The sequence below is a fragment of the Fringilla coelebs genome, assembly GCF_963513975.1.
Source record: "Fringilla coelebs genome assembly, chromosome: 3".
Taxonomy (NCBI): Eukaryota; Metazoa; Chordata; class Aves; order Passeriformes; family Fringillidae; genus Fringilla; species Fringilla coelebs.
Window position 1 is genome coordinate 57,536,732 of NC_140030.1, and position 116,422 is coordinate 57,653,153.

The window sequence follows — 116,422 nt, forward strand, 5'->3', positions numbered from 1 at the left end:
CACAAGGCAAGTGGGACTACTCATTTTCATCATACAAAGGCATATTATGACATAAATCTGCATGGTTTCTGTGAGAACTTCTTTCATAGGCACACATCAAGACATACAGCCAGAGCTCCCAAGGAATCTTTTGCCTTTCTTTTGCTTACTGGAGGAGCTGCAATAGCTCCTCTATCGAGGAACTGCAGTGGTGATATTGCAGGGTGTGTACCATACAGTGGTGGCTTGTTCCCCCAGTCATGGTCAATCAGTTTGGGATTCCTTCCATGCTTTCACTGTCTCTTCCAAATTAAAAAAAAAAAAAAAAGAAAAAAGAAAAAAAAAGGGGCTGAGAAAGAAAGGGGGGAGGCAAAAAGGAGAAAATTTCTCGGCCTGTTTCTTTCGCATGGAGAGCACGTGCAGCCTGCTTCCTGCTTTGCCATGTTCTCTGACAATCACTTTGATCCCTGGGGAGGTGAGACGGAAGTTGGTCCTCACCATTTAATTTTTTTATAGATAGCAAAGTCCATCCTTCCACCTGCATCCAAAGCATTGAGGCAGCTGGCAGAACAAAGAGGGAGAGAAAAATAGTTGACCAGAATCTATCTGAAATTGCCAGCATACAGGTGCAGTCTTGTTTTTCATCTCAGTTGCAGCAGTCCCCAGTGACTGTCAATGTTTTACTGAGGCTAATTAACCCTTTTTTGCCTAGAAAGGATCAGAGAAAGAAAACAACTAATCAGAAAAAAACCCAAAAGCTATCTGAACTAGAACAAAACTACATGAGTAGAGAAATGCAAGAATCATATCTATTTCAGAACCATGCTACAAATAAAAAGGCCGCTATGCAAGTAAAAAAAAACCCAGCAAATCTGTGGGGAAAATTTGCATCTTTGGATTGCTGAGACGCTCCAAGGTTAGCATGTTACTTCTAACACCTGAACTTGGTGGTAAAGATAAACAGAGAAATCACTCAAGAAGCACCGTCAAGAGTAAAGGAGCAATTGTTAAGCAAGGAATAGTAAAACTGAACAATAAACTTGGATAAGCACTGTAGACGGGAAGTCAGCAAATCTAAACAACTGAAATAAAAGATAAGACTTTGAGGATAGATAAGAATTCCCAAAGCTGCAGTTTGGCTGAGCCGTCCACATTAAACATTCCTTCAGATCCTCGAGGAGAACTGGCAAAGGAGCCTTGTGAGCAAATTCAAGTGCAAAAGGCAGGACTGTTCCCTGCACCGTGCTGCCTCGTGCTCCTTCTCTGGCTGGTTGTTCAAGTCCTAAACTACAGGCTTCCACTGCTACCCTGAGGTGATGATCCCATAATCTCAATGTTAAGATTTTTCCATTTACATGCAGCTCAAGTTTTGCTTCTCATTTTCATCTCATTCCTGCTATTTATACCTCCTTCCATTAAAAAGAAAACATCCATCGTTACCATTTGAGTATTATACACATTGGCCTCCTTTTCACTCTCTAGCTAAGCAGCTGTCATCAACAAGGGTGTATTTACTTCTCTGGCAGCCTGTCAGTGCAGGGTCTCTCCAGCCCTCCAGGACCAGGCTCAGAGAGGGGAAGGTCCTTGTTTCTTGCTTCCATCACCTGATACCTTAAAATGCCCCTCTCAAAATGCACTGGGCTTTTCTTTTTTTCCCTTCTCCAATCACATGCTGAGCACATGTCTAACCTCACCAGCAGTGCAGTTTCTCGCCTCGCAGAAAGTTTATTTGGTCCAGGTCATTTTTTCCCCCCACCATCAGTTTTTCCATAACAACTTGAACTAGAACTAACTGTCCCTCTGATTTGTCACAAATTCTAACAGCAGCCTACCCACCACTGAAAGCCGAGTGATGGCAGGACAGAGAAGTCAAACACTCAGGCAACATCTGGGCTTGTCTTTACCTTCAGCCTTTGGTGTCTCAGCTTTCAGGGTGGAGAGTTTGTAAGGATGCTCTGCAGCTGCTCTTCAGCTGTGACAAAACACAGACAGCTCTGCCAAAGCCTCTGCAGCTGTAAATAAGGCAGTTTTGGTACACAGAGAATAATGCATAGGTCTGGAAGGAAAGAGGGGAAATGGGGGACAAATGCTCAGTTGTGCTGGTACAGCAGGAGTTCAGCGCCGGTGTCAGAGCTGCTGAGCCCTTCCTGATTCACCTCAAACAGGCCAGCTCAAAACGCCTCACCAGGAGCCGGGGATTTGAGCTGCAGTCACACTGCTGGCCCTCGGTGACACCGCCCGCTCTGTCCCGAGGAGCAGCTCCAGGGAAAGCGATGGCCGCAGACCCGGGAGCTCCGGGGCTGCCGCGGGGCTGGAGCGGCTGGAGAGCCGGGCTGTGATGCAATCCTTTGGAATCACCGGCTGCGCTGCAGCGACACCGGCCTGGCCGTGCCAGCCGTGCCTCCTGTATCCCTCGCTTTGCCATGTGCAGACTCAGTGAAAGGGAAAACGTTTCCCTTGCCAGGAGACTGCAGCAGCAAGTCTTGCATATTCTGTTGGCCGTAAAAATAGGAAACGCTGTTTAGTGATGGAGATGCCCAGTTTCTTCAGACCTCTCAGTTCCTCACACAATGTTTTTTCCAAGTCTAACCTGAATCTTCCCGGCTGCAGTTCAAGATTATTCCTTCTTTTTCAGTCGGCAAGATCGTGGAGAATAGCTTGATGTTTTCCTCTTTGCAGCAATGTTAATAGTATCAACAGATAATTACTCTCTAATGAAATGGAATGGGATTTAGAAATATCAGCCATTAGGAGCCTTCAGCTGAAAGGGAGACGAAGTATCACAAAACCTTAAGTGTTGTATTTCAGGACTTAACTGGATTCACACTGTTAAATGGAAATTCCACAGCAAATGGAATTCTAGGCTTGCAAAGCAGCTTCCTCCCATTTATAAATGGTATCACTTTGCATATATTTGAATGGCCAAACATCTATTTAGTCCCTGGAATTATTTGTTCTTTCATTAATGGAGACTAGATGAAAGCTGCAGATAACAGCTAATAGTGATTGAACACAAAGTAAAACCCCTTTTATTGTACAGGATCCGCAGCCCGAGCACCATGGCAATAATCTAATGATGCCAAAACTTGGATGCCCTTCAAATGCTGCAGAACAATGGGTGCTGCCAGCCTGACCTGCACGAGGCACAGGCGGCTGAGCAGCCAGACTCTGCAGTTGCACTTTACCTCTGCGGCCGTGGAGCGCCCCAGGGACAGCCTGGCAGGGCTGTGCCTGCACAGAGCTGGGCAAGGGCCAGCGCTGCTCAGCCCCAGCTCTTGGGGCTCCCTCTGGTTTAGAGCCTCTGAAGTCCAGCTGCCAGAACTCAGGAGGAGGTGAATCGGAGACCTCGTCGGGGTATTCCAGAGCAGGGAAGCCCAGCAGCTCCCATGGACTCCAGCAAGACTTGCCCAACAGTGAAGCTCAAAAACATCTCTGTTTGCAGAACTTCCACATTTTAAAGTTGACAGGGGCTCGGTCTGGGTAAGGGGTGTGAGCTGAAAGTTGCCCCTCCAGCACTTTGGAGCCTTCTCAGGGACAAGAATGCAGCACACTGTGGACAATTAAATGCACTGATTGTGTGCACTCAGCTGTGCATTGGCAGCTCCTTTAGAAAAATTGTCCAGTTTCCGTCATTTGACACCAAACTCCAAATTATTGGAATGGCTGGTGGGATTATTCAATGCATGAGCTATAAAATCCACATGTACTCTATGTAGCATGAAACTAAAACACTGATGGAGAAAATACATTTTACTAGCAAGCAAAAAGTGATTTCTCAGACTCGGAGTAGATCTGGTGCTTTCAGAGAGTTTGTGGGAATGGGAAAATGTAGGGGAAACAACAAAACCAAAATATGGTAACACGGTGTAGTTAATTTCCTGACTATTATTTCCCTCCTGTCCACCAAATGGTTGCATTCTCAGACTACCTGATTTCCTGAACAGAAATCTTGTTAATTCTGTGTTGTGGAGAAAGAGACCCCAGAAAGAAAAAATGTGAGGACATTACAGACCATTCACCAGCTGAGATCACAAAAGAAGAGAAATGGACAGGGAAAAGGCCAAGTTCTTCAACAGTCAGGCATTTCCAGCTGTACCACAGTGTTTATTTTAGTTTAAACATATGGCTCAGTGAATTAATGAAATGAAGGTGCAGAGGTCACCAGAAATACCTCTACCTGCTGTCATCATATAAGTCTGCATATTTTTCAAAAGCCTAAGTGGTCACACCTTTTATTAATCCCATTTCAAATTAAAGCTACTTCCACTCCTTAATGCAAGAGTGCTTACAATTGAGATAAATACTGGATTTGCAGCATGACCCTCCTATCTATGAATAGGACATTATTATCTCATGTTCTGTAAAATAAGCAGGATCTCCTCAACTACTTTTTAATATATTTCTGTTTTGTTTTCAAATCAAGACGGCATTATATGTGCTGGGCAGGAATTCCTGTTTGTAGAGGACAGAATCTTGGGTCTTTTCCTTGCCACCTTATCCAGCATTTATCTTTTCTCTCTGTTTTGATGGTAATTATCACTTCTGAATGCAAGAAACCTGAGGAGAGAAGTAACCTCTCTTTCCTTGCCATGGAACATACTTCAAGGCTTTCAGTTTTTCTGGCCAGAGTCCCATCCCAGATTTTTGGAGCTGCAGTGGAGCTTGCTCTACTATTATAGCTGCCGGCAGAGTGTATTGTAATACATTATAGTGTCCAACTACAGCTGAGTAATCCACCTTTACAAACAAAGGCCTTTTCCAGAGCTTTTTGCTCTCATGCCTGACAGTCCCAGCCCCAAAAATAAAATATTCAAAATTGCACTTCCAATCCATAAGACTGAAAATACATGATTTTACAGAAGTACTTAAAAAATCCTCAAACCCTCAAAACTTAGTCCCACCATAAATACAGAGTGCCTTTCAACTACTGAATTATAGGTATGTGACAACTAAACTTTTTTAAGACTCTGCTTGAGGACTGGACATTGTCAAGACAGTCTTACACAGATTAGCTCTCAGGCTGTCCATGGGAGAAATATTAGTGTCTTCAGCTAAAGACAGGGAAATTGAGGTGAAGGTTCAATTTACCCAAGGTCATGCCATAAATCACTGGAGAAGCACAATTAAAACTGAATAGCCATCGGCTCACGAGTTCTGGAGAAAGATTCAGGGTCAGGATTTTTGCTCCAGATAGAGATTTATGACAGAGGAGATAATGAATAAAAAATTTTCACTGCAATTTTCTTCTCAAAGAATGGTTGTTATGCACCAGTAATGATCTAAGTGAGTCTTACAGGTGCTATTTTAGAGGAAGAAAAAGACAACTAATAATAGTACACATAACAAAGAGAAAGAAAGGAAATATATGATCATATAATTTAAATGGACCCAGAAATACTTAAATTTTTTTTTTTTGCTCCATCAAACTGCTGTAAGATAAAAGTAAACTTTTCCATGAGAGAGAGAAAAAATAGATGAGGTTTGTAATGAAATCACATGGGCATAGATTGTACCAAACAGAGCTACCTCACTTTGTGCTTTCTGTAAAAACCTTAAGCATCCCTATTGTGTCTCCCAATCCTTACCTCTTCTACACTAAAAATTCCAAACATTTCTTGTAGGTTTCTAAATCTGTTGTCATGCCCACTGCTGTTCCCTGAACCATATTCAGCTTGTCAGCCAGCTCCAGTATGCAGTGCCTAAAACTAATGCAAAGTATTCCTGCTGAAGATTCACCAGCTTGACTTGGGAAGAAGTAATAATCTGATTTTACACACTTCACTTCTGTTAATATCACTCAGGTGACCCTTTTTTCCAAACAGACATAGTATGTTGATGATTCACTTAGCTTGCCTTTGAACCTGTCACCTTTCGCATTTTTCTGCAATGAAACTGGAAAGCCACTTTGTATTTTTGTCTTTGGTTCCTTCTTCCTCTAGCACAAATCTTTGGCTCCAATTGGATCCAATTTTACTGATTTGCACCATTACTTCAATCTTCCAACATGATTTTTAATTCTGATCATGTCCTCCAAACAGCCTGCAAACTCCTGGTGTCACGCACACGTTTTATAAATACAACTACATAATCCAGCTCATTAATGGAAATAGTGAATAGAAGTGACAGAGAACTGACCTCAGGGACCTCACTTGCAATATCTCCCTGGTATGATAAGTAAACTTGGATAAGTCTTTTTTGAATGCAGCTTTTCTTTTTTAATTAGTTATGCATCAACTCCTCATGATAGTTGACCATATATTCCCCCCCATATATATTTTTGATAATAAAAAATGTCATATAAGACATTATCAAAAATCTTGCTGAAATCAAAAGTCATGTCACTTATCATGCACTCTTATTCACTTAGACCGCTTTTACTGCCCAATGAGTGAGTTGATTTGAATATCCAACATCAGTATTTTTCATAGAAAGATTTTTCCCCAAAATGGTCTTTAAATAAGCACAGAACTTTTTTGTGAAAAACTGTCAACATTTTCAATATTTCCTATGACAATGTTATGATATTCTTTTCAAAATTTGTAAAATCACTGCTGGTATTTTTAGTAAATTCTGATAAAATATAGCTAATGAATTAGGTTTTTGAGTATTTAGACACAAGTTTCAGATTAAAGTTAACTAATCTGATTTCAGTTGAAACTCACAAAACCAGCTGTAAATTGAACTCAGCAAGGTGGAAACAAATAATCATTTCAACATCTTTTGATAGAGTGTTTTCTTGGTTTTCAGACAGCACTAAGAACCCTCACCACAGCTTTTAATTTAACTTTCCAAAGCATTTCCAAATGCTTTCCTTCCTAGAGCAGACACTTTAGCACCTTAGGACAGAAGAAGCAAAAACTACTTCCACTCACACCTTTAGTCAAAAAAGCTGTAACGATAGTGGCAAATCAGCCGCCAACCTGCCTGCACAAAAAAGCCAACCATCAAAAGGGCCGAGGTAAAACCAGGCAGCTATATCAATATTTGCACAGATTTTTCCAGGAGTGAGTAAGTTCTTGGAGCCCCAGGAGGCACAAGAAGTGAGTCACCCCAGGGACGGACGGCAGGGTGTCCGTCAGAGGGATGAGCGTTGCTGGGTGCCCGGGCGGCTGGCACACTGCCACCCATCCCATTTCTCCATTTCAGCTGGGGTTTTACACAGGAGGCAGGAGGCCAGCAGGGAACTGAGGGCGGCTGGGAGGGAGGATGGGAGCGGCAGCACAAATTGCATGTCCTTCCAGGAGTCCTTAATCCCGTGTGACATGTGCCACTGCTTACAAATCTGCGGAGAGCCAGCCTGTTTTCCACACTGCTGCACTGTGCAGAGACTGCCAGTGCCCTGCTCAAGCTCTTCTCTGCTGGTATTGCCCAGGTTCAAATGGCAGCAAATTCTCTTTTCCTCTCTCTGGCTGAGTTCTTATTCAATTTACAGGATTCAATCTGACCCTGTGAGAAGTATTCATGACAAGAAACTCCAATTCACACCAGAACTCTGAAAGTGAGGTTAACCAGCATTCAGCTACTGTTGCAGGCACAAACACATGCATCTTCAACTTGGAAGATGTGCTGGTCCATTGCTGGGTCCTAAGAAAGCAGGTATCTAAATTTAGCTAATTCTAGCTCTAGGAAAATATGGCAATGCTCTGGAAAAACACACCAACGGTTCAAATGAACTAGGAATAGATTTGTTCAATTATACAAATTTCCAGTGCTTTACCACACATTCAAAAAAAAAAAAAAAAAAAAAAGGAACAAAACCACTAAAAAAAAGAAGAAAAAAAATATAACCTAAAACATTCACAGATGTTACAGCACTGATCTTAGTGTGGGAAACCGGTGGAGTTCAAATGACTCAATGAAGAAACCTCAGCCTCCAAAAAGACCTTGACAATGTTTGACCCATGTCAGCCCCAATGTGCTGAAGTAGTCACTCTTTCCTCTCCTTGCAAAACGTGTCCTTAGAACAAGCAACCTGAGCTAAATATTAGGTTTAGCACCTTTGGTGGCAGGCCTTGTATGGACATTTAGGCTGGAAGATATTTGAGTCTTACAGCTTTCTTCTTCTAGTTATCAAGCCTCAGGAGAAATCTTTGTTGATAGTGATGTTGGCAATGACTGTCAGCATCACTTGTTCTGCGTCACTTTCCATGTCACTGGCATGAAAAAACAATCAATGCTAAGCATTGTTAAAAATATCAACTCTCCCGATGAAGCAAACTGAATCCAGCTGTTGCTAAATGATAGCACAAACCAGCAGGAAATTGTATCTCAGACCATGTCTACACAGGTCCCTCCCTCCAACACAGAACCTGACCAATGAGCAGAACCTCAGAATTATCAGACAATTTTTTTCCTTGTGAATTCAGGCTACTCAGGGATCTAACTGGAGGCAGCCAAGTCCCTAACTCTTGTCCCACAAACTGATATCAAAAACACTGCCTCAAGTAAGTCTCAGCAGGAGCCAGGTGCCCAGGTTCCCAAACATGAAAACCCATAATACTGTGGTGACAAGGGCAAAATGCCAGAGACACTGAACTCAAAGAGCTGCCATTGAGGGCTTTTTCTGCTTTCAGAGAAAATCTAACCCCGACTGAAAGAACAGCAAGGAAAGACAATTGCAGCTACCACTTCAACCAAGTGTGAGGCTCAAGTGCTGCCTAGAGCCTCCGCCCTCCTTCCCCGTGCTGTCTCGGTGGCTGGCACTCATCCCTGGGGAGCAGGAAGCCCCAGCCCTGCCCTGCTCAGTACCAGCCCCTGAGGAGGGTGCCCTGGGTGCCCTTGCTTACCCTAAGGGCAGCCTACCTCCTTTTCATCCAAGCCTTTGGATACAGGCAACAAATTAGAACCTTTGGGGTCTAAGCTGGGAGTCCTGATTCCGGGAGGTTCCCCATGAAGAACAGGGCTTGCAAGGTCCAATGGAGCTGCATCCTTGGGAAGCAAGCCAGTGCAGGGCCACGTGTTGCTGCACACCTTCTGCATGCCTGTGCACACCCACAGTGCATCACCAAGGAAAGCCACCCTGGGATGGTCATGGCTCTGCAGCTCTGTCTCAGGTAACAGAAGAGCCACTCTCAGTCGCCCTCCAATGCAACCTGGACCTGCTCAGCTCAGCTCATGCTGTTGCTTAAGGAGGAGGGATGTCAGGAGCACTTGGCCACACTGCAGAGCACATTTACTGCCCCTTCTGCCCTTTCCCTGATGTCACTTTTTTATTATGACATTATACTAAACAACAATGGGGATTAACCAACCCCGTATAAGCTTATTATAGGCTTATGCAGCCTGCTAAAGCTTGGCTTTGGATGGCATTTATTTTAATGAACCTCGGGCTGATGTCACTATTACACCCATGATTGTATATCCCCATCAAGCTCTAAAACGAATGCAGAACACAACATAAAGTTGCTTTATACATTGTCTGTACAAAGATGTCAAAATCCTGATGACATACACTGAAAGAAAGCAGGCTGATGATGCAATTGCAAAATAAAAACGTTGAGGTGAAACTAAAGGAATAATTATGGTCCATAAAAAACCAGCACTGCCAAGTGAGTAACACTTGGTGATGGTAACTACTTGTATGTACTCTGCACGGCTCACCTACAGCAATGGATATGCAAAGGCTTAACCTGTGCACTTTAAAATGTGCAGTGCAAGCAAGGGAGCAAACCAGCCTATTCTACTTACCAAAAATTTGGGAGGGGAGAAAGAGGATTTTCTTCAAATTATACAGTTGCACAGTGCTGAATTAGCTATGTTTAGCTATGGATTAATAGCAGGATGCTCAACATTGAAGATAATCTCCAGAAAAAGATGAAATTCAGTATTTATTTTACCTGAGAACTGAGGCAATGAACTTAGGATAAGCAGCTGAATGCAAGGACAACCTGTTCTAGTCACCTATGTAGGAGCTAGAGACAGTAAAAAACTGATATGTGAGAAATCTGTACTAATTCTCTTTGCAACTCACAGACAATTTCATTGGAACTCTTTCACTATCGTTTAACGAAACCAGCAGTCTTAAACATGGGCAGTAAAACAAATATGGACTGACCAAGAAAATTAAACCAACACTGAGTGCCTCAGCTCCTCTTTTTAACTTTGTCACCAAAAGACATGGCTAGGCCTGCACTGACTCAGAAAATGTGTGAAAAGAGGTCCCTCAGTTGAACACGTCCATGGAACTTCATTAACTCTCCTTCTGATCCCAGAACAGTAGGATCTAAGCCAATATATTCTGCAACAATTTCCTTCCCAGCTAGTGCAGGCAGAGGTACTGAGTCTGCCATGTGCACTCCAGGATGCTGGTGAATGTGAATCTGGTGAAAAATTTCTAATAAAAGAAAAATAATGCTAACACTGGGCTACCTTTTCTTCTTTTTCCTTTAATACCTGCATTTTATGTGACTCCAGAGTTTTCAAACAGCTATATCATAACAGTCTGTCGCAAGCGTATTGGGTGTTTCAGTTTGCCAGACCTGTCATAATAAATTAATTACAGGATGTTGCAGAAGTGGCTGAGTTCCAGCAGCATCTTGCACAGTTTAATATAGACCTATTTCCCCATTTCGATGTATTTGTGGTTAGATAAATCCTCAGAAAATTTACAGCTGCTACACACTAGTTTATTATACTCCCTGCCTTTGCAGGCGATATAAATGCAACAAAAATTTGAAGTCTGCTCAGAGCATAGATTTTACTGATATTGCCTTACCGGTGTGGAAACATTTTTTCCACTAAAAGTGGCATCTGCAGTTTCTGCTGATTGTTTGCATTTGAGCATTGCACAGGACTTGTAAACTTGCTTGTCACAGCCAAACACAGTGAAAATTCATTTGGCTTGACAAAGTCCTCACAAACAATCAGGTGGACGAAGTTTTGTATGAAATGCAGAGTTGACATTTTCATCTATGACTGCAAGAGAGAAAACGTTTTCCCAGCCTTTAAAGTTAGTATACACTAATTGTAGCCATGATGGTGTGGCTCAAACCCTGTTCCTAGCTGATTTTGCTAGAGTTTTGAGTATAGGGATCCCTCTACTCTGAGCAGCTTGCAGGACTGGCACTCTACACAAACATCCCAGTGCTGGTAAACAAACCCTTCTGAAGGGGAGGGCAGCAAGCAACCTGCACACAACAGATGAACAAAAGACAAAACTCTCGTCAAAACCACTATGAGCAGAACACAATCTACATGTAAGAAAGGGATCCTATGACATTAAATGTTTGAAAGAGCAGCTTGATTCTTGAAGTTCTAATCTCTGCTGCAGCTGTTTTGCCCCAGATGAAGAGGCTGGAGAGGACTGAATCAAGGCAGAGGTGCTATTGCAACAGACAACAATAAACGTGCCTCCTGAAAATCTGTACCAGAAATCAGGGAATGAAAGCTTCATCTCTCCTAACAGCTCTGCAAGTCATAGACTACGTGGAACTCTGTAGGCTGCAGCTCAGAATTACAACACCAGAGAGCTAAGACTTACTGGGGGGACACAGAATGTTGTTTATGGGTTCCAAGAGTTCATCCCAAAAGTTTCTGTAAATGGCACAAAACAAATGTTTTAAAAAGTGAAGTGGTTAAATATCTGAATTTCTAAAGTCTAAAAAACATGACTGAAGCAACCAAAGCTCTGCTATAACACACCTACATGCTATCTTCTGTTCCTTCTTCTGAAGTTCCAATTTCTAATTGCCACATTTTTGCAAGTCTCCCCCAAGCAGCAGCTTTCTTCTCAAGTTGCTTATTTCCCCCTCTCAGACCTCCTTTTGTTTCTATTCCCTACATGCAGCAGTTTTGTTCCTAAAGCATGTATGCTAAACTCCAAGCAATAAACCCCCTTGACTGAACTAACACAGTATATTTTTACAAGTGCAGGTGTACTTAAAATAAGTTAATTTGTTTGCAATATTCTGTACTGGATAAAATGCTAAAGGAAAAACCCTGGAGTACCAATCTTTACATGAATCTTCCTGGCCTCCCTCCACTAGTCAGAAAATATTTCTATCCCCTCCCAGTTTCCACATCCATAAAATAGGTTGCACTGCATACATACTAATTTCATACGTGCTGGAGCAGGATCATTAAAAAACCCCATCACTCTTTGTGTTTACCAAACAAGTGTTTTTGCTCTAGTCTGTTCCCGCCTTCAACGAAGTATTTCCTATTCACCTGAGTAATTAGAGCAGAAGGATGTAGTGAATGAAGTGCCTCATTATCAAGTTTGCATCCACGGTCCCTGCAGAATGACTACCATGCCGGCTATTTTTCATAGCTGTCTGCTTTTGCTTGCAATGGGCCATTGTTAACCCTAAATGATCCTGACATTCAATTCTCCGACAGACAATTGCGTCCAGCCGGCAGATTTAGTTCACTAGTCAACAGAGACTTTCGGTTGTCATGTTCCTCTGTGTTCTCATTAGCCCTTGTTTGACTGTGATCCATCCCCTACTGCCTTCTGAATTAAGTGATGCTACAAATACACTTATTATGTTTCATGATGTCTGTTCCTCAAATTATTTTAAGGAAAAAACTAAATGCAATTTGATGGCTATTGGGAAACACAGGAATAACACGGCCGCACATTTTCTTCTGCATTGCTGATTTACACGCAGTTCTCAATATCTCTGCTCCATCATAAAAACATAATAGCCACTCTAGAGTGTAACCACACACTCACAAAACCTACAAACAACAGAACAATGAAAGACCCACGATGCTGCTATTGCCAGGCAGCTATAAATATCTAATATTCACACTTTTTAAAGCAACATTTTATCAGGTTTGTTCCAGCAATGAACTCGTGTCACCCTCTAAGGAAGAAGTCTCATGGAGACTTTTATAACTCTTGCATTTGAATTCACACATCATGGCTCAGGGAGAAATTTTGCAGGACACTATAATGCTTCATCTAATAAAAAAGGAAAATTTTCAGTATACAATCTGAATCCTTCTGGAATTCTTTTCTTCCACTGAAATTTAAGTCCTCTAAGTACTTCAGCAATATTCAGCAAATATACATGATATTCACTGTAAAGTGATTTGAGAAAATATGTAGATTGCATTAACACTGAAACAAGAAGCATTATATAAAGTTTTTGAATTAAAAACTTCCTTTTAAACCATTAAAGCATTTAAAAGTAGTATCCTTTTTTTGTAAATTTAAAATTCCAAGAGCAATGTTTGAAGAATAAAAACTCTACTAATACCAAAAAGCAGTTCTAAAAATGAATGCATCAACCATATTTTTGAACAAAAGGTAAAAACTGTCTTTGCCATTGTGCCACGCTCATAATTTGTTAAAGAGATTTTAGGGTGAAGGCTCTAATTTTAATACTTAAGGATCATAAACCTTTTTAAATTTCAGATATTTTTGTTCCTTTTCTGTGAAATGAATGCAGAAAACTAGCACCACAGTGACACTGTGTATAAAGGAAAAGAAGTCTCTAACCAACCACGTGGTAGGGAAGAAAAAAAAATTATAGAAGCAAAACAAAAGCTATTGCAATTAAAAGAAAACATTATGAAAAGTTTATTTTCAACTCCTGCATTTTCATGTTTGGCTCTTATCTGATTCCTTCTGCTTAATTGTTATTTGGAACTGTGCCTTGGAAGACACTACTGCTGCCTCTCCTCTCAATTTGGAAAGTGTGGCAAAGCAGCTCTATTCAGCTTCAGAGCAGTGAACATAATTGGAGCCCTAGTTCGCAAGCATGAAAGGAGGTGCTGTGCCTTTGATTAGAACTACCATCTCTCCGTGGTGTTTATCTGAAGTGTTATTTCTGTCTTCAGCGTCGACAATGGCAAATTAACATTTTACAATGCTTTCCAATGAGCTCCCAGATCTTGGCTGCTGCTCAGCTCTCCCTGATGTGGAGCCTGATGTCACGCTCTGCCCTTGTTTTAAATGTGACCCAGGACATTTTAAGAAATGTAAGATGTCGAGATTTTTCCCCATTATAAAATCTCTAAATGCCACATGTCACACAGGATGATGAGCTGGAACGCACTGCAGGGACGTAAGAGGTGGGGAGCCTGGACAGAATCAGGCAGCCCAGGACTGAGGTAATTTTACACCACCTCTGACTGGGGAAAGGGACATGACTAAGTTTCCAGTACACACACGCAAGCCCCATTTAGGGCAAGGCTCCATGCACACACTCCAAGCAGAGCAACGTTAAGGCTGCTGGCAAATAGCAACTACCAGTGGGGCGAAAAGAGAGGATTTGCTGCTGTGCTCTGCTCAAAAGAAAAAAGTTTACAGATTTCTCTGGCTTCAAAACATGTGCAAGGAAGATATTACAATATACAGCAACTAGTCCTCTGCATCTGGGTACATTTCACACATCAGTGCCCAGCATTGTTATTTTCACTTCTTTTTTTAATGGAATCAAGTGCCCTGTCTACTAAATAAGGGCTTTCTAATTTTATGTTATTTATTGCTTCAGAGGGGGAGGAGAAAGAATTTCCTAGCAGAGTAAAAATAAACTGGACATCATCAGCCAGAAAAAAAAATACCCACACTAACTGATAGAAAGTGTTTTGTTTAATATAAAACATAAATTATTTAACATTGTAGATAATTAGTGAAGTCATTAGTAAAAGTTCACAAAATAATACTCAAATAAAAAAATAGAGTAATGATGCTTACAAGTGCATAAGAACTACAAGTAAAACAAACAGCATAGTTGGATATGAAATATTTCATTCAGACAAAAGAAAGTATACTTGGCATGACTGCTGCCAAAGCAGCCAGGAACTCTGACAAAACTGCAATGAATCTTTACTATGTGCAGCACACCTCATTTGAAAAATACAACTGCCTGGAATTTGCAACACTAATTAATTTTGATAAGACAAGTAGTCCTACTGAAGACAGTGTAGTTTGCATAGGTAGTTACTCCATAACTCCCTTCAGAGCTGAAAAATGCAGTCCAAACACATATTTCATGTCAGGAAAATATTTTTTGAAAGATTGTGTTTTCAGGTACACCTTAATGTCAGCACTCCTTTGGTATTTAACATTCTGAACACTCTTCTATTTAACTTACAGAACACTTTAAAATGCTACTTTGATAACTTATGTAGTGGTTGGGCATATTTTGCTCTAGATCACACTTTTTCACTTGATTCTTTGCTTGCAATGGATTGATCTACAGCCTACACAAATGCCTAAGTGGCAGTTTAATCAGACATCCAAGTAGGAAACATTGTACTTGACAGTTTCAGTTCTTTTCCAGTCCAGTGAGGAGCTGAACCTTCGAGTTCTGTTGATTTCAAGGAAGCCAGGGCAAAAGTCATCCAAAACAGGTTTGCACTATTGATAAGTCACAACTGGTACCATTTTGCATATTTAAGTATTTTAATTTATTTGTTTGTTGTTAATCCTGGAAGGGAGATCATAATTGCAGCCTTCAACGCGTGTAATGAACATCGCCCCAGTATTCAGAAATAAATTACGCCTCTGCGTCACGGTGCTCGAGCTCAAAGGCAATATTTGTCCTTCCACTTGTGCTTAAGTTTGAGCCTCTCGCTGCCTTTTTCTTCTTCTTCTTCAATTCCACCCCACGGGATGCGGGTTCGTTTTCAACACCATTAGTTGTAACTGATGACAGAGGAGTATCGACGCTCATTAAGTTGTGCTGATTTTCTCTCTCATTCCTTTGTATCCTTTTCTTCTTTTTCTTTGTACCTCTAGAGGAAGGTGGATATAAAAAGAGTAAAAGAAACACAAAGTTAGCCCAAATTTAGAGCTTTTTCCACCTACAGCTGATGTGTTAGAGCAATTGTCTGCCTGTCCTCTTGAGCACAATGCTGAAACAACTACAAAAACTACTGTTCCACAGCAGAACAAAGACAGAAAAACCATGAAGACAAAATATGAGACCACTCCACTAGTCTACTTTTTATCATAGCATTGCTTTGAAAAGAACTGCTCATGATCTTAAAAATCAGCTCGTCTTGATCAACAGACAACAGATGTAATTAAAAAATACAAATTACCAGTCTCCTCCTCTCATAAAAGCAATTGCACTTGGTTTTTTTCCACTTTCCTAAGCTCAGACACCAAAATACTTACAACCAGGGAGAGATTCCTGGTTTATTTATGCAACAAGAGCAAGGCACGCAGTCAAAGTGCCTAAGATTAGTTTTTCCATTTGAATATACCTGAACAAGGACAGAGTCAGAAATCGCTGTAATGTCTATTTATTTCTGCTTATCAGCCTCCATACAGTGCCAAAAGGATCGGTCAAGCTCCTGGTCTTGCACATGATGGCAGGGATTATGCAGATGTTACACAACTTTTACCATGAATTCCCACTCTTGGCAGAAGTTGTAACTTTAACTATAAAATGTAACAATACTTTGACTCTAACCTTTCAAAGGAAGGTACTGTCTTTGATCAAAATTTGTATTGTGCCTAGCACAACAGGTCTTGGTTTATGACCTGAACTGTTTAATGCTGCTGAAACACATAAGCAAAGGGATGAATTAAGACTGAAGAATGTAATGTGTGTCTTTTCCACAAAAATGGTGTTACAAGTGCTGCACTGTTGATGATACTGTCCTAATGTAATCGGGTTTTATAGATGAAAATGTTTACACATCAGCCTTGCTAATGAACTGATGAATATCTGCCTGTAGTTGGAACTTTTTTTAAAGCTAAACTGTATACTCATGAATATGCGGATTGCTGCAGCTCTAGTACTGGAACATCCTAAGGAAAAGGTTTGAGAGTCTAAGAACCTCTGTGTTAGGATTCCTAGAACAATTTGAGGAGTACTGCTGCATGAGGAAACTAGGCTACAGAGTCATAATTATTCAGGGTTGCAAGTGCCAATGTACCAAACCCAGTGTTGAGCTGGGTCTTGTGTAAATTTATGCAGAGCACTACCTAGTGCAGCTCAAGGAAACCATACAGTGGGAACACACATAAGGATATACTGGATGTGCTGACAAGCAGCAGCTAATCATTGCTATTCGAAGGGCAAGGTTACTATGCTATTTCCAATATAAAGCTACTCTAATTTTGAGAAGCAGTTTTCATCTTTTTATTATTTGAACATCAGATGTGATAATGTATCAAAACTTAGATTAAGATCACTTTGCATAATTTCTCTATTTCTTCTAGAGTCTGCAGAAGAACTGCTTGCCTAAGATAAAGGTCTACTACCGTCTTGCATAAAATTTGTTTTACTATTGCAAAACCTTATTTTCCACACAGAAATTCTCAAAACCCAGACATTTCATAAGGACTTGTCATTCATGTTCTTTTACAGCAGGTATTGTAGTGCACAATACTGCTCTAATAAGCAAACCAGTAAACATTCATTTGACTTAGCAAGTTGTGCAGGTATTAAAGTTTCACTTCTCCATACTGAAAGTGTGTACTTGTACAACTTGACACTCAATTCTTAGGAATTATGCAGTAAATAAATTTCATATCATATATATCAACGTGACATGAATATTAAGTGTATTTTCACAGAAAACAGGAAAATAACAGCATGTTTTAGGTGGAGCAACTATTTAAGTACAGATTGGACTGGATCTCAAGTCATGTTGATATTGTTGTTAGATGCTGAAATATAATTTCCAGTTAGAATGGCAACACTTGGATGTATATAAATTTTTAAGAATCTTTCAAGACACATTGACTGCAGTGACCAAGAAAACTAGAGTCCTGGCAGGTCATGTTTTTGGTAAAAGTAAAGTGAGAGTTTTCATGTAAAATAGGCAGCCCTGTTTCTGAGCCGTTTTATTATCTGATGTGTTCTGTATAAATAGCTATAAACAGAAATATTGACAGTTTTTCACACTAGTGGCATCAGCAGTGTCAGAGGATTCTTTTCTAGCTTCAAAATAAGGCAACAGCTTGTAGTCTTTTCTGAAAAAATCCTGGTGGTCACTGCTGTGAAGTGCTATGTCATGGAGCATGCATGATTTCAGACAGGAACCTCCATGATGCTCCTGCTCCCCATGGTTCAGAATGAGGGAGCAAATTCCAGTGATTCAAGCACATAGGTGTCTTCTTTCACCTTTTTGAAATGTAACTGAAGTAATTTTTGGGCTCTATTCCTTCAGTGTGACATCTTCTCAGGATAGTCCTAGTTTCAACTAAAATGAAAATTTGTATTTGGCATGACTCAAAATTCTTGAATCTTCTTAAATCATTTGTGATTCCACATTTTAAATCTGCGGTCCCACATTTTTCAGTGGATGACCTGGAAAGGTCGCTGAAAATAATTATTTCCTGAAGTCCTACCAATGGAGTTGAGTTATTCCAAATTTTTGATACTGACTTCTAACAGACTGTGTCAACTGTCACAGTAACTGTGCTTTTAAGGCATTTCCTTCCTTAATGAATATACTACTAGAATAGTTGTGTCCAAAATTCAACACTGAATTCTGTCAATGTGTAATTGCACAGCTCCCTCCTCATCATGCTTGAGGGTTAAACTTTCCACTCACAATTTATTTTCAAATCGAGATGCCGCTGGAGATACAAAATTCAGATTTTTTATCTACTAATAATCTACATAATCTAAATAATCTACATAATGCTATAAATGCAGATACATACCTGAAAAGGCAGGTTCAAATGAGGTATGTATCTGCATTTACAGCATAATCTAGATTATTTATATGAGGAGGGAACCAGCCTGGAAAATGATCAGTGAAATAACTTTGCTTAGGTGACAGATACAATGGCAAACATGGGAAGTATTTTCAGATATCAATTTTTGAAGCAAAAATGGTTGTAAAAGCTAAAGATAGGGTGGAAGCTCCTGTTCAAAATGCTGAGATCTTACAGATCTGCTTACAGATCTCAGCCTTTCACGCAACAGAGAGCTACGATTTTTAAGAAATGCAAGTGTCATCATCAAAGGTGCTGCTGGCATCTTTTTAGAATGTGAAAACCTTTTGGAATTTACATTGATTAACTTTTAGAAGGTGTAAAAATAGCTTTCAGTCTGCAGCAATAAATCCTAATACATAGCTAAGGGATGCCAGTGAGCAACCACATATCCCTGAGTTTTGACTGCCATGTACATTAGAGTCCTTGCTCTTCTGGGGATGTGCATATGTACATGAACTGTTATTTCCTTCACATTTTGGGTGTGAAGCACTCTCCCACTGATCACCCTAAAGCTAACTTGTTTTTCTTGAAAAAAAAATCAACCCTTCCAACATTTCTCACAGTTTTCAAACAACAGTTGTAGGAATAACACTGCAAATTGTTTTAAGCATTTCTTGCTTACTGTGTTGCGGGTGAGTCTCTATCTCTGTCATGTTTGGAGGTAAATTTCAGGTCCCCTGACTTACTGGTGACTGGTGACATCTGTAAAAGAGACAATAAAAGCAGGAAGGTAAAAAGACAACAGACAACGGGGCCAACACATGTGCATAGAAAACCCACCAGCTTCCTGAATAAGGAGAGAATATACCTCGTTTGAAAAAGAATGTCTATCAGCCATAAAATGTTAACTCCTATGTGGTTACAAACAAGGAAACAGTGCCCTGCTATAAAAAAAAAAAAGTAGCTTGCAAATAATAGACAGTTTTCAGGTAAATGTAGAAACAAGAGGTTAGGAATCTACTTGAAGCCAGCTTAAAACACATATTGTTTTAAAAGAATTGTTATTTGTGCCTCTTCAAGTAAAAAATTAGAATGCTATAAAGCCTTCTTATTGCATCATTTTTACAAGAAAAACCTGTGTATTTTAATCCTGCAAGTTTCATTCAAAAGCAGTTCAAATCACTCCAGGTTACTTTGTAGTTCAGGACTAAAAAGATTCCCCAAATCTGGAAAATCAGATTCTCTCGCTTCCAAAGTAATTAGAGGGTCTCTCTACAACTTGCTCCCTCTACAAATAAACCTAATTCTAACAGGTCTCAAACATAATGGAAGAATTCCCACAAGGAAATGTGAATGCCCTTCCTGAGCCTTCAGGGACAGATTATTTTATTAGTTTAATATTATTTTTCTGCTGACTTAGAATAAACAGGATCAAGCTCCCATTGACTTACTGAATTCATGCATTTACACTGCACACAACAACCATGTTCAAACATTAGTCATTAGAATTAGTCTGCTGTAAAAACACAGATTGCTGGATTAGTTTAGATAAAAGCCAGCCTATTAGAATATAATAATGTAGCACTAGCAGGGCTAGGAAGAAAAATCATCTACTTCACACACAAAATCCTTGTCAATACAGTAATAAACTTGAGACTAAGTCAATGGTAAAAGTAAACACAAAAGAAGGAAATATAATACCACTGATATGAAAAATACAAGGGAGTGTTGTAAAGGGAATGACTCCAAGTAATTAATACTTCCTTCAGCATTTATAACCTTGTGCTTCCTTGCCATACATACAATCATTAATTCATTCTTCTCGGAGTGAAAAAAAAATATTTTTCAGAAAATCCTGTGTGAATGATGTTGAACCATTTAACAGACATTTTTGAGCAAATATTACAGAATCTTCTCACTATACAATTACCATAATCAAATATGGACCATTCCAAAGAACTGTAGAATTCCCTGAAGTGCTGCTACAGAAGACTGACCTCTTATAAAAAATACACAATGATTTTTAATACTTTCAGACACCTAAACACAGAAAGTTATCCTTTCTTTTACAGTCAGAAGCTTAAGGTATCCACTAAATTAAGCTGCTTAACTGAAAATTCTTATGATCTGTTTTAAAAAGCAATCATCACATAGCCTTTCATATATTGAAGCACAGCTTTTTAGTATGAGTACCAAGGAAAGAAGTGCACACAATTGGAGACATTCACATAGCTGTTCATCTCACATGGCAACTCATGAGAATCCCTAGGTCTGTGGAGACAGACTCCCAACACTCCACAATACTGTTTATGACCCTTTTTTTTTCATTCCTACAAACTTTCAAGCATGTAACAAAGGAGGAACTAGATTCTAGATCTTTATGAATCAGATATCGCCGCCACTACCTCCTTTTGTCTGTCCCACACACCTTTGTGTCCCTCTCAGTCTACTCCCTGACCTTCTTTTCCCATCCTAGTGATGTAAGAAGTAGCAGTACTGAAGAAACAAGGGGATCAGTGGCAGATGCAAGGAGGCAGTGCAGGAGCTGGTGAAACAAGGGGATGAAGCATCAGGAGGAAGAAGTGGAGGCTGGGAAAACATGCAGATCTTTGGCAAAGGAGGTGTGGTAACACACACTGGGAACTCACTAAGGACATGTCAATGTCAGGAGCGAGCCAGGGAAGGCTGGAATATGCAGGAGTTGAGGAGGCTGTTGATCTCAGCTCTGTCCATTTCTAAACCTCTCAACCATTTGTTATGCATGGGCCAATCTCCCAGGAAGCTCCAAACAGCTCTGCACTATCGTCACTGTCTCTGTACTAGGATGCAGTAAAGCTGGTGCTGGAACAGGCATGGTGTGAGCCAGACACTCCTACAGATTGCAGAGCTTAAATATTAATATAGCATTATTAGGGCAGTGTTTGCTTTAAAGAAAAACACCTTAACGTTTCAGACACTTCTGAATATTTTTCTGTTCACAAGAACTAATGCTGAACACAGTACAAAAAATTAGTTTATTTGTACAGTGCCCCTAATGGTGTTCAATTTTGTTGCCATGTTCTAATTCTACCCCTGTTTGTGAGATACAGCCCACCAGAAGAAGGGAACATTAGTTCATGTCAACTGTAGAATCTTGGCTTTTCCAAAGGGTTTTTTTTCTTTGTGATCATAGAAGTAAAAATTGTAATAAAGTACATATTTTCCTTTTCTAAAGGGCTTGCTTGCTTTACAGCTCTTTCATTTCATACTTAACATTCCCTTTTGCTGCCACATAAGAAGCAACGAAAGCATATAAATAAAGGCAAAATACACAAAAGCATATCAAGTTCCTGATCCCTGCTATAGAATTCACAGCAGTAAATCAAGCACTAAACCCTTCCTCTGCAACTTGTGGGAACAATCAGGTATTTCAGAACACACTTTCTAAAAGAACCTGAAGCAGAGGGCATCTAAAGGAAATACTAAGGACTATAGTCCCATCCCAAATCTACATGTTTGGTGGTGCTTTCCTTTGGGCTGCGCAGAGTTGTCCCTAAGACTGGTCTGCAGAGATTCTCTGGCAGACTAGGAGAGGAGGTAGATGGACAAATAGAGTAATGCAGGAAATCTATTCAGATGATTCAAGCCATGACAGTAAATGAGTTTGCTCTATAGCCTACAGAGGAACTCTCCCATAGAAGCTGTTTCTACAGAACTTCATCTAATTAAAAACTCATTGGATCACAGATGGCAAGAATGAACATGTCTCTGTGCCTTTTCATGCTCATCTTTAGGACACTACACTCAGTACTAACCCTGTATCTTATTTTCTATTATGCAGTCCGTGGATAAGATTCACAGCCACGTATTTAACTACCCAAAACGATGCCAATGCCTGCTGTCAAAACTGTTCTAACAAGTCAAGCTCAGGAGAAATGTGACACCACACCTCACTCATCATTTTCTTCCCTGCTATTCTGCATCCGTCCACACATTTCCCCACTAAATAAACAACAGGCAAAGACCTTTGCTAGCAGAATTACATATTGCCAGGGCCTTCCTATTTAAAATGCAATTAACTTACAATTAAGTGTTGTTAAAGAACAAGCCCCTTCAGTGTTTTTAAAGAACAAGCCTGTGTAAATCAGTCTGACCATATTCTGGCCCTTATAGCTAACAGTATTAGCTTAGATGTGAGAATCTAGAAGAACTGTGGCTCAGTATATAAGACAGACATTGGCATGATTTTCTCTCTTTTGAATAAAAGGAAAAATCTGTGGGTGACAACTGTAGTCATGGCTTAACACCAGCAAATACTGCATCTCAGAAATCAAATCCACTACATGAGTTTTTGAGGGATAACAAAAGGGGGAGGAGGAAGAGTGGAGACAAGATACTTCAGATTGAAGCAGTATGGTTTGTAACACCTGTTTTCAGTCTTAACGATTTAGCCTCTGGGAATTTATATGGGATCACAGCTTTGCATTAACATTTGCATCAAAAAGTTTGATTCTCTTCAGAAAGAGGCTAAGAGAGGAGAAAAATGGGGAAGGGAGAAGTTAGCTTGCTCCTGAGATAATATGTGTCACTAAACAGCATTTTTGGTTCCGCTTGACCAACTCAGTGGCTCAGCCTGATTCTTCCTATCTTTAAACAGACTGGTCACCTACACTAAACGTCTATGTATGAAGTTCCCCCTTCTCTTTTTTCCCCCAACAGGTATTAATTTGCTTATAAACCAGAATGACTCAAGCAATACAGGTGTAAATATTTCTTGAGACAGAACACATAGCTACTAGCTTACAAATAAAGTAGCACCACACATGCTTAAGAGAGAGTAATTCAACTTGCATGTGCAGCTGACACACTGGAGGGAAGGGATGCCATCCAGAGGCACCGCAAGAAGCTTGAGAGCTGGGTCTATGCAAACCTCATGAAGTTCAACAAAGCAAAGTACAAAGCCCTACACCTGGGCTGTACCTGTGCAATCCCAGACACTATAGGGATTGCACAGAGGCTGGGAAGAGAGTGCAGCCTTGTGGAGAAGGATTTGGGGGTGATGGCTGATGACAAACTCAACATGAGCCAGCCATGTGTGCTCACAGCCCAGAAGGCCAAACAAATCCCGGGCTGTATCCAAAGGAGTGTGGTCAGGCAGGTCATAGGAGGTGATCTGGCCTCTCTACCCTGCTCTTGTGAGACTCCACCTGGAGTGCTGTGCCCAGTTCTGGACATGGAACTGGTGGAGCAAATCCAGAGGAGGGTCACAAAGTTGATTAGAGGACTGGAGCACCACTCCTATGAAGACAGGCTGAGAAAGCTTGGGCAGTTCAGCCTGGAGAAGAGAAGATTGTGTGGACAATGTGTGGAGACCTCATAACCTTTCAGTGTCTCAAGAAGCCCTACAGAGAAGCTAGACAGGACTCTTTTTCTGTGTCCTGGTTTCAGCCAGGGCAGGGTAAATTCTGTGCAATAGCTGGGAGAGGCACCGCCAGGACCCAAATGTGATAGGACCTCACATCATTGCCAGGGGTGGGGGAAAAGGCACCCTTGGAGAAGGGTGTTCCTTCCAGCCCGAAACTTGGTGGGGAGAAGCCATCTGGCACTAATTTATTGTAGCAGGCTCCACAGAGAGCATCTTTGGATGTGAATCACTCTCTTTGTACACTTTTGTTATTAACATTGCTGATTTTACTGTTAATTTTCTTATCTCATTGCTGTTTACAGTAAATTGTTCTTATCGCAACCCACGATCTTCACCTTTTGTGCCTCCAATTCTCAACTTCATTCTGGTGCAGTGGAGAGGGGGGGAGGAAGTGGGAGCAGGAGAGTGGTGTGTGGATTGGGAGAGCCTCAGTGGGGGCACTGAACTGGGGAGTACCATTCCCATAACAGCCCGTAATGACAGGAAAAGGAAAAATGAGTATACACTGAGAGAGGGGAAATTTAGGTTACATATTAGGAGGAAATTTTTTACTGTGAGGATGGAGAAACACTGCAACAGGTTGCCCAAGAAAGTTGTGGATGCCCCAACCCTGTGAATGTTCAAAGTCAGGTCAGATAAAGCCTTGAGCAACTTGGTCTAGTGGGAGATGTCCCTGCCCATGACAGAGGGGGTTGGGACTGGATGATCCTTAAGGTCCATTCCAACCCCTTCACATCCTATGATTCTATCTCAAACAGTACAAACTGCATTTTAAAGGAAAAACAGAGAACCAAGAAATAGGAAACTAAAGAACTCAAAAGCTCAATATGTTAATATATTAATACTGGGTAAAGATTAAGAAGAATGGCCCATTCCTCATAGATGGTGCTATAGTAACATTTCCTTCAGATGAATGATTTCTTAAAGAATAATCGAAGTATTACTACTTCAAAAGTAGGATTTATAAAGAAATATCTATTTTATAATGCTATTAAACAACATATGTGGAAGACTACGCTGTAGCTTTGCAGATTGATTCTAGAAAAGTATAGTTTCTTCCAGCCAAGAAGTCAATATATTCAGAAAGAGAGATCTGTAATCATATTAGCTAGAAAGGAAGCCCCGAATTATGAACTTCACTACAACACATTCTAATTCAATTGAAAATCACTTTTCTGTTATCTCCCTGAACCTTGAAAATGAACAGACTTCATGATGTGTCAAAAGTCTTCAGCTCTATTCACTGAGTTTCATTGTATTAATAATACAAGAGTTTAATTTCATTAATTCCTTAGTATTTCCCTCATTAGCATAATCACATCTTCCTATTTCTCCCTCCTCTTCCTAAAAGATAATCAGTCTCTGAAGCGTTCCTCAGTAACCTGAAGAAAGGTAACATTAATGGAGAAAATAGAAACAATACAAACTATAAAATAAAAGTGTTTGATGAAACTAATAGAAAAATTTCTAGCTTTTTTTTTTTTTTGAAATATGGAACAAGCTTTTCATGTTTTTTAAATTTTTAGATTTAATAAATAAATTTTAAGCCCAGAAAATCACCCACATGTAAACAGCTCAAGCCCAGGGGAAAAGCATCAATTGCTTGGCAGGTTAGTTTCAGAAACACTGGGCTAAGTATTCACAAAGTCTGACAAGGACCTCCTCTAGGGGAAGAAGAGTGAGACCATGAATTATTTATGTGAACAGTGATAATCCCTAACTTTGTTTAAATATACATAGACTCAAGTTTTGATGACCTTTGGGTAGATTATTCAAATTGTGCAATAATAATGTGGTTCTTGCCAGTAAGCCTTTTCTTTTTTTTTCTATTTACATCGTGACATCATTTTCCAAAGATAAATACACCAGAAAAAATACTTTCTTACACTTTTAATGGAAGTTTTAAATTTACTGTGCTGTCTATTACTACTTCCTCCTATTCTCATGTAACATGGCATTGCATATTTAATATTCAGAATCCAGCTACATGTATTTCATGTAGTGAGTGGCAGGCCATTGAATTATAAAACATGTTCACAAGATCTTATAGCCAGCAGAAAATTTCTGGGGATAAAAACCAAAAAAGACACTCTATCGACTTTGAAATGTTTCTGATTGGCCAAAGTTTTGCAAAACTCACACTATGGTTTCTAATAGAACCCTATCTGAATTCCTGTCCTTTCCACCTTCTTATTAAGGAACCTGAAATCAACATATTAACTGGAGCAGCCAGTTGGTAAGTCCATCTCTATTTCTTGGAATTCTTCATCAGTGCAGTGAGAACTTCACTCCATGAAATTTCAATTGGCAGTTTACATGCATGTTGTAATTAAAGATGATTATGACCTAATTTTGTGGCTCAGGAGTTAAGTAACTCCTAAGGCAGGAAAACAAGGTTTGCATAAAATTATTGTTATGAATGCAAAACTGATGGTAGAAAGTATTTTGAAAGAAAGTTCTTTGAACTAAAGCTTTTCTAGAAATTATTTGCAAAGCTTAATATTGGATCTTAAGTATTACACCCTCTTATATTGTTAATAATTCCACTTTATTTGCTCATGAAGCTCTGATGATTAGCTAGATATGCATGTGGAAAACTATCTGCAGTTGGAAAACTATTCTTAATTAGACTATCTGGTATTCTCAGTAATTAAAACCATAGTCATAGTTAATATTTTAAGTGCCTTATTTAGTCTTAAACAGTACCAAAATCTCACAAGTAATTGCTAGGATGATTTTCACAGTAACTGTTTTTCTTAACAGTGCTAAACATTTGAGTAATCCTCAAAAAGACCCAGAAAGAACAACAGATATAGCAGACCTAGGTATAACTAAGTATTTGGGAAAACATTCTTGTGTCCAAAAAACATACAACTAAAATATTAATTTATATTTTACTGCTTGTGTCAACAACTTAAGCAACAACCTAATTACTCAATAAATATTATTTATTTAAAAAATAAAAGCTTTTCTGCCAAAGCAAAAAAAAGAAAAGCAAAACCAAACCAAACCCCAAAAAAATGCAGGGTTTTACTAAGTTTTTCTTATCTCCCATATAAAGGAAATTGACATTTCCCTTCATCAGGTCTTATACTGAAAAAAAGTTAAAGGAATAGGAAGAAAAGTTGCTGTGTCACTGCTGCAAGACAGGAACTGCCATAACCGATGAGCCCCCTCAGTGGTCATCTTAGCAGTTTTGTCTCAGAAGTCTCTGGTATTGCCTAAAGCCAAAGCCCTGTAAAACTTTCATTCATTCTGGAAAACAGCTGAATGACAAGTTCTTTCTTCTATGCAGAACTCTGCAGCTTTTGTAAACCTATTACACTTCAAGGCATCATAAGTCTTACAGAGACTTGATTCATCATTTGGTTAGCTCACTATCTTCTTGATGGTTTACACGGTGCTGATGTGACTTGAAATTTTAAAAAATCCACCAAATCATCTTTCCCAGTCATTCCAATGCTTTTGAAATCTCAGCCATTACCTCAGCCTAAAACGTGTTAGTAAAGCAATTAATCCCTAAGCACACACATTTCAGAGTGTCTTGTAGTAGTTGAGTTCACCAGGGTAACTAAGCATGGCATAAACAAAAATTTCCTTCTACCAACAGATGTGTTGCATTCCAGCTTAATGCTCCATGATCTTGTTTAACAGCAGAAAGAAAGAAAAGTGAAAGAAAGAAGAGTGCATTGACTTCACATCAGATACTACTTTGTGCGCTCTCTCCAGTGCTCATTCTTTGCTAGTTCAATCTCGTATGTATATCCCCTTATATAACTTTTTCCAGGACCTGCTTCACAATTTCTCTCTAGACTCTGTATGATTTTGTACCACTCTTGGCTGCTGTGCAAAATGAAAACCAATGTATATGCTTGGTTTTGGACTGATACTGTACATTTGATTCATTATGCCTTTCTTGTAGACTACTATAAAATTCCAACTAATTATTAAATATGTAGTTAATTTAACTCAAGATACAAGCAGAATTCAATTTAAGAGCATTAACAATATTAAAACTCAGTGTTACTAAAACAAGTACTACCAGTAATAAAAAAACTAGTGTTAGAAAAATATGTCAGCCACAGACACTTGAGAAATTCTAAGCAATCTAAACTAATCAAAGGTTGCTTCTCACAAAGCTGAATAACAAATATGGGTTGCAATATTAGTCATAGTAGCCGGTGTACATAAAAGTATTGTGATACAGTAAATTGACTAAATTCCTACCAGACTGAAACAGAAAAACATATGTGGATAACAATGACCAAGTCTAATAAAAATAGGTATAACAGCATTTTTCTCTCTTCTAATCCAGGTATGAGTGAAACTAGGTGATTTCAAAAACATCCTCTGGGATACCATCTTTGCCTCTAGCCATGCAGACAATAAACTAAAGAAATCACTAGTAATGTGATTTTTCCTATATTTATTCCAGTCTACCTTTACAGAAGTATCTGGAAGCAGAGCACCCTTGTATTTCCTGGACAATGGTTTGCCTAGGAATTTCTCAGCTACAGAGAGGTAAAGGATACTTCATATTAATTACTACTACTCAGTGTAGTGATTTTTCAAGTATAGTTAGGAACAAAACACTCAGTAATTCAATTTTTAGCAGTTGGCTTCAAGAAGACAGTTTCAACAAGATTGCCAAGTGAGTCATCTCAAAATGCTATCTCTATATTCACCTAATAAAAACAGAAGCTCCACAAAAAAGGTCAACAGAAATAGTCTTGAGTGTTTTAGCCTTGAACACTGCAAGGTCTTTTCCAGCCTAAATAATTCTATGATTGTATACACCATGGAGCAAAAATTACATTAATAACTTGAGAAGTCTCCAAAAGTTTAACTAAGCAACACAGAATATGCTTGGAGTCTTGCAAATCAGACACAAAATATTAGATTCAACTTTAGGAAAGTACATGGTCAAATAATTTGAAAGAAATCTGAACAATACTTTTAAAGTAGTGGTGTTAGTATCATCTCAGTAAATGAAAAGGAACAGTTGTGGAAAGTACACTTATTAAGGATACAAACATTTTTAAATAAAAATTTCTTAAATTTGTTGTTGAACAAATTTTTAATTACTTTTTCTCTTAGAAGATATCCCATGTTTTAAGACAATCATTAGTTTTATTTCACAGAAGGAAAACATAAGCATGCAAAGTTTCTAATCCTCTGAAGAAGAGAGAGTTAATTGGCCTACTTTGCATACAGTGGAATCTCTAAAAACCAGGGGAAAAAAACCCCAGTCCATAAAAATCAAATGACCATTTTTTTCCTGGACTAAAAACCAGGTCCTATTTCTTTTTCTTCTGTACATATTGTATATTCTGACTAACAAAAATCACAGAAACAGGAATGGTTATGCACACATAACCTCTGTAAACTTGGAGTCAATGGGAGATTTGCCACCCATGAGAATGGTGGAAGTAAGCAGGATATTTAATTGCCACATGATGGAACAGCTGATTCCACACAAGATAAATATTAAACTTCTACTGGAAGTATACATACTTGCCTGGAATGAGATCTACACATAAGTATTTTTTACATGAAAGATCAAAAATTAATACAGTCCATGTGGCACACAAAAGACAACCTAACTCTACTTAGAGAATCCTTCCTTCTCAAATGATTACCTTATCCAGTGTCAGAAAACCTTCCTCTGCTTCTGTTGGTCCTTCTGGTAGGAGAGGAGCAGAATCTGGTATTAATCCTGAAGGTTGTTCTTCATATTCTTCTGAAAAGAGGAACCATAATTCACCATTATTAGAGCTATGAAAGAATTTGTGAACCACCATGACATTACAACCTAGCCAAAACCAGGATGTAAACAAACACAGGTGAAAAATGTTTGAAGGCAAATGTTGTATGAAAATTAATGAAAATTTTTCCCATAAACCATTATTTATACTAGCAAGTTTAGATTTAAATGTGATTTATATATTGTTTATTGTATAAAACCATTCAAACATTTACCTAAGAACAAAGTCCATACTGTTAGGAAGCAGTGGATACTTAACAAATGTATCTTACATATTTCTTTTTATTCAATAAGATGATCAACTGCAAGAGCAAATTATTTACTAGAGTTTTTTTCACAATTGTACAACTGCCTCAAAAAATTAGTTTAGGTTTTATCTTTCTTTGTTTCTCAGAACACTTTTTTAAGGCCCTCACTGAAGACCCTTCCTTGAGACTTCTCCCTGGGTTATCTTAAAAGGAGGAAAGGCAGGGCAAAATGCACAGGATGTACAAGAAGAGGACAACAGGGAAGGGCATGGTAAATCTAACTTTATTTGACCCCATCAAGTGAGCCAGTGTTATGTGCAAGTGTTTTTTAGCAAAGAGGCTTAAATACTAGATTTCACTTTAAAGACATAGGGAGGAACTAAAAAATGGGGAAAACCATCTTGAGAAATGTTGGGTTAAAAGATTTGTAAATACCAGTATAACTGATAGTTTGATAGCTTAGGAAGGCAATTTCATTTCTTGTAGTGTGCAACCACATGCTATGTCCACAAGCTGAATATTTACACCAGCACCCTGAGCATCTTTAAAGCAGTGGACTAAGTAGGATGCTTCCTATATTATTTGTTCAAATTCATCTAGGTCTGTCTGTATCAGTTTAATCAAAACTGTTTTAATGTAAAGGACCTGGTAGCAACTTCAATACTCAGATGTGAGATTTAACCATTACTGTTTCTTTTAAAACTTCATACTGAAATCCAGATATTTGGGAACTGAACACTCTCCATTAGAGCAGGGGGAAAATTAAGAGTTTGTACAAAAGCTAGATTTAATGGAAATTGCCTAAGAAAAAACCCCAAGATGTTTGCGAAATGCTCTGATGCGTCCTAAAACATTGCCAAGCTGGGGCCTGAATTAGGCGGCTGTGTTAGAGGAGACAAGGGATCACTCCAGCTGACAGATAATGAAGTCAGTAATAAGCCGACTTATTCCATAAGCTGAAAGTGCAATGGTTAGCTAACTTAATACAATTTTTGCACCACAATAAGTCATCATTATGCCACGTGTGTACTACATAAATTCCTATCTTCGGAACAATAAGCAGAACAGCACTTGGAGCATCAGTTAAACCCACACCGGTATACCAGGAAGACAGCAGTAAACTTACTTTCACCAGCCACATAATTAGCTGGAAAATAGCCTTGCTGTCCATTTGCTAGGCTGCCAAACCACCAGTTATCATTATCTTTGTATAACACTTGGATAATGTCACTGCGATGGATGGTTAGCTCATCTGATCGATGCGCTGTGTAGTCATAAAGAGCCACTACCTAAAAGAGAGATAAGAACACCACAGCTTTATCACAACCATGCCACAGAGAAAAAAGCGCAACATTCACTTCCTCTTGCAGAAAAGCAGCTGAAACCAAAGCTGCACTTTGGTAAAAGCTGAGGCTGCCTCAAGTTTTGCTAATGGGATCAGGGGTGGTGGGAAAGCAGCAGGAGAGGCAAGATAAAGGACTGTGGGATTGCAGAAATGGTTAAGAACATTCAATTCACTAAGATTAGCTTCAAAACAGCAGCTGTTAGTTTTATAAGCAATTTGCTTGTGAAGCAAAAGGGAAAAAAAAACTTCATACAGTCACTTTCTCAGAATTGTTACACCACCTTCAGATCCCATTCTCTGTGTGCTCATGAAGCATATGTGTTTGAATAAATACTTCAACAGTATGACAGCTTTATCCAAGGAAAAATTTAATACAAAAAGACATTGCAAAGTTTTGCTTTGATCACTCCATTTTTTCTTTTCTATTTTTCTTTTGTTTTGTTTAGCAGTAAGCATTTGGATATACAATTTTATAAATATCTGCAAAAAATACATTTATATTCCATTTCACATAATAAATCTATTTGACAGTGAAATTCAGCGCAGCTATACTTTTATGAAAAAAAGTACTAACAGTCATCAGGACCATGGATACAACATATAATAAACTACTAGAAGCCTGCTTTCTACCCTGAATATGAAAATATCAAGTACAATTTCTTATTTATTTCCTATGCCCTATGAACAAAAATCTGTCCTAGTGAACTCTGAGCAGGGAAGCATGAAAAGAAAACAAATGAACTGAAAGAATAACGGAATTGCTCACTTCCCTCACCGTAAGTGAAGAGCAAAATTATGACATATTTTACACACACAGAATGCTGCTTCCCTACCTACAATCTGCACCTCATATTCCTCTACTAAATTGTAAGTAGAGGTCAGAAACAGGGATCATTAGGAGCAATAGAAGGGGTAACAGGATTGAAGGAGACAGCAAAGTTATGATGATACAGATAGGAAAAAACCCTTATTTTTTATAACTCATGCATGCATGTAAATTTTAAGACTGCTGAATTCCACAGTGCTTTTTATATTTGTATTTCTGCTTTGAGCAAGATCACCTGTGAGTTGCGTGTGTAGAAATATAGCCAATGTCACTTGTATTTCCATAATTCCATGTCACCAATTAAACAGATTAAATCAGTTATGAATGGGAAAAGATGGAAGTGATTCTACCATTGTAAATTTTATGTGGCAATCTGTGAGCTGGTCAGCACCAAAGAATTAGTATCAGCATAGTTTTCAGTAGACTGGAAATTTACATAAATATGCATTCAGTAGTCTTTAATTTACATAAAGAAGCTAAACCATGAAATGTGTTTTGTCATAACTCTCCTCCCTGCATTAGGAAAGCTAACAGTAATTACAGGTGATGTTGGCAGTACAGAAATATGAAGTGTAGAACAGAACCAAACTAAACCACACTAATGAGCACCATGACCATGTCCAGTAAGAGGTGCTCTAAAAGTGCCCACTTCAGTTAAGTGACAATCTCATGAAAACCATGAGGTCACTTAAGGTAAAAAAACCCAAAACAGAATGTAGGAATGCAACACTAATTACTTGGCAGAATGAAAAACAATGAAAGGCAGAGCAAGAACTAATTTTTTTTCCCAGGGTCTTTTGCAAGATACTTCTGGTGTAAATGTTATAATTTTTTAAAAATCATTTAAAAATTCAGTCACACAGAAACTGCCACAAACAGTTCAAACCAATCACGTCTGTCTCTCACAAATAAGAAATTAATATACCAATGTGTCCTGTAATACAACTGGTTTAGTAAGCCTGGCAATTTAAATAAAATGTGGAAATTGCCATTATATTCTGTGTCAAAATATGATCAGAAAAATAACCATAACAGGATATATGAAATGCACCTCAGAACCAAGGAAGAATGTATACCACTCACAATTATACCTAAAGCAGTAGACTTTCTTCCTTCTGGTGTAAAATTTAAAGATTTGTCAAGTTCTATTCGGGTCAATGTCCAAGCAAAAAGTAAATAAAATCTATATTCAACAAAATTTAACAATATTGTTTTTCAAGATTGATATAAATCCAGAAGTAATGTAGTTATACAGTTATGAACATCTTTGTAAGAATTAAAAAATCTACAGTAGAAAAAAATGCCTTTGGGATCATGCTAAAAGAAAGACATGCTTTCAAAAGCAGATACAATATAACAGGTACAAAAGATATTGCAAAAAATTACATAATACTTACTGTCTCTTGCCCGGGTGGACAACTGTTTCCTCCTCCCACTCCCAGTGCAGTCAGGCTGTCATCATTCTAGAAGAATAAGTTGTTTTAAATTTTAATATGAAGCATTTTACTAAACTATGATTCTATTTTCATTTTTCCTGTAAGACAGTAAGAATTATCTGCAACAAAATGCTTTTTTTCAAAAAAGAAAAAGCAGAAGTGATGTTAAGCAACACTCAGTAATATTGGCTATTGGCTGGTAGATGTTTAGAAAAAGATATTAAATTTTTCAAGTATGTACACTGCACTAATGACACAACTGGACTGAAGACTATGCAGTCCAAGCATTGCAAACACTACAGCACATATTTGACAAGTTGTTGCAGTGGACTTTATCTCTGAATAATATGCAAAAATGTCACTTCCATTTAAAGGAGAATTTTAGGTTGGTCTTAATAATCAGTACTTTAATTCTAATTGTTCTATCCTCACCACTTGCTCTTCAGACTTCCAATGAATTCAAAAGAATAGGAGGTATATATTGCAATAATCAGAATAAGCCTGTACCTTAAAACAATTTGATTTCTGTAAAATAATCAAATCCTTAAGCTAAAAGAAGATTAAGAATAGAAAAATTACAAAAATTAGTGGAGGAACAACAGACTAGGGGAAAAAAAGGGAAGAGGTGGAAATCCTTTGCTGGTGTTACTTAATTTTTTTCCAATGGTCTTCTAAACAAAGGGGAAACAAATTTACCCTCAATCTTGTGTGCATCACAAGATACACATTACCATACAGAATAAAAATATTACACAGCAATTAAAATATTTTAGAAGTGTCAAATGTGTGCTTTGTGAAGTAAATACTTCCACCTCTAACAGATATATTGCATTATAACCATTTAAATCTGAAAATTTTAATCCAACATACTTGATCTCTTTCATATTTTACAGACACTCCTATATACATCTTTTGTGTGAACTTCTTTCTCTTCTTCTGCTTTTAAAAAATCTATTTAAAATTTATTTTCAGTGTTTGCATTTTTTATTTAATTTTTTTATTATGGTGGTCCAAGGAACATCATTACAAATTACAGAGAAAAGCCTTGCAAATCCTCATTAGAATAAATGCCATTCTTGAGAATGGATTCTTGACCTCAATGTAGTTTCCATAATTTAGCTGGGCTTATCCCATATGGGAAAAAATCACTGACTATCCTGAACTCCATCCAGTCTCCAGATTGTTTTGGTACTGCCACACTTGTACAGACACACACAGCAGTCACAGACAAACTCAGTACAAAAGCCAACAGTTGCACTCAGCTCTTATGATCTACCAGAACATCTAAGCCTACCACCTAAAGAGTTCTGAATAATTATGTACATGCACAGAAGGAAAAAAAAAGTGTAACTGCCTGATTTGATAAACAAATTTTGAACAAAGACTGGTGGAGCTGCAGTTCAGAGTACACTGCTTGTTCAGTGGTCTATTGGTAGTCAGCACTGTTGTACAGGTTTCAGCTAATTCTCATTTTCAAGGTTAAGAGAACTGTGCAGGCAATGTGCTTAGCCTGTGGGATGGGAGTGCCTCCTGTTGCTCAAAAATGATTCATCAGAATTATTAGCAGTATTATTTAGGTATCTAGCTCAGGTACTCCTATTGCCCCATTATTGTGTCTCAATCTGTCTCTCTCTCATTTTTTAATAAAGTATTTATGTGGCTCTCAAACACTGAAGAACAGCTTGAAGAGAACAAGCTGTGTGGAAATAACAAGCTAACATCTATGAGTCACCCTGAGACTATGCTGAATGTTCTCAGACACTGCCTTAAACTTTTAAGGCAACAACAATCCAAAGCACCTCTTGAAGAGGTGCTCTGAGTACGTCACTGGCTGCACACACCTCTACCTGCAGCTGTCAAGGGCAATTGCCACGGCTGCCTACCACACACACAGCAAGGCTGCCTCTGCTGTGCCCTGCCATCCCTTGAGTAGTGCCAAGCCACTCCTCAAGCAGTGCCAAGTACCAGTTACACCACAAGAAACATCCAACAAAAACTAGTGGCCTTTCAGCTTAGAAATATCATTTTTTAATGCTGTGTCACAAGATTAGGGCACATTTTCAGGATTTTGAAAAAAGCAACAGGCATATTGAATGGTATGAATACATCATTCTTAATACAATATTAATGTCTCCTTTTTTTCCTGAAGGATGGAAACTAGCTAATCCTTTTCTTGCACTGGAACAGATGTGGGGCTATAGCTTTGTCCTGTGGAGTTGGTCTTTTTGGGAGGCAGACCATCTGTGAGAAACAGAAACAAAATGCTTGCTAAAAAAGTGTGCCATGTCACACTGATTGTGGTTGAACAAAGCTATTAGGAGCTTTCAGCATTAAGGAACATCCTCAGAGGAAGATAAATAGATCCATCAGTTGATGCAGAATTCTACACCATGGAGCATCACACTGGTTATCCATTACTAACCCTCTTAGATACCCTTGACATTTCTAACTCAAAACCAAACAGAAATGTTTCAAGATGCTGATACAAAAGAGACCATTGCATGTGAGAGTAGCCTGATACATTGTTGTACCAAGTTCTATAGATTCCTGATAATAGCCCTAATCAAAATGTTTATGGTTTCTTTTAAATGTGTCAGTTTCAGTGATTGCTCAAATGGAGGTTTTGCTTTTTTGATGCAGATGTATAGTGGCATGTATACAGGATTTGGGTATTAGATAGTGCTCATTCCCTTAGGAGAAGGAGCACTGAGAAAGAGCAAGTGATATCCTATTGCTGCCTTTTCTGTAAAAATGTCAGGATTTAATTTCTACTACTGAATCAATACTTCTTTTACCAAAATATCAAAATTTAAAGAAAAAAATTATTCATATAGTTTCATATGCTTCTTCCTTATATGTAAATATATTCTTCATTGTAACAGAAAAAACATACAGACTAAATCCCACTTCTAATTAGCCATTAACTCTTAATAGCAGCACATGGAAAACAAGCTTTTCTAAGATTAATTTTAGGCAGACCCTACACATACCGGGGTGAACCCCAGTATGCACACATGGCCAAAGTCATCCTTTCTCCTTTTCCCATCAGTGACAGACATGAAGAACATGAAGAACATGAAGGACATGAAGAAGGACAAACATCTATTGCCTGGATGTTTCCCAGCTGCACTGCTTCCCTCCACTCCACCCCCCCATACCTGCCAACACAGGGTAAGAGAAACTGGGAATATTACTCATGCAAACAAACACTCCAGAAAAGACACAAGGAACGTATGTTACAGCTTCTCTTGTGTGTCCAGTAAATCTGTGACTCAGTGTGGAATAGCCAACAGTCTGAGGCTGTTACCTTTAGCAGATTTCTTCTGTTGCTGCTTTTAGTTTTTGGTGGTTTCTTGATTAGTTTTTTTTAAAACGAGAAAGAATAAGAAATTAACTTCTAGAGCCTGATTGAAAACCCTTGGTTGGCTGAAAAGTTAATATGCAAAACATTTGAAAATTTTACAGAATAAATCTGAGATTTTACTGTTGCTCCATTGTCTTTTTCCTTAATATCCTAAAGGTTACAGATTTACTTAATTGTCTCCTCCCCTAAGAAAGCTATGCAATCTCTTTACTCTTTACTAAGTGAAGTTTTAAATTAAATGCTATGTAAGATGAGACTTAGAAGAAAACAGCTGGATACTGTTAGCACTTTCGTATTTTGTTCTCATTCTCTGGTACTAGCTCAGGACAACTAACTACAAATTTAATCTATGGGAAACAGAAATACAAATACTAGTATTAATAGTTAAATTAAAATTATACTAGAAGTATAATCGGCAAGAATGATAAAGTCTTCTTCAGTCATAATTAATGTGTCCATAGACACTGTAAAGTTACTTCCTTAGGCTTCAGATGACTACAATCCTGATTTGATTACAGCACTTTAATATTTAATAAGCATGGGAATCTATAATTTGTCTAGAGGAAGAAAGGACCAAAACTGCACCAGGCTGCACTTTATTGATACCTGCAATGTACAAACAGAAATCAGAAACACAAACACAGCTGCTGCAGTAAAACCCACAAGGATTACAAAAAAAAAAAAAAAAAAAAGAGAGAAAAGAAAAAACAGAAAAAGACCAATTCAAAAACATGTTAAATACTCCAACTCCTGAAATTATTCAAAACCTCTTCAAGTATTTCACCATTTCTAAAAATGCTAGTTTTTTATATAAATTACTTGGTTAACCTGCATTTATATATATTAATGCATTTTTATTAGAAGAAGTAAAAAATATATTCAAAATCTTAATTTAGCCCTCTCAAAAAAAACCTATTTTAAATTAGTTGCTACCTAGCATTTCACAAAACAGTTGGTCCTGCAAATGTTTATCAAGCTTGCTGTGGTGAAGAACACTACAGTTCTGGTTGAACAATGTACATTTTTCCCTAAAACATTACATATGATGGCTAAATATTTGAAAACATGAAAACAGGAATAATTTAGCAATTAACAGAACACTAATGCAAAACCATGCTTTCAAAATTTCTGGGTGAATCCTATGTATCTAAGCTTTCCATAACTATCTTAACAGATTCTCTTAAACTAGGTAGGTCCAAAAAATCCTAAAGCAATCCAAACCAAACTCCAAGCTGAAACTGTAAAATAGATATAAATGACCCAAGGTAATTTATGTCAATTTATTACATTTCTCTCAAGAATTAAAATTAATGCAATTACAACAGAGTATTAAACCATGCCATTCTGTCCATGGGAGTAGGAGGATTACCATCTCCAGTACAACAGGCCCAGCTTCATGGAGACACAAATGCACTCAGTATTCAGAAGCACCACTGCTTCTTTCTTCATTAGTTTCTCCATACATTTTGTGTTTAATACAGGTTCATCAAATGTGCAGTTGCAATTAATGGAATTGACAGATTCTGTTGGATTTTTATTATGGTGATCAGGAAATCAGAAATAAATGAAATAACGAATATAATTAGGAGAAGATTACAATCAATATTTAAGAGATAAATAATTAAGTAAACAGAGGATAACTGTGATTTAACTTGTTACAAAAAGATGAAGTATGAGTAAACAATGAAAACATGATGCTGCAATGAGAATTTAATTCCAAGTTATTGTCTTTGCTTTTCTCTCTGCTACTCATCAACGCCTGTTTTTTAGTAAAAAACAAAAAATATATGAGTGTGATCTTATTTATTTCTAAACAACAAAAATTAAGTCATGAAAAAAATATAAAGCTTTTGATTTGTAGCTATCTGATTTCACTACCAGCTGGTCACAGCATAAGCTAATTTGGCCATGTAGACAATTGGTTTGAAGACACCTCTTTTTTGAATAAAGACAAGATAAAAAAAACATCTCTCTACAAGAGAGAGAACTTGTGAATAGTGACATTTGATAGTTAAACATCAATTTAAAAAAAATGCAAAGAGAGAATTCCTTACCTTCTGTAGTCTACCCAATAGTGTTCGACTAAGAGGATTTCCTACTGGGCTGAAGCACCCTGTGAAAAGAAAAGGCTGTGAATTTTCTGCTTGTTATCCTTTTCCATCGAATAAACCATTTTATTTTAAAATCATTATGTTAGCAGGGTATGTTTGACAAAATTCTAATGAAAAGCAGCAGCATCTTTCAGTCACAACTATGCATCCTTCAGTGAGGAACAGTTGGAGGGTTTATTTAACTAACAGACCTGACACAAGGTTAACTAATCCAATATTTCCATTCAAATGATTTGGAGAAGTAGCTCAAGCTATGTCCACATGCCACCTCGTGCTCAAAGCTGACACTATTATCTAGGCTGTATTGCTTTTCTCTTCATTGAAATTCCAAGTAATGCATACAAAGTTTTCCAACAGAAATGATCACAAAAACTCACAAAGGAATTACTTCCTTATTTTATCTGAAAGAATAACTATTCCTATTCAGTGGTTCCCTTTGATCATCTGAGTTCCTATCACAACACATCTTGCTGTTTATTTTATTCACTCTCTACATAGCACACTTGAACAAGTACTTGTAAATTCTTTTCTTTTCTGACTATTATGTTAACTACTAAGCTCAGGAAAATCCTTTCATCATCTATGGATTTATCTTTTTGTTATTGGTCTCCTCAGCTGTATACTTAAGAAAACATCTTAAAAAGAAAAGACACAAAAAAATCGGAAAATCGTTGAACATGACAGTGAAAAATGCTACCGCTTCACTGGAGAACAGTTTCTCAAGTACAGAAACTCCAGGCAACACAGAGTTAAGCTCACTGGATTTTCTCTGTGAGACATTAGCTTTGAAACAAATTTTGTTTTTAAAGAAAAATAAGATCTGAAAACTCATTTTCATTTGCCACACCAAAACCCTGCTTTTGAGGAGTCTAGTATCCGAATAAAGGCAACTTTTCAGATTCAGATTCCCATGTACTGGCAGAGCTCCACAAGGAAACTTGCACAACTCCACCTACAGTACATTTTCTAAAGCCTAGTGGTTTTGACTTTCACAGGAGATTTACTCATAAATGTTTAATCATTAAGATATTTAGATATTTCTAACTAGAATAAAAGCTGCAAGCTCAAATAATGATAGTCAAGCCATGCTCCTGCAAATCTGCATGTGACTAATCTACCTGTGAGAAATCCTAAATACGTGCAGTAATGGATTATTCAGCTTCATGTATGAATTAAAAACATCTTGATCTTAATAATTTCGAAAACTCCTGCATAAATTGTCAAATACTTTATTTTGAAAGGCTTACTTTGTTTTTATTACTTTTTCACTTCTCTTTTAAGAAGAAGAAAGAGATGAGAATGTAAACCATTTTCTGAATTCAACCCATACTTTAAGACAGTATTCCTGAAGGCAACCTTTTTTCAAACAAGCTATTTGCTAAAACTGTTGTTCAGCACTAACCAAAACTCAGTGGGGATATTACTCCAATTAATATTATCTACACACTCACTTAGTCAAAAAACCAGATGCTACAGAGATGATACTACATATGGATATACTATCACATACACATGTTGTATCTTTGAAGAAAAAACAAACAAACTGAAAACAAATAAAATATCTGCATGATAAATTTTTTTTAGACAGCCAATTTGAGCATGGGAGTGTTGTGCCAACTCACACAAACCCATACTAAGATAAAAGATATATAAAATATTTGATAAAAACAATTGTTTGTCTGGGACAATATTAAAGTTTTAATTAAAAACACTAATCTGCATTTTTATCTGTAACTTCTTTGACCTTCATATATTTCTAAGGAAAACATGCATTACTTCCAAGTGCTCCTGGACTGTGTTTATGCATGTCAGTACTCCTGTGCAGCCTCTATATTCAGTTGTTTATCAGGTGAAAACTGTATGGTTAGCCTGATATTCCCAATTCTGCCCCAGTAAAGGGCAGCACAGACCTGCTGTGCTGCAAGTGTAGGACAGACAGATGCATTGCTCAAAGATATAAGGAGTGCTGTACGGAATTCTAGAAGCTGGGACTGGTTCAGACTCAGTGTGTTCCATGACTAGAGACAAAACAAATAGAAAATTCTTATTACTTTGCTTGAGGTATAAACAGACCACAGCACACCTGGGCACAAATAGTCTATGATCATGCCTATTGCTTACCCCAAAGTAGACTTCAGGGCTATCTGTTACTTGTTCTTAATTATCAAGCATCCATTTTTGTAGCCCCTACCTTCAAAATGGTCATATTAAAAAATGCCAAGCAAACAAAACAAACCCAAACCAACAAAAAAACCTGTTCACATCTCACTCATACACAAAACAAGCTCCATTCAGCAAGCAAGGGAATATCCATCCCTTCTTCCCCAAATGAAGCAGTAGAATTTTAAAGCAATGTTCCACAGCTATGGGCTTGCTATGGTTCCATGCTTGATGAAGCGTGTCAATGACATCAAGCAGGTGTGACTAACAGCCTCAGAGTGCCTGCTTTGGTTCTCTCCCATCCAGGCTGTACACGCTTTTTAACTACTGTACTGACACTGAGGCCCGCAGTCCAGAAGGACATTTCCTCTTGATCTAAAAATTAAGTTTACAGGACACTGTGACCTGGTGGGACTCTCACTTAGTCTGAGCTCATAGAAAGGTCATTAAATCCTTTGTAAGATCAAGCCAAAAACAGCCCCAACACACAGGGTAATCTGGACTGTCTTTTCTTGAGGTTGCCTCAGAATCACTAATGGAGAAGCATTTTTATTGATGCAGATGCTTTACTTGTGCTCTCCAACAATTCTTTCTTATCTGCTGTCTTCACATTCAAAATCATATACATCTTGAGAAGTTAATCTTCCCAATGAAAGTATCAATATTTGGATAACTGCATATCCTATTACCCTGCATTGATTTTTTGTTTCCTTTACATGGAATTTTACATGAGAAGATCATACTACTTCTAGAAGAACTTACTGCTAATGTCTAGCTGCAAATCAGGCATCTCAAAACAATAGATGCTAATCCTTTACCTCAAATGATCAGAATTTTCACATCAACACAATTTAACAGCAGGACAGCTCTTCTTTAGGGTCCACGTAACCCTGTTGTTACAATTATGTCGTGAGCCTATCAAAGAACTGGTTTGAAAAACAGCGTATCTGTCTGCCTTGAGAGGAGTCTGAAACCGTGGTAGTTTCCTATCCAATTTGAACAGAGAACTGAAAGTGCACCCTCAGTTCCCCTCGTCACCTCTGGCAATTTATTCTTTGCCAGTATAACTGCAGCCTAAGAGGAAAGAAGACAGAAGCCAGGCAGCTGTCCTGTCCAAAATGTGTCTGTAATACCAAGTCCCAGTTTCATTGCATGCCTTCACTGGAAAGCTACCCTCTGCTCTAGGTCCCCTCACATCAGTGTGAGGTGATCAAATTCTAAGCATTGGACTGAAATGCACAAAGTAGATGAGTTCACTACCAAACAGACTTGACTTATATAGAAATTGATATGACAGCAACTCCTGAATAGAACTTGTAATAATTAACACTTCCTTTAAAATAACAGCATCTTTAGTGATTTTGTTTAAAACTAATAGCATGAGAAACTAAAGAGGGAAAGAAGTCTTTCTAAGCAGTCACATAATTCCACTATTATCCTACTGGACTGTCTATAATCACCCAGTGTGAAATGCTTTTGTGAAAAAAACGCTGTTTTAAAAAAGGCCAGGAGAAAATTTGTTACAGAAGAACTCCTGTTTTAATGAACTTTTTAAAAGAAAGTTTTTTCTCACTTTCTGAAATGTTCTTGATTAATTAATTTTGCAATTACTAAAGGTATTTGAGCATAATAAATCTCTAAGGCTTCCAGTCACACAGAATCTATAGCTAATGAAATAATCCAAAAGTTCATCCTGGAAAATTCCCAGAAAATCACAGAGCAAAGGACAAATACATATGTAAGAAAACTGAAATATGTTAATATTCAGACATTTCTGTGACAAACACCTCTAAAGCATGCAGAGAGAGAAAAAAATCTTACCTACTCTAGTCACACACTATTCTGTTTTTAACTGAGTTTTATTTATACTAATTGCTAATGTTTCAAAACCCACGAAAAAAATCCTGGAAGACATGAAAATAAACAATGCCTCTAGGAAATGGTATTTCTTATTGCAAACATTCTTGTGAATTATATTGTGGTCTCTTGCAACACAGTGCAGTTAAAATACATCAAATTAAATAACAAACACTGGACAAAAAGTAAAGTCAGATATGAGATGAATATGTGTAGATCAGCTCATTCCTCTTCCTACTCATCTTCTGTGTCTTTAAAACTGTTTCCAGTAATAAGAATCATGTTTTCAGCACAGTGACCTAGTGTAGTATGACCAAAAGTAAGTTTACCTGATACCGTGATGAAAAGATCTTTTAGTATGCAATACAATCACTACTTTAGGTTCCAAAGGTTTCAAAGGAAAGTTTTGAGGTTTTTAAAGTAAAAGCTTTCAGCTATTTCTGAAATTTCCTTTTACAAACTATGTATAATGTAAGGGAATGAAGATAATTTTGTAATGATCTAAATATATATTATTCTTCCCTCAAAAACTTTATCCTCAAACCAATTATGCTCTAATAGATCAAAGAGAATTCATTATATAAAAAGATTGTTTATATATTGGGTAAGAACCTGTTTTCTTTTATTTAAACACATGATCACAAATACATTAAAAACCCACCAAAACATTTTCAGATGCAGTTCACACAAAATGAATGGATGCACCTAGTTAACACAAGCATACCTTTTCATTTTACTAGCAAAGCAGATGTTTCACCAAGACCCATTGCTTTAGGTGAAAATCCACTTCCAACTTTGTTCTACATAACTTAGTCTAGCACCTATGACTTTGAAGATATTCCAGACTGAACAGCAGAATTGACAGGACCAAAGTGTATTGAAAACTTTTAGTGAAGTTTAATCTGTATCATAGTGACTGGACAAGAAGAAATGGTCTCAAACTGCATTAGGGGAGGCTCAGGTTAGACATCAGGAAGAATTTCTTCATTAAAGGGGTTGTTTAGTATTAGAATGGGCTGTCCACCACCCCCAGAAGTGTTCAAGAAATGACTGGCTGTGACACTTAGTGCCATGGACGAGTTGACAAGGTTACCCTTGGTAAAGCTTGAACTCAGTGATCTTGTAGGACTTTTGCAACCAAAACAATGCTGTGATTCTGTGATCTTGCAAAACACTTAAAATGCATGTGCTTAAAACAGTCAGTTCTCATGTGCTGTATATACAAAGGTGCTGTGCTGGCAACATTACTGAATGCAAAGGTCTTCTATGAACACCCATGAGATTCTTGCAGAGTATTCTGCCCTGACAGAAGTCTACTCAGTGTCAGCCCATGCCATTACTTGCACTCTCCTTGTCTCTTCCCCACCTTTTTCTTCTATCAAAGCATCCAGAAAACGTTGAACTATCTCCTCAATGTCATTCTCATTTCCTAAGTGGGGTTCCAATTTATTAAACTAAATCTATTCACTTAAAACCAAACCCCAAAATCTATAGGACAAATAGAATCCCTCTCTGCTTACTGTCTCACTTTTTCTAAGTTATATAGAGAAACATCTGTTTATTTATTTTGTCCATTGAATATGAGAGCTGTTTACATGCTATATACACTTCAGTAAAATGAGAGACAAAAAAGCTCTGGCAGCTCTATTGCTGCCAGATGTCAGTCCTCCAGTTAGTGGAGATTGATTAAGATGGCAGGCATAAAAGAAAACCCAAATCCACCCCACCTTACCCTTTCCATGTTCAGCTGAAACAGCTGTGCTGATAGGTGGAAAAGCATGACTTATTTCTGTTTCCCTTCCCCATCCCTATTAATACAATGAAAAATTATAAATGAACAAAATAATCTTGGGCAATTATGTCAATAGATCAGGCTTTGTTTGCCATTCAAAATCTACACTATATAGAAAAGTCTGTACAGAAGGATACGCTTTCAATGAAAAAATAAGTCATGTTTACCTTTTCAACCAATTGTTTACTAAACACTGGTATGAAAAAGAGTTCTCTAGAAAAAAACCTTTAGGGAGTTACACAATTCAGGACCATGCAGCTCCATACATCGTGCTGCAGCTTCTTTAACACAGCATGTGATTTCTGAGTGGATGCCTCAGCTGCAGCTACTAGGAGAACCCTGGGGTCCCAAACCATGAGCAAGCCACGGTTTTCCTGAAGTGAGAGACACAACTGCTCTAGTGTGCTTTAACACAGTAACTTCCTTATCTAAGGATTAAGGCAGTTATTTCTAGCTAATACATCTGTACATCTGGTTGTTTGATTCCACAGCTCAAGTGACCAGGTAGTTTGTCCTTGCAGCAGAGTTAAGTAAACACTGGAGCAGTGGAACAGAGAAAGGCTTAAATTCACACCTGTAGATCCACAGAGAGATAGATACCTTTGCTGCAACATCAACCAATTCCAATCCTCATATAAGAGACCTCAGAATCAGACAGCACTAACATGAAAACACTGTGCTTCTGGCAGTGCCAGATGCCACAACATAATTATATCTCCCATCAGCCAAAAGAATGCATAGAGATATTCATTCAAGGTTAGCCATCATTTTCATTCCTGGTTCAAGGTATACAAGGGCACATACATGTGTTTGCTCTGAGAATAATCCTCCACAAGGAGGACTATAGAGATAATCTGTCTGTCACTGGCTTTTGGTTTCATTTGAAAACATTTATTCTGTACTTAGGCACAATGAAGAGGCAGAATTTGGCCCCTATTTACAAAAAGCATAATGAAGTAAAAACTATTGCATCACAAAAACAATTAAAAAATCCAACTTTTTAATTAGAGATTAAAATCAAATACATTTAGCAGCCTACACACCCACCTAATTATTTCTGAGTAATCTTATCAAACCATCATCTTACATTTTTCTTGCAAATGTTAAGTTTCTACAGTACCATATATAAACAATGCAAGTAGTAGCACGTGTCCCAAGCATTCTTTTGAAGTAAAGAACATTTATTGAATTCATGCTAATCAGGAACGTGCTAATTTACGACAACTTCTAACATTACATCACAATGGCAGTAGATATCACTGAAAATGAGCACAAGTTATAGTAACCAGTTGTTTCTTTCTACAACTTGGAGAACAGAAGGTGATTCTACAGCAAACATCAATAAGCCTGCAGAGATAACATCAGCTTTCTGAAATCAGATTGGCAGCATTATTTACAAGCTTTAGATAGCAGATAAAGAAGATGTAAAGAAAATGCAGACTCTGACGCATTCTTTGTATTAATAAGAGTTATTTTTCTTCTAGCGCTGCAGATATCCTGAGAAAGTCATTATTAGTTTTGCTAAGCTCACCTGGACTATTTAAAAGCAAACAAACTAAAATAAAATAGAAAAGAAACTTATTTTGTATTCTATTACATGTAGTTTGTGGTGCTCCCTGTCAAAAAATACTTCACAAAATATATAAACTGCAGTCCCTTGGAGCTGTAGATGCCCAACACTGAAATAGCAACCTTCACTTTTGGCTTGAATAATATTTTTGCCTCTGCTTTAACTTTCCCTCCCTGAATCAGAAGAAATGGAGCTCTTAAGCAGGCTTCATTATTATCTGGTTTCTAAAAATACGTAGAACAGTTAAATTTTATTTATAAATACAGGTAATTCCTATGTAATACAATTAAATAGAATTTAACTCTATCTGCAGCTCTCAAAGTCAAGAGTCTTATGACCTCATAACTCTACTTGTGTCTTTAAAAAAACATACTTAACTACAGAAAAAAGACAAAGAATGAAAATTATGCAAGGAACGAAAACAAAGTAATTTTTTTGCATGGCTCTTCCCACAACAGGAATTCAGCAATGGCTAGTTACTCAGAGTTACTTAAATCAAATTAGCTTGCCATTCTACAAGTGGAAAGCTGTAAGAAAATATGCTTAGGATACCACAAATATCTTTCAAATCAGCCATTAACCCATTTTTGCAATGCAAAGTCTTGTCAGCTAAGTAAAAACAACCAGTTACTGCATAAACTACTGAATTTCTATATTACCCAGAAAGCCTCACAATGTCAAATCACATCTTGACTGGAAAAAAATCTAAAAAAATTTCAGATCTTGTAAATGCTTATGTAGCATTTTCCTAACATTCACATTCAAGGTAAAACAGTACCACCAACATCATGTGCAATATGCTGGAAAAAATAAGTCAGCTTGATAATTCAGGTTTTATCATGACCAGAATAGCCATTACTTTCTCTATGACCTTAGCACTTTCAGCCAGTACTGAGTCCTAATTCTGACAAAGTATTACCAGAAAATTCTATGAAATCGCCAAACAATTATTACATTATCAAACCTTAAAAATGCAGGACCACTGGCAGAGACTATATCAGGGAACCATTATGTAATATTGGTATCATCTGTTACAGAGGAAAATACACTGAAATATTATGTTCAACATCAAAGCAACACATTGGAGATCCAACTGGGCACAGATTTCAATTATATTGATTTTTCACTTTCCTTTACCTACAAGGTTTGCAAAGTTTTTTAGAATGCAACAGCAACCTGTTACTGCTTTTACAGCAGTGGATTTTTAGAATGTTAGGGTCTTACATGGGGGATGTGAAAAAAAAAAGCAAGCCTGGAAAATGTTTGCATTGAACATAATTGGGAGGCAATTCTCCCTTTAATTTACAACAGCAGTACCTTATTTGAAGAGAGGTAAAATAAGGCAAATCAAGACAGGCAGATTCATAAAGAGTGGCTGTGTCCAGCTTTAGGCTAAGACCACATTTCTAAAACTCTGGATTATTCTGGAGGGAACAGAATTCTCTAAAAGGTTCAATCAGGAACACAAAATGCTACAGCTGGGATTAGAAGACAGTAAAACTTTTCACTATTTCATGGCAAGCGAGAAAGTAGAAGTAACAGTCCTAGCCAGTGAATTAGTACCTTGTCTGTACAGGAATTTTGCAAGCAAGACTATTTGCCCAGCAAATCTAAAGACATAAACACAAATAATAATGAAAATTAAATTCTGAATGAAGAAATAGCATTTGACTAAATATTTTTTACAGTATCATGAAATGCAATATAAATGCTTAATACAATACCCTACTGGCTTTTTTCACATCATCACATAGGTAGTGTCAAACTGTTAAAAACTACAGTACTTTAACATGTAAGCCTAATTATATGACCCATCCTCTCTGGTTTGACTACCAGTTGCAGCTAAAATCCCTACTGACTACGCTCATACAGCATCTCCAATAAGCCAAAACCCACACAAAAGCAGCAAGTGCTAAGTCTTCATAATCATCAATAAGAGGGAGGTGATTAAGGTCTGAATATTCAAGGACAGGAAATTCTTCTCCATAGCCTTTTCTAAAAGGAACCACCCATTTCTATGCATTATGAATGATATCTGAGTTTCTTTAAAACTGACTTCATTGCCAACTGCTACAAACATTTGCTTCTTCAAAAGGACCAAAAAACTGAAAACCACAGAAAATTGTCTAGTAACACTCTTAAGTTTGGAAATCTCAAAGTATGTGTTTTAATAGCCTTATTCAGTAAACCTTCCTAGATGGTTTCTGCACACATTTACGTGCCAATTATTAACTCAAGAATGGTGATACAGACAACCCTGGACACACCTTGTTCTCCTTGAGTGATTACTGGAACTTACTCTGAGAATTGTTTTGGTAAGAAAAGCTGATTTGCAGGAAGAGTCTTAATTGAAACCACATTTTCAACTGCTGAAGATACTTTACATGCGTGAGTAGTAAACAAAGACAGAAGTTTCATTTATGTTCTCTACCAGAAGGAAAACAAATTTCCAATCAAGTACTGTGGTAAGTTCTAGATATGCATTAGGTGGGCACTACACCCCAAATCTTGCAAGAACAGTAGAACAACTATATTTCTTCTCCTCTTGTTGCTGTTTTTTATGCAGAAGCAGCCAAATCAGAAGTAAATACAATTTGGTAGAGCATACATTATATTAGATTGAACTGCTGGACACAAAAGGTGAAAAGTTGCCAACAATTAACCAATATATATATTATTCAAAACTTGTGTTTTAAATTATTTCAAAAATGAAAAATTCCAAGAATATGCTTGGAATCCTTATAGGAAAGAAACACCTGCCTGGTTTTAGCTGGGGCCCTGCTCACAACAGAAGTTCTTCAACTAGCAGCATGCATAACTCTGTTACATTCTCCTGAACAAGCAGAAGAGGTGACACACTTCATGGATACCTTCCCTGTATAGACAGTCACAACCTCCACCCCCCCCACTTTAAGGATAGGCTCATCCTTTTTTACTACAGAGGTGAACTCTGCTTAAACGTGATTATCCATTAATGAAAACTCAAAGATGCAAGGAGTAGGAAAATGAAACCTGTCCAAAGTCTTCACCTGAAAATACAACACCTCACAAAGTGAATCTTATTATGCTGTGTACGTGAATAGTGACAATGAGAAGTTGATGAATGAATTCTCAGGACATCTCAAATTGCTACTAGGCAATTTGTCACACCAAAAGATGCTCAACACATATTTTGAAAGAAGCTCCAATTTTCTGTATGCTATTATTTGTCATATTAGCTGCAGCAGTCTGCTTCCTTTGACCAGTCAGGCTCTGAAAGGATTGCAGAAAACCTGTATCAATATATGTCACTGCAACACCCTTCAGCTAATGCTAATCTGTAAAAAACCCCAATCAATGAGGCACCAGAAGCTAGCATAGATAGACAGCTGAAGTAAAGACTGACAGGACAGGAAAAGGGGATGCGCAATCTTGAATCATATGGGGATGCAGTATGCTGGAGTCAATCTTCAGATGAGATACAGAGTATCAAATATTATCTGTTACATGGCCGAGTTAGAGCCTTCCGCAAAGGGACTGTCCAGCAAGCCAGAACAGAGCCCTGCGTCAAGTGAGCAGGGGAGACACTAAAAGAGCTTCTTTGAATTTGCCTGTTTGTCACTTGAATCTTTTTTCTTTGCCTGAGGAAGTAAAAACTGGAGAAACTGAGCTTTAATTGTGAGAGGAAAACATGAGAAAGGAACCTCTGCAATCCTTCACTGCATACCATAAGATCGCAAAAAACACCCCTATACAAGTTTTCAGAAGCAGAGTTTTAAGAGAATTCTAGCGCTTCATTTGAGGCCAACAAGGAACGAGTCACTGTTCCTTACAGCCCCCAGTGAGCAAGAAAGCAAGCTAACAATGAGCATGTAGGCTCCAGTGAAGCTCTCATTTCATCTGGATCAAGGCAGCACACTGAGGCCAGCTCTGTATATAACAGCAAACTACTGTGTGACAACAGCAATGTCTCAGTTACACACCTGTAGAATCCCTCACTTCTCTGCACCTGCCTTCTGCCATCTTAATACTTTTCCAAGCCACCATCCTCTATCATTACTTTCTACAGGATCAACATGATCCGTATCAAACTACAATGGCCAAACTGCATCAGTACCACAACCTACTGCAGAGCATACTACAGACCACATGTACCCAAAGTTAACTTAGAATGTGTTATGTCAGGGAGGTTTGCTCTCACTGAAATCGGTGCTTCAACAACAAGAGTAACAAGGTGCATAGGAATCCATGGAAGTTTAATTGTTTCACACATAAAAATCTGTCAACAAAACTAGCAAAGGCTTTTTAAAGCAGCTGAAAAAGTATGCATGTGTACCAAAATGGGATGGATAATTTATGTTTAAAACATAGATTTTATTTATTTTTTTTTTAATGCACTTAGGATTTGCTAACTTGTCAAAACCAGCAATGAAGTCAAAGTACTTTGGTCTCCTATTGGGAGATGGAGATGTCTCCCTCCATGTGCACCATGGCTGCTACTGGGGTTTTTGCATTGTCCTCCCAACTCCTCTGGAAATGACAGGAACAGAAGGATTGGAGCAATACGTGCAGGGATTTATTTCCCTATTTAATTCACTCATGTTTATTGCTGTACAGACAGCATCCTTGCTGACGTGAGCTTTCTGCTGGATAAGAGGACTGATACTTTACTGCACACTCCTTGGCAGAAGGACTGTTTCCTTCTCTGTGACCAAGCATGTTGTTGTCTCGTGGCTCAACAGCCCAAAATTACAGACAAGCTCAGAGTGAAAACAGTTAACAGGACCTCTCTACTTAGGAATTAATTAGATTCAGTTGTTTTAGGATCCACATAACTGAGAAAGTAAGGGCACACTTAGGCCAAATCTCTTTTGGCAGAGACTTACCACAGTACTACGTCACACCCTGATTTTGCAATCTATATCCATTGCTGCCAAGCAGAGAGTAATGCTTCATTTAATCCACACCCTTGTATAATTTGGCTGAGAATACTTCCTTTAGCCTGAAGGCTCAGCAGTAATTACCTGAACATACACCAATTTCAAGTAAATATAAATGGTGTTCTTTAGATAAAGTTTTTGGAATCTTCAAAGATTGCTGTTATTGTGCTCTGTATTTAGTGTAATTTTCAGAGAAATATTTTAATTAACTTACCTAGAAGAAATATGAGAAAGAACATATAAAAAAGGAACATGTGTATCTTTGATCTCAATATAAACAATTCTAGCAAGTTTAACTAGAAAATACAAACTCTTCTGACATTTATAACATCTTATCAATCAGATAGAAGAAACTGGATAAGCAACCTTTTACAATAGAAGAACTAGATTGTCATTAATGTTAATGGTTATGTCTCTGTGTCTTTACTATTCTCTTGGAACATTTTTGTGGTTAGATGAATCTATTTATACAACTTATGTTTTCAAATTTAAAAATCATTTTTACTGTTCATTTTTTAATGTAAACACCCAGCTCTTCTACCGTAAGACAAGGTCCTGTATTTGTGCCTTGAGCCAGAACTCTGACATTGTCCAATGATGTGGGCAGCACAGCAGAGTCACAGAGCTCTGAGGGAGCTCCTCCTCCTGCAGAATGGCCTGAGCTGCCTGTAAGCCATGATGAAGGCACAGGTGTGTCCTGATACTCTTGATTTTTATTTACTGCCAAAGTCAGCTGTAAGCTGGAACATCATGAGCCTTTGTAATCTATTTGCACTGAAGAAACTGAGTCACAGCTACTTCAAAATGTAAATGGTATGGCCAAATAGCTTATAAAAGAAGGAGGTATAAAAAAATAACAATAACATCTTGTGATAGATATTCCTACTGTTTTAAAAGAAAACTAACTTTGAGAAAAATATCTGTAAGCTGTATTTTTCAGTTCTTCCATAGTGTTATAAGCAAATAATAACGAAAAAAAGTTTTATTTTCTTTCTTTCTTTCTTTCTCCCTTCTGTTATACATTTCCCTTAAGTCCAAGTGAGAGATATGAATATCTTAAAATGAATGATCATTTTCACCAGGGGAGTTCCCATTCAAATTAACAGAGATATATCAAAAAGCACTTTAGACTTAATGCTCTTCTGCTTATGGTAAAAATACTTTAAGCAAACATCAGTGTAATTACATCAGTTGACACTTGCTGAGAGCTGATCTGAGGTGTTGAGCTGGTGATTTCTCTCTACTGAGCTCTCCTACCATCTTTTAAAAAATAAAGAGAAAATCTGTTAACTGCATCTAAAACTTAATTCATTGTAATAAATACTCAGTGACTATGCAGTAATCTTTAGTTAAAACAAAGGCTTGTAATGACTGTAAAAGTATGTTTATCTTTGGTTAATAGGAGGAAAAAAATCCCACAACAGAATAATATACTCAAAAACCAAGGGACTAAAATAAATTTACTCACTTAGAAAGTGCTAGTATTCTGCATTATTGCTATCATTATTGGTCTCTATTATTACAGACCAAGTGGTGGTGGGGATGCTTAAGTAATTCAGTTTTCAAAAGAAAGAAAGCATACATACTTGATTCAGTCACAGAGTTAACATCAATTACATCCTACAAATTACAGAAAATGTGAGAATTCTTCAAAGTAGCAATAACATATTTCTTGCAATAACAGAAAGCAACTCGCATTTCTACATTTAGGAATGTAAAAGAAAACACTAGGTAAAATTCTCAGTTTTTTGGTATCAGTGTCCCACTAGAATAATTAAATGAAAAGGATCACATTTTTAAAAAATCCTTCCCCATAAAAATATAAGAACAGCTCTCCTGAGAATTTTTTAAAGCTTAAATTTCTGAAAAGTGGGTCAAGCAGAATTAGTTCTTCCGATACGTGACAGAGCAGAAAGACAGCAAACTGTGTAAGACCATAGGAAAATAGCTGCAAAATGAGAGACAAGTACTAGGCACTCATTTCTTTCATCTTGATGCACATTCCCCTTTTTCAAACACATGACATATCTACGAGCAGCAGATCACAGCTTGCAGGAAGCTAACCACTCCACAAGCATTTATTCTCATGCATCACTTCCTATGTTGGCAGCACCTCTAGAGCACATACTGCATTTCTGTGTTCTGCATTTCTGTCCAGTCCCAGACTCCATGGGGAGCAGACTGCTAGCAAAACATATTTCACCCACTGGACTGCCTGATCACATCAAGGCCATTAGGAATGTTCCTTAGTGAAGGGGGAACTTGCATTTTTCCCTCTGTAGAAGAAGGAAGGAATAATAGTAGTAAGAATAAACAGAAAAGATAAACAGATCAGGCAAACAATGAAAAGACTACTAAACTATTTTGCACAGGCCTCATAACATCACTTCATTATTTTCTCAATCAATAACACAAAAAAAGGCCAGCAGACTCACCAATGCTAATGAAATTGAGAAACTTTGTGAAATTATTATACATTACCTTCTTCCCTTTTGTAAGTTTTCTCATAAATAAAATAAAGTAAAATTAGTTTCCTATCGTTATCTATAGCAAACTGTACTACACTTAAACCACTTTCAACTAATAGTGTGGGTTCTGAACCACTTTTAACTAATAGTGTGGGTTCTGAACCACTTTTAGGTGGGTATTTGGTTCTCTTCACCATAACATTTTATTCTGCCCCAATTTTAAGAAGATGTGGAGATAAAAAGAAAAATGTCAATGGAACTTAGACATTATGGCAAACTGCTACAGCATTTCCATAGCTCTGATCTGTGCAGTCCTTCTGGCTTAATTGCTTTCACCATCACAGCAAATCTAAATGAAGCTGCTGGGTGAGCTAATGAGGCAGCATACATTACAATTCAACAGGGAACAGATATACCCAATATTCTTTCAAAACAAAACTGAGTTCTTTTCTTATGTTTATATTCTTGGCAAGAAGTCTTTTACACATACTCAAGATATTTCTCTTAAAAAGGGGACAGGAAGATATTTCACTCCTATGTTAAAATATGATTTGTTAAAATACAGTATTAACACTAATATGCTAGGAATAAAAAAAGTACATATTCAGTGATCCATGTGCCATTCAATTTGCCTGCATGGACTGGATCCCAGTAACAGATTTCTCCAATGGGCACTCCCACTGGCACTCCCTCTAAACTAAAATATTCCCCCACCCACGGTCAAAATTACATATTTTCAGCATAGTAGTGCTGAAGATGGCAATGCTGCCACCTGTGCCACATGGCTTCTTTTAGTCATCTTCTGTCTTTCAATCACCTCTTTCCCGAGACACTACAAATACTGTATTTCATCTTATACTCGGACTATATAGTTCACACACATGCACTCTTCTGTTAATATGCACTTTTGTTTTTTACTATCTCTTTGGAATATTTTGTTGATGATTATTCTCAAATTAGAAAAAAATAAGTTATTAGAATAACAAGACTGAATTAAATTGTTCATTTGATACATGTTCAATTACAGCTTGTGTAAGTCTTCTTTCTCCTAAGAGTTCCTGAGAGATGAAAAGAATAAGGCCACACTGAACAAGCTTTCTGCAGACAGTTTTCCTTGAGAGGCACAAAATTATGTGAAAGGCATATATCCACCAAAAAACCCAAACAAGTCCATCCAATTCCTTCAGGGCTGTTGCAGTACTGAAGGATAGATGGGGATAGAGTTGGGAAGAAAGTATTAAATATGGGGGGGGGGGGGGGGGGGGGGGGGAATAAATGATTTAACATATATATGAGACTGCAACTTTTGACATGTATTTCGTCAGCATCTCTGCACAATGTGAATTTTGCTACTTGGTGCAGCAAAATTGTACCTCCTTTTTTCTGATTCTAAAAAAACCCCCAAGAATAAAAAATGTATTTTAAGAACATTTAACTGATGCATTAATATTTCTGATATCTTTGATGTAGAAATCTATTTCACCATTTGCTTGGGACTAAAAGAAGGAGTTTTAAATAGTCTATCAAATGTGACAGAGGACTTAAGTATGAAGTCAGTTTTGTTAATATTTTTAGAGAGCAATAAAGAGTGCTTTGAAGTTTTCCCTTTATATAGGTGGAAAACACCTTTGACTGTCAGTTGTGTTAATGGAGAGAAAATTTCTAATTGTTCTCAACCCTGCCAAAATGTTGTGTTTTTTGTTTTTGAGATTTTCTTTAAAGATACAAGAACCATCACGTTTCTAGCACATACGTAATTAATTTTTAAGAGCAAGTTTAATTAACTGGTTTTATTGAAGTCCAAATTTCAGTGAACAGATCTGAGTAGTATTTATAGTCAAGCTTCAATCTCCCACATAATTAACAATTAGGGTCACTGTTAATTACAATGACTTGAAACCTAAAACTTATTTTAGAAAGCATGTCCTGAACATAATGGTAGTTACTGAAGAATCACTGTTGAATAAAGCCCAAAGATGCCGGATATTTCTTTCATGGCATGCCACAGACCTCCAAAACAGTGTCTCATAGGAAGGTGATTTCACTGTCCAAAGATGCTCACAGTCTTAAGGAGGAAAGGCAAAAAAAACCAGAGAGGATTTTAACGTCTGTCAGCTAGAATGAGCAATTGAAAATCTGGAGGTTTTGCTACTTCCCTATTTGTTAAAAAAACAACAACTAGGAAATGGGTCATGCTGGAAGAAGTTATGAAAGAGAAGCATATGAGAAGAAAGAGACAGGAATGTTTAAGACAAAGTTCTGGATAATGCTACAGTGCAGTGCTGCAGAACAGCACTACTGGCCAGGTATGATAAAACTAGCACTAAGCATGAGCATAGCCAGGGCTATACAGCACAGGCAAGGTAAAACCTCAATTCTGACTATCAAAGACAGATCTTAATCAAACTGCATTACCAAGTAAAGAAAAAAAAAAAAGAAAAAAAAAAAAGGAAAGCCAAGGAAGAAGAGAAGAAGTTCAGCAACCTTAAATATTACATACCTCTAGGGAGAGATTCCTTACAGTACTAAACACCCATTAGACTTCATGAATCTAAACTACAAATGTAAAACTCAAAGGGGATGACTTTCTCCAAAGACAAACATTTAGCAAACTTTTCAAATTACTGACATTGTTATGAGCACAGCTACAACTATACTGAGGCAGACATAAAAATTATCCTGATGTGGTAAAATGAGTCACAATCCTGATGAAAAATTTCAGCAAACAGGCTATCATGACAGAGAGTAAGAAAACCTCAGTTCCATGCCTCTCCCTCAAATTTAAAACAATCTTTGTGAGAGGAAGGCACCCAACATACTTTTTCTTTAATTAATTCTGTTAAATCTGACTAAATGTCTCTAATGAAGTGCTTTATACATAACGCATAAAAATAAGTGGATCCATGTATTGTATCTGCTTTGTGGCACATATTTGCTAATTACTCTTTGACAAAATTCGTTATGTTTTTCTTACATAATTCTAACCATGCTCTTGACCAAACTATCTCTTGCACAGCGCTGCATAGAATCAATGGGAAAGCAGCAGAAGTTGTTAACTTTGAATTTGGCAAGACTTTCAACACTGTCCCCCATAACATTCCCACAGGCAAACAGCTCAAGTGTGCACTGTGTGAAACAGACAGTGCAACAGACTGGAAGCTGCCTGAGCTGGAGAGTTTAGAGGCTTGTAACCACTTACATAAAATCTAACTGGAGACTTTAGACCAGCGGTGCACTCCACAGGTCAGTACTGGGGTCCACACTTGAACTTCTCCATTAATGACCTGGATGACAGGACTGAGGGCATCCTCAATGAATTTGCAGATGATAAAAATCTGGGAGGAGGAGCTGATACAGCAGAGGAACGTGCTGCCATTCAGAGGTGCCTTGACAATGCACACAAATGGGCCAACAAGAACCTCTTGAAGTTCAACAATGGGGAATGCCAAGTCCTGAACTAGTGGAGAAATAACCCCATGTACCAAAGCAGACTGAAATACACAAAATCTAATTTAAAGATAATTAAAAATCCTTTCCTGTGAGAACTGTCAAATATTGTAATAGGTTGTCCAGAGATGTTTTGGAGTCTCCATCCTTATAAATATTCAAAATCCAAATGGATACAGTCCTGAGTTCTAGGCAAATCCACTTTAAGGAGGAGGGTTGGGCTCCATGGTCAATAATATCATGATCTTGTCTTTACTCATCTCACATAAAGAATATTCTGTCATTGAGAAAGAAACTGAAGCTCTCTATCAGATAATTAAACAATTAATTACTTTATTTAGAGCAAACTGGTTGGAAACAAAGGCAGTCATGCCTCGGCATCCATGAGCTAACTATTCTTGAGGGAAGTGGGAAAATAGCAGAATAAATAGCAGAATAAGACTGGGGCTTTGTTAAAGGCTATAAATCTGTGAAATTATGCACTTGAAGAAAAGCCAAAATACATGATATGTCAGGGTATACAGAACCCATTTGTCAAAATGAACACACATATTTAAAAGCCATAACAGTGAATATTACTTTTAGTTGAAGTATTATATTACAAAGTCACAAACAGCTAATTCTGCAAATGTGTCTGGATATGAAAAGATTTAAACATCAGGAAAGATCTGCTGTATTACTGCTACTGCCCATATAGCACATAGATGGAAACACTGGTTTTCCACTGTCTCCTACCTCAGGCAAGACTGAGACAATTAAACTGTCTTTTAAAAAGAAAGGGCTGCATATATTCAGGCTGCTACACTGCCCATACGACAAGATATCAGCAGCCACCTTACCAAACTATTAGAGCATGCACAGACATCAGTTACGTGGTTAAACAGACTGTTAACAGAGCCTTACACAAGTAAAGGGGAATTCTGCATTTTGCTTTAAGAAGCACTAAACACACAGTAAAAGGTGACAGAGCTGAACTGCCAACATAACCTTCAGGAATATGTAACCATCTGTTGGATCTCTAGTACAGGCAAATGCAACATCCCAATTAAAATAAGTACAAAATGAAAATATATTTTGTATATAAAACCAACACAGAAAATAAAAGTTCTGTCCTCACAGCACAATCAATAAATCAATAAAGCATTTAAGTACAGATTTTCTGTTATTCAAAAGCAAAGTTTATCTGGCAGTTAGGCAGCACAAACACCAGCACTTATCTTCACAGTTTATAACCAATGGGGAATGATGACACAGATAAGCAAATCTTTTTCATGTTTCACTGAAAACAAGTCTACCACAACAGAACAACCTGGAGGCCCACAAAACGACAGAGAAGTCATTAATAATTTTAAAACATTTTCTTACAGAAAAATCTATTTCAATTGTGTCCCATTAGTATTTTTATGGTGGCCTTCCCTTAAAACTCTTCCTGTTCTCATGGCTTCTTCTTTACATTTCTTTATATTTCCTATTTTACTGTGCTTCCCTGGTATAAATACTTTCCTGTACCTGTGGATCATCTTGGAAGTATCAGTCAGCTTTGGAAACAAAAACACTGAGAGTGTTCATACACAGCTGTAACATACACCTATGTTTGCTCATGCTATTTAGTAAGTCTCCATCAACACTTTTATCTGTGCTTCTGCATATAGTAAAATTCAAGAAAATAAAATTCCTAGGTTTGAGCAATACTAGGAATTGTAGTAGAACAACTTGAAAGCATACGTTGATGTTCTTTAAAGGGTTAGTTCACTTACTTTAAGTATTCACAATATGTAAGCATATGTGTTCTACTGCCTCTGTGAGATTTACACACTGTGGAAATAACATGCATCTGTTGAGCAATGCAGATGAATACTATTATGGCTCAAAGCTCTTTTCTTTAGGTGGAAAATAAAAATGCTGAAGTTAATTGGTGTATGGCCATTTGCATTGTGAATTAGTGACTAAGAGTGATTCTGAGACCAGTGGTCTATCTTTTAGACCATGCTAAGGACCATTTCCCCAGCTGCTCAGAAAAAGTAATCATAACTTCGTTTGCGAAAAAAATTGTCTGCCTTTAGGAGATAATTCTACATAATTATAGAGATTATTCCTATCTTTACTATCTACATTTTAAATCTCTATTACGTGTTTTTATTTCATTATATATTCCACCCTCCCTCTGGAATTCTTTTTACTCTTCTCAAGGATACAAAACAAAAACACTTTGAAATTAAGGTGCCAATTTTCTGTCTTATTTTACAGGTGCCCAGAAAAAATGGCATGAAATTATAAATTTTATTATTAAATACTGTGATTATCAATGAAACAGGTATTAGCAAAGTAAGCATCACAAATATACATAATTGCATTGCTTACCTTTTTCTCTAAGTCTTTCAATACAAAATATGTTTAGGAGAAAAAAAACTAAAAATAGATTAAAAACAACTGCAAAAAGACTATCAAGCACTAGGGTTTTGTAGTAGTTATATATGCTTTTAAATTCTATTCTTTTTGAGTGCCCATGTTTAAGATACTTCAGTAAGCGTTAAAATATATATCAAAATATTAAATTAAGAAAAGCTGACAATTTCATCCTCTTCTATGAACTTACAGCACTAATAAATAGGTGTACCACTTAAAGAAAGAAAAATTTTACAAAGAAACATGCATCAGCATTGGGCTGTATCACACTGGACTTAAAAAACAGTATCACATATAACAAAGCTGGGTTAGTCCCTGAAAGAGCTGCAAGGCAAAATTTTAAAAGGCAGAAAATAACAAAATCCTCATAGAAGATATCACCCCTGCTGTACAAAGAGTGAAGAAATAAAGAAACTTACCACTTTCTGCAGTGAAAGAATACAGAGGATTCAGTGGAATACTCAGAGCACCCGGCAGCCTTAGCTTGGAGTGTGGTGGCAGAGATGATGGTGCAGGAAGCAAGAGATTTGAGTTTGCCTGTAATAGGAAGACAAATCAGAAAGTGAAGTGTAATTTTCGGGGTCACTTACTGATGCAATAGCTAGAAGAGAAATATTTGTTTACTGTAAACAACTATTAAATTCCAGGAAAAAAATTAAAGCTCAAGTTGATGAAGACTGACAACTTCAATATTTATTTTTTCTTAGTATTTGGAGATACAGGCTTGGAAAAATTACTGGCACAGCAATAAACTGAATTGTGTGTTTATATATAGACTCAAGCAGTGCAAACAATGGAACAGAACTGTTTGAACCAACATTTTGTTGCATCTTCGTGTATAAAAATAACAAGATGTACATATGCTCATAAACTTTGAAATGTAAAATAATTTCTCATTTTTGAGTACTCAAACTACACTACATCTATGAAGAGATACTCACTACTATAGGGAAAAAAAATCTTATACCAATCCTACCACAGAACTGATTACTGTAAAGCAATAAACAGCAAAATCCCAGGCATGTCCTACATGTAAATTACACATAATATAATTCCAGTCCTAATCTCCACAGCAACAAAGAGAATGTAGTTAAAATCTGTTTTCCTATGGACTTTTTAATATATATATATAAACACATATATATGTTATATGTAAATATATATATATACACACACAACTACTACAAAACAAAAACCCTTCCCTAACTTTAGTCTTGTCATATTATCCAATACAGTCTATGAAAAAAAAAATTATAATGTCAAGTTTTTGGTTGATCCAATTGAGAATTTTACTGTTTGCTAAATATATTTTCACTGCCTTAATACACCAAAGCCAAGGCAGAAGAAAAAGAGGCCTTGAATAAAATATTTGTAACTTTCCTCAAGCAAGATATTTATATGCTAAAATTCATGAGAATTATTTACATAAGATAACATAATTCTTGACCCTTTCAAAAGTCAAGCCTATTTCATCATATAGAATAAAAGCATATGGTCACCCAATCCAACTAAAATCTTCCTATCAGTAAAGCACTACATTTGGCCTCAGTAAACTCTAGATCAGAACCTTAAACTGCAGTGGTGGCCCAGTGATATTTTCCAAATTTTCAAACTACTGGCTTGTAAATTCCATTTAAAGAAAGGAGACAATCCCAGATTCACTTTGGTTTAACTATCTCAAAAATTACATATTTTATATAACTATTATTTCTGTAATTCAAGAAATATTATTCAATTCAATAATGCGTAGTATTTGGGTATTGGCAGGTGTACTGAAATGCAGGTAATATAGCAGTAAAAATGTGTGTTCAAATACTTGACTGGGCCACAGGGTATCTGCCACCAACTGCTCAGCACCACTACACCTGACTTTCATCTTAATGTGTCTATTTTTGTGCAGGAATATGGATTCAATTCTAATGTGGAAAGTTTATAGCAAAAATTATCTTTGACTAACAAGGAATCTTGCAGCAAAAGTGCACAATTGTAATGACTATACTCCAAAGCTGACAGAAAGAAAAGTAACAGAAAATCAGATTAATTATTGAACATGATTTTTAAAAAGCATTAAACCTGAGAGATTTTACTACAGTGTACAAATTTAAATGAATGCTATTAAACAGTAGCTGGCAAATGTTATCAGAATGGAGGCCTGTTTTTCTGAACTGCAACAACAAAACCAATCTGCTTTTCTTACATTTACATATGCAAGCAAGTAAGCTTCATTAATATAAAGTTTTCTCTGATACAAAAGAGTGGTGGAAAGCCATTAGTTTACGTATTTACCCAAACACAGAAAAAATAATCTGTTCTGCAAACGTTTTGATCTCAGCTTCCCAGTGTTTCATCTTATTTAATCCACTGTAAACTCTAGGGAGAGCCTTTTTCCCTAGATAAATGAGAAGATGTCCCCTTAGCATGAATTTCTTGCTAAGTGCACACCACACCACAAGACAAACAGAGGCTTTCCAGTCAAATACTTTGATGGAAGTCTCTTTCAAATTTGCTATCAAAAATTAGAGTTCAGATAACACCAGGAAATGAAGACAGGTTGAATATATTGGCTTTTGGAAATCAAGCTAAACAGGACAGAGCAAACTATTGAAAACTAACACTTAATAGATGCCTCCCCAGTTCATCCTGGAAGGAAGAATTGTGAAGCTAAGCTTGTCTTGATTCTGGTCCTTGAACAAATTATAGGAGAGATTTGGAACTCTATGTAAATTATTCCTGTACAACACTAAATTAATTTCCCTTTATTTTCCTGCTGTATTATGCAAACACTCTCACAATACATGCCAAATAGCGTGCTTTGAAATCAAATGCAACAAGACACACAGAAGAGAGGGCTAAATGTGCAGTCCTGAGGATTTAAGAAAATCACCTGTTCTAAAATGCAGCCTAAATTCCATTAGAATACTTCCTTCCTGTCTAAGGCCTTAAAAACAAGATGAAAACCTTTTTAATAAAAGAGATATTAAAAATTAAGTTTTAATTAATCTTAAAGGAAGTGTTTTATTCTTCCCCTTCATGGCAGTGAAGCTGAATTCAGGTGAGCAATAAAAGACTGTCCATCCAAAGCAGAGACAAAACCAGAGTTTTAATGACCTTTCTGCCACTAGCTATTATGTATACTTTAAATCTCTCAGAGGCTCAAGGAGGGAAAAAAGGCACAACATTGTAACAGAAATAGGAAGCATTCAGCTAATAAGTGAGGAATTGTGATTCAAGCACAACTGCTTCCAGGTGAAGTGCACTATTCTATGAAAAACAATTCTCTTACAACAGGTAGACTTAAGACTATACACAGAACAAAATTACAATTTTTTATCAAATGTATGCTGTGGGAAATCATCGCTAAATACCTTTACAACAATGAGCAAAGTTGGCTAAGATAGCCAACCATGAATTTACTTATTTTTCACAACAGGCTCTGCTTTCTTCATGCATAAACCACAGCTTTATCAAAGACACAGTTTACTACTACTGTGAATTGAGTAAAACTAAGAGTTAAAACATTCTTATTGTTTCCATCACAATAAAGATGCCTACATAATTTTTGCCAGGCTTAAAGAAAGATGATTTGCATTTTCTTTTCTGTGTTAGGGCACCTCTATGCAAATTATGCAAATACACACTTTCAGTGAAACTAGTTTTCACATTAAAAGTGAATTGCATGAAGCAAAAAATTGAATGCTCTAAGACTTGACAATGTGGCAAAAGCATACATTGAGAGAGAAAGCAGCCAACATGTAATCGATTCCAAGACTGTACTACAGAGTATTTACAGATGCTATTTGTAAGTGCTACAAAGGTGTCAGACATCTAAAAGCTGAATTTCAGAGCTAGAATACTACATCTTCAAAGAAAGCTCTTCTCTCCATACCTACACAACATATATCATCCCCTTGTTATGGACAGTTACAAACTGTTTTTTTTTACTTCTAGATGGAAGGGAAAGTAAAAAAACATAAATAACAACATTGAATGAAAAACTCTTATGAGCACTTCCAAGAGCCAGAGATGAGTTAAATGTTTTCCTATCAAAAACCTCCATTAACAGAATCATGCATTACTATTAGTTGCTTGAAGTAGAGACAAATATACTCTGTAATTTCTCTATGTGGTAATGAAGCTAATTCTGCATAGTGGTTTCACACAGAAATTCATTTTTACCTTTTCTATCAAAAGGTCTTCACTTTTGTGAACTGCTAAAGCTTTAGCACAATAATCAACTCTTGGTTCTAATTTCTGGGCTAAGAATGGCAATGCTGCAGAAGAGAAGAAACTTAATCTATCATATGTTAAGGTTCATGTTTAGGTAAAAAGAAGAGAAACAGAAAAATAAAAAACTATTGGTTCTAACAGGACTTGGAAAGAGGGCATGGGCCATAAGGCAAAGAACCCAAGCTTATACAGGATTAGAGTATTCTCTATCTAGCTTAACCTGAACTTAATGTATCGACAGCACATTTTCCAATCTAACAGAACACTAAACTCTACACTTTAAAGTTAGTTTTAAATCCAGTAGCTGTTAAGTTTTAAAGTTTTAAATCCAGTATGCTGTTGACACATGTGAAAACCAGAGACCCCCACATTGGCAGATTTGCTGTTTGTCTGTTCCAGCACATTTGTCTCCAGGTGTGACCTTAGGCCAGGTCTACTGGTGTGCTGTCACCATGCTTGTCCCAACACGGTATTTCCTACATGTCTGTGACAAGGGCATGCAAACATGACCCAAAGACCAGGATTACTCTGCACTGGGGCAGCCTCACCTTGAATGCCTTGTGCAGTTTCGGGTGCCACAATGTAAGAAAGACATTAAACTATTAGAGAGCGTCCAAAGGACAGAAACAAAGATGGTGAAGGGCCAGGAGGGGAAGCTGTACCAGGAGTGGCTGAGGTCACTTGGTCTGTTCAGCCTGAGAAGGGAAGACTGAGGGGACACCTCATTGCAGTTACAGCCTCCTCGTGTGGGAAAGAGAAGTTGCAGACACTGATCTCTTCTCTGTGGTGACCAGTGACAGGGCCCAAGGAAATGGCCTCAGGCTCTGTCAGGGAAAGTTTAGGTTGAATATGAGGAGAAGTTTTTTCACTCAGAGGGTGGCTGGGCACTGGAACAGGCTCCCCAGAGAAGTGGTCACATCACCAGCCTGACAGAGTTGAAGAAGTGTTTGATCAATGTTCTCGGGCACATGGTGTGACTCTTGGGGTTGGTGCTCCACAGTGCCAGTAGCCGGAATTGATCTCTGGGGTTCCTTCCAATTCAACACATTCTATGATTCTGTGAAATACATACAAGGTAACACCTGTGTTCTCATCTGGATTTCAAATGTTCCAACTCAACCACAGTGCAGCAAGCCACCCTACGTGTGGTTTCCTAAAGTCATCTTTCTCCATTTTCGCTTGTCTGTTCCCAGAAATATTAGCACATTCTCACACATGTGGCTGAGTGGCAATTTTTAAGAGTTCTACTTTGACAAACACTTTAGCAAATCATTCATGTGAGTGTGCATTCTAATAAGCCTTCCAGCAAAGCCAGCACTTACATAGACACATCATTCTTTAAATGAGAAAGGGAATTGCACACACACATTAAAAACTAATTCCCAATTACAAATTAGTAGAAATTGTAAGTTTTAATGTTGTATATTTTACTCTTGGGCTGTCAAAAATGTGATAAATCAGGCAGGCAATACTGCAGTCACATGGACAAAATTATCCCATCCCTGCTTGAAAAATATCTACTGCTGTCACCTGAGTCTCATGTTAGATCACTGAAAAGACTCCTTTCAAAGAAATCTCCTCCCCCATATCTCATTGTTTCATAAACTCCTGCAAGGAAGCACTCTCAGTGTTTATAATCACTACTGCTATGTGACAGATACCAAACTGGATGTGCATTCTTTCAACCACCATCCTGTACTGTTTGGAAACACACAGGGAGAAGGCTCAGATTAACTTTTAGACATCTCCCACATGGGTAGAGGGTTTGGAGGATGCTGTCAAAAACTCTGATCATTACTCTGCTCACAGCGGACTTACTCAACCCAAACTAGTCAATGGAAATCTAGGGTTACAAAACTCCAGTGGCTGAAAGTTATTCTTTCAAACACAGTTGTAGGCTTATCTATTTCATCTAGTCCCACAGTAACATGGAACTTGTAGATGCTTCTGCTAAACCACATTTGTCTTCCAGAACCACTGGTTAATCTGGGACTAAACAGTTGCAATGATAAAGGCTCTCATAAATTCTCTAACCCCATCATTTTCTTCATATGGCCAGACATCCAGAACACTAAAAATTTATCCTGGAGTATCTTCCTGGAGTACTTGTCCCAGACACAAGGCTACATGCTCCATTCTCTCCATGTTGTGCCTTTCTCTGACAAACAACCTGACAGCAGCAGCACTTACTTTGTAGGTGAGCAGAACAGAAAGAGCTGAAAGTAGAAACAAGGTTTGCTTCCTTGTGTCAGGCCACATGTAACTGAAAGGTAGAAGCCACATACTACTGTTATCCATGAGAGCTACCATGTGGTGTTCCATGAAGGGGTTCACTGGCAGTTCACAGTTCAGAAATCTGTGGTCTGTGTGAAGGTCTGTGGGATAGCTTTCTTCCAGACAGTTTCAAAGTTCAGGCCTAACGGGGATGCTAAAGCCAAGGAACCAGAATAAATCTAATCCAAAGTAAAACCCCTAAAGCATGATGACAGTAGTTACAGCAACCCCAGCAACAACTGCTTTCATCTATTCATCTGCTTCTTTTGTGATTCACTACTTATTAATGCAGACAAAACCTAAAACTACATTAAAAAATCTACATGCACTCAAAAGTACTTCAAAATGAAAAAGAGTAAATGCAAACTCAAATGTGGTTCATGTCATTGTGAAAAGTAATTATAACTTCACAGTGCTATTCAGGAACATTCTGCATCCTTGCTGCATGCAGAGTTGTCTCAAGTTGGGGAATTTAACTTAATTAAATTTATTGCCAATTAAAAAAGTTTTAATTACCGATTTGAGTATTGAGAAACAAGACAAATAGTAAAACACCCAAAGAAAGAAAACACTTTTCCTCCCTTTTTGTCTCCACTTCTGGCACCTCTTTTTTCTCCTTTCTAATCCCCAATCTCCTTGATTTTGACATTACAATTCACTCAGTCCCCTTGGAAAGGCAGTGGAAGGGAGGGGCAGTAGAGTGAGACTAGTGCATAGTGACTTGCTCTTTTTGACTCTTATTTTTTCTTGCTCTTTTCAACTGCTTTACTATGGATCCTCCACCAGACAACATCCTTGGGGATTGCACCTGTTCAGCATGGATTCTTCCACTGTTTGCAACACGGTCAGAGATGTACCATCATCTGTGTTTTCTTTTGCATGTCTTTGTTGTCTTTCCCTTCAAGCTTACTCCTAGTATTTCCATTTCTGCATTTTTTTGTGTCTCTTGCATCACCTTCCTGCCTCCTTCTGTGTCTTCTTTTACATCTCCTCATTTCACATGACTCCTCACATCCCTCCTCCTGTATCTTCACTTCTGCCCCCAGACATGTTTTCCTTTGCATTTCTCCTCTGTGGTGTTTCCTATCTCTAGTAGGTTCTGACCTTTCTTCAGTCTGTTTTCTCAGAGGTGCCATATTCTGTCTGGTTCCAGTTTCAGGTGTGCAGTGGGTCCATATTGCCCTTCAATGAGCTGGCTTCACACAGCTGTGCCCAGCACAGAACATGCTCTCCTCCCTGCCCTGCAGCTCCCTAAAACCCCAGCATTTATGCTACATACAGTTTTTAAGGTGGATAGGAATCTCGACCATAATGATCTATGGATCCCTGATTTCATATAAATGAAGGAACAGCATTGGCCACTAACACAAAAAAAAATCCCTTGTCACCAGTACTTGAAAAACAGAATTAAGTTATTTATGATAGCTCTTTTCTTAAGAGCTACTTACAACTACATCAGCATAAGTGAGAGACTTACTCATTTCTAAAGACCAGATGCCATGACAACACATATGTGTTTTTGTAAGTATACCAGTTCCAGAATATGGGAAGACTATATACTTCTGAAATTAGTTAAATTTGACTTACCATAACAGAATCAAGTTTTTGTTTCACCTTCTGCATTCTCATTGATGCTCTTGCAACACTGGCAAACTGATCTGCTGGAGACATCACTGAGTTTTTTTGTACAGGAATTTCAGAAAAACTGCCAATGAAGTGTGGCCCTCTTGGTGCAGCTGTGGTAAGTGATGAACTAAGATCTCTTACGAGTTCAGCTTCCTGTTGAGCAACTGTAGAAATAACCAATATTAATGTCTCAGGTGAAGCCTTACATTGCCATGGGAAAAAAACTGAAGGATCACAGTCATTTTGCCAGCCATGTCTTCAGTCAAATACCATCAAAAACTGTACCAACAGTGCTACACGGAAAATCTGAAAGTGACATGAAATTTTCCCCTTACTACTCCATTTTCCCCCAACTCTTCTGATCACAATATCACACTTTCAGATATTTGTGTTTAGTAATCTCTCATACAGAACTGGTATTTTTGTATTGCTTATAAACAATAGTGTTCCTCATACAGAAATATGGCATTGGGTGGGGGGAAAGAGTGGGAAGAGAAAGGAATGTTTCAAAGGCAATAAAGTTGTAAAGCCTGCACTGAGTTCAAGCTGGTGACATTTCACATTTTTTCCAGCCTAGTTCAAGTGAGTCTATGATGTCTGAGCAATATTTCATAAGTTGACAGACACATTATACAGGCACAGGACACACTGACTGACAAGTTGACTTTTGCAATTTTTTGTACTATGGTCTCAAGCCAACAAAGGTTAAAAGAATTCTTTATGGAAGTTCTGCCCAGGACATTAATAAAACTGTTGGTGTATCTAAAACTCATGCTGTCAGAGTCTTAAAAATTGTGTGAGTGACTAAAATTAGTATGACTATATGTTTAACTCTTTCAACACTGTGGCAGTATGACTATTTTCTGAAAAAAAAAAGTGCTTTTGCAAAAAGAGTGCTTTTAACCAAAAAATGAACATAAAGATAGTAACCAGAAATACAAAAAAAAAAAAGACTACAACCTATGCAAAGCCCTACTGTCAGCAGTTAAGCAGTCAGAAGACACAAATAACTATGACTGTGCTGCGTGGTATCTAAATGTGCATGCACACACATATACATATTTCAGACTACTATGTTCAGTTTTTTAGACTCACTGCCTGCTCATCAAAAAATTCTGAAGAAATCCTTCACCCCCAAAAATTTCATTGTTTTTCAAAATACTAATATCCTACTTAATTGAGTATAGCACTGAATATCGACTGCAAAGTCATTCCACTTACTGTTCCTGTAAACGTCAACCAATTCAACAAATAACCTAGACTGAGATTTTATATGAGTAATCCTATTACCACATGTTACTTAAAAACCCAGTACATAAAGACAGGATTAATTTTACAGATCTATGTCCCCTGCAAAAATATTTAATACAAAAAAATTACTGCATAATTCATATTAACACTAACTCCCTAAATGAAAATGTCCTCAACTGAAAACAACTATCAAAAAAGCCTGTGAAGGACAATTTTATTTTGTATACCAATCTGAATTTTATTTTGTATACCAAAAATTCTAAGTTAGCATTTATTACTATCTTCTCTTCAATACAACATGGGGAATAAACATATCTGACATAATGACATCACAGGTATAAGAACTGTTTATCAGAAGTCCATACACTCTCGTTCATTTCTATACAGCTCCTCAACATTATTTTGTAACATAGCTGGCACAAACTACTCAGATTCCAATTAAGCCACTAATTAGTTTTCCAAATAATTGTATTTTCTGGATTCATAATCTACCTTGATACTGCAAAAAGGGCTTTTGTATAATGCTGCCTATATATGATAAAGTGCTGAAAAAAATCACACAGTATGAAACACAAAAAAATTGAGGGACCTCTGGTGATTTTGGCTAGGCCAAAGCCCTTGCTTAAAGCAGCATCACATAGAACAGGTAGTGCAGGACCATGTTCAATTCAGTTTTGGTATCTCCCAGAAAAAACAAAAGCATTATCATCAAAAGACTGTTTTTTCTTTTCCTCTCAAAAGAAGTACAAATACTAACAAATTGCTTCTAAAAATAAAATACTTACAGGTGAGTATCAAGAAAATTTGTACTGTACCTTTATAATCATAAATGTATACAAGTATTGGATGGTTTTGACCAAAGGCACAGAAAGACACCATGTGTTCATGTGGATGAAAGGCAACATCACGAAGTGGAGATGTGAAGGAGAGATCAGAATATATGGCCACCTGATCTCCTGCAGAAGTGAAGTAAGTTTATTAATGCCATGGAAAAATATTTAAAACATTCAATACAGCTGAATAACAGCTGGTTAAATCTTGTATTACTGAAATGTTTGCCACTGTAAATAAACGTTCTTCCGTCAATTTCCTGATTGAAAAGTTGTATTTTGGCATAAAACGAAGGAAATATTGCATGCTTTTAAGTTATTCAGTAAGTCAGAAAAGTTAGTGCTGTTGCAATAGCTGCAGGAAATGCCAGAGGAGGATGCACCAGGTTAGATGAGTTCTCTCGTTCTGATAAGCACGTTCTGGAAAGGTGGCGTTCCACAGTATTTGTTTGTGCTTGCATTGTACAAAAGATAGCCATCTTACTTGTGGATTTCAGCTATATAATACTGATAACAGGAGTGAAAGTTGAGGAGAGAATTATTAAAAAATATAAATAATATTAGCTCTTCAGCTGATGGCACTATAAATGCAAATACAGTGTGTAAACAAAAGTCAAAATCCAATAAAAACATACTAATAACAAAGTTCCTCCTTCCTTTTATTTTTGTAATTTTAAAAAAGTTTTCAGGCAAATTATGTAGCAACAGAGATGCAAGTTAACATAGTTGGAAACATGGAAAGAAATTCAAAGCAGATCTGTTAGTTATCTGCCAGTTTCAAAATATTTACCTTTTTTATTTTAAAATACTATATAAATTACAGTTACAGACAGAAAATAACATCATCAAATCCAAAATGTTATTCTGCTACTTTCTGCTCTTATTTTCATCTCTTTTACCTCCTGTACAAGAAACTCTACCCTACATTTTCATCACATTTTTTCAGAAATATTTTGGTAGCTATTTTGAAACTCCTTGGCTTGGGGAGTGAAATTCACAGTGAAATCTTATATACCACACACTAAAAATATTCAGTCTCTGACCACCCACCACAGAGACGAAGTGGTTCTGCACAAGAGCCTCATTCTCAAATCTGACCAACACAACAGAAAAGCGTACCTGACCTAAAACATTTTTGTGCATTCCATCTTAAGATCCTCACCACATGTAAAGAGCTGCAGTATGAAAAAAGCTGAGCCTCAGGTGCTCCAGTCATGCTGGGTATTACAAATGTTACCTCTACTAATTTCCTCTAGAGAATTAAATCTCAGAAATTAATAACAGCCATTTAGAAGGTGGAGCTAAAGCTTCAGGATTTAAGAATGTCTTACTGAAGTTTGATTCCATATCAAAAGTGTTTCAATAAACCTTAAAAAATCATTTCCCCCTCAGCTTTGACAATTTGGCTTAAGCCCATAAAATAATTACCTGTTTCTGGATTCCAAACATAAGCCTTTCCATCTTCACTTCCTGAAAACAGGAACGTACCACATGGCGTTAAAGTGCTGTGAATCTTTTCTCTGTAATTGGTGGCACCTACATATTTCTTCGTCGCCAAGCTAAAGAAAGTTTGCAAATTTAGAAGATACATTCAGAATAGACAATGTAACTTTTTAAGTCTCAGTTCCCCCTCTATTTTTCAGAAAAATCAGTAGTACACTTTGCATCCCAAGCAGATATGCAAGTACACACTTTTTGCAGAGTGAAGTATTTATTTACCCTTTATTTTCCCTAACCTTCCTAATGCACCTGACAGTATAGATAAAAATGTACATCCTTGTCTTTCAGCAGAAAAAGGAAACCCTCAGATCTAGACAACAGATAGAGATGCAGGAATTTGCACTATCTTGATCCTGGGCTTTGCAAAAAAACAGGGAAATTAGCACTATTACACCAAGCTCTGTTAGAAAAGTTTTCAATATGCTTCTTGAGCTTGCATGATTAAACCCACGCAGCAGCTCTCTTCAGCTCTTCAGACTAATGTCTCCTTGGTCAGAAAACCAGCAGTACAATCAACAAATTTCAGACATAAATGCTGATTTACTATTAATATTTTTGATATTATTTTCCAGCTTAGGTATTTTAATCTTTTTTCACTGAAACACTATTGGTCAGTACAGTAATAATGATCTACTGTCAAGGTCTGTCGGCATCAAGTAGGAGAGAATCCACAAAAGGAGGGAAAGAGGATAAATCAGCTTGTAAGAGGTATAGCCTGGAAAAAGATATCAAAGTTCAACATGGAGACTAACCCAGCAGCAGTACTACAATGCAGAATCTAAGTCAAGAAGAACAGCAAGAGGCCACCATTGCCCTCAAGGACAGAAGACAGCATTATTTCACATTTGTTACTGCAAAAACAATGAAGGTATGCTAGGAGAAGTGTAGTGCATTTAATATTACAGGAAAATTCTTTTAAATATTCTGAATAAATATACCCTAGATGATCCCACAGCAAGTCCATATCAGCCCAAATAAGAGTTTTAGCTGTATGAATAAGAAAGATAGTATCTCTGAGATGTCATGAGAAGAGCCCTGCAAGATGTAAAACTAACCTTCATCCGAAACCCTAAGGAGAGGGCTGAACTAAAACCAAATCCCTGATCACATACCTAAGTGACTGGACAGCAGCATTATCCAAAAAGATCAGAAAAGCAAGTTGAAAGAGGAAAGTTAAGAGCAACCAGCTGTCAATCAAAGTGAATTGTGTTCATCTGTGACCTCCACCCCCTCTTTTCTCATGCAGGGAATGAACAGTTAATGCTGACATGTAAAATTATCACTGCTGGGTATCTGACCCTGTGGTTTATTGATAGACTTAAAAGTCAATGTAACTGTGGGCTGTGGTCAAAGTAGCAGTCCTGGTGGTGTCCTCTCCACCCTTATTTTCCCAGGCTCTCCCTCATTTCTTCTCTAGTGTTTGGGCAGCTGTCAGATAAATTCGATCAGAGAGTTGATTGAAATGAAAATTAATCATTTGTATTTGTAGGCTAATTTTCAGTCGGATCAGCTCACTGATCTGACTTACCCCACATCAAAAGATCTCTAGAAATGATAAAAAAGAAATGTTAGGAATACGCAGCCAAAGGTGTGGGAGATCGCAGGAGATGGTACATCCTACGGATAAATTTGCTTAAATAATTGTGAAATTGCACCCCCTATTAAAACCTTTCTTAAAGATTAATATGCATGCCCATGTTTCCCTCCCAAAATAAAACCCTCTGCAGATTTTAGAAAGAGGAGCAACAGAAGAACACTGCCTTAAAAACTACAGGTTCCCTCTCTTAATCCAGCAATTTCATGCTTTGATCGAGTGGAAAGTTCAACTTTTAGCATGGTCATTATATTTTATCAGTTACAGAAAAAGAGAAACGTGCACCATAATACAGTAGAGTCCTCAGCTAGCTCAAACATTCAATTCAGTACAATAACAGAATTGTTTAGCTTCAAAATGACCTTCAAGATCATTAACTCCAACAGTTAACAGCACTGTGCCATCCACTACTAAACCATGTACATAAGGGCCACATCTACAGATCTTTTAAATACCTCCAGGGATTTTCTGTGTGCTGAGGGGTGGAAAGAAACCTATGAAATTAAGGATGAAACATTTTAGAAAAATTGTTTGTATCTTTAATTTGACTTTCCAGAACAGAATTTTCAAGTGCATCTTATCAACATATATGAGTGATTGGTGAGAGACTCTGCTCCCACCCACCCAATGAAAGTACAAGAGGGAATGGACATATATTGAAATATAGCTAATTCTGCTTAAAAATAAGAAAAAAGTATTTTATTTTGAGGGTGAATGAACACTAGAACACGTTCACAAAAGCTGCAAAATCCTCATCCATCAAGATATTAAAAATCCAATTGTATAAAGCACTGAGTAGCATGCAGTTGTGATTTGATTGTTGGGTTGAACTGGTCATTCTCCAACATCAAACTCAAGTGAGTCTATAATCTCCTTGCTTTTTATTTTTGTTTGTCATTAAAAAATCATGCTTATTCCAATTAAGAATGAGAAAACCATCAAAAACTACAAAACTATCTCACAGCATGCTTAATAAACCATAATATGTACATCACTGCATTTTTTAGCATTTATTATGACTATCATCGTCCATTTCATCATCAAAATATCCTTCCCAGAGTCTTAAAAATGCAAAACCAACACACAAATATTACTACTTCCAAACTCTTTTCATGCCCAGATTGCATTTTTAAAGGGATTTCAATCTTTATATGACTAACATTGTATTCTTCATGCCACTTTAGGCTCCCAAGTAATCTAGGAAATTTTAGATAATCTGTTCTAAAAGACTTACTCAATATCACCCAAAGACTTACTCAATATCACCCAAAATGTAACACAGCAGTGTTTTGAAATAATTTCCTAACTCTAACATTTCTATTCTTGATTATTAGGACATCTTTTTCTCCCCAGCTACACAACTAATATCTTTACACTATTTTATTTCCCCATGTAAATTTTAAAACATAAAGGAAATACACATTAGCCACCAAAAATACCAACATTCTGAGATCCATAATTCTCAGGGTACTGTCTTTGGCATGGATTAATAAACGCCTTCCATTCGGATGCACTTCCAAATGATTTACTGGTGTCCCTTTAATATCATTTTCTTTTATTTCCTACGGAAGGATGGAAAAAAATATATAACTTTGTGGGTTTACACATTATTATATCATGATTTTACAGATTACTGCCCATTTTCCCCTTGCATTGCTATTTTTCTGCTCAACTAATTTTATTTGGTTAAGGAAAAAGTTTGTTCCTATATTAAGGCATTACATCCTAGACATCAACTTTTTACAACCATGAGGCAGATTCTGTGGTGACTGAATTTTTAAATTTCTAAATTTCTAAAAAAATTAAGCTGATGACAGAAATGCTGACTGAACATCAGGGCTCTAATGTATGAACAAATGTGTTTTTTAAAGCCTGTGGTCTATTTTATTTTTGTCTCTAGAGAACAAAGCATTTACCTGTTAAAACAGTGTTATCAAACCTCAAGTACATTCATGTTTTACATATATTAAAAAAAAACCCCAGAATCACAGAATCCTAGAATATCCTTAGCTGCAAGGGCCCCAGTTTGAACATCAAAGACGAACTCCTGGCCCTAACAGGACAGCCCCAAGAATCACACCATTGAGAATCCAAATACTTGTGCATTTTCTCAGGCTTGGTGATGTGATCACTTGCCTGGGGAGCCTGTTCCAGTTCCCAACACTATTAAGTTGCAAAACAATTTTAAAACATTAAGTCAGTGAATCACTGAACATTGTATCAGTTCTATAGCAATTTTTAAAGAAAATACACTTCTGCAGTTAAACAAAAGGTAATGTATCAAAAAAAAATTAATTCATATCAGATTACTAGATTTGGAAGAGTTCACACAAAAATTACAATGCTAGTTAAGAAATCTGTTTACCTTATTGACCTTCCAGTGTTGAAAAAGGTGTGGAGAACTTCCTTTGACAGGTGTATCCCAAACTATTATTAGTCCTGAACTATCTCCTGAGAACATGTGGTGTCCTGAGAAATAATGTCTTATGAGTAAAATACCACCCACAAAACAATAATACAGAAAATAAACAATCTTTTGTTCTCTCATTTTTGTGAATAGGCAAATACCAATTCTTCCATCTCTTTTGCTATAATATACTCATTGCAAATGCATTTTGTTCATATTGCATGACAAAACCTCATACCATAAACCCAGATGTAGCATATATATTAAATAACTGAGGTGCAGAACATATTTTTAATTTTTTTTTCATTTTTATTCATATTCTAAAATCAGCAAAAAGTGAGCATTTACAGCTCAACAAGCTTCACATGATAGCTCAATGCTTACTTATACATTCATTAAGAGAACTTTGAACTAGAACAAATAGTGTTTCCCAACACTTGTTCTTTAAACACAAATATTTATTCTTTATAAAAATACAGCTTTCCTCTTTGTAGTACCTACTCCAGTGACTAAAATGAACCACCTATTTAGTAATGATGTCACTAATACTAGAAAAGGTAGAGCTTTAACTTTCATGCATCTTCAGTTCTTCCTCCACTAGTACACCTCAGTATAACATTCACTTTCATCTGTCAACCTACCAGCTAACACAACTCACAATGGTCAAACCTCTGCTATCTTCGTGTTTCCTATTCTGTTCAATATTGAAAAGTTCATCACATTCCCACTTCTTCAGTCTAGTGCTAAAATTCTCACAATCTAATTACTACCACCTCATTTTCTCTATCGATTGATTTGGGTTGAAAGGGACTTAAAAATTATTTAGTTCTGACATCCCTGAAATAGGGAGGGACACCTTCCACTAGAACAAAGCCTAGACCAACATGGCCTTGAACACCTTCAGGGACAGGGCATCCACAATTTCTCTGGGCAACCTGCCCCAGTGTCTCAGCATTCTTCCAGAAAATAATTTCTTCCTAAAACGAATACACTGCCTCCATGAAGTAAAGAAAACTAGTAGCACTCAAGATGGTCTTCAGCTGGAAAGACAACTATTTGTAAAAGCAATATTAACTACATACCTTCTGCATCAAAACAAAGTGTGTTGATGAAACTTTTATGGCCATCAAGCTCCTGTAGCAGTTGCCCATGGATTTCTTTCACATTTGCATTCCAGATTCTAATCACTGAGTCGTAACATCCTGTCACAACCAACGAGTCAGCAACTGGGTGGTACTTGGCAGTGTAGACAAATGAAGGATGAGGGAAAACTCTCACTGCAGAAGCTGCCTTCATTTCTATTTTCCACATTCTAAAAGGAAACAAAGTTAGAATTTCTACTCTACAAAGCAGCGACACACACATATATAACTGATGCCCATATTTTGGGCAACTGGTTCTAGAGGCAAATGCTTGCAAACACTTAAAAATACCTGTTATCCCGCCAATTTGTTCCACCTCCTTTTAATCCTTTATTATGGTACTTTCTAACAAGAATTAAGAAAAATTTACTACTTTGCACAGCATTTGGTCTTCAAAGCAAATTAATGACTACTTACTGACTTAATGGATATATTTCTCATTTTAAAATACTCATAAAGAATTCCAAGAAATTAATTGGTTTCTTTCTTTCAGGAGTTATAAACAAATTAAGCTCTTCTGGGGTATAATTCATTTAAAACAACATTAGAATAGGAAAAGCTGCAAAGTAACATATAGGGCCACTAAATATAAATACAACCCCAGAAAATTTTAGAATAATAATTACCAACCACAGTGATCATGATCTCAAGGATGCTTACATCACATAAATTCACTTCTTAGTATTCATCTACTTCCTACCCTTTGCCAACCATAGATGGAAAATCAGATTTTTGTTAGTGTTTTCTATTTGATGGTATGCATTTTCTTAGTGAGCCTCCCCCAAAGATGAGTCCACAAAGAAGAAAACAGTACCCAGATCATTAAATACAGGTGAGCAGCACATTACATACAGTATTCAGTTACAAAATGTTATTGAATGGTTTTTGTGGCACCCACTTCTGGTGAGGCAACCACATCTGTTGGCTGCTGAAGAATTCTAAGCTTACTCAGAGGTGACTTAATTACAAAATTGCAACCCTTTAGAGTACAGCAATTAATCTGCAATTTGATGCAGAAAGGTCACAAGGAGTTTACCTATCTTTTAAAATGGTTTTAATCTAACAAAATAAAAATTAACTTATTGCTCAGAAATAATGTGGGACTAAGCCTTGGGAAGGCTTGAGGATAACAGAGAACACTATATAAAGAAGATTTCACAGAAGTTCAGTGATTTACCTTTTTTTTACCTTAGAACTCAGTATGAGATAATCCAAATAATAATGACTTTAATAATAATGACTTTAAAGCAGTGGGGTGCTGAGACTTTTTAAGGAGCTGAAGGCAACTCACAACAAATAGAGGAACTCACAACTCGTACAGTGACTGCACAAAGTATATAGAAAAGGAGGCAGACCACTGCAGTTTCAACTTGCTGCTACAAATTCAAGAATTGAGGAACAGCTCAGCCTACTTATAGCCAATATAAATGACTGAAATTGATATTTACCTCAATATAAAAAATTCTTATTTAATCTACTCCCAAATAAAAAAAAAGTGCTGAACTCTCAACACACTCTTTTAATGCCCACATACAAGCAGAAAAAAAACCACCCCTAAAACAGTTCCACGCATACAACATACCATTTAACAATTCTTCTGGCATTTCATTTGTGCAACTGCCTGTACCATTACTGAGCTGCATAACAGAAATAATAGATAGGGTCTGAAGGGCATAAAAAACCTAAAAAGCTCCATGAAAACCAATGAAGTTGCTCACAGTAAAACTGTACAGTGTTCCAGTGATATTTCTATGCATATCTAGAGCTTTGAGCGTTTTTGTTTATAAACGTGAGCAGGTCAATATTTTAACATTAACATTGTAAGAAAGTACACTGTAATTGTAGAGGATTTGATTTAAGAAACAACAGTATCAAAATTAATTTACACCAATTTAAGCTGAATTACTTTACTAAGTGCAAAAAACCAAAAGAACACTACCAACATACATACACGCAGTGTGGTAAATTTATGCACATAACTTGAATCTTAAACTTTCAATTTCCTGCCTAGTGTTCAAATTTGCAAACTTAATACTGCACTCATGGTATGGCAATTTCTCCAGGAACAGAATATTACAACTGTCTCAGTGTCTTCTCGAAATAAAAGCTCTTTTGGTTTTTTACAGCACTGTAGATTTAGACACTAGGGTTTTTGGAAAAGCTTTGGTTTCAAATACAAATACATTACAAATAGTAAATGCGAATCAAATAGTAAATACAAATAGTGTAAGTGATTAACAAAATCACTATTTTTATATTATTTTAGTCACACAGTAACCAAATCTTTCATTAAAACATTATAGCCCAGGTTGTAGTAAAACACTGAATTGAACCACATCCTTTTCAACTTCTGATGGTATCTGCCAGAACATTTCATCATACTGACCTGACAGTGCCATCAGAGGAAGCAGTAAGAAGGTACTGATTGTCTTTTGACCAACAAAGATCATACACTATGTTAAGATGACCATAAAATTCTCTCAGGAATTGTCCAGAAGGAATTTCATACACTAGGGAAGTAGAAATAGAAAAATAAATTTTGTAAGTATTTGCAGTCAAACAGGTGTACCTACTAGAGCCAAAGTTTAGTCTAATCTTAGGCTGATTTTCTGCTAACATAAATCAACTCACTTTCTTCATCTTCTCATTTTGAGGCAACAGGATGAAATAATTGCTAGATATGAATTGACAGCAAGCATCTACTTCCATCTAGTGGTTCACAGATGTCACAAATGTCTTACCCCCTAAGAAACACCTTATTTGCATAAAATTATTAGAACCAGATTACGATTATGTTGGGTTTCTTTTAATTTTGACAACTAATCGACCAATCTTAGAAATATTTTAAAATTGAGATAATTTTATGGGGCTGTGTATTAAAGGAATCTAGATTTACTGTTCCTTGCATTTAAACACTTATTTGTGCACACTTAAAATACTGCTCTCTCTAAATCTCAAAACTTTTATGCAAGGTTTAAGAACTACGCAGTTGAAGCTACCGTGATGAAGCAGTCAAAAATTTAAGTTACAAGGAATGTTTGTACTTCAACTGAACTGGACCACGGAAGAGAGCAGCTTCCAGTAGTCTGTCTGGAAATGGTAACATCCCAGTATCTAACCTTCCAGACAGGTTAGAAGAAAAACTTACATTAAAAGTGCGTGAAGTGGAGGTTTAAAATGTTATTTCCCTTAAAAAACTTTATCATCAGAAACTATGTTCTTTCTGCAAACTGATTGAGTAGTTCCATTAGGCCTCTGGGCAGAAATGGTGTCATTTCATACCATTAAACTGTGTATATGTATTCATGTAGGAAAAGCCAATTCCAGCCCTATCAACACAGGAAGAGCACTTTCTCCAATGCTCTTTAATGCAAGAACAATCATCTAATCACAACTACAGGCCAGAAACTCTTCAAAAGCACAATTTAAAAATTAACTTCCCTTAATCTTTACTTTACAAATACAAGATTATAAGCAAAAAGCCAAAATGTATTTTAACTTACAAGCAATGGGGTAGCCATTCCTTCCTGCACATGCTGCTGCCAGCGTTCTCCCGTCATGAGAGAAGCGGATACAGAAGCAGCCCAGATCTCCGCCGCGCAGGGAAAACAGGGGCTTGTTGGGTATGCGGCAAGCCTGGCTTTTCAGGGAACAATTGGTAGGAATATTAACTACCCAATGCAGGGAACACACTCCTAGCTCTGACATGCAGAAGCTCTAAAAGGCTAGTAACACCTTAATGGCATTGCAAAGGGAAATTCAATGTATTATAAACAGAGACAGTTTTGCAGTACAACCTAGGCCCCGTGAATGTGTATCTCTTTCTGGCCCATTATTGCAAACAACTAGCATGTTTAAAAACTAAAAAAAAAAAAAAAAAATTGAAATAAATTCTTTAGTCTTAAGAAATGCTTAAAAATGTCTACCATCAGTGATGTAAGCTGTGGAGTTAGACTGTAAGTCAAGGTTGCTTAAGGAGCCTAAGCACACCTTTTAGTAACTAATGACTGCAGTGTGAACTCAGAAACCCAGCCACAGGCACTCAAACCTTCAGTCTTCTACCAAATAATTTTAGCATTCCTCATCTGTATTTAAATATTTGACTTTTAAAGACAGAACCAGAGATGAAACACCTCAAAAAACTGAAGTGGCATTTTAGACCCCTTTTCTTCCTCCTAAAACATTAACTCTTTTTGACCCAAAGCTTTTTTCTCCAAAACTAAATTCAAAGTTTAAGGTGAAGGGCAATATCCACAGTAGCTACGTGGTTCTTCAATGTAAGGTCTTTCTTTTTTCATAGTTTAGATATGTCTTCAACAAACCAAAAGAAAAGTCAAGAAAATATATTCCTAATCAAGCTGAAGTCTGAGAACTGGCTTCCTGTCTTACTTCTTAGTCTTTCAAATTCTTGGCAAGTTCTGCAGATAGAAATACCTGACTGTTCTGGCGAAAAAATGATATAAATGATATTTAACCAAATATGGTTAAATCAACCATATTTGCCAAGGTTAAGCCTCCTCTATTATCTAGGAGATTTTTTAATGTTTTTTTAATATCTTTGTGAATTATTTCAATTAATTACTTGCTTCATAATACTTAAAAAATAACATAAATATTTAAATTATTTTCATTTAAATTTCAAAGAAAAATGCTTCACCTGTCCAGGCAATCTTGACCATTTAAATGGCTCCTTTTTCTCCTCTAAAGAAGGTTCACAGCCTTCTCTCTGGAGCTCAGACAGCGCTGTATTACTTTGTTCGTGTTGAACAGCTGCCATAGAGTGAAAAGAAGGACCAACCTTAAGGCAAACAAAACTAAGTATCAGGAAAAAATATTTTTGAAGTGAACAATGTAATTTCTAAAAAGGTTAAAAGGTACTTTTAATTTAAATGTCTTGCATTTTTATATCTGGAATACAGACATTGGAAAAGCTTAATACATGAAAACTGCATTGCAAAATGTCATTTAAAGTAACCAGGAGTCAGAAAGAAATCCAAGCTTCCAAAGTTGTGCCAATCCAATGGTATCACGAGTTTTTCAAATACTCAATTATCTCCTATTTTTAGTAACTATCAAGGTCAGTGAAAATTAGAATTACTCCGCTACTGTATTGTATTGTACTACTGAGGAGGTGCACATCTCACCAGGCTTCCACAGACCACCCTTCATAACACAAAAGTGAGCAGAAGGTATTATTACAGCTCTAAATACAATTAGGAAATTATATAATAGAACAATATTGTACTTGCATCAGAGTATCTTGAATGCTTATCTCAGCCCATACCACTGTAAGCCTATTTTTAAAGTAACTTTCATTTGTGAAAAAAAATACAGCTCATTACAGCTAGAGGGTGCAGGGAAGCAAACATAAGAACTTTGCATCTTTTCTCAAAGAATTTTTACACTTGCGTGAGTTCAGTGACTTAAAAATGGCATTTCTGTAAGAAAAAGCAGAAACGTTAATCTTCAAGAAAGTACTCTGAAAGTTTTCAGAATGCCAGTGGCAAAATATTCAAAGCTGTAGGTAGAAAAGTATGCCTATTTTTCAAAGATACCTATGAAGGGCTGAGTTTGTAACACCTATCTTGAGATGCAACATTCTTATTATATATTTTATATACTGCATGTAAGCACAGCTTTTATATACATGCCTACAAACACAGACTTACATGCTATACCTAGGTACTAGTTCCTACAGAAAAACCTGCATATTTGCAAATACATTTATATATTATATATTTAACTTACATGATCCGGCAGTTTCAGGCCTTTTACAGTTATGTATAAAGTTGATGGGTAACGATTTCTAGGACATTTTGCCCACCAGTCATAAACCTCAACAACCCTTGAATGTGACTTGGTCCTTGAAGGTGGGTAATATAATTGCAGACGAAGTTTTCCACCAACGTTTAGAACTCCATTTGCACCTACAAGCTAGAAGGGTGATTAAAAAGAGGAAGAAAGATAAATACTAAAGCAATTGATAATTTCTAATAGCTAACCTAACAGTATAAACTCTTGAAATCACTTCCCATTGCAGAAATATACTAACTCTAAAAGTGATAATGAACTAAGCATGTATTTAATCCTCCCAGGATCAAATAACGAGGATTAAATCTTAGATGGCAGCCTAGTTTCAAAAGATGCTTCACAGCAGTAATAACTTGAAAGTGGTAAGACATACTTATTTTCTTTTTTTTTTAAACTACTACTTGCTAAAATCAACCAAATCTCAAAGGACTGCCAATCCACAAACACCTTCTTCCAAATCTGTCCTCTTCGAATGCTGCAAGGAAGGGCATTGGATAAGGCTTTGGTTCAGAGCAGAAGATACAGCAGTGTAGTAACCTCTCCAACTTCAGAGGAGACAGAGTCATCTCTACTGAACTGAAGAATAACAGAACCCTGCCATTAACACTGGTCAGTTTAGAATTGAGACATTTCTACTCTGGCTGATAGAGATAAAAGGATAATGCAGGCAGATGCAGTAATTTTATATTTATGAGCTGAAAATCTGTTCTTCCTTCTGTTCAGGAGTAGGCTGTACTGAATGCCTGGATGCACAGTTCTTACCAGCTCTGCTAACAGACTCCTGGCTCTGGTAGGCTTGTCTTAGGCAGAGCTCAGAAGAATCTCTGTGTTGAGTTGCTATGGAGGCCCCCATCCCTTCACCTACACTTGCAGTCCATTATCTTCTCCTGTATTTCTCACATTTCCTCTATGTTGTAGACTGCTCAATGATTGTCAATGACTATCACACACAGGGGTAGGTGTAAATAAACAGTCCTCATGGAAACTGAAGTTTGTCAGCTCTCAAAGAACTAATCGACACATTCAGGTTTCTACCTTTCTCAGGGTAGAAAGGTACATATGTGCTGGCTAAATTACCCATATCTCACAGTTGGCACATTTGTATCTCAATTGCCACAGCATTTCAAACTCTGCAACTGAAAATGAAAAGCATTCTATAATTAAGTTAAGGAGTCTTTTCAATGACTGGACAACTGAAAATGCCACTAGAATACAGAACAGCTGAGGTACACAAATTAGTGGATTTGTCATTTTCTTCACATTCACATAAATGCAAAGAAAACCCTAAAAGAAAACAACCTTCTGTACTTTATGAACAAACAAAAAAATCTTATATATTCTACACTTTCTTGGAAAAGACATATACTTTCATGTCAAGCCTGTTACTGTGTTGATTTCATGGAGTGAAAGAAGAGGAAAAGGGGAGAAAAGCCAACCAACCAAGGATTTTTTTCTTCCATCTCTGTTGCTGAAAACATTTCAAAATGCTTTCCTCCTTAGTACAGGTAGAGATTTTCAGATAAAAAGATTTATGAATTCTTTTCTTCATTTAAATATTTACAGTACCTTTAGAAATGCCCAACAAATTTTTCGGTAACGACCTTCCTGAATTTTTACATCAGAGCTGGCTCTCACTTCATGCATACTTGGAGAATCAAGGACCTAGAAGTATCAGCAGGAATATAAATGTATTTCTAATGAATGTAAACTTCATGGTAAATAATAATAAACTGCTGAAAATATGCTTGGTCAATTCACTAAATTAAACAGATTTAAATTTTAAGAAATTACAAAATCAGTGTTTCTTCCACACAACTATGAACTTAGAAATAACAGGTCCTTATGCATTTACCTGATGACTATTTATAACCTCCATTAAAAAAGAAGTCTAGTCTTAAAAAAAATTATTCTTGCTCCCCTTATGTCTCAATAAAAGAGAAAAACCAATAATGTGTAATTTTCTTAATAATTCAGAAACCATTTAGATCACAAATCTGACAGCTAAAACCAGCTGCATATTACTCTAGATGGGAAATGGCAGTCAAAAAGTTAAGTTTTTCTTTCTTAGCTTTACCAGTTTTGTCATCGAATCAGTCATAGAACAATTTGGGTTGGAAGGAGCCTTCAAAGGTCACAGAGTTCTGAGCCACAGGCTTGGACATCTTTCACTAGATGAGACTGCTCAAAGCCACATCCAACCTGGCCCTAAACACTTACAGGCATGCCACCTATGATACAAAAACCCCTTAGAATAAATCTTCTTCCAAGCTTGTATTTCATAAACCACACTGAACTCAAACAGCCTTTTTTCAGTGGAATCATACTTTTGGTTCCAACATTATCCCCATGAAGAATCTTTACATACAAGCATAATTAGTTTTGTGTTAAGCAACTAAGGATTCTTAATTCTATAAATATGTTCATTTACAAGCATCAAAAGCATTAAGAAACAAATGGCAATAAATCATATTCAACCTCTTTGAAATAGGGGAAAAAAAACAAGGAACAAAAAATATTTATTGTATTAGGTTTCCGTTTTTATGCAAATTCTACAGAACCTCTCTGCACAAATATTGAAATGCCTAAGCTATAAATTATATTGAATATATGACCTAAAATTTTTCCTTTAAACATAACTGCATTGGAGGACAAATTAATAATTACTTTATGAAGACTGGGACAGGAGAGGTGGATGTGTACAATGTTAATGGAAACAATGCAATGGTTTGCTCATTGGTACAATGAGGTGCTGCTACACGCAGACAAATTCTACCTTTGAGTTTCTTTTACTTCTTTTCAGATTTCAAGAATGTGAAAAGAGTGATACCCACCATATCTTACCAGCCTCCCCCAGAAGTTTGAGAGTTGATTTTGTAAGAAAGCTTTGTACTCCTTGTTACTATTAAAACAGGTTCCTTCCCTATAAAAAACCCCACTATTGGTATCTCCACTTGACTTTGTACCTTAAAGCTATGCTATTAACCCAATTTAACTGAAATAAAACACCCAATTCAGTCAAATAGATACTGTTGAAGAAACAAACCAAAAAGCAGAATGTGCGTAAATCAGATGCAAAATATTTCATCTTACCTCAAAAAACAGGATAACCTGAGGGTTTTCCTCAGTGTTTTGAATAAAATAAGTAAAACGTTCATTAAATATTATTTGCTCTTCCCACTCTGGAATTGTTGATTTAGACTTTCTAAAGTCACATGGTTGTGTCATTATAGGAAGAATGTGCTCTATTTCTCCTTGTTCATAAGATGAATCTTCCTTGTTGCTGTTTGAAGATTTTCAAAGAATTACAATTGTTAGAGCATTTAAAAAACAACCTTGAACAAAACAATAATTACTGAAGGCTAAGAAACATATAAGATACTATTTGTCTGATTCCAGAAAAAATTTTCTAAACCCACAGAAAATTTAAGACAATTTGCAATGCATATAGAAAAACTACAGGCATAAGTTGAAAAAACTAACATTTAAATTACTGTTAGCAAATTAATGCATGATGATCATAGTGGAGTCTACTGCTCAAGCCCAATTAAAACTTGGTTTCAGGAAAATTATGGATAATGACAATGGAAACAAGCAACTGAAGTAATTAAGAATATAAAGAACTCAAGTTCATTTAAGGATTTTAAAAGTTCTTAATATAAAAGGCAGACGTTATTTATACTACAAGAATTTTGCTTACATGTTCTTGGCTTTTACATATTTCTGACACTTGAGAAATTCTTCCTCTGGGAAGAATACAGAATGAGCTATGTTGGAAATATCACAGATTCACAGAATATGCTGAGCTGGAAGGGACCCACAAGGATCATCAAGTCCAACTCCTTGCCCTGCACAGCAGCATCCCCAAGAGTCACACCACGTGCCTGAGAGCATTGTCCAAACACTTCTTGAACTGTCAGGCTTGGTGCTGTGACCACTGCCCTGAGGAGCCTCAAGAGTAATACAGCACCACAGAGCACTTAAAAGTGCCAAAAGGAAAAAAAATATCACCTCATTTATGGTATATATATATACACATTATCATAGATGTAGAAACTAAGGAACAACTACACAAACTTAAAACACCCCCCTGCTTTCATCTTAATATTTAATTTTGTAGGGAAGAGTATACCCATTTATTGTAATAGTGATAATAGAAACAGTTTATTAAATGTCACCTATAATCCTTCTTCACATATAAGCCACTTCTCTGATCAACAATATGGATTTTGACCACAGGATGAGAAACCAAGTGATCAATTTTAAGTTGATCTGATCGATGAATATAAATTCCCAAAACAAGATCATCACCAAAACCAAATTTAGAGTGAGTTGAAATTTCTGAATTCTTCATTTCCTCATCATTTTCTGCAGCAGCTTCTGTGGTTTCTTCTAGAAATTGGAGCAAAATAAACAAACTGTCACTAGTGGAACATAGTAACTTCTGTCTCAACTCAAAAATACTTACAGTAAATGAATTTTCAAGATTTTACATTGGTTTATCAAATAAACATCCTCACAAATGAGCCTCAGAATTGGAAGAACAGAGGTACAATTAAGTAAGTTAAATATAAGTAACTCAGCTCAATTACTTCTGTGCTACTATTATGGCAAAGTATTTCTGTAGCAAGACTAAAAAAAGCACAGCTAAGTAGGTATAGTACTATAACATTTTATTGGAAGACCTTTTCTGCTTTTCTTCTTAACCTTCTTGGCTTTAGGTTTCTGCTTTTCCACGCTTCCCTCCAGTTTCTGTGCTTCTGATGTAAATATTCTTTCAGGTGACTGACTTTCATTGCCATCTGGTTCAGGATGATGATGCTGCAGCTCAGAAAGGGACATTGCACTGCAAGGTAATGGATCCCTGTCAGCAACTGCAGTCCACTGCATATAGTGATACAATTCTCATTGCCATTTTTGAACCATTTGAAATTCTCCAACTCATCATCTGTGTATCTTGAAAACGTAACAGCCCCCAGACCCATTAGTGTCTTGCCTTTTTCAGTGCTCTCCCCTCTTTCTTTCCCCCTAATTTCCAGACAATCGCAGAACCATTTATCTGAAGAGTTAAACAAATACCTTTTCGCTGGATCACAGCCATCACTTATCATTAAAAAAAAAAAAACATCATGCACAGAACTATCTTACGTTAGTTAATAGTGAATTCCACAGTAAACAAACATCAAACAGCAATGAAGAATAATTAAAAAATAAGTTAAAAAGAATCCATGAGCTAAATATTAATCATGACAGCCTTCTGAGAAAGGATTTAGTACTATTTTTTCGTAACAGAATCATCCAGTTAATCACTTAGAAAATATGAACAATTTATCAGAAAGCTGCTGCCTATCTTAAAATGAAACCTTTTGTGTAAGATTCACATACCCACCGTGTACAGTTTGTCATGTTACCTTGTTTCAGCTTCACTTAAAACTGCTCGCTCTTTCTTCTTTTTCTTCTTTTTGCCCACTTCATTATTCAATGCAACTTCATGCCTTTGAACAGCGGAGGTAGATTCAGACATCTGTTCTTTAAGTTTCTTTCTCATTTTCATTTTAATTGCATTTGCCTCTTCCTCAGCCACATGCAGCTGATAGGCTTGAATTAGCTGCTCTTCCTCTTCTAATTCAGTCAAATTTCTCACTTCAGTCAAGGAATTTTTGATCTTTCTATCACCCTCTTGATCAGGTACATCTGTTTGTGATTTACTTTTTGTTTTCTTCTTTGGAAAATCATTAGTCTTTTCTTCAAAACTCCCCAATTTAGCTTCATATAAATCTTCCTCCTCATTATATTGTTCTTGTAACAGTGATTTCTTTTTCTTTCTGTTTGACTTCGGCTGCTTGTTCTCTTCTCCACTAACAACATCATTGTTTATTTTCTTTGCAATTGACGCTTTCTCTCTTAATTTATTTTTTGTAAATCTTGGGCTCTCTTCTTCAGGATTATATGTGTTGTTTATAATTGCTTCATCATTCACACTTTCCTTAGACAGATCAATATTATTTCTAAAAGTATCAAGCTATAAATGAAAAGAACATATAACATATTTTTACTAAAAATCATGTTCCAAGGATAAACACTGCACTTCATGTTATTCCTTCAGCAACATTACTCAAAGTAAAATTAAATCAAAGATCTAGTTATTTTTTGTTTCAATTTGACAAGCAACAGATTGAAAGTCAACAGAAAATTCACACTGAAAAAAAAACCATTTGGTATTTGGGCACCTCATCCTCAATGTTACACTATGTTTTCATATGGCTTTTACACATATCCAGTATAAAAAGAAATCAACAAGTCTACTCCACAAACAGATGCCAGTGTTTTACACTGTGGAGGATGAGAAGACTTCATGCACCACAAAAACAAATACTTTCACCCACTGAAAATCCAAGTTAGAGACAGATTTCAGGCTCAGTTGTTTGCAGTCTCTTATACTGAAAGCCACTTGTCAGAACTGAATTTCAGCTGATGCATTTGTTTAAGCACTTCTTGATGGTTTTATAAAAAACACATTGTAAACTTTCTTCTTCAAGTTTCTATTTCTAGCTACTAAAGGTTATAGTGCCACTTCCCCGCCTCCTTGGATATGTTCAAGGGCAGGCTGGAAGGGGCTCTGAGCTCCCGATCATGGCAGGGCACTTGGGTTAGATCACCTTTAAAGTTCCTTTCAATCCAAGCTATGATTCTATGATAATCCCAAAGATCATAGCAAGTAACTGAGATCCAATTCTGCCTGGTCAACACAGAGATCTCTGTTCTTTGATGTAACTTCTATAAAGTCACTGAGGTTCATTTACGCTGCTGTCTTACAGAAAATTCTCTTAGAGCTTCAACATGAAACATTAGAAAGGGCTTTAAAACACAACAAAAGTAAATTTAAAAGTTGGAGAAAATGTACATATCTGCATACAAAGTTTTATTTGCCAAGACCTTCTTCCTCAATAAACACCGACATTGTTCCCTTCTAGTCAGGGCACAACTCCCAGTCATAGAATCATGTTTGTCTCAAACATTTGTAAAAAGGGACAACATGTGTAGTAAGTATGAAAAAATTGTCCTTTCGTTTTCATTCTTAAATGCACTTAAAGAAACCACTAACATCATATTTATTTGTAAGTCAGTGATTCAAGAGGATGTGGAAAATTTCCTAGAAATAACTTGAAATACAGAACTGAGAAAGGAAAAGAAAAGAATTAAAGAGCAAGCTTTGTATAAACTAAGAAAAACCCAAGAATGGAATAATGCTCCTAATAGATTGTTCACTTCCTTATCCTTATTTCTGTGAATAACTCTAACTGTAAAGTATGGGAAATGAAGATTTAAACACACTGACAATTAAAACCCAACAGTGGCCAATAACTAAGCTCTTGCTGATTTTGTATTTGATAAAACATCAAGTAGTAGAATTACTACTACTACTAAGTGCAAGTAGTAGAATTATTTGAGAAATCCTAAACAAAAAGCTCTCATCTATGACCTGGTCAAGAGTTTCTAAAATAACTCTGATAATCAAGAATAATCTCCTTAAGGGAATCTACCTGATGCAAAAGCTGGCTTGAAATACTTATTAGAACTTGTTATTTATTATTGCCCACAAACAAAAAAAATCATAGATTCATAGAATCACTTAGGTTGGAAAAGACTTCTAAAATCATCAAGTCCAACCATTAACCCAGCACCACTAAACCATACAACTTGAGGCCATATCCCTATAATGAAAACAAACCACAGCAAATTTCAGGAACATTAATAGATACTGCAGGCAGCACAAAGCTGCCTCAGCAGTTCAAACATAAATTCCTCAGATAAACAGCCTGCACAATCTCAATTCAGGCCACCTTTCCCACATGCTGGAATTACATGACCTCATTAAACAGAGAGGAAAGATGCAAAGAAGTTACAAAACAATGAAGTAAAAGCCAAGAGGTTCATAAAAACCTTCAGATTAGGATTCTGGTGGAGGTGGGAATACTGGTATAGATTCTCTGAAACACAGGACTGAGAGATACCAACTAAGAGCAATCATCAATACATACACACTGAACTGACTTAGAGAAAGAAGTTAGGCTGGAAAAGCAGCTCAGGAAGACAGGCCTCTCTCTGGAGTAACTCCAGAGGGTTGCTGACCTGAACCTGGCTTTCTTAGCTTAAAATGTGGGAAAAATAAGAAGGCTTTGTTTCACAACAGCTCTGTGGCCACATTACACCAGGGTAGAGGAAGCACTCCCCCCTGAAAACAGCCTTGCTTGTCCTATGGCTTGAGAGGAGCAGGGGATGGATGCCAGCCAAGGGGCACACACACGGGCTGACACACAAGGCTCACACCACAATCAGTCAATCACAGGTCACATCACTGCCATTCGTGCCCCAGAGCTGTCAGCAGGGACAACGCCTTTTCAAAGGACTTACACCTTTTCCCAAGGACTTCTCAAACATGCATGAGTGGAAGCTGGCATCGTAGCGTGAGTTTGTCATGGGTGTTTCAAACTTGTGCAACCTGATGTACAGAGACACCTGAATTTCCGCCCATAATAACACAGGCACACCTTGAGAAATTGGGGATGGACACTCCCAGCCCACTGAAGCACTGATATGTACTAGTTGTAAAAGAGCATTAACCTACAGCTGAATTGTTACTGAATGTACTTGTGATGATGGCTTGTTGGGTGGGATGTTTAAGAGAATCTTAATGTACTAGGAAACAATTGTACTGCCATTGGTTGTGTAAGGCTATAAAATACAGACACTCAAAGCTAGAAGAACTTTAATTTACAGATAGAATTATGGTTTTGGAATTTTTCCACCAAATTGTAACAGAAAACATTGAGAAAATGTGTGGATCAATTATATAATCAACTATTATCAATTCTTTTATTTTATGCACAAAAAACAAAGGGGTAAAATCCAGTGGAAATCTCAACAATTATTCAGTGCCTTTCAGTCTACAAGCCTGATAAATCTGCTGCAGCCCTGCCTTGAACACAAAACCCAAGTTACCCCAATAATGTAATCTGATCAGATTAAAGTCTAAGAAATAAATTTTTGCCTCCATACAGTGATCTAACATTTTCATCTGGTAGAAAGTTTTCAAACATCCTCCCTTCAACCACATAATTTAGATTGAACAAAATAAATTCCTTCATTTTCATGATGACTTTTATGATTAATGTACCTGGACAATGCTTGATCAGTGTCTTGCCTCATTGTAACAAGCTGTAACAGGAGCCACAATTGGTAAAAAATAAATATGGTGGCTGCCCTAGAAAGGACATTAGCAAATTCACTTTCTGACTGTGTCTCAATTGCTTGTTTTTTCCACAATGCCTTTAGGTTTCCCACCCACTGCCCCAGTTGCTATTTACTGAACAGCAAGGCAGAGCTTTCACTGGCCACAGCTGATGTGTATTTCTATCTCCATTACAAGCTCTTCATTCCAATCAGTTGGGGCTTCAAACTCACCCTGCCCTACAGACATCAACCTTTGCTCTTCCAAGCAGACTGCTTCCCTGCTGTCCAGGCAGGCTCTCCAGACAACAGGCACACAAAGCAGAGCAGGCAGGCACTCCCCTTATGCTCACCTCTGTCATTTAAAACCAGAGCAACCCCCTGCAGCTCCAGAACTCAGGTTTCAAAGAAACAGTGGACTATAAGGGAAAAAGTCTTATTAATCTTTAAAAACGGCTAGAGCAAAGACAAAGGAAGGAAACAGACTGGAACACTTCAAGTGGAAATAGGCTCTGAACCATGACCTGTTTTTGATCAAAGCTGGGAGACCATTTATGGCAAGTGCATGACATGAAGCCAACCATCACTGACAAATTTCACATTATTTCAAGATATGTAAAACTCTGTACTGTTAAGTCATATGAACTTGAGAAAACGGGAACAAAACCAGCCAACCCCCTCCATCTACCTACTCTTCCACTCCCACACACAGTTATTTTTTACAGAGAAATTACTGTTTATTTGCTGAAGCTTTTACAGAAATTTCTACTTGAATGCAACAAGCATGGAAAATACCAACCTGAGATCCTGCAACTTTGTCACACTTTAAGGAAATACTCCAAAGGGTCAGTAATATGTTTCAGTACAAGCTCTCCTCAAATCCTTAATTTTAAAATGGTTTGATTTGTAACATTTATAGCTTCAACAAAGCCAGAAATTTGAGCTCCCACACTGATCCTAAAAATGTTTCTTAATTTGCTTGCATACCAATAAGTTTTTATTTCCGGTCACTGTAACTTTAAGTGTTTCTACATAACTCCAAAACACTGGTGTTTCACATCAGAGACTTCTGGAATGGAAACCAATTCTAAAACCAAAGCAAGCTTAAAATATTTACAAGTAATATGTAGTTGCATATGAACATACAATTATGTGTTCAAAAATATTTATATATTACAGAATTAAAAAATCACATTTCATAAAAAAGTAAACTTAACTGAGAAAGAACTTAGTCTTTTATCTACATATATGCCAGTAAATAAGGAAAAAACCCCACCTTCTAACTCTGTACTATTTTTAGACATCAAGTTGATTCTTTGTATAGACTATTGACTAAACAGCATATACATCAAGCAACATAAATTTTTTAGAAGTCCATACAAAATCCAACTTCAAATTGTCAACCTAGGACCAAATATTTAGCAATACTAAGTTTAATCTATTCTGAATACACTTAATATATATAACTACATGTAACACTTATGATATTACATGAAATACCACCCATTTGTCTTAAATGAGTATTAATGAAGGAACGTTCATTTCCAGAATCTGATATGGACACAATTGTAAGAAAAAAGACTAAAAATATAAAACCTATCAGGAGGAAGATAAAAAACCACAACATTTGTCTTCTAAACAATTTACATTCTTTCCAAATTCCAAATCTTCCTAGTCATTAATCAGGTATATGTAGAAGTTCATATTGAACTTTTATTCTCCTCTTCAGGAAAAAGATCACAATATGAACCATAACTCAGAGGGATTTCTGAGGCTCCTTTAGTGAGAAATATCCCACAAACAAAAATGTCATCTAACTATAAAATCAGGGTGGTAGAATCCTTCCTAAGCTGCAAGTCACAAGCTAAGGTCAAAACCTTCAAAAAAAAGTTAACACATGAACAAGGAACCACTCAAGACACAAAGCTCAGCACATGCAGAAATTCACTGATTACTGAGATTTTAAAAAAAGTAGAAAATGGAATAATTATCTATTATCTCTAATATTATTGCATTTTCTCATCAGTTCTCAATTTACAGCTGTATTAGACAGATATGCCTGTATTACACAGATGTAGTACTCTTAAAATTAAATACTTTCACAGATGTAATTCTACTCGCCCTCCAACATCTAATTAACTCCCAGTAAAGTCAGTACTGAATCTGAAAAACACAGAAACACACTTTACACTTCATTTTTTTTTTAAACACTTACATCTCCTTTCTGCAAAATATTTTCCCGATCTTTTTTGGTTAAGGAAGGCAACCAAAGCCTGCATGTGCTGTAACTCACCACAATACTCTCTTGAGTGTCAAACTTCTTTTTCTTTGGTTTCTCTGTGCCTGCTAGGCCAGCATGGCGTCTGAAGATTTCCTCAAAGCGGACTTTGGTTTTTGCCTTGGCCTCACTTTCAACTGTAAAAAGAAATCGAGAGTGTGATTTGCTATCTCATTAATCACCATTGCTAAAATAGGTGAATAGTCATGCTCTAAAATTGCAAATGATGAGAATTATTTATCAGGGAAAGTTTACCAAGAAATTTACTTGGTTAAGAATTTCCACTGGCAACATAACCCATGCAAGGATAACTCAGCAGCTTTGCACAGACACACACACACACACACACACAGAGACACACCAGTCTTTCACTTGTTGCTCAAGTGAGCACCATCTACCCTGTCTCCTGAAGAAAGCACATTTTGAAGAGCACACACAGGATCAGCACAAAACTTGGGCTAGCCAAAGCAGAGGACAGATTACTGCCCTCCCTGTTTATGAGCAGAGGTGACACACAGCCTTCCAGGAGAAGCAGCAGCTCTGGGTTCTTACTGGGTCTGGAAACCAGAGCAGCACCATCCTGAGACAGACCTGTAAGAGCCAGGAGCTGCCACTCTTGCCTTTCTCTGAATTATGATACTGCCATCAGCAGCATTTCAATCCTTGAAGCAGTAGGTGTTCTAGCTCCCCTCAGGTAATGCTTAATCTGTTACTAAGAATTCAAAATGTAACCTGGAACACCACTGAAAAAGGCTGTTGAATCTTCAGCTACAGCATATTTACCACTGTCAATACAACTTTTGGTAAAAGCCACTGAATTTCAAATAAAAAATAACACCACTTTGAAAACCAGCTCTAATCATGAACTCTAAAAGGTGACAATGGAGCATTAAGGATTTCTATAGGACAGAAAGAACTTCTATCATTTGCACCTAGTTCTAACTATAAAATATACACAGGAAATCAAACACAAAGTATCCTTACCTGCTCGCATTTTCAGTCCTCAGTTAGAAGTGGCTCAACACAACAGCTGCTTCTTCCTCAGAATTCACCATTCTATTTAAAATATTTAACTGTCATTAGCATAAGTGGTCCATGGACTTCAAGTTCGTAATTAAATCTGTGCTAATTAGTATTAGGGATGACTACATTTTATTTAGAAATAAGTATTTCCCTCTTTGTCTAAATTATTAGAAATTTTCTGATATCAAATCCCAGCTCTGATACTTATTATTTGAGGGCAAGAATTACAGCATTATAGTAATTTAATTAGCTATTTGGCTATTTCTGGGTGGTAGCCAAATAATTCAGGACTGTAGTCCTCCAACCTTCTAAAAATCCAACAGTTTATTTAAATAACAATGACCCATGAAACCATTTATGTTGAAGCCATTCTAATCAGATTCCTCTCCTGACAGTATCACTGAGGAAGCTGGCTGATAGTTTTCAATACAAAGGTTAGTATCTGCCAGCAAATCTAACTTTATTACAAATCTTGAAATATTTATGTTTATATAAAGCATTTGTATTTTTATAAAGCAGACAAGCAACTACATGAAACTCATTTCTCTAAAGAAAAAAAAAAATTGTTAGGCCCTCCTGGTTGTGGAAAAAAGCCTGCAGATGGAATCCAAACAAAGCTTGAAGGCAAACAAAAATATCACACAGGTTTATCTTTCCATCAAGACAATTCAGACTGCTCTACAAAAACGTTGAATACACAGAGCTGTTTTGTCAACAGCAGAACTGATGAAGTGTAGGTTCCTAGGAAGGTGTGATGTTCCCCTCAGCCTTCCATGCAAGAACTCTGGAACCTGTGACCCCCCCAGCCCACCAGGTAACAGCTCCCAGTTCTCCCCAGGAAACACCTCCTGTTAGACATCAGTAACTCGGCATTCACTGCTCACCCAGACCGCACTGATCCTAACAAAATAAGGCACAGCATTAAGCACTGCCAGGATGTGTGGTTGCATTATTCTCACATCATTTTGGTCCAGGCCACCTAACACTCATCCAAACTATGCCTGAAATGACACTGCTGAGGCTGCAATATTTTCACTATCTAAAACATCTTCTGAATTCCTACAGCAAAGCTTTACTGTCACTTCTAAACCAGTAACTGTTAAAAAATAACACCTCTTACAATAAACTAAAAAAGAAAACACTGAAAAATAAACTGCTTTTCCAATTTATACTTGGTTAAACCTAATGGGCATTTTAAAAGTACTACAGTTACTAAGTGCTGCTTTCCAAGTAGTCAATTTACAATTGCCTAGAAAACACATAATTTAGAAGAGTAGAAAACTGAATAAACTCAAAAAATACAGCAGATACTATCACTTCAATCACTGACTGAGAACCCCAGAAACAGGGAAAAGTATCTTATAATTAGCTGAATGATTTCAACAAGCCCTCAAAAACTAATTAGAAACAAGAAATACTGAAAGGCTCTTAAAATTAAAGCAAAAAATATGAGAGACAATATAGCACAGAAAAGCAAAATTAAATAAGTGCATACCTATTCTAAGTACAGAAATAAGTCAAAGGTTAAATCAGTCCACCAAAAAACCCAACCAACCTATAGGTTGGTTAAGATATTAATTTTACAGATAGTTTTTCATTATAATGGCATAAACATCTTACCAAATGCTAGGGTCGCCTTGCATCTACAAGCACACTCTGTAAAATGAAGAATTAGTAAAATTCACCAGCGACTGCATCACTGTTTGTTTATTCAGTGTCTACCCTGTTGTGGCAATAAAACCAAGAGATAAAGTCCTCTAATGACAGTGCTATTGTTTAATAGGCATTTCCAATTTGGAGCTTCATGGTCTTTGACAGGCTGCATTAAAGCAACTATCAGGCTTGTGTAAATATAGATCATTAATCAACAAGGATAAGAACAAGGCTGTTTACTTAGTGTAATCTCACCTTAGAATAGGAGAGATTTAATTGTATATCAAAGTTCAGCAACCACCATGCCCCAGTCTGAGTAAGCTCAGTTACCATTAATTTTGTAAAAGGCATTCTTGTCTGATCAGATTGGATCTCTTCCATGCTAGTAAATATAAAACAATCCAACACCAACAAAAACACACATCTGGAAAGCGACATAGTCCAGCCACCAGGAATAAACAGCAAAAAAAAATTCATAAAGCCTAAACTTCCCATTACTATACTTTCCTGAAAATAACCTAGTTTGCTCTTCTCCAATATTCTACATGTATTTATAAAGTGACTCTACATTAAACTCTTCCTCTTTTCACAGTATTTTACAATACTCATTGAGTTGCTATATTCTGTATCTCAAATACAGGGATTTTATGCTAAACCTGACACAAGGGTCACTACAAACAAAACCTACTTTTACTGATCACTAATAAAAGATATAAATCAAACCCACACTACAATGAGCAGAACATACAGAACTTGCACTACGCAATGGGAAGGGAAAAATTTCCTACCCAATTATAACCATCTAGGAAACTGAGCTGACAAAATATAATTACACACTTAGGATTTTCCTGAACTATATTCCTCATTTTTCTTTCGTTGCAATAAGCGAGCATAAACTTCAATGGCTGAAAACAAGTGGAACATCAGGCCTTGTTTATTTCTCATCCTTTAGATCATAGAGGGAAAACTTGGGTTTTACTAGTAAGCTTCCAATTTGGAGACATGTAGGGATCATTACTCTGAGATGTGAAAGAGCTTCAGCTCAGAATTATGCAGCAAAATTACATGGAGATGAATCTGCTCCTCCTCACTATTGACAAATCTGACATCAAAAAACAATCTAGTTTTATTAATAAAAACTCAGTATTTAAGTCCCGAAAACTGACAGATGAGGTAAACACCTATGTAAAAACTACTACAACTGCAGCAGTTTTCTACCAGTTTAGATGTGCCTGTAAAAACTTTACACTCATAAAAGTTTTAAAAAGTGTTTTAAGCTGGTGCTACCAGTAGTAAAGTAGTAATTTATCAGGAAGTTTTTGCTTCGTAGGAACTGTCAGATTGAGGTTTTTACTCCAGAAACTTGGCACCTTTAGTCAAGAGAAAATTGGGAATAGACTCTGATGGCAAAATTACTGACTTCAGCTCTATGTATGGAAAGACAGAAGACTTTTATTGTTTATTAAGCTTTAAGTTTCTGCTTTATCTTAGATGCTAATTATGAAGAAGTGTTCTCAGCAAGAGACCACCCTAAGTATTTTAATTTCCAATGGGACATTCGGCGGTGCCTGGAAGAACGGGGTAGATTTAAAAGATACAAAGGGACATTCCCACCACACGCCACAACTGGATCAACCGAGGGAATTATTTAGCGAGGATGTGATGTGCATCCAGGTGGGCATTCCGCGCGCATAGGGAGGCATCCCGGTTTGGAGCCCAGGGCGCCAGGCATGGAGAACACTGTGTGCACACTGCAATGCCCACGCGTGTCACCCCAGCGAACTGCACAGCTCGTGAAAAGCGGCGGAGGGGGGGCCGAAACAACACCGATCTGGGGATTAGGGCTTCCCGCGGCACTGCCCCGTGCGCCGGCACCGGACAGCGACAGCGTGCAGGTCGCCCGAGGCCGCCGCTCCCGCCTGCCCGGCACAGTCCCGGCGGGGCCACTCCGGCCACGATGCCCGCGTGCGCCACCCGCGTCCCGCCGGAGCGCGCCCAGCCCGCCCGCGCTCCCCGGCCCGCGCTGGCCGCCGCCCAGCCCCACCGCGCTCCCGCTCCGGAGCCCCGCGCCGCTCCCCAGCCCAGCGCCGCTCCCGCTCCCCGCCCCGCTCCCGGTCCCCGCCCGCGCGCGCCAACGGCCGCGGTCCCGGCGCGGCCCCCGAGCGGCTGCGGCCGTGCCTGGCCCCAGGCTGAGCCCCCCGCCCCGGGGCGGGAAGGGGAGCCGGGGGAGGGAACAGCGGCGGGGAGGCGTTACCCAGCCCTACCCGCCCCCGGGGCCGCGCACTGCGACGAGCGGCGGCACCCGCCCGGCAGGGCCCGGCCCGGCGCGCGGCCCCGCTCCCCGCCGAGGCCATCACTCACCCCGGCCATCACTCACCCCGGCCCCGTCCGCTCCCGTGGCGGCCGCGACGTGGCCCGGCTGCGGCCGCCCCGCCTCCCCCCCTTCCCTCCGCCAGTGGGCTCTTCCTTGGCCCCGCTCCCCCCTCCGCAGCGCCGCGCCGGTGGTTCCGCCCAAAACAATCCCGGCTCCCAAGGAGACGGCGGGCGCCCGGAAACGCGGGGAAGGGAAATAAACACAAAACAAACAAACAAACAGCGGTGAAAAGCGTTAGAAACGGCAGCCCTCCCACGGGTCCGCTGTAAAAGAAAAGTGTCGAAAGTACATATTAGCTCTCAGAGTTCAGACTAACAGAAGTTGCTTGCGGAAGAATTGAAGTCCCTGGGTAACGGCCCCTCTTGGGCTCGGGAGGGCAAGTGACAAGTGCTGGGAATGCACACAAGCTTTCTGCAAATAGCAGCGCAAATAGCGAGCTATGCAGGTACTGGAGAAACTTCTATTTGGTGCCTGATTTAGTAGTTGATTTAAGCAGTGTTTTGGGGGACTATTTTTCCCCCTCTTAGGGATAATTAACTAATAAACTTAAGCATATTTGTCATATTTGAAAACTTGTAAATTCATTTCTTCTGTGTAAATTTGATTAAAATTGTAAATGTCAAAGGTCTCATACTCTAGAAGGTTTGAGAAATCAGTGCAAGGTATTCGATGAACATGGTTAGTTTGTTTCAGAAGTAAAGTTGGGTAAAATTAGCCTTCAGTTGGCAGCAATTCGAAGAAACTAGAGGTGAGCCAATGCCTGTGATGCTGAGCTTGTGACACAGTTCCCAAGCATTGCATCCCTCAAATTCTGTCAATGAATTACGCTGGCTGCCAAAAGAATGTACCTTCTGAAACCTAGCTTCTGTGTTCCTCATGTGTTGTTAGTGACAGACACTACTATCTCTTTTTGTACTCACCTGTCCTCTGCTTTCTCAAATGCTTGCATGCACTCAGCTGATAGGTGGGGATATTTCTGGTTGCGTTAGGCAGGTGCTCTGGGTTGCCTTGGCATAACACAAACAAACCCAGCTGCTCGGCATTCGTGTGCTTCCCTTTATCCTTACTGTACCTCCATTCTTTCCTCTCTGTCCTTCGTAGTACCCCAAAGTCCATGAAATAATGGCCTTGAGCAACCTGGTCTCACTTTCAGGTTGGCCTTGCATTGAACAAGAGATTGGACCAGAAATCCTTCCTAACTAACTTCCTGGCAGCTGAGGGGCTCAGTTATGGTAAACTCAAAACTCAAACTCAAAACAGTCATTTTTAATCACTGACATGGAAAGCGGATTTGATATTGTCTAATTTGACCAGCAGTGATAGGCTTTAAAGCCTTCTAAATAAGCCTGGCATGAGACATCAGTAGGTTTTCTATTACTACCAAAAGCTTGTGCCAAGTTTCCAGGAACACTTGTTTCAAAAGGATGTCTTTAAGATTCCTGTGACCATTACACTTTTGACAAATATGAGGGATTTGTGCCTTCTGAGACCTACAAGCAAGTAGTGGTCAGGGCCATTTTCTGTGTCAGGCGAGAATGAATCTGACCTCTTTAGCTGACTTGTTTATTTGGGTTTTGGGGGGTAGAGACAGGTGACAATACCGCAGTTCTTACTCATAAATAATAGATAAAGCAAATCTATGTTAAATTTGTTCCTTTCATCCTGGATAAGTTAAAATTGACTGTTCTGGAGTTAAGAATGTTCCAGATAGAAAGCTGCTGTAAGATAAGGATTGACATGCTGATCTAAAGAAGACTTTTTCACCTCATGTTACTACTTATGAGGTCTCCTGTGTCTTACAGTTCTTCTGATGTACTTTGCATAGTGCAAAACATGACCTGCTGATATTAAGCAGTTCCTAAGGCTGCTAATCACATTTCCATTACAGTAAAGATGTTGCAATGTGTATTCCTGTATCAGGGTCACAAATATTTTTTTCCCATTTCCTGACAGTGAAATTTAAAAAAAAATAAATTGGGACTTTGCTCATTATTGCAAAAGCAGTGCAAGTCAGGAGCAGCACCTAAAGAATGCAGGGGAATCTGTACAGCCCCCAAAATAACAAGATGAGTTTTGTCTGTACTTTGATGGCCTGTGGGACAAACCAAAGAAAAGAAAGCATACTCCAAGTACAACACATCCTGTTCATAAGCAGAGACAAGTGTGCAATTCCTATGCTGCTGCAAGGAGAAAATCAAGGCTTTTGAAAAAAAATGGAACAAGTATATATGGAGTTTTTCCATGGCTTCAAAAGCATGTGCTCCCTTTGTTCACCTGATAGTTCAGTTGCAGGGGCTTGTACAGAGAAAGCTTTCCATTATCTGACATTTGGGATGTGTAGGAAGTAGAAAGGGACACGAATGAAGGTGGCACATTGTGGGTGGCAGGTGAACAGTTTGTAGATTCCAGATGCATTCTGAAAATCTTGCAGGAATTCCGGGATGATGAAGAATGGATCAAGGTTCTTGTCAGAGCCTAGCTTTCAACAGAAGGTAAAATCTGTCACATGCAGGGACAGCCTCGAGGTGTCACTCGAGTGCACAAAATAGAAACAAAATCCGGGGTTGGGTAACTTAGAGAGGGCTAAAGGTGCAGTGATATTTTGGCAGAAGTTAATTGTTTAACTGATCAGGAGGTTATTTTCTCTTGATAGCAAAATACAATCATGTTTCTGGTATTTGATATTCTGAGCAAACCATCGGATTGTTTGACATAAGCTGAAGCTTGAGTTGGGGCAACTGAGAGAAGAATTTTACATATATTGTATTCATAAGAAAAAGAAGGGTCAAAACGTTAAAGTCAATAATCAATTTCTTTGGTAGTTAGAGAACAATTGTGCAAGATGTTCTGCATCCTGAGATGATTGCATCTTGCATGCTAAATTTCTAGTGCTTTGAATGCCAGTCATAAGGACTAACTATGCTGGAAAGCTGGTGGGCCCCAAAAATGTGGATGTTGGCAGTAGAAATGCCTGTAGGTGTTAATTTGGCAATCTAAATTTCTGTGGCCGTTTCTCAGAGATCTGAAAGTCTTTGAACTGAAAAGATTTCACTGTTAGTTCTGCCCTCGACTTGTCTTCTACTCCTGAAGTGGGTACCCTTAGTTCACTGGGGGTAAGTAAGCAGTCCTTTCTCAGAAGAGAGTTTAAGAATGTTCTTTATTCTCATTGACTTTGTTGAGCCACATTTACCTTCTCAAAGTTCTCTCCAGAGTAGGTGCAAGACCATTTATGACCACAGGTTTTATTTTTCTTGTGTATTACCATCTTCTTGTGGGTAGCAGTTCTCCCAAAGCTAAAATTCTGTAATACAGAAAAGTTTTTTCACAGTCTACTACAGTTTTTACTTATAGGCCAAAAGCAAAAAAAACTTTCATTAAAATTCAGCAAAACATTTAAAGAAACCTAGTTTCTTCTTTCTTTTTGAAGGTGTTTTCAGTTTAGGACTTTAAAATGTTTTAAGGAAATCAAGTCTTATTCATCATATTAATGCAGAGACTTGAAGCAAGGCTGGAATTAACAAGTTGTACAATCCTAGGGATCTGGTATTAACAGGGAATTTAAGACTCCTAAATTTTAAATCAATAATTTTATTTTTCATTTTGAATTGACTGAAGTTACTAGGAGAGTCACATGAAGAGTCCCTTGTATTTCAATATGTTTAACATCCTAAAATGTCTATTTACTTTTCAACCCGAGGAAAAGAAGGTAAACACATTTTAGTTCACTGCCAGAAAACTAGGTTTCAGGAGCCACGGGTTCAAACTGTGTGTCCAGACAATGATGTCATGAACCCTCTGGGGACAAATTTTATTGTGTTTTCAGTATTAGTGTTTCTTGAGCAACATCTCCTGAGGTATAGCTAAATCTCTACTGATGTTTTCTTGTCCTCAGAACAAGAATGCCAAGGCTTTTTGAAAGTAGCTTATCTTTTGGAAAACCCTTGTGTTCTCAGGAAACTTCAGGTACTTTGCCACAGGATGGCAGTGCAACAGCACGTGTCATTAAATCTAATTTTTGTGAAGTGCTCTGGAAGCTTTGGATATTGGCGCTAGAATTTGTCTGTAACTAAGTGCAGCATTGTTACTTTTTAACTTTTCAAAAGGCTGTTCTTCTCCTTCTACTGTTCGTGCATCTTTGCATATGTTTTTATTAAATTATTTTCCTTTTGTGCTGCTTAATAGCTGAACAATAAGCTTTAATAGAGAGCAACAGATCTTCTGAATATTTCTATTGTATCCTGCGGTTAACAGAACTTCATTTGTAGACTAAGTCCCACAATCTTTTTTTCAGAAAAGTATTTGTTCTTTCAAATGTACTTGTTTTGTTTCAGAGTGTAGTTGTTGATGTGGTTCATCAGGTATCGTTTCTTTCTTCTAAAGGCTTGGCTTTTTAATCAAGTCCATTTGGAGACTTTAGTTGGCAGTCCTTCTACTTTTTTTCAAAGTCTTCAAGCCGATCCTTTTAAACATTAGTGTTTCTCTCTCTGGGATATATTATTCTTCAGAATTTTATTAAGGTTCACTTCTTCCCCTGCTTCCACTGATGTGCTGAGTGAGAATCACTATTATCAGCAAACAAGTGGCCATTTTTTAACTTGGGAAATACTTTGATAGTTCTGCTTCAAATATGGTGTTCCCAAGTCTTGTTCACAGCGTAGCATTAAAAATCAGCCCAGTGGTGTCCTGGTGCCCAGCTCTCACTCCACCTGTGCTCAGGGTTGAGGATGCCCAGTTGCCTTTGACTGGCCTTTGCTGCAGCAGGAGGCAGTTCCTCATCCCTGCAGCTCCCAGCAGGGATGCTGCTGTCTGTCCTCATTCAGTCCCAACTCCCACCAGCACACTTGGCCTTGCTGAGCTATATGCAAGGGATGCCCTTCCCACCCCATTTGCCAGACCCACATTTTTAGTATTCCACCTGTAAAACAAAGCCAAGGATTCTTCTTTGTATGTGCATCCATAGAATATGAAAAAAAAAAGGAACAAAACCTGGTCCTGTCTCTGAGTTTACCATAAAACTTGCAGAGGTTACTGTACTTTCTTCCCCTTCTTGTGTCATTTAGCAATAAAACTGATGTTATGAAAATAAATATAAGAATAGTCACTCTAATATTAGTGTAAATCATCAGCATTATTAAGAAGTACTTCTCTCTAGCATAGACAGTAATTATTGGCTTTCCTCTCACCTTTTTCTTCTCTCTTAACTTGCAATTTTTCCTTTTTTTTTTTTTTTTTTTGTTCAGCTTGCCACATGGTGACAGCTACTTCCTATCTTCTGGTGATCACAGCCAAACAAAAATGCTGCAGGCTAGATCTCTTTTGAAATATATTAGGATGGGAAAATCAACACACAATTTTTTTGCATTTAAGCAGTGGGAAAGAGAGTCCTGCTATGTCATGCAGCTTGGTCACAAAATCAGCATGGAGGGGGAGCAGAGACAGAATCCCACATCTAAATAAACTGTATTTTAGGAAAAGTCAACCTTGCTTTCACAGAATGTTGCTTGTTCGGAAAACACCTTAGGTTTGAAAGAGTTCAAATCAATGTCAATCTGGGCTAACTCTCCTGCAGGGAAATGGAGAAAGACGCACCCACAGGTTAGTCAAGCCTCCCAGAGCCATGGAATCAGGCCTGGATGCTCCCCAGAGCAATGGAAAAGGACTGCCAGTGAAAGTGTCAGGAAAGTCTGGGCTAGTCCTCCAAGCAGTGCTGCAGTGACCAAAGGAAATGGAGTGGGACATGTTCCAGCAGCAACAAAAATCAACAGAAACACACCTGACCCCTACACTCCCAGTCAGTAACCAAAGCTAATTCCAGAATTTTTAGCTGTTGTTCTAGTTTCCTGTGTATCATTTAAAAACATACCACCTCCAAACAGAATATGTATTGACCTACATATGAAAAAAATGTATACCTGCCCAATAGAAATAGACCTCTACATCTGAACAAGGCTATCTAGATTTTCTAAGTCTTCCTGTTGAACACCTGATATAAAGTATATTATAAATCTGTATCGAGTATTTTGGTATTTTATTCTTGCTATAAAGAACTCTATGGAGATCAGGCTCTACAAAAACTCATTTTGGGTTTTTTTAAAAAGCTAATTTTTTAGCTACAGCTAAAAACCAGTAAAATAATTGCAGATTCTCTGCTTATTCCTTAATAATCTCCATCAAGGATTTATGGCTTCCATTAAGACCCGTTTATCAATTTCTTTTGTTTGAATAGCTCTTCTGTACCAGTCTTCCTTGACAGCACCTTTTCCTTGATTTCCTTCCAGGTCCTGAATATTGTTCCTGTCTCCAAGCTCCTGCTCTCCCCTTCAGTCTGCCCTTAGTCCTGTATCCCCACCAGGGCCATAGGAACAGGCTGCCTTTCCCAAGCATGTGGCCCTTAGTGTGGAGTTTCTCACAGTACCCTTGTACTCTAACCAAGGAATGCTGGAAATGGTGGTGGCTCTCCTCCACTTTTTCTTGTGTGATCATCTGAACAGGCTGGTACAGGGGACCATGCTTCAGCCTACAGCCACTTCTGCAGCCTGCTGTTACCATTTCCTGCTGTTACCAATGGGACAAGGTCAGAGAAAAACCCGACGTGTGAACTCAAAACCAGCACCCCTCGCTCAGGTTTAATACTCAGTGTGTCACTGCCTCATTCTCCTGTCGTACTACAGCCCCAAGGGCTTTTCTTGAGCTTCATGCTCAGTAAACGTGGATGTTTTCAGAACCTGTTGGGCACACCGTTTCCCAGAGCACACACAAGGCTTGCTGCCATCTGGCACTTGCTTTCTGTCCCCCATGCACCGTTGGCTTTGAAAGTTCTGCCAGAAGTGCTGTTCTTTAAAAAAACATTGGCAGCAATTCTCTGTAATAAATGGCCTGGCCCGAAAATTGTTCCTGTTTCTTTTGGTTCCTGTGAGACATTCTGCAGGTCCTGTGGGCACTGTCTAATGGAAATTTCTGGTGTTTGATAGTGTTTTTTGCTAGCAGGTGCTGGACTGTGCCTGCTGGGGATCTGCCCCCCTGGGTGATGCTGCTGCCTGCAGAGGCCTTGCACGGTCTGCCTGTACAGCACAGATGACAGCAGGACAGATGTGGAACCCACCAGCCTAGGCTGACTATGGGGTGCTTTTATCCCCAAACGTCTTTTTCTGTTTGTGCTGAATAAGAAGTTTTGCACCTTTAAGACTTGTTCCAGAGAGTGAAGGGGGAGAGGAGAAGCGCGCAGTTTGTTTTCAGACACTGCACTCACTCCGCCACATTCCTGCCCCTGGACTGTGATGTCTGCAGAGTGACAGACAGCGGGACAGAGCTCTCCTTTGCTTTTAGTTGCTTTAGCTGGCTGAGGCAAAGAAGTTCCCTGGACTGTGGGGTTTTTTTCCTTTTCCCTTTTCTCTGGACCTGGTTAAACCTGCTCTGCACTGACCACCCAGCAGAGCAGCGGCAGCGCGCACCTGAGGCCCGCCGGGCCGGGCCTGGCCCGCGGCATTTCCAGCGCCGGAGGGACTGATGAGAGACTGAGTGAGCTGAGCTGCACCCCGGGGAGGGGACTCTGAGGGTTTGTCATCTCTTTTGGAGCAGCGAGGGGTTTTATTGGCTAATATTGTTTAGGTTTTATTGTTAATAAACAGGTTTTTTCCACTTTTCTCCAAGGAGGTATTTTCTCCTGGACCGGTTGCAGGGACGGTCCGGTTGAATCTGCTTTCCTAGAGGAGCCCCTTTGGGGGTTCTCTCCCAAATTTGCCCTGAACCAGGACAATGCTGGACTGTGCCTGCTGGGGATCTGCCCCCCTGGGTGATGCTGTTGCCTGCAGAGGCCTTGCACAATCTGCCTGTAAGGCACAGATCACAGCAGGACAGACGTGGAGCCCACCAGCCCCATGTCACTGAAATGCTGCTGCTGATTCATGTAAACCAAAGGTTCTTGATTTTAAAGTTTTAAAAAGGCTACTCTTCTCAGACACTTTTGTCACCGTACCTCACCCTGCTCTTTGGTTAGACTTGGGGTGACTGTCAAAATAACAATTTTGATGTTATTGAGCGTTGCATTTGGAAATTGGGTTTCTTGCCCAGAAATCTGTGTGACTCATTAACAGCCCATCCTCTTGCTATAGGATGTTCTCAGGAGCTAAAGACTGTCAGGCATTCACTTCGTAATATTCTCTGAATCTTCTCTGACTTGATTTTACAGTTATTTGAATCTTTTCTCTGTGTTGTTCTGTGACTTAGGGTATTTTTTTGGCTTTTGTTAGAATACAGTGTGGATATCTTGCATTATTTTCTCCAGCTAAGAAAACAGTTGCAGCTTTATCTGTTCTCTAGCAGCCTGGGAACTCTTGATTTACTATCAGTCATCTCTCCTAATTCAGACACCTTTTCAGGTGATACTTCTGGCAACGTTTTGTGCATTTTCCAGTCTTTGATGTGCCTAAATAATGAATATTTTTTCATATTTACAGTTGAATACTGGGACTGTGTCATTACTACTAGGACTGTGTCAATATATTGTCATAGAATGTAAGAACTTGGGCCCTACAGCACTTTATCATTGGATGGAACTCTGCATCCTTGGCACACAAGTACTATCCTTCTCATTTCATCTGTCTGGGTCTGCTTTGGTGATCTGTACGTCCTTATTCTGTCACATTTTCAAATGTAGTTCCACTGGATTTTTTTTATTTGCTTGTATCTTAACCCTGTAGACAACTGCAACACTTTAAAATTTTCTGATGCTAGAAAAGCATTTTTTTCCAAGAAGGTATCTTACACAAGATGTCAGAAGACTAATGGGTAGTTTGCAACTAGGGAAGGTCTTGCAGAGTTTGAAAAACAAGTTTGGAAAAAGTTATTAAGATTATTCCAGTTGCTCACAGCATCATCTGTTTCATTTTCTTACCCCACTTCCATCCACCTTCCAGCCCAATTTTTGTGATGATTCATATTTCTGCACTTTCTATGCCAAAAATAGAACAAGGTATGCTAGAGTCTTTGGGACACACGGCCGATGTAAATGGCATATCTTTCAGAAATTTACTTTGAATTAAAATATAGTAGGAGCAAATGATAAAACTGATCAGCAATTTTTCCATGATTTCTAATGCAAAATTTCCTGATCTCAACTTGGGAGTTTACATGAGAGTCAGAAAAAAAGGAACCAATCAATTTTTCCGATGTTGTCTTCAGCAAATTGAGGCTGTGGTATATAATGACAAGGCCTTTTGGCATAGGCACAAAAATAATGAAAGAATAGAGGAGTTTTATACAAAATCTATTAAACTGGCACTGCCATTAACACTTTTATTAACTGTTTGTAAACAAATATGTTATAGTAGGTTATATTCACACGCATAAACACACTCACACATATGCATGCTCACACACACATGCAATTTGTCAAAATATTAAACTAAACCCACATGTAATATTCTCACCTTGCTGACATACTGTTGAAAATGTCTGTGACTCAAGTGTCTTGAGCTGATCCCATTCCAAACAGCCCCAAATGGAACATTAACATCATTTTCTGCCTTACCCTTTTAACACTTACTTTCAATAAGATTAAACTGGTTGGAACATCCATCCTTTATGCAAGTTAATGACCCAAGAATGAGCATGGAAATAAACCTATATGTAAGTGACAAGCAGAAAATACACTTGGCAATTTCAATACACACTTTATGTGGAAAATGGAGGTGGCTTGTCCCTCTTGTCTGAAACTGTCAGACAAGTAAAGAACTATAAACATGCATCTTGTTTCAGTGATGTTTCTAGGCAGTTGATTTCATCACTGACTGGAGCCACCAGTTAGCAAAACACTGCAGCACTGATCATTGGATAAAACTGCCTAAGTGTGTGGAAAAAGACCAGAACAGCACTTTACAAGTAGCAGCCATTTGCAGGGGTCTTTGGAAGCACTTGAACAACTGTTGGGTAAAATGCAAAATTTCTCCACGCAGTCTGTCCTCTGCTTTTCTCATCAGAAGTGGAATAATTGTTATGCTTCTTTTCTTTATTCTCTCATTCAAATTTGGCTGCTAAATGGCCCTTACCCACATCCAAGGCCTCCCCAGTGACTCTGAATATTTTGAACAGAGGATTAAAAAGGATTAAGTTGCACCATTAGGTGTCAGAGGAAGGACTGATAAGAGTTCAACAACCCTCCCCCTGCCTGGGCTCCAGAGCACAGCTCACAGCTGAGTCCTGTGACTTGGACCAGCAGTGACAGGAACTGCTGAACACAAGAGCTGAAAGAGCTGCAGCAATGACCTGGCGTGCACCAGTCTTTGAGGAGCCTGAATACAAAAAGATTCTCGCTTTCTTACAGACTCTTCCAAGAAGAACAGAATAAAAGGAAACTCAGACATATGGGTTGCATTTCAGGCCCTATTAGGTGCTGCTTCTCTGTCTGTGTTTTGCAGCCCCACGTGTAAAGAGTGGGTAGCACTCTTTAGGCAGGGTGGTGACGGCAGTACAGCAGGAGAGTAACAAAATCAAGGAAGGCCAAGTTTGGGTGCAGGACATGTGCTCCCTCTGACAAAAATGTGGTGCAGGCTACAGCAGATCACCACAGTAGTTTTGCTGAACCACTTCCCAAAGCAGTGCTGGTGCTGCATGTTACAGGCTGGGATGCTCAAGCAGGACTCAAAGCTGTACAATCCCTCTGCTGTCCGTAGTTCTTTAGCTTAGCTGTGCTTTCTCTGATATTCTCTATGTAGGAAATGAAGAATGCTTTTACCCTCTTGTCTAGCAGCAACATGATGCAGTTGTCCCTCATGTACAAAGACTTGTAGCACACTGTGTGCTAAGTGCTGGCTGTCAGATTCCCTTTGGCTTTAATGCTCTCCTCACCCTGGTTAAAGGCGATTGCACAATCCCTGTATTTCTAGGTACTTCTTCAGCAATCCAGAAACCTCACTAATTAATTATTTAGATCTTTGTGCTATAAAGGCGACACTTAGTTTGCTCACTTCTAACTGCTCATTTGTCTGACTTTATTCTGCTGGCTTTTTACATTTGGCAGCAGCCAGAATAAATGTTCATTTTAGAGCCAGAAGCTTTCACTACTGGAAAAGCATCCTCTCTCTCTGTATCTCCTTATTGTCATTTTCCTTACCTTGGATCCATTAACATCTGTGGCCAGAAATCACAGAGATGAATTTATCTACCAGATCTGCTCTCTGTGTTCTTTCATATGCAGAGCAAGGGCAGAATTTATTTTTAACTTGGCTACCTTTCCTCCTCCCAAACTCCTCCCTACCTTACGGTCAGCAGCATCTGCTGTTAGAAGCCATCCACATTATCCATCTGGAGTTGTTGCCCAAAGTTCCCTCTGGCTCTGTGCATCAGGGCTATGTAAGTCTCACTTTTGTTACTTTTTCTGTTGGTGTTTGAGAAGAAAGTAAAAATACCTTCCTTATTTCCCAGCTGCTCATGGCTCTGTGTCATGGCATTCCTCTTTGGAGCAATAGCAATAGCATGAACTCCTTTACTTCATGCTCATCCCCGTCTTGCGGATGTGCAATACCTTAGAGATACCTTTTGAAATTTTGCCTTCCTTTGAAGACATTTACAGATAACCAAATCTTTCCTTTGATTCTTTCCTCTTAGCAAGTAAGTGATATCAGTGATATCAGATCAGTGTCTGTTTTGTGATGTTTCCTGATTCTGAAATTTAGAGAATTTATTAAAAAAAAATGTGTTCTGTGTTCTGACATTGTTTGCAATTACTTTTGTGGGTGTATTTTTCTGAACTTACAGTAAACCCAATTTCAAGGGTCAACTTCTATTTAAAAAGCCTCCTACTGTTGTTTATATTTTAACCACTGTGCTAACCAATGTACCCTGACTCTGAAATAAGATCTGATAAACTTCCACCTATGGGTGATCCTCACAGTGATCAAATAAATGAGAACAAACACCACAAGATTAGAACTGGAGAGAGATTTAGATACTGTGTGCATCAGTGAGGGGAAAGAGGAAAGAAGGAAAGGCACAAAAGGATAAATCAACAGTTTACAAGGATCATGTCAAACATAATGCCTTGACAAGTCACATCCTTGTCACAAGACAATAGTGAGGAGTGCCAGTGTGACAGATGAAAGACACCTCTGTTTTGTCATTTTCTTGTGGAAAGCTTACAGAATGACTGGGTTTTGCACTGGGAACAGTTGCTAACAATATTCTCAAATCCAGTTTTCCAAGATCAGATCCATTTAGATAGAGATTAATAAGATGCCTTCAAATCTGCATTGTCATCTTTGAATGAAATGGCAATATGAGTGTTCTTTGCTTTCTTCAGAGCATTCACACCAATGTAGGTGCATTTTAATCAGATTTGAGCCAGTGATATTGAGAGAAGAAGCAGAGCCAAGCTTTAACTGGTAATAACTATAAGGAAGGAGTATAGATTTTGAAGGAGTATATATGGACCTTGAACATGAGGAAAGCTTGCAAGAGTCTGCTGACCTGATGCATGGAAATTTTCCCAAACTATCCTGGACGTATGTTAACAAACCTTTGGCTACCACAATTAGCTTCTTTGGCTTTGAAAACCAATAGGAAAAGCTGATCTGATTAAAATCTCTATCACGTAGTGTTTATTGATGAGTTTTACAAACTCAGTTAAGACTCACAGCCTTTCAAACCTCTCCATGCAGCACAAACAGCTGCACTCACCCACTTGTGCTTTTTTTTTTGTTAGACTTTTACCACCAGATGTGCACGATAACACAGTGACCCAATCACTACCTCAGTGGAAGTGGGAGATACAGAAAACTGGGGAAGGTGCTAAAGATGCTGCTGGAGAGGGCAGGGCTGAGCAGAAAACCAGTTTTGCATTGGAGTAAGGAAAAGACCCACAGTGTGATATATCTGATGGAAAGGAGGCACAGGGGTAGGTGAGCAGATGCTGTTTGTAGCCAGGGAGTAAGGGGGTATAGAGCAGGAGAGATGAAAACTTGGATCTAGAGCTAGAATTAAAAATGAGGTTAAGATTGTGGAGCTAAACAAACCAGGCTTGAATAGCTCTCAAAAACCTGCTTGCTAGTGAAGCCTACTTGGTGCTCTGCTCCTTTGTTTTACCATTCTTTCCCAATGAGTAACTGGTCCTAAAACCTGATAAGCCTGATCCTACATGTAATTGCATTATATCCCACCCATTCTTGTTTCCCTGAGCTGAGTCCAGCTCCCATCAGCTCCTCTCCTTGGCCCATCTGCTTTGTTTCGCTGGACGGACATCAGTGGTATCCCAAGCCTCTGCAGATATCCCGTGCTTTGCTCTTGTTCACAAGTTGCATTAAAACAGATTCAAGCACAGAAAACAGCTAAATAGCATGGTATTATACTACCTGACAGGAGAAAAGCAGCATAGGACCACAAACAGGATCAGCTTTAAATTTTCCCATAACCAGTAAAATATAAGCTAATGGGGTTCTCATGCTCATGCCTCTCTCACATATTTCCTCCTGCACTCCTAGCTTTATCCCAAACCCTCAATGCAGTGTAACTTCTACTTAAAGCAGGCAGGATGATGTAGAAGTGGACAGCCTCATTAGTTTTTAGAAGGAACTCATGATTCTGTAAACTTTTGGCCTGCAATTGCAGAAGTGTGCATTCAAGTCTGTTCTCCCCATCCAATATTCATACTGCTCGTGAGTCACTAGCACATTGGATTCAGTAGCAACACCAGAGAGTTGACATGCAAGAGAAGCCATGAAATGGTGCTGCAGTGCAACTTTTCCAAGGTAAAGGCTGCTTGGGAAATACAGAGTGAACTGATGATGAAATCAGGATAACACACGGATGAGCAAAGTCTGACACCCTCGCTGGATGAGTTTGTGCATGCAGTGTGAGGTTACATGTCTGGTAAGGAAGAACACTAAATTGCTATCTATGATTCTTAAACCTAATGTTTAAGGCTTAGAGTATCCCCTTAAATCTAAAGTTTCAATTAAATTAAAATTAAGTCCTACTCCCAATTAGAAGAAAAAAAAAGAAAACTAATTCAAGGAGACAGCAGAAAAGGAATTCCTTAATAAAGAAGTAAAATGAAATTATTTTACAGAATTAATATCTGAATCTTTTAATCTTATGCTCACCATGAGATTAAACAGAAGTTGCTCCTTAGAAATCAATAAATACAGGCACATGTGGCTGAATTTACTATTGGCACTCTAATGTCAAGAGAAATTCAGATCCTGCCTGGACACATGATTTCCCATGCTTTCCAGCAACATTATTCCTGTCTTTTCTCTAGCAGAGAAAGACCCAACCATTTGAGAACAAAACATATCCTGCAAAACAAGAAAGTGCCTTTGCATTTAATAGCATCCAGTAGGAATGATTGAATCTGATTTGGTAATCCATCCAATTCAAGGTTGTTTGAACAGCCACACCACGGCAAGGGGGGAGCAGCATGGGAGAATGATTAACTTAATCCTCCTGCCTTGTTTGTTTGATGCTGCCTCACTCCAGTGCAAGTCAATAAAACTTTGAGCACCGACACAGACACAACTTCCAGCACCCTCCAAGCTGGCCCAAAATGGGGATTAGCAAAGCTGCCTTTCTCCTTCTGTTCTTTCTCAGCTCAGGTAAGAGTCCTTTGCCTTCTGCTTGCCTAGGTGAGGCTGGGGCCAGACACTTGCAAGCTCCCTGTGAGGAAGGTAGGTCCCCAAATCCCTGCATCACAACTCCCCTGGAGGATGATGGATTTGGGGCTTGCTGGGCAGCAAGAGCTGCTGCTGACCAGAGTGAGAGCTGTCATTGCTCCAGGGCTGTGTTCATTAGAGACGCCAGAGGAGGAGCAGCCTTGGTGTCTGCAGGGGCAGCTAATGGCCCCCAGCAAACGTTTCTTATGGCCAGAGACAGTGGCGCCCTTGGGGAGCAGCCTGTCAAAGGCTTGTAAAAAGGCATGGCTCCCTCTGGTCTCAGCAGCCTTCTGTCTTAGGTTTGAGGATTTTTTTTCTGTTATTTCCAGCCACTGTGATCCTTATTCTGATTGCTCTAAAGTTTGTTAATGCTTGTGCAAAACAGAATCATACAGGAAAGGAAAGTTTCTTCCACACACTGCAGGTTCAGTCTTTTTCATAACCACGTTCTTAACAGTGAATTTTTCATTCCATGTGATAGGGAGACCAAATCTGATCACTGTTAGTTTCTGCAATATTTTTGGTACAGGAAGATATTTTTGTGGAAGATGATAAAAAATTTTGGAACACACAGGAACTGAATTGAGCTTTTTAGATATGTTTATTTGGTTTTCATACATATGAATATTCTCTGTCCTGAAAACCTTAAACTCCAATGAAGTGTGAGATTCAGACCACACAGCTTCTTGCAGGCATGTGTATAACTATACAATGTGTTGTGATGGTAGTAAAAAATACAGTTGTGAGTGTACTAATGCTTAGATAAAGATGCAATAAAATAGACGAACATTTTACGTGTGCAGTATAAAACATAAGAAAAAGTAACAGTTAGGAAAATACATGGGTAGGTTTTAGCTGGATACATTAGAGACATGCCCCAGCATGGAAAAAATATGTTATTTAATGCTAAGAATTTTTATCTTTGTTTAAATTCTAATTTCTAAGCTTTGTTTTTGCAAAAGAACAGCCTCTGTAAAATCAAATACCTTCCTCAATTAAGTAGGAATTTTATATGAGGGAGATAAATATACAATCTGGGCTTTTATCTGTAGTATTATACTTTTGCTTGGTAATCCTTTATCAAATGGTAGTAAATATTTGCATTTCTGAATAAGATAGCAATACATCTTTCTGAGACTAAAGCATCCTAGATATAGGGAAAATGGTAGCATGAAAATTTCCTGCTTTTTTATTGATTGTATATTTTCCTTTTTATTTTCTCTACAAGTGATGCTCTCCCATGTAAATATAACAGAAAAGGGGAAAAATATTTTTATGACCCAAATCAATTATGACCCTGTCAATATTTCTAAAATCAAATGTTGTATTAATAATGACAATATTGTTGCAAAATGCCAAAACAGAACAGAATTAAGTTCGCATGGAAGCTCTACCATAATAGGAGTTCTTTACTTGTTTTCCTTGTGGAGAGCATTGCAGCATCCCTATGATATTGTCTTAACCTAGGTTAATGTTTTTTCTCAAAATTCATTTATTCTCAATGTTTTTGTTGTGAAATAACTAGTGGAAATGTCATTGGACTCTTTTTCACTTATTCTTTTGTTTTCCAGCAGCTATGCTTTTCTTCCATGCATACTGTTAAAGTAACTGCCAACCCTTGGGGATGAGCTCTTCCCAGGGGTTTTTAAATCCACAAAAACCCCTGCAGTAACTTCTAAGCTTTTGCAGTTGTATGAGAGGAAGCGTAATTTGGCTTTTATCCCTATTTTACCAGCTTCAACTTGTAGATGCAAAATGATCTTTAAGAAAATACTCAATTTGCAGGCTGAGCTATCTCTCAGGTGAAGGATTTTAATATTAGGACACTTATGAGCCTGCTTCACACTAAAGAGCGTTACTCAGGAAAGAGAGGAGCTGTTGCCTTTCTCAGCTGGAAGGACACCACTAAACAACCTAGTGGAGCCCCCTCTCACAGGCCATGGGTCTGAGTGGGACAAGGAAGCTTTAATCCCTCCTGCTGGCATTGGGCCATGGCTGAGACAGACAGGGGGCAGAGAAAGTGAAGAAGTTCCTCTCTGCAGCATGGCTGTTACTCCTTAGATTCCAGTCATGGTCTGGTTCATCCCCTGTCTGCCTTTTATTCAGCAATTGCGTAAGGCCAGGCACAAAAGCACAGAGCAGGACTGAGATGTCCTGCAGTGACCAGGGGCCAGGGTGCCTGTCTGGGGTTGAAACCCTTCAGAACAGGTAACTCCCAGGGCCAGATATTCGTCAGAAGAGTCATAAGCTCCACTGATAAAGAAACTGTAAAAATCATAGGACTCGTGCAACTCCATGACCCTGCAGCTGGAAGTCATGAAAGTCACTGTGCTATGCACTAATTCTGAGATTGCAGAGCTGTAACAGGAAAATACTAAATGCCAAAGTCCTTTACAAAGACTGTTCTTGAACACTTTTTTGAGTTTACCATTAAACATAGCTGTATTTTTAGTATCCTATATATTTGACACACAGCTGTAGCCCAGAGGTTGTTAGGTGAATTTATTTACCAGTTCAGTGTCTTGTCTTAATGCATTGCAATGGAGGCTAACAACTGCCACCTCGATTCTGGAGTAAGTTCAGTACAGGGTTATTTTGAAAATGACAAACTGAATGTCTGACAACCCCAGTGACCTGAGGGTGGTTTGTTTCTTTTAAGAGTAGGAGCCTTTGAAAGGAGGTGGCTGATAAATCTGAAGTCACTCTATGTGGATAGATGGACAGCAAGGGACAAATGTTGTTTCACATCTTTCTTGAGCCCCATTTCTCAGCTTTGTCCAAAGTATGCATGGCCAAGATTTTCTTTCTGAAACACCTCACTTTTTTTTGCTCCTTGGGTCATCTTTTGTGCTGCCATTACTTTATACCATAGGTTTGTGTTATCACTGTTCA

The 116,422-nt window shown here is 37.9% G+C and overlaps 1 protein-coding gene across 4 annotated transcripts; it reads right to left on the reverse strand.

Annotated features, from left to right (window-relative positions):
- Positions 1–14,576: 14,576 nt before the first annotated feature.
- AHI1 (Abelson helper integration site 1) lies at positions 14,577–98,944 on the reverse strand. Of its 4 annotated transcripts, none has more exons than XM_084201889.1 (26): positions 98,892–98,944; positions 94,823–94,894; positions 93,854–93,975; positions 87,741–88,351; positions 87,015–87,175; positions 86,508–86,721; positions 85,423–85,612; positions 83,899–83,994; positions 82,270–82,455; positions 81,179–81,319; positions 80,025–80,157; positions 78,908–79,031; positions 76,462–76,691; positions 75,338–75,441; positions 74,416–74,534; positions 71,307–71,437; positions 69,864–70,004; positions 67,759–67,961; positions 60,090–60,207; positions 38,995–39,053; positions 36,884–36,928; positions 33,538–33,603; positions 31,096–31,258; positions 29,597–29,697; positions 19,236–19,315; positions 14,577–15,666 (listed from the first exon to the last, which is right to left on the reverse strand). In XM_084201889.1, the coding sequence occupies exons 2-26, from the start codon at positions 94,830–94,832 to the stop codon at positions 15,429–15,431; spliced, it is 3,786 nt and encodes a 1,261-aa protein (XP_084058015.1). In that variant the 5' UTR covers positions 94,833–94,894; positions 98,892–98,944; the 3' UTR covers positions 14,577–15,428. The 4 variants fall into 4 exon arrangements, with proteins under 4 accessions (XP_084058015.1, XP_084058017.1, XP_084058016.1 ...); XM_084201891.1 differs by having other exon boundaries at positions 98,876–98,911; XM_084201890.1 differs by lacking the exon at positions 98,892–98,944 and adding an exon at positions 96,482–98,531.
- Between the last annotated feature and the right edge of the window lie 17,478 nt (positions 98,945–116,422).

Bases quoted from the DNA above. Each gene is read 5' to 3' on its own strand.
- AHI1 (XM_084201889.1), bottom strand. The intron at 81,320-82,269 runs GTAAGTTAAATA...GTTTGCCTTAAG, and splicing joins GCCTGAAACTGCCGGATCAT to GTTGGTCCTTCTTTTCACTC. The intron at 80,158-81,178 runs GTGAAGCATTTT...CTGAAAAGCCAG, and splicing joins GGTCAAGATTGCCTGGACAG to GCTTGCCGCATACCCAACAA.